The 133,221-nt window shown below is 33.4% G+C and overlaps 1 protein-coding gene across 5 annotated transcripts; it reads right to left on the reverse strand.

Annotated features, from left to right (window-relative positions):
* Positions 1-3,852: 3,852 nt before the first annotated feature.
* On the reverse strand, positions 3,853-81,797 carry LOC118191957 (solute carrier family 35 member G1-like). Of its 5 annotated transcripts, XM_085819422.1 has the most exons (4): positions 81,176-81,797; positions 68,733-68,789; positions 14,435-14,484; positions 3,853-7,051 (listed from the first exon to the last, which is right to left on the reverse strand). In XM_085819422.1, the coding sequence occupies exons 2-4, from the start codon at positions 68,749-68,751 to the stop codon at positions 5,873-5,875; spliced, it is 1,248 nt and encodes a 415-aa protein (XP_085675548.1). In that variant the 5' UTR covers positions 68,752-68,789; positions 81,176-81,797; the 3' UTR covers positions 3,853-5,872. The 5 variants fall into 5 exon arrangements, with proteins under 5 accessions (XP_085675548.1, XP_085675547.1, XP_085675550.1 ...); XM_085819421.1 differs by lacking the exons at positions 68,733-68,789; positions 81,176-81,797 and adding an exon at positions 58,493-58,672; XM_085819424.1 differs by lacking the exons at positions 68,733-68,789; positions 81,176-81,797 and adding an exon at positions 58,285-58,303.
* Positions 81,798-133,221: the final 51,424 nt, after the last annotated feature.

A 133,221-nucleotide genomic window follows, 5' to 3' on the forward strand; every position in this document is an offset into this window, starting at 1 on the left:
ACGTCTGTTCTCTGTGAAAAGTTTATTTTTGTATTTTAATTGTTAATATAGTTATAATCGGTTTTTCATATAATAATGTTTCAAAGCAAAATAATCTTTACATAAAATTTATAGATTTTGCATAATAGCAGTATAGGCTAATAGTTGCTTGACTAAGAAGCAGATGAATGTTAATACGCAATTTAGCAGAGGAAAAAAAGGAAAATAATTCATTTTTGCCAAAAAAAAAAAAAAAAAAATCATTCATTGTATGATTTTTGATTAATCTGGTTGATTTAAATAAAAATACATTTAATTCTTGATGTATCTAATTATAATTTTATGCCCCACTTTATTTTGTATTTTACATAAGACTTTTCGAACGCCATATGGTATACAGTTTGTATAGAATTCCTTTTAAAAATTGTTATTGACCTTTTTTTAAGATGAATCCTTTTTCAAAGTATAAAATATTCAATATAGTTATTCAAAGCGTTTACATGCCTTGCTTAGCTGATCGCTCCTGATAATTCGTAAGGGAAATTCTTCAGTGTAATCATTATGTTCAGCATGTCAAGTGTATCTTATATCAACGTTAAGCTTCATTCTTGATCTTTAGAGAGATCTACCAAGTTTCCTTGCATGTAGGTTAAAGAAACGGAGGGGGGAGGGGATTTTGTCGATGATTGTTACAATTTCTATGCCCTTATCATCAAATTCTTCAATATAATCAAAAGACGAATGCAACAATCGATACTTTAGCAAGCTAATCAACACTACCAATATACAAAGTAAAACAATTCCCTTCATTGCAGTCCTTTCCTGACCATAATTAAAGGTAGCTGATATATTAAAGAAATTATAAAATGAGTTGCAGTATTCCATATAGCTCATTTTGCATATAAAATCTTGCAACTCTTGCATATAAAGTTTAGAATTGTTGAATTAGAACAACTGATTAAACAAGTGTAATTAAAAAAAAAAAAAAGCAAATACCTTTCATTTATTATTGAAATATTAAACTATTTTTGAAAATATGAATTTATACCAGGGTGAACTCAATAATAAAATCATTATACATGCTTGTTTTCTAATAACTATATTAAGTGGCAAGTAACATTAAAAGAAATAGGGAAGATCCTTAATTTTTATTAAATCCAAGAGAAATTACTTCCAGTCTTGTTAAAAATACGAAGGACTATATAGGACTGGATTACACAGGTTTTGGCAAAACATACCAAAGCTATCTAAGAGAAGGGAAAGAGGTGTAAGAGAAACTGGCTCTTATTTATACAGTCAAAAGTCGTTAATTCAAACACCCATAATCCGGACCTCAAAGCTAAAAACTTTCTGCGCATGCGCCGCGTTGACACATGCGCATAGCTGTTTACGCGTGCGCGTAAGACCTTTACAACTGCGCATATGCATGTGCGCAAGCACAGAATACATTTTCGCGTCCGCGTTTTATGTATAACGGACAGTATATGCTAAAATTATCTAATTATCTATTTCAGTTAATGTTGATGATTGCGTTGTTCCTTAATCTTCGAATTGGATCTGGCTTATTATTTTTTGCAGACTGTAAGAGCAATTTTATAAAAGTAAACTTGAACTTTCGATTATGTCAAATAGAATTTCCGATGCTGGAGCTCCCAAAGGATCTACAAAACGAAAGCATGTTTCGATGTCCATCAAACAAAAAGTGGAATTGCTGCAAAAAATGGATAAAGACATGAAGAAGGTGACAGAGAGGTTAGTGAAAAGTAAAAAATTTCAATTGACAAGTTAGTCGGTATTCTCGGCACAGCAATTACGGGACTTGAACAGCAGAACTTTGTAACTGAACAAGAAATTATGTCTGCTTATAGAATTAAAGAGAAAGTATTATCACATAAAACGAAGCAACTTAATTAAACAACTTACATTGAAAGAAATGTTTAATAAAGTAAACAAATAAATATTAAGCTTTTTTTTTGTAAATTTTGATACCCTTTAGATCATAATTTTTCTTTATTTCATAAATTACGGTTTCATATTTTTAATTTTAGAATTTCTGCATGTTATCTTACGAGACTTACAAGACTTATCTTACGATCTTTAAAACTGATGATCTATAATCCGGAACTGCCGAAGTCCCGACGAGTCCGGATTAATGACTTTTGACTGTATTGCGTGTAGTGGGAACCAGCAAAACTCAATGCAGCAGGCCCTATTGTTGGGATTTGACCCATATGAGCTACTAATGTTCAGTGGTTTTGTCATTCAGGCATTGGTTGGGTAAAAATGGATAGAGAGTGGAAGCAGTTTATCTCTCACATCAGAAATATGTCTTTCCAAAATAAATTGATGTATTCATATGTATGAATTGAGTTATTAACTTTTCCTCTCCAACAGCAGGAATAAGTTTAATGATATAATAGACGAGCAAGTAACTCAATAAAATAACTATCTGAGCTGGCATCTTCCAGGGTTTAAATAATCTGTGCAGTACAAACATTAGTATTCATAATTCTTAATAAAATAAGCTCTAAAAAAGAAACTTCAATTTCCAATGGAAGAACGTAAATGAACAATCGACTTTTTCTATCTGGGAGAAATTTTGCTGAAGAAAATGAATATGAGCTCTTTGCCCTGTTGCCAGCTGCAAAAAAAAAAAAAAAAAAAAAAAAAAAAAAATTCTATGGTATGAAATGAAAATTTAGAGACTATTTTTTTGACAATTTAGATTGTCAGAACTTGTACTATAGGCATGTTGATGAGCCTAAATATAAAGTCTGCTCTTTTTAGTCTTAATAATACAATCATAGTTAAATCTACAAGCAACAAACAATGGTTGTGAACCTTCAATACTAAAGAAGAAAAAGAGGTACAAGATCTCTTACGCCTATCAGATTAAAGTCCAAAAAATGAGTTTATAGATATCCTTGTCAAACACACCTTTTCATTCAAAAACGATATAATATTTAAACTAAACACCTTTTCATTTCAAAACATAGCAGTAGAGTCCTTACCTTCTAACAAAATAGTTATGTTTCCCACAAAACCTAAAGAAATGCAAAATATGTATAGAAAATTATTTCCTACATTCTTGATGAATGATTTCAGGATGAAATTCTGAAGAAGTTAACTAATTATCCACTGATTGTAAAAGAATAGATATTTCATTGAATTTTTATGGTCATATTTTACATTTTTGTTTATATATGCCTTTTCATTTGTTTTCTAGCATTAATTCAAAGAAGCAAACAAATCTATATTTTTAATAAAAAACTGTTACTGAGCTTCACAACTAAAATGCAATGCATTCAAGTCAAAATGAAATAAAGCTTCCATAAACATTAACATTAAACGGTGAAAAGGTATCATATACACCAAAAAGGCAAAGGCAATTTCATTTTGTTCTTCCAGCTAACAAATTGAAATGTATGCTATTTTTCTCTAAATTTGACAATTTTAAGAAGCATCTTTTTAGCAAAAATATCTTAGCAAAAAGTTAAATATGTAGAAAAAAAAATATAACTCTTACAGTAAAAAGCTTATGAAAAACATATTACAGTTAAAAAAATTTACAATGATCATAATTTTAATCTTGATCCTAATCACTGAATCAAAATTATTTCCCGAAATCCTTTTCATATTTCAACTGAATTTCCTGCTTTCTTCAAACAATAAATCATGTTATGCATAACAGACCCATCACTTAATAAACATTACAATGTGATTATAGATCTTTCTCAAAATAGAATGAGGAAAATTAAAAAGTTGTCAAAGCAAAAGTTAGCAAAGGGGAAAATGTGCTTGTTAATATGCCAGAAAATGCAATACTGGTTATAAAATTACAGAAATGAATCAAAAACAATAAAAATGACAGAATTACTATCACAGGTATTTATTATGCTTTTTCTTCAGCATATTTGAACATTGGAGACAATTCGATATAAAGTATTTGATATATTATGTTTATATAACCTACGATGAAAGAAAATTCAATCAATCACAAATTAAAATAATATCACAGGCAGATTACACAGTATATCAATGGAATCATTTGATATAACAAAAGATTGCAATAATGTACAAATCTAACATTTTCTCATTAATCAATGATAAATATCAGTCAATCATGACAGAATATAAATAAAATTACAACAAACAGGTTTTCATTGGCAGACACACATAATATATAATTAAAACGACTTCCAATATTTTAAGAGCAATGAAAAATGAAAGATTAGATAACTTTAAATTTGCACTTTTTAAAAGCTGATATTTTAAAGATAAAAAGAGTTTAATTATCGGACTCCATCAAACTATATAAAATATTAACATGCCAAAAATTCTTTTAGAAAATATTTTATTTACCATAAGCATTGAGTATTTATTTAAAAAATTATTAGACTAAAGAACAAAAAATTATATTATATACAGCTCTTAAAATAAGTTATTTACAATTTGAATCATACTTTCTTTTAAGCATGATTACTGTTCATAACAACAAAACAATTAGTATGCAACACCAAATTCTGCAATTCTGTTGGAAGCTCAATGAAATTTTAAATAGAATAAATTTATATAATAAACAATATCTCAAAAATTAAAAAGAAATACATAAATTTCAGAAAATAAATATACATTTCTAATTAAGAAATATTTTCCCCTTACTTTATAAATGCTAAATTCCTACAATATACATTAATCTGTTTCTTTTTAACTTAACACAATCTGTATTATGCAGGATCAGAATATTAAAACAACCTTTAAGAATGAAACACAACCAGAAACGAACAAGAGCATTTTTTCACAAACATTTTAAATTAAAATGGCAAACATCACCAAACGTTATTCTTCAGTATTATATGCAAACTGCTCAAGTATTCTTAAAAATAAAAGAAGTATTATGACAACTCTAACAAATAGGATGTAAAATCTGTATTCTATTTTTCATTCATTTTTTTAAAATTACCGTATCACATAATTGTTATCCCATTAATAAAAAAAAATTATATTTAAATTAGAAAGAAGTAGACATAATGAAAATATGAATTAATATCAGTAACAAAGAATTTATTAAATAACAGATTTCTCTTAATGTAATCTATTAATTTGATTCTGACAATGATTAAATTCCATTTTAATCTAATTTCTTATTGAATTTTAGTTGAAGGCACTAAGTGAAAATAAATACTGCAAAATGTGATATACTGCTAAAAAAAAACTTAACATTTATTTTGTTTCCTAAAAAATAAACTACTTTCAGAATTCCCATTACAAAATACTTTTATATCTATGGCTTGTCAAAATGGTTCAATTAAAATAAAAAAGTGAATATTTTATCAATTAAAAAATTTAAAACAGGCCTTGACTTAAATTTTTTTCAACTTATCATAAAATTATTCAATACTAGTACATTTAATTCAATAATGCACTTCAGTATGCATATACTTTTTTTTATTAAAATAATAAAAATGGTAACACACAGACTAGCACTTTATAAAGTAAGTCTAAAACACTAAGTTATAAAATAAATAAACTTTATATTATAAAGTTAAAAATGAAAACTACAGATGTGACAAAATTTCTAACAACTAATTTTATATAATTTTAAAACAATTTAGATAATATTTATAATTTATTAGGACTTCAGAGAACTATTAATTGTTAAATATATTCAAGATCTTTTTATATTAGTTAGAGTCTATTATTTTAATTACACTATATTCATAGCTTTCAATATCTCTGAATTCTTATTACCATCATATGGCATATTCTTTTTTTTTTATTATTATTTTACAATGCGTAAACTTAATGCAAATCATAAATGTGTTTCAAAATATTTTTCATTCTGAGAAATTGTATGCATTTTATCTTCTTGGCAGCATAACGTTTATTGAAATTAAATAGTTAATAAATATGCTTTTTTTCTAATAGATGAATGTTCAGGTAAGGACATAATCCATTTTCGTAGACTTATCAGCACAACACATGAACTAACGAGGATAGCGCCTGAAATACTGTAGGCATCTGGAATCTCATTGAAGAACCATATTTGCCAGATGAAAGCTAAAACAATATCTGTTGCTGCTCGTACAATGGCTACAGGACCTGCATGTTCTTGTTTCAAGGCTAAGGTCAAAAGCATTTGGCCACAGAAGCTAAATATTCCAAGTAATATCACCAGCCACTGTTCCAGTCCACAGGCTGGAGCAGTAAATTTTCCTGTAATAAATGTCAGAAGTGTAGTTTCCAGAATAGCAACCCATCCAAAATTAAACATAATTATAGCATGATGTACACCAGTCATTTTTCTTATAACAACATATACACTGGCTCCAAAAACAGTCGATCCAAGTGCAGCCAGAACTCCATACACATGATCAATGCTGTAGTGAAATAATTCATCAGCCAAAATGACAGGCACCTTTGTTATTAGTACTATACCAAGAAGGGTTAAAAATACAGTAAATGCATGAAAAAATCCACAGGGTTCTTTTAGGAAAATTCTGGCCAACACAGCAACAAAGACTGGAATGCTGAAAATTATTACTGATGCATCTGCAATGGGTAGCTTTTTAAATGCAACAAATCTCAAAAATAAGCTGGTTGCGCCGACCAAGCCTCGAAAAATTAACAAATGTCTCACTGGTCTTGGTCCAAATGGCTCTTCTCTGCTGAATATCACAAGAGGAAGGGTGAATATAAGTATTCCTGTAAACCTTAAAACAGCCAATTCAGCTGGAGATATATCTTTTACATATTTTACAATCACAGATGACAATGAAAAAAAGACACTTGACATCGATGAATAAAACAACCCTTTATACAAAGTCACATTCTTCCTTAAAAAACTAGGTTTTTCTTTAACTTCATCTTTTAGAACTTCTTTTGAATCAATAGAGCTCACTTTATTATTGTCCATGACATCAGCATCATCTGGATATGTATCATATTGATTTCCACAATTGGAAACCAGAGGCTGCTCTTGATTTGCAGATATCTTCTTTTGTAGCCAGCGAGGCATAGTTGGATCATCACACTTTGGTGCACTTTCTGAACTGCATGAAAGATCGCTGACCTATGAAAGATGGTATTATATGAATACTACATACACAATATTAATAAAATTTCAAATTATTTTTCAAGGTAAAGACTGTCCAACTTCAGCCCACTTGTTTTCTCCCCAAACCTACTAATAATTATGAAGTTCTCTACAAGATACTTTTCAAAAGTATTTTGTTGCAATAAATTACATGCCTACAATCGGAAAGTGCTTTATGACAGCTCTTCCCAGTCTTAAACTTTCAGAGTTTAAATTTAATTTCTAGAATTAAACAATATTTTTAATTTCTGTAAATCAATATAAATTGCATATAACAATGCTAAGTATTACTACATTATTCTAATCTACATAAACAGAACTAATGCAGCACAAAACTTTTGCATAACAATATTCAATATCTTGGAGCTTAATATTAGTCAAATTTCAACTTAGTAAGGTAAGTTGAAATTTGACTAATATTAAGCTGTTAGTTAACTTAAAGGTAATGTATAAAATCTTCATAATGATATGGACAAATAATTAAATTTTCAGATCAACAGAAGCATTAACTATTTTATCAGTTAAGCATTCAAAGGATGCCTCCAATGTAGCCAACACATTTCACAGCCAGGAATTTAATTCAAGCCAAATATCTGTATTGTGTAATCTTATATACTTAGCAACTAATGTTATTTTAGAAACAGTTGTCTTGTCTATATTACATGGAACAATGGTTGCCAGAGCCTACTCCGAAGAGAATATTCCACCCCCAATTTTGAGGGAGAGCATCCAGGGACAGAGGATCTGGGAGGTCTCTCAGCCCTCTCCCCTTCTAGCAATTCACATGTGAGGACTTTTGGCTTGCGCATATTTAGAGTGCCGCCACACCAAACTGACAATATATAAATATTAATGTCTTCTCCGGGATTCGAATGCGGGCCTTCGGTACCGTAGTAGGCTCCCCTAACCGCTATACCATCTGGGCTACTTTAAAAACAGTAAACAATCATAATAGTATGCTGTACACTATGCAAGGTTCCAATCGAATTAAGAATGTGTTATCAAAAATGGTAAATTATTTTTCTTCCCTTTTAAAAAAACTGCATGCAAAAATAGTAATCATACATACAGTCAAGTCTCTTTTACGTCTAAAGCTATGGAAGAAAGCACTACAAAGTGTATAACAAATGCATGAAAGACCAACACTGGAACACAAGTTAAAGATTAATGGCTAAAATACAGAAAGCTTAACAATGCGGTATTTCACTATAAAAGATGTGTTATATGAGGTCAGAAAAGTCTTTTATGAAACACTTAATGGGCACACCCGAATTAATCCCATCAAGCAACATCCGACAAATATGTGCACTGCACCTCCAAGTTTATTGAGTAGATGGTATCAGTAAAAATATGCACATTATAGTTAACTCAGTGTCATATTTTATACCACCATGATGGACATGCTGGCATAAATATGAGAAGTGAGCAATAAATTCATGAAAGTCAATTGTATATAAAAGAACTGCAATCAAATTATTTGCTTAATTTAACCCAACAATTTTTGTAACTGTTTTCAATATTTCTACAAACTCTGCAATGTTGTCCTGGATGATAAACTTTGATTTAAAATTTACCAAAGAAAATTTTTACTTCCCTTAGAGGCATGAAAAAAATAAAATATTTTTAATAAACATTTTATTTTTGTTCTATTAAATATGACTACTGCATTAAAATGTATTCAGATAAAAATTTCAATAAATAAAACATTCTTTTTGATCCCCCCCCCTCCAAAAAAAGGGCAAACAGGCTAAAGAGGGTTAATACTATCAGATATATAAAATATTTCCTGAAATAAATGCAATAAGTAGTTTCTTATGGTCTATTAAACTGAACTCTATAAAAATCTTTAAGTTTTGCATAAATTTTACATATGGAATAATAAAAATTATGATGTATTTCACACGACATGGAAAATATTTTATCATTTTGCAGAACTAACTCCTATATTTAACAGCATAATGTAATTAGTTAATCTGATTTTGTATGCATGTTGCTAGTATGTTAATACCCATTCTATCAAAAAACTTAATTCATGAAGACTTTTTTCTTTTCAAGGTGCTTATGTATTATCCTGTAGTTCATGAAAGTTGACTATCATCAAACTACAAAAAATGGCAGAGATCCCATAAAGTTGCATCATCATTCCTGTAGAACTGAAAATAATCCACAAGTTGCTATTCTGCAGAAAGCAGGTCCCAAATTCTAATAATTTTCTTTCAAAATGCAAGGGAAAAATATAGCAATAACAGTTAATTAATACCCTTTAAAAAAAAGTGTCTTATTGAAAATCAATTGTGGTTACATCACACAAAAACATACATTTATGAGTGTGTGCTGTTACTTGATCATGCTGTGGCTATAATTTTGCAATTGATGAGGTAATATGAAAGTACTCTTTCCAAGTACTGCTAAATTTGTTCTGTTAATACTCATCTCCTTCTTAAATACTCTGTATCTTACTTTCTTTATACTTTCAATTTATAACTGATACATATAAAAATGCTTTCCCACTATTCTTTGCAGAAAAAATGGTAATTTTATATTTCTAAATAACTCTGGAATAGAAAAAAAAAAAATTGTAATAATATTATTTTATACATGTTTATGTAAAGAGTTTGGGAAAAGTAGTTTTTTCTTTCTCACATAACTATTTCTTTCAACTATAAAAATGTGTATTACATCAACTGGGAGAAAAAAGATACATCAATATGCTATCTGAATATATGTCATTTGAATGCAACTCTTCATCAACAGATTTATTGTCTTTATCAGCTTCCCAGATCAGCAGAATTTCTCCTGAATTTTGTAAGATTTTTTTATTTATGAATAATAAAAAAACATTTACATACAGCCCTAATCAATCACATTAAAAGAAAGCAGCAGCAAATTTTAAATTTTTACAGAAGTGTTGATATGTCATAATCTGCATATCAACATGCAGTTGTTTAGTTTAGTATAGTAAAGACACTAGGGCTATCTACCAAAGGGGAGGGATGCTTTTGTGGAGGAATTTGTAGAGCAAACTGGCTCGTATACATGTTACACATGGGGAAAACCACAAAAATGCCCATGCAGCCAGCTTGTTCATTTGGGATTCAAACTCAGGTTGGAATTACCAGTATTCAATAATTTTACCACTCAGCCACTGGTGAGCCTTATCAACATGCAGAACACATATGTCAGAATGCTGGTCCTACATACCAACATACAGGAATGATCAAGGCATAGAACTGACTACTATAAAAATGAACTCTTCTCATGCACACACTACATATCTGGCTTCAAACTTCCATCTTTGCTCTGTCATTATATAATATTATCATGTACATTGAGTGAAAAAGGGGGGAAGGACAGTTCTGTATCTCCCATTCTATTGGGCTGATTAACAAAATTCAAATTGCATTTTTCATATTTCAAAAGCGTGACTTCGGAACCTACTTACTTTCCTTATTTTTCACTGATGCACGAGAGGAGAAAAGGTCCATCGTTCATTCTTTACTATAATTTTAACAAAAAGCATAAACCACATTTTCGTTATTATCACTTGTAGTAAATACAACAAATTAAAAAATGTGCCGAAATGTAAATTCACGTGTACGTTAGGAAATTTTCAATAAAAACTCTAATTTTTTGCAGATATGCTTAAAAATACATCTACTTTCAAAGATGTAAAAAATTTTATAGGTTATAATGGAAAAATTTATAATTATTATTGTATTTAAAAATACAAATTTTTAAAATAAATAATAAAATTTGGATTAAGCCTAAATTTCGAATTCTGGAAGAAGGAGTAAAGTAAGTTTAATAAAAAAAGAGATATGAATAAATAAATATCAAATTAAATTAACATTGAAGAGCTAAAATTTTGAGAGATTTTTAAAAAAACTAGTGGTGCAATTTGTACAAAATTTGACAGTTTGGCATAATTTGAATCATAGAATCAAAATATGGATAAAAGTTGGCATGCCATTTCAGAAAAAGTCCGATTTTGTGTCAAAATACCTATATTAAAACAATGGTATTTATAAATCTAATTACGTATCCTAAGTCGCGCTTTCAAGACATGAAAAACACAGGTTGAATTTTGTGAATCGGCCCAGTAGATCGGGAGATAAAGAACTGATCAATCCCACTCCTGCAGCAAGGCAGTTTTCAATTCCAGGATGGTTCTCGGAGGGGGATGGAGATGAAATTAATTCTTCAAGAGTATCCCAGACATGCTCTATAGGGTTGAAGTCAGAATATCTGGCTGGTCAATCCATGCAGTAAATATCCTCACTTCCAAAGCAGCTCAGTCCTATGTGAATAAGCACTGTTGTCTATTAACCAGAATTCAGCACCAATGACACCCTGAAAAGTTGAATATTGGAATCTATGATCTCTCCTCTCTATTTCTCATAACAGTCAGGGAGTCTTTCTCAAACATATGCAGGGGTGTGCAGCCATCCCACATAATGCCTTCTCAAACCTTTACACTTCCACCATCATAATAATAGTTTTCCCTGATAACAGAGGAATGGTATAGTGTTCCATGCTCTCTTCAGATACATGCTCGCTGAGAATCATCTAGGCTGAATCTCAACTTATCTGTAAAAAGTACAGTTCTTCACTAAAGTCTGGTCCAAGGCATGTGCTGTCTGCAGCAAGCTAAATGTGCTCTCCTCTGTACTGCAGCGAGCAGGATGCAAACCCCAAATCTTCTGGAATCTAGCCCTATCTCATGAAGTCTTCAGGCAACTGTAGGCCATTTAACTTGGATTCCAGTGACAGCATGCAGCTGATATGATTGCTGTGAAGCTATAGTAGTCCTCCTGTATTGCTAAGCTGAAGGTTACAAACAACTAGCCTAATTTCTCATTGTGGATCTTGGACGACTTTGTCCAGGTTTTCTAAATATGAATCTGATGTTCTGAAACTTCACACAAATTGTAGATGACACTAGCTCTGTAGTCCCCTGTGTTTGTGAGTGGCTTGCCTCCAATCTGTTGACAATTATCCATTTTATTCTGCTATCCACACACAAGGATGAAGAAATGTTTAAACCGCAGTTTTATTACTTTGAAAAAGAAACAATATCAAATATTACATAGCACATACAATCTCCAAAGGTATTTAAACACACTTAAAGTTTCTCATGAACAAAAAATAAGAGAATAGTATTTGAGCTAATGCATAAGAAAACTCAATTTTCAAACGTCACGTCTACTTATTTCGTTAAATCTGTATATTTTTTTAAAAACTATAATAGATTTCTAATTGTGACCGACCTACCTGTGGAAGAATGGTAAATTGGAGAAAGTATAAAAAAAATTTTGCGGATGCATAGGCCCAGACGTTCACTACATTAAATTAAGTAGTCACGAATAATATTTACATATTAATTTATATGAATGTGAAACAGTTACATGCATGATTTAAGTAATTTACTCAACTTTTAGGAGGAACATGGCGAATATTGTGAAGGTGTATGACCCTTGTGTCACCAAAAACCCTTGTGTGCTTATATTCCCTCTAAAATCACAACCTCTTGTGTGCTTATATTCCCTCCAAAATCACAGCTCTGCAGATGCACATGTGCAAAAAATTATGCATGTGCTTGCATAATTTTTTGGAGGCATGATTAGTACCTTTGGTTCAATATATTTTGTAAAAATTTACATAATTTACTAATTCTCTTAATTTTGCACTCAAGTGTACAATATATGCTTTTTCAATGAGAAAGAAAATAACTTTCCTCAAGGACAACTTTAAAGTTTCACTATGCCTTGTAATTTTGTTCCTGAACTTTCTCATATCTTAAGCATGCAAAATGACACAAAAATATAATTTGGGAGCACAACAAAAAATATTATATCTAAATGACAGTCCAATTTTTAAAACAGTTTGTAACTTCATTTTCTTAAAAAATATAAGTGTTGAATGGGGAAAATGGACTTTAGAAATTAATGCGTGTAGAAAAGTAACAAAATACAAAAATATAACATAATAAACTTTGATAAAAAAATGGGCTAATCCTTACGAACGAATCAGCTTAACCATTCGCTAATGGCTATGAGATGCTTAAATACAACAGCTAATACGAACCTCTATTCCTTAAACAAGGTAACTGGCTTTTAACATCGTAAAAATATATAAGTTATTAATTATAAAGTATGGACATAAAATTCTTCAGTGTTACACAACTGAAATAAAAACACAAATATATGAAAATTCATATTCAAATTAATACTAATAACTTGCACATTCATGTTAGGTGTCACAAATTTAGTAAATAAAATTTTCCATTACTCGACAATAATATACAAAAATTTTGCATCGTAGCATTTTGTGCTAAAACTATGGCTAAAGGAAAGTAAGTGGTGAAGCACTCAGCCAGTTCATAGCTATAGCCGACTCTCCTAAAGGAATTAACATCCATATTTGGAGTATATGGTTATCAAATATATTATGCTCAGCTTATAAATACCAGCATAAAAACTTCCTTTTCAATATATATAGAAAGAAGAAAATCTTATAACAACAAAAATGTACAGTTTGTTATGTTGTTATATGCCATATCACCTATCTACATGTGCCAATACTAGTGAACCAATGAACAGTTCAGAATATTTTAATAAAATGCTATAGACCAACACAGGAAATTTTCTAATAAATATTAGAAAAATGTCACTGAACTTCGCTAAGTCGATACTTATAAATACTTACTTAGCAGAAAATTACATATGAGCTGAATATAAATAAATATACCATTAAACTTTCTTTTCATTTAAAACACTGTTTATATAGGTTGTTTATCATTATTCAGAAGCGCATAAAGCAGAGCTAAAAGGATGAAGAAATGTTTAAACCGCAGTTTTATTACTTTGAAAAAGAAATAATATCAAATATTACATAGCACATACAATCTCCAAAGGTATTTAAACACACTTAAAGTTTCTCATGAACAAAAAATAAGAGAATAGTATTTGAGCTAATGCATAAGAAAACTCAATTTTCAAACGTCACGTCTACTTATTTCGTTAAATCTGTATATTTTTTTAAAAACTATAATAGATTTCTAATTGTGACCGACCTACCTGTGGAAGAATGGTAAATTGGAGAAAGTATAAAAAAAATTTTGCGGATGCATAGGCCCAGACGTTCACTACATTAAATTAAGTAGTCACGAATAATATTTACATATTAATTTATATGAATGTGAAACAGTTACATGCATGATTTAAGTAATTAAGCTCCTGTCAAATTCGACGATAGGAGCTCACGTTCCCAGCCGCATTTCGCAGATCGTACCGCTGTTCCAGTTTAACTGACATCTAAAACACTTCACACCCGCACAGATACACGCAGATGCTTACTCACCAATGACGTCAAAGGTTTCCCTGCAGGTGGCGCCGAAGTTTTTTCTGTTCCTGAAATATGAAATAATTAATAAGTTAATTCATTAGTTCTAGAAGCTATCAAATAAATCAATACTGTTCTGAAATAATAAATAAAATATTAATCCTTTCATTATGATATTTTTTTCTTACAGAATCACTAACAAAATTTTCTTCTTCAAGCGTTTGATTTTTTATTGTTGATTAGAGATTATATTTGGCACAACATTTTTTTACCAATGCATTGTTTCACTTTGGATTCTTTCGTCAAGCAAACCTCTTACAGAGGATATTTTTCTTTACGCGGCTGTATAGCAATAAGAAAAATAATGAATATATACTATATCTATAGGCGGTTTACACAATATACACTGGTCATTCCAATTAAAGGATAATGAAAACAAATATGCTCACAAAGTCAATGCTGTAATGATTTATGTGAATACAACTGAACACAAAATTGCACATCAGCGCAAACGTTGGCACTGGAAATACGTCAATTCGATGACTCACAATGTGCTGCACAATGGACGCATGTCGGAGTTACTGTTGCTTGAAATGAATGCGGTTTCTGAGGATGATCAGTATTCAGTTAGTTATGGCTCAAAGGCATCATTTAAGTGAAGGTCAAAATAAGCGAATAATTGGTAGAATGGAGCAAGATTGAACACAAATGGAGATCGCCCAAAATCGGAATGTCCCTCAAAATGTCATATCAAGAGTTTGCAGCTGCATTTTAAGCACTGAATCTGTTAATAGACAGCTGGCTGAAAGGCGACTAAGAGGAACAACTGCATCAGAAGATCGTTTACTGTCGTTGTCGGCTCGAAGAAACTGCAAAGCGACTACAAGTGATTTGGTTTTAGACCTTCAGGCTGTCACAAGAACTCGAAGTAGAAGTTCTACTAGTTCTGCACTGAGGCTTAACCGTTTGAGTCCGGCGCGCTTCACTTGTCGTATGCCAAAAATACGGAGCAGCGCAATAGCGCTTGTCTTGTTTTGTATCGAGATTGCGAAGACGTTACTGTTGGTTAGTATACTTGAAAAAAAAAAAAAAAAAAAAAAAAAAAATTTACTGAGAAATTGGGAAAAAAAAAAAAAAAAAAAGTATTGAAAATTGAAAAAAAATTATTGAAATATTCAATTGGTTTCGCATCAGGAGGAGGGGCATGCTTTGGTCCAGGTACTTCAGAAAAAGTATTTCATTCGTTCGAAAAAATTGTATCCATGGGTAAAAACTCATCAATAATGTCATCAATAATCGGAGGTATACTTGCAGTTACTTCATCATCATCACTGCTATCACTAATAACTCGTAATCTCTTAGAACGAATGATGATGTCACTTCCACTATCACTTTCAAGGTCATTACTATACTCTTCATTATCACTTCTCATAACATAGTCACTTTCAAATGAATCAGAACTTGACATGGGTTATTTCGTAATTATCAGTTGGCAAAAAAATTAAAACAATTTCCAATTCCTATAAAACAACTGCAACTATACCAACCAACTACAACTGCTCTCAATAATTGCGTAAAGTAAGCGCTATCGCGCTGCGCCGTATTTTTGGCATACGACAAGTGAAGCGCGATAGCGCTTCGCCGGACTCAAACGGTTAAGGACGTTGGACTGTATGCAAGAAAATCAATGCTTTGTGTCCCACTCACTCCAACTTTCAGAGGGACCCGTTTAAACTGCTGCCGTCGTCATATTCAATGGAGCCAAGACGACTAGGCATGAGTATTGTTTAATGACGAGTCCAGATATAATCTGAACAATGATTCTAGACATGCTTTGATCTGAAGAGAGGAAAGAACACGCAACTTGCCTTCCCTTACCCGTGAAATATTCCGTTTGCGCAACCACGGTTTAATGATTTGGGAAGGAATCGTGACAAATTGCGGCACCGAGCTACATATTTGTCTAGGAGGTTCTGTAACCTCTCGGAGATATGTGGACGAAGTACTGGAACCCCAAGTTAGACTGTTTGAGGGTGCTGTTGGCCCATAGTTTTTGCTAATGGAATATGTGATGTTGGAATACTTGCAAATAGAAGATATTACTTGAATAGATTGGCCATCTTACTAACCCAACGAATTTCAGAGTGCCAAATTCCTTCCCGGACCATTCAGGAACTTTTAGAACAATGGTATGCAACTCCGCAAGACATGATAAATTCTTTGGTAAAGTCTATGAAATCAAGATGTGAGGTGTGCATATCTGACTAAGGTAACCATACACCATATTAAAGAAACATTTTAATTTCCACAAGCGGTGAATTAATTTTTCCATCATTTTCTAACTTCTATAAATTTGTTTTAATTTTAATATTTTGTGAATAGTCAAATGCCAAACATTTTAATTTCTGTTAACTAATGCTTTTAATGCTTTTGTACAAATTTCTATTAATAATTTAAGTTACGTTTTATTTCTTTATTGTTCTTTAATTTTGACGACCAACGTAGATACTCATACAATATAGATATCTGAAAAAGCAATATATTATCATTTACATTCTGATCTCTGTTGTTACCCAGCTTGAAATAACCGCGATTAGTTTGAACATATGTGACAATAATTCATAACATTTCCCTTTTGGGGGGGTTCATTATTTTTTAGTCTTTTAAACCTTGTGATGTGAGCAGGCAACAATGTATCTCATTTAAAATCATTAAATTTGCATTATGTAAAAGTATTTTACTTCAGCATGTTTTACAAAATCTATATTCTAACTTGAATATTAGCATTAGTTCTCAGACTGATATTACACAGATTTTTCTCAAAGTTGGTACTGCAGATATAAAATTTCTAATATCAGTTCTAAACGTCATTTTTTAATTTCGAAATAATATAATGTGAAAGGGGCTATTATTTATGTATATATGTTCCGTTTCTTTATTATACAGAAATAAAGTTTACCTTAAAAAGTTGATTGTGTTCGACACACATCTTACCAGCTTGCGACAGATGTGAATATTTATATCAGAAACAGTGTTCAGTTATTTCTTTGGGTGATTTTTAACATTGGGAACACTTTATCTGTAGCTTGAATTCTAGCATAATTGCTTAAAGAATAAAGAATACTAGCACTTTGAAGTGAAGTCATAGACTGAATTGAAAATTCAATAAAAATATATGAAAGAATGCGCTCCTAAAGCCTATAAAACTTCATTATGATGCCAGCAGTTGGGAATCCGCTAACAGTCGCTAAAAATTTTGGAGGAGGATTTACACTCATGTCCATAAATTAAGGATAATTCGGAGTCACACGGAAATCAAACTCTAAAATAAATATATCACTTGTAAAATCACTACACACATCTTCAAGAATCATATGCAAATTTCAGGAAGTAACCAGATGACACCGATGGTACGTCACAATGACGAAAGTGCAAGACAGTGATATATAAGGAATACAGGCAAAGAAGTAAAATTGTTCGCAGGCGCTTTATAAGCATTTCAGTGCAATAACCGAATAGTTATGACACAAAGGACGCATTTGGATGATTTTTTACGTGGTAGAATTATCGGCCGTCTGGAATGTGGGCGTACCCAACTGGAAGTATCAGACGAACTTGGAATTGCCCAGAGTGTCATCTCCAAGCTTTGGCAACGATTCCAAGATGATGGTAATGTAAGTAGACGTTACAGCACAGGTCGCCCCAGAGTTACAACGCCGAATGAGAACAGTATATGGCAGTTACTGCCAAAAGAAACAGGCGGAGCACAGCCTCAGACCTGTCTCGTCAGCTCTCTTCAGCCACTGGTACGACAATTTCAAGGCAAACCGTGTACAGACGCTTTGGGCAGATTGGTCTATATGCTCGTAGACCTGTCAGATGCGTTCCACTTACTGCAACTCACTGTCGCCTGCGGTTAGCCTGGAGTAGAGAGCATGCATTGTGAACACCGCAACAGTGGGCTTGTGTGATGTTTTCCGACGAGTCCAGGTTTAGCTTGCAGTCTGTTTCTCGCCGGACATTCATATGGAGAGCTCCAAGTACCCGTTACCACCAAGAAAACATCATTGAACGACACCGTTACGGTGGTGCAGGAGTGCTCGTTTGGGGTGGAATTATTCTGGTTCCAGAAGACCTGCATGTTCAAATGGGAACCATGACAAGCCAAATCTATCGGGACGTCATTCTGGAACAACATGTACGTTTGTTTCGGGGCGCCATGGGCGTACAATTTGTGTTTATGGATGACAACGCCCGTCCTCACCGTGCAAACATCGTAAGCGAATGCCTTCAATCGGAGGATATCACCCGTATGGACTGGCCAGCATTCTCTGCGGACTTGAATCCAGTAGAGCACGTGTGGGACATGCTTGGCCGACGAGTTGCAGCCCGTCAACCTCCTCCTACATGTCTACCGGAACTTCGGAGAGCATTGCTTTTTGAGTGGTGTAATATTCCCCAAAATCAGATCGATAATTTGATACTCAGCATGCCTAGGCGTTGTACGGACTGTATTACATCGTCTGGGAGACATACAATGTATTAACAATCATACCAACCATGTAATATTGGTTTTTTGTAAACAGGTTTTTTTTTAATTTGCTCCAGGGAGAAAAAATCGCTAATTTTTTTAATAATATCAAACATATAGCAATTTTTTTTTCTCTTTACCTTTTGTTTAACAAATAAGCTTTACAAATAAGTCAAATTTGTTTTGCTTCTAACTCTTCCTTTGCCGGATTTTGCATTATCCTTAATTTATGGACATGAGTGTACTTCTTTTCCCATCTAAAATTCATTTGTTGAGAGAAAATTGCATCTCTCTTCTACCAGTCAACATCGTGTTGAATACGCGCTCGCCTTTTTTTGTTCCTTACAAAAAAGTACAAATAGCAGGAAAAAATTTTCTACGAAAATGAGCGATAAATCTGTATTTCATTCCAGTGACTGTATAAATAAACGAAATTTAGCATTTCAGGGATCGGGGAATTCCAATTTTCCATCAACATTTCTGTATTCATGTAAAGGTCTATACCCCTAATGCTGTGGTTACTTCCGATAAAGACATGCTTTTATAAAGACACGGAAAATACTAGATTACTAACTGAAAAGAACTGTGAAAGTATGTATTGACTCCTTTAATTTTGAAATCAAACCCTTAATTGCTACGTATAATTTAGTTGGAGAACGTATATTGTGCAAAGTGCTTATCATTGCTTGGATAAAGACATACCATCAGCATTTCAGAAACAAATTTATACGTCCGGTTAAATAACTATTGACCTTTTGCTCGTTACATAGAAACATAAATCAAGTTTATTGACATATCATTAGTTTTTATGCATATGAAAGTTATTTTGGGCCTCAGCAAGGCTGGAACCACAGCACATATGGCGGCACTGAGAGGCAAAAAATTTTAGAATTTACAGACACTCCGAGCAGCGAAATTTAGAGATTAAATAAAATTTTAAGAATTTATAGTAGGCACCGGGAAGGAGAATACAGATCACGTAGAGATTGCACTGGGCGACAAAAGTGCCTAGCGCCGGCTCTGGCCACTAATATCTGTTCAGGAACATTACTTACCTGGGTTTATTATTACAATCGTTAGATTTATCAAAAGTTACAAACTAAAACATAATTTCTAGTAAAATTTTAAAAAATAACTGCTTCTAGTTTAAAAATTAAATAAAATTCTATGAATCTCTTCGGCGTTATAAGAATTATAAAATTCTAATAAAAAAGGACAATGCAAAATTTTTTTAATTGAAAAGAATTTACTCTAAGATGGATTTAAGATATGCCAAGGAACAAAATAAACAGATTATGAACTAAAAATTATTCCGAGATAAATTTATCAAACTGGGAAAATAAATTTTTATCTTCTGGAAAGGCACTCACAGGCTTGTTTAACATTTTTTCTTACCAATATCTTTGATAAAATTATTTAAATTAGGGATCCATTATCAAAATCACGATAAAAAGGCACGTGCGTTGCATTGATCCTTTGTTCATTGTAGCAAACTAAACATGATTATCAGATGAGTTAAAGTTCGAGATATCCAGAAAAATTAAAAGAGACGTTAACCCTGGCCTAGCAAAGAGCACTCATAAAAACCCTCGGGTAAATTATACAATATTATAAAAACACATCAACTGCCATTTACTTTTATTTTTTATTTGAATGGATTTGCTCGAAACAGTCTACGAATTTTTCACTGCTTATAGTTAGGCTTTCAGGAGCTGTATGCAAGACTTTGAAAACAAACACAATTTACATCACTAAGTTTACAAACGTGAACTTAAGAAATCACTTCACTTTTTTTAAACGTGAATCATGTTATCATTAACACATTAAGCGCCACGCGTATGTTTTAGGCAATCCCGTTCAGGCCACGCGCTTCGCTTAAAAGCGCTGGTATTGTATGGCCAGTGATTTGTATCGCGGTAGAAGATAGCAACAAGTTGTGAAAAAGAAGACATTCCGTCGAACAAAAAATGCAAGAATATCTAGAAAACGACAACATAAACTCCGAAGAAAACCGGGAAAAAGTACGAAAATATTGTAAATTATGTTATGATAAAAATGCAACAGAAGCTGGTAGAAAGACTAAAAGAGTGTTGTCACATTTTGTAATAGCTGTAAAGGAGAACCGTTTTTATGTTTACCGTGTTTCAATGAAATCCAATGTATCAAAATCAAATCATGAATCAAAATTAAGTAAATTTTAAATAAATTTTGTGTAATTTCATAAAACAGTGTAAATTTTATAGTTATATATATCATGTTACGCGCTGTCAGCCAGCGGCGGTCTTCGCGGCTTAAACGAAAAGGTCTAGTGTTAGCCACAAATGGCTGACGCGACCTAAACGGAAAGTTTAGTGCAGCCACAGATAGCTGACGCGGCCTAAACGGAAATTCTAGCGTCAGCCACAGATGGCTCACTCGGCCTAAACGGAAAATCTAGTGTCAGCCACAGATGGCTCATGCGGCCTAAACTGAAAATCTAGTGTCAGCCACAGATGGCTGACGCGGCCTAAACGGAAAATCTAGTGTCAGCCACAGATGGCTGACGTGGCGCTCAGCGTGTTAATAAACGTTAATCCAAGATGTGGCCAGAGAAATGCCTAAATGCTCTTTCATTAAATATTTGAAATTCAAGTGTGCGGAATGACAAAACATCACAATGTCATTCTGCGCACTCTAGATGCTCGAATATGGAACATGGAAATCGTGATGCTCTTAATTAAGAAACAATAGCACGCCGAACAAGTATTAATTTGTTAGTCAAACAATAGAAATCAGCGTTGTATTTTCAAATTTTCACAGGACTAGTTTCGATGGTTTTACGGAACCATCATTCTCAGCTGCCAAAGCGCAAATGAAAGCGCATTTCATTCAGACACGTGTCCCAGCTTTTAGCTTGAAAACCGTTTCTCAAAAAAGTCCCAGATGTTAAATTTATCTTATTTAGGACATATTTTGCTCACTTGAATAGAAAACGAGGTAATTTTTTTTAATTCGCAGTCAAAGGCATCCCTGAAATGTATTACAACTGCTTTTCAGGGAAGTGTTACATTACATACAAGTAAAACTGAAATGCCACTTACACATGCATCGTATAATAGAAGAGGGGCATATATTAAATACTTATACTATTATGACTAAAATTTGAAAAACTCTCACTTCATTTCTTATGGAACTCGTCTTTTTATTTGCCATATTTTAAAAAATACAGTGTTTTGAAATACAATTATTTGTAATAATCTGTATAATATATTTTAAATTTAGTTTAGAGAGTCTTAACCACCATTTTCCTTATATCGCCATTAATTAAAAATATAATGTCTTGAAACGTAAAATTAAATGCAATTAAATACACTCGGAGTCATTACTTAAGCCGACTCACGTGACTATTCATCTTAGCAGCATTTAAGAACCTGTATGGAAAATCACCCTTCTGTGCAATTGAAAAGTGCTTTAGACTGCATAAAACTTTCGCAAAAACTTATTCAAATCTTTGAGAAATAAAAAATTTCGATAAAAATAGTACGCTGATTACTCTTCCTCTTCTAATCCATGAGAACGTGACACCGCATTAATAGAGTTTGAAAAGTTATACGAAGAAAGAATAGCAGAATGAATAGCAGATTGCGCGAATTAAAGATTGTAAAAGATATGCATATCACAGAAGAATAGTATATTTTTCTCCCTGCCAATACATTCCAATTTGTTCAACTTTTTCCTCCCCCAATACTTTTGATAAAATGGTTTAAAAATAGGAGATCAAGATAGATATTGATAAAAGGCATGTGTGACCCTCAGTCTCATTGTTCTTTTTCAGAAATTAACATCAGGATTATCACAGAAATGAAAACGAAATATCTAGAGAACGGATTCAAAATATCTGGAGATAATCCCTGTGGCGTTGTAGTCCCGTCTGGAGAAATGCGTTATCAATATTTGAAAAAAATTATCAAAAATTAGGTGAAACGTTTTTTAAGTAATTTATTTAACATGGGCAGATATTTATAATTTGCTTTGCACGAAATTGTTTCTTACGCATTTGTTTGTATCTACCGGAGCTAGGTCGGCTTAACGTATTTAAGGATTTGCGCATATAAACTATCTTAGCCATGCCTATTACTAAACTTTTCTCAGTTCATGAGTATCAGCTAATTACCACTATAACTTTTGATTTGGTTTGGGAATACATTAAATTGCAACATTTTTATGATAATCGGATTTTCTGACACCATTAATTTTCTAAACATTTTCTCCCTTTTAACTTTGAGTGAAGATTATCTGGCTAATGAGAAATGCGCCTTCGTAGAGGATTTTCCAAAACAAACAGCTATTTTTATGACACTCGCAGATATCAATACAAAAACAGTCAGTCTCTCAATATGGTGTCAGTGGAAGTAGCTCTCGGGTTTATAGGCTCAGGCATGGATGTTTATGATTAAAATATCTTTAGAGCATTAGCATTAGTTTAGAAATGGTTTATGGAGCTTAGTTTATTGAACTAGAGCTTCTTCACTGAAATTCCTCTCAAAATGTTGGTATTACAGAAAAGATGTACAAGAAATTTAAACTAAAGTATTGTGGTACGCATTGTAAAAATATGATAAATCTGGTCAAAGCCTTAATGTCACACTGGTGTTCTGCCTCCAGCACTCCTGACCAGCAAAATGCATAAATGCATTCACTCATTTCATCTATGAGGATTAATACCAGAAAAGAGGCTAAGAAGCAATATCCAAATACTAAACAACTGAGTTTAGTTTATTTGATTATAGGCCTATCCACTTAAGGGGAGGGATGCCTTCGTCGAGAACTATCTGGTTCACATCCATTTTTTACATGGGAAAACATAAAAACACCCATGCAACCAGCTTGTTCACCTGGAATTGAATCTATGCCGAGCTACTTGTATTCAGCAACTTTACCATTCGGCCGCTGGTAAGCCTGCACTCCCAGTAGTGAAATCCAGAAAACATTATCAACGTGCTATATTTTATACAATTAACTCTGGTGATTTTAAAGCGATAAGTTAAGCAATTATAATAAAACATGAATAAACATAGCTCCTGCGAATGAAAACTTTAATATCGCTTATTTATTTCAAATAAAGAAAAGGTTACATAGTTTTAGGTTTATTGTAACAAAATTTATTCAATGTTAGTTATCTTCATTGATTAAAAATCTTATGAACGAGAATTAAAACTTTCTTATTCCTTAAACTTAGAAGCACATTTTCAAAAATTGCCATAATATTTGTTTGCTTGCAACTACTATTATTAATGAAAACAAAATGTAATGATAGAACAGGTCGTATATAATATGTAAATCTCTGAATTCAAGCTCTGTCAGCCAGTATTTCTTTTCCTCTCAGCACGCGAAAGTGCAAATTTATCTAGTTTCGAGAAGCGCTAAATGTTAAAGCAAAATACAGCTATCCAAAAGCACTTCCGAAACCGTGATGCTGTTATATTACCTGACTTGATTTATGCTAACGAGGCACGTGTCCCAGACCTCCAAATCCTGTTCTGTCATATAATTATTACTCCTCTATGAGATTTTTATTCCTTAATGAGATTTTTTAAAATAATTTTATAGAAGAATTCTTTTACTTGCATTAAACGTTGTTAATATATAAAGCAGCACACGAATTCAAGCAAAGAATATAAATTCGCAGTTTTTTTTTTATGAAACCCTAAGGAAAGTACCATGAATTCTTCGCATAATAGTTCTTTCATAAAACATGAGTGTCAACATTTCGAGACATAGTAGAGTCAGTATAAGACAGAGTGATTTAATATCTTCCTTACGCTTATGGAAAGCACTGTGCACCTTTCTGAACCTTTTAAGTACTACAAGTTGACGCTGATGGATCAGAAGTCAGACACCTACTTTAGACATATTTCTTTATGCTACAGGGAAGAGAAGTTACTAGAGTTTCATAATTTTGAAATATCATTCTTTAGTTGGCAAATAGTTTGAATGAGATTGTACCAAGCCAGACATACTATAATTAATGCAAATTTGACTGCAAAAGAATATTATGAACATATTGTTTCAATAGCAGTTAAATGACACAATATAGGTCTTGAATTTTCAGTTACTCGGTGATTAAATGAAGAAACTGTCATATCTGCTTAAAAATTATAAACATAACATTGAAAGAAAGCTTTATTAGATAGCGGCAATGCAAATTCTTCCCTTTCACAGCCAAAAATATGAAAATGGAATAAATTGCAGAGATTTTATTTTTGAACAGTATTATCATAACATGAAAAAAAAAAAAAAAAAAAAAAAAAAACTCTGAGGAATTCGAAGAACGAACCATTAATTTCCTTAATTGTTTGATGTTAACATATATACTTTGAGGAACGGTTTAAATGAAAGAGGGTTTGCATTATGGGATGCCAATGCGCTTAAGCAATCTTCCTCCCCCCCCCCCCCCAAAATTAAGCATTTACTATATGCTTCCTCTTGTATGAAAGTGCTCAGTGTGTTGAATTAAAGAAATTAGTTTCAAAATCTATCTCCTTTCGCTGTTTTTTAGTGTAGTTGCTTGTATGAAGTTCTAAAAATTTATTAGAATGTGGCCTTATTGATTTTTTTCACTCCAAAATTAATCAGGGAATATTTGGCCTAGATAGGACGACTTTCTGAGGAAGACAGTTCAAATTACTATTGCATATGACGAAAACCATGACAACTGCTCCTAAACTACTGGTTTGAACTAGTTAGAAATGAACCCTGGTCTAACGATCAATATTCTGCGCTCTTATCCAACATAACCGCTAGGAGACTGCAGTTTATAAAAAATTAAACACCGGTAAATCGTATTTGGGAATACAGCGACTAAAGAGATATTTGTACATCGGATTCAATACTTTTAGAAATAACAGAACTGTTTTAAGGGTTGAGTTACCAAATTTCCCTTAGAAAATCCTTCACGAGAGCATCCCTTCCCTAAAGCAGATAGCCCTCGAGACTTTGCCTTAACCATAAAAAAAAAAAAAAAAAAAAAAAAAAAAAAAAAAAGGGGGGGGGGAATAAATATTTTAACAGAACGCGTTTCGGCGATTTCCGAACATTTTTTGCACGATCTGAACACGATTTACTTGATTTAATTGTATTCTGCTATGTAATACTAATTTGCTTGACAAGACGCATATATCTGGTTCTTCCCGTGAGAAACTTACATTCATGAAATATAACATATTTCAGGTATCACCGATCGGTACAAGAAATTTAAAATTATAAATGATTAAAAATAAAATTCTAAAATTTATGTGACGTTTAGCCTTTTTTAATAAACGTTTATGTCAATAGAATATATGTTTCTAACGCTACGTATTACAGACTTTGATTACACAACGCTTTGATCATTAGCGACACTAGCTATTGTCCCCTAAAACTTAATTTTTTAAAAGACTATAGATAAATTTTAATATAGGGAGAAAAATAAAAGTGCCTGCAAAAACAGAATCGGAAAGACTATTTTTGATACTTTTATTTTAATTTTAAAGTACTAAATTTTAATCCAAATATCTTAACTTAAAGTTAACTCTTTCGGAATGAAAATTATAAAATTAGGCTGTTAAAATCAAATAGTCTTAATTTTCAGTCGCGACAAGAAAGGAATTCACTTTCAGGCTCAATCCAAGCTACATAATTTAGAATATTTTTTTTTTCAGATTTTATTAATGACCTAAAAAATGCATTTCTTATATAACTTATTCTTCGTGAATTCTTATAGTGAATGATTTAGTTGAATTGTTTAACATAGCAATAATGTTATTTAAGAGCATTAAATCTTTTTTTTTTTTTTTTTTTTCCTAAAGCTTTTTCATTTTGCAAGTAAACGAAGATATCAAAAACCACATGAAACTTACCACAGAATGTTAGACAGGAAAGGTCGCTGAACAATAATTCTTCACGAACAAATTTGAAGTTATCACCATTTCAATTTATATATCGATCTACTTATCAGAGCCAAGATACCTAGTGTACTTTGAACGCCGTAGAATTTTTGTCTTTACATTCAGTAAAGCCATTAATATATTCTGCTGGTACTGATAATCTTTTCCTCTCGAAAAAGAGATAGCTTATCTTAGGAAAATCTACTTGAGTGTAACTGATATCAACAGCTGTATCTGTCATTTGAGAACAATGCTTATCATAAAAAGGCAATCAATGCTATTATGAACACCATAGCTGTGACATATGTTTTTAAAATTGCTCTTTCAATTTATTAATTGATAGTTTTTAGAAGATTTTAAAATGCACCAGTTTCTGGTACTTCTTTAATCACATTACTAGCAAGAATAGAAAAATTTACTGCAGCAGCATTTATTGCCAGTCTTTATTTATTTATTTATTTATTTGAGTTTGTTGGTCTTGAAGATGTTACGACTTAATGGCTATTGGTATGAATCTTTTCTGGAAAGCCGCATTATGCCAAATTGCAGAAATTTCAGTGTTTGTTTGCTATTACTTTCATCTAACTGTAACATTCCATAACACCAATGAAGCGGTTACTTAGGCATTTTATTCTGGAGATTAAAGAATAAATTGCTATCAGTTTCCTGTAATATTGTCAGTACATTCAACGGAACTGTACTCGTATGATTTTTTTTTTTTTTTTTTTTTTTTTTACTTTGAGAATGTCAAAATAAAGTTGTACTTAATGAACACCATTTATAGTTAGCAGAAGTGAAATTTAGCAACACGCATCATATCCACAACTCTCCAAAAATACTTAGCTTTGATGTACGAGCAGGCTATTCTGCAACTGCAACTTCCTTAAGAGAGCGAAAGACAGCATGCATGCTGAACATTTCTTATGTCACTTGTGGATGTTTATTATTTTTTATTCCTTTTTACGGTAAAAAAAAAAAGGTCAATTATGCTTCTAGCCAGAAATGTCTGAATTGCTTAAAGCCAGATTTCAAGTCATTCTGACCAGTAGCTTTTATCTTAGATCATTTTGAAATATATTCTGTTTAATTCAACTGTAATATATAAGAATTTTTCTTGAACTTGATTTTTGTTCTGACCTCAATTTTAATTCAATTTTCAGAAGGTTGGAAATCTCCTGCACGTTAGTCTGCAGTCCACAAATTCTCACATTGATCAAAAGCGTTATCTTTTGAAACATTTGTATTGCACTCATGTTGCAAATGTCGAAAACAGATAAATTAAGACTCGAAGCTAAAATTGGAATTTTAATTTTTTATAGCCTTTGTTAAACATGACGCTCAACTTTAAAAAGTCACTATGTTTTCACTCTGCGTTATGATTTAGATAATTAAAACGTGCGTTCAATAAGTTTTTTTAAACCAAGCATACTGAAGTATCTGTGGGATAATGGAATATAGCGAAATGATTGCATCATCTTGAAATATAAAAATGAAAGCGCACAGCACGTATTTTTCATATTTGGGAAACTGTTAAGAATTTTCAGTTACTGATGTCTATTAATATTTTAAATATCAAAGATCGTTCAGTGATCGAGTTCTCCGAATGCTTTTCAGAAGAAGGCATAATAAAAGATAAGGCAAATATTCATAAAGGAATGTCTGCAGTCTGTGTGATAAAACATCTTCCTAAGCCAGAATCAAAATTTTGGCTCCCTTGCTTAGATAAGCACTTGAAGTATCTTGCTTAGCGTCACTTGAAGATTACTGAACAACAGACCGCTGTATGAGTGTGACTACTGAAGAAAAAAATGGAGAAATATAAGAGTATTGGGTCAATGTAAAATATTCTAATGAGAAGTTGAGAATATCAAAGGTCTACGCCAAAGCGGTGCACAGAATGTTGATATCAGAAATGAAAAAAAAAATTAGATGAACGTGTAAGGTATTTTCTCTCTCCTTACCGCGTGCCTTTGTAAGTAAATTTGAAAACACGTTCGGGTAGCAAACAGGAGAGCCGGTGTCCGAATTCCAGAAAGGTCGTTATATATTTCTCATGTTTTCTTCTTCAAAAAAGATAATGATTCTATAAATGTTTTTGAAGATGGTTCACAATGAAAGCTGATATTTTTTTTTTATTTATTTTTAGCTAGCAATAGTAGTAAATAGCAATAGTAATATTTTTACCACATAAAAATAGTAGATAAAAACATGGCTTCACCACTGTGATCTTGGGAGGGGGGATCACCACAAAGAAACATGATGGAGAAAAAGACCACCACAAAGAAACATGATGGCAATGAATCTTCACAATTCCATAATCTCATAAATTGGAAAACTCAATTTTTTTAAAAGATGAACCGAGGCTACTGATAATTTGTTGCATTGACGAAAGCGGGGCCGACTGAGGTTTTAACATGTGGGTTCTCTGTCAGTTCTAATGAAAGACTCCCAGCGGACGGATCTGAGGGTTTCCTACCCCTCTTTCATCAACACCAACCTCTCGACAAAAGATTTTAGACTCTACAATATATTAAATGGCTCTACTGTAAAATACACTACATACTTCCAAATACGCATGCATCCACTGTAATTCGAACTCTGGCTCAAGATTATATCTGCCGACTCCCCTTTCACCTGCAGAGACATTAGATATATTTTGAAAGCAATTCTCTCAATTGATTCTCGAATACGCGCCGAGTGTGCTGATCACTACAACACGAAGGCATGCTAAGGCGGCGGGAGAAATACCTTATACACCGTGCTAATATGGTGGCGGACCGTTGCTTACTGATTATGCGCTACATAGTACCATAACTTATTGTACTAAAATTTGATGCAACTTCAACAAGCCATACAGTTAAAATGGCAAGGCAAACTTCTCATAAAAATGTCGCATTTTACCACAACGCTCCAGTACACATGATTCAGACTTCTGTTCAACAATGCGAATTTCAGTTTCTCTGCCATCCACCGTAATCACCAGATCTGATCTTTAGTGACTTCTTGTTTCAAAAACTGCAGTAGAATTTGCGTGGTTCATGTTACAGGGACATAATTTAAAGAACGTCATTCGAGGACCATCTGAAGGTTAGAACAAAACAGGTTTTCTTTTGGATTCCGACGCTTAAAGGATCTTTGTACTAAAATCATAAAGGGGAACTATATAAAAAGACTGACTAAATAACCTCAGATATTTAACTTACACAAGTGCATAAGGCTTAAAACTTACTGAATGCACCCTGTAATAATAATGCTGTGAAGAATGAAATAAGCTCCCCTTGGCTAAGTTCCTGCATAGGCGCCTATTTCTAGCGATCCTGACTGACAATGTTGGAGAGCTCATAAAAACTTTGATCGGAGGATATCTATTACCTGGAAATAGTTCAGCCTGTTAACCAGGGCTTGATTACTACCAAAGTACAAAAGACCCGGGTCGAAGTTCCAAATTTCCAGAGGCCCATAAATTATGTTTTTCAATATCTAACGATTTTAATTGCCCTTCTTTAAACAAAAACGTGAGCAATGCAAACCAAAAATAGTGCTGTGCGTAAGACTTTCTATTGTCTTTATTAGGTCCCACCGTTATCTTATCCGTTTATGTCTCTAACAATTTAACACTGAACTTGATGACGGACAGTTCTCTTCTCCCTTTTCTGTCGAGCAAATCGGGTGACTAAACAGCAAAATCATTCCACAGTATTCATCTGAGTATTTTTTTCCTTTTAATTGGTGGCAACAAAGGAAGAATCATATGTTACAGAAATTTTTCAAAGTAATTTGCTCCATGAAATAACATGAATTCTTTTATACATTTTGTACAATATCTTTTATGTATCCCAAATATAATATTTGTAAATTAAATTTAACTTGTTAAATCTACTGGTTTTCCATTTACATTTGTTGTTATTTTCGTTAGAAGTTCTTCAGTAGCAAAAAAGAATATATCTACCGTATTTGCCGGCGTATAAGAAGACGCACCCCCTTTTTTATACACATTTTTGAAGAATAAAACTTTGTTACTGAATATTATAATGAATTTACAGTATTTTAAATATAAAGTAATACTTTCTGCAAATACCCAATCTATCTGGGAAAGATTAATCTTCCCTTTTAATCTTCTTCGTCAGACACACATCTCCAGAGTTAAATGAAGAGTCACTTGAAACCTCTTCTAAGTCAGCATCTGAGTCCTCATACAATACATTGTCCTCTGTACCATCCAGTGCATTACTAATGCCACACTTCGTAAATGATTTAACCACTGTCTCTATTTCACAACATCCCATGGAGCTTTGACCCATTCACAAACTTGAGAAATGCTAGGCCTCTTCCTTCTTCCTGATGGTGTAAACCTCAAAATTTGAAGATTGCATCCAGCTATTCCACTTCTTCATAAATCAGTTAAATGATTTATTAATGCAGATATCTAAAGGTTGAAGCTGACTAGTTAAGACTCCTGGAATTACAGCTAACCGAGTTTTCAATTCTTTGAGTTTATTCTGTTCTGTGAGAATGAAACTGATCCCGTACTAGTAGCGCAGGCTTCTTCAAGAGTCCACCAGGGCCCCTCGGCAAATTTTATCAATACATAACTTCATTCCTCCTCCATGCATCCAGCCTTTTGCGTGAACATGTATAAACACTCGTTTAGGCAATTTTTGTTTGGGTAATGTCTTCCTTTCAAAAATCTAGTGGGGGCAATTTTGTCCAATCAGCACAGCAGGATAAAACAACCGTGTAGTGAGTTTTTCGTACCTTGAAGTTTTAATAGTAACACTTTTTGTACCTTTGGAATCTACAGATTTGTTTGACAGTACATCAAAAGTCAGAGGAACCTCGTCCATGTTTCCTATTTGTGTAGGTGCAAAATTTTCTCGTTTTTCGTGTATTAATGATGAATCGATGAAATTCAATAATTTTTCTTCATATTCGTCTAGCATCTTTTGCGGTATTTTTATTTTAGTCTGCGTACATAGCTGGTTTCTCTTCATGAATCTTGAACACCATGATGTTGATCCAGTAAAATCGGCAGTCTCTGTATCAGTCGCTATCTCTTTTGCTTGATGAATAATAGTTTTTATAGAGACAAAATCCCGCTTTTCTGTGGTATAAAATCCAAGTATTCAGCTCTGCCTCAAGTTCAAGCCATTGTACAGTTTACCTTCGTAGGTTATGTTTACTGTGAGTTGCTTTTTTAGATCCTCTTCCTGATTCCGCCAAGCTGTTATCATTTTCTTTACTGGGGGTGGCCTGAAATGCCTCTGTGTAGCCCTGCTTCCGTGTGTTTTAGCATATGCAATCACACGTAGCTTATATGCTATGTTACAGCAATGCCGACGTTGTTTTTGAGTCATAACTTGCCATCGTTCAGAAAAATTGGAAAGTTTAAACGAACCCAGCTGTGATTGTCGATGGCAGCAAAGCCTCATTCATTGATCTCTAAGTAACTGTAATATTTCCACACTCAGCAAGGAAACAAGAAAAAAAATCGCCTAACTCCGAATACAGGAAATTTCCAGAAATGAATGTAATCAAAAACTGAGTATCGACGTTTAAGACGCATCTCGTTTTTCAGACATATTTGTAAAGAAAAAAGTGCGTCTTATACTTCCGCAAATATGGTAATTACAGTCTTTTGTTTGCCTCACATTTTGTCGGCAGTTATATGTTACATGCAAAAACTAAAAAAAATTTGAAGTAACATTTTTAATTAATTTCTTATTTTTTATATCTAACTTGGGACTCCTTCTAGGACTTCATCTAAGACAATGCTTCACCCGCGCCATCCTTATCCACATCCTGAGAACAATAATATCAGTATGCGTTTTGGAGTAGAAGACGTTTATCTGAGACTTCTGATTTCAGTTCACATGTTACATACTTTGTGTCATGGAAAGTTGAATGGAAAAAAAAAATCGATTCTGCGACATTCAATAGCACAGAAGTTATTTTTAGAAAGCTAGCGACAAAAAGAAAATTCTAGGAAGAAAGAAATCTTTGAAACCGATGAATTTTCTATGGTCAAACTGGACAAGAGTTTTACGTGGAAAATCTTCGCACTCATAGCAACGATTATATGTTGTTCATTCTTTGACTAAAATATCTTTCTAAAGCAGGCACGAATATAACAATGGACATCGTAATATTCTTACATGGGGGGGGAAAGAAATAATGGATAAAAAGAAGAGATCTGATGTCAAAAATTTTCGAACAGTAATAATGACACTAAAAAGCTACTAAATTTCGCATATGAAAAGCAAAGCTTTAAATGACACCAGCCAACTACAATGAATTTGCTGAAATGTGTAGCTGTAATTCCTAAAACAACGTAGGAAGTTAGCATAAGTTTAAGAAAAAGTGCAAGAATTTTTTTATGAAGGTCAGTTTCTTTATAAAATCATTAAGAGAAGAAAAGTTATCAGTTAATCATTAACATTAAGAAATTTCCAGCGACATTTATTATATACCGCTATTAGAAAATTATCTTAAATTCATGTTTATGATCTTAAAACATGGTTTATGACACGATTTAATACACACTGAACTTAATGGAGAAGTCGACAAAGAATACCCAAATTAACAATTAAAAAATGATTCTGAACCAATTTTTGCTACTGGAGAAAATTATTACTTAACATTGCGAGAAAAATTTCTGGTTAATATTGTTGGTAGGCATAACAATGAAATATAGCATTGATTTTCACGAGTTTTCAGATAGATTGATTATAAGGTATTTCTCCCGCTATCTTCCTGGTGTGGTCTGCACGCTGGGTGCGTATTCCAGAGGTCCGTGGTTCGATTCCCGGCGAAGGCGATGCTCATTTTTCATCACTCATGCTTCCAAAATATCTAATATCTCTATAGTGGCACCCGAACTAAAAGAGTAGGGAGTGGTGAATCTCCACACCCAGGATTTTGCGATTGGGTCCCCTAAAAACCCACATTCGCCTTTTAAAAGGGTGAGTGCATAAAGTATTTCTCTCGCCTTCTTAGCGTGCTTTCGTGGTGTAGTAGTCTGCATGCTGGGCGCGTATTGCAGAGGTCCGTGATTTGATTCCCGGACCTCTGCAATACGCGCCCAGCATGCAGACTACTACACCACGAAATTGACTACACCACGAATTGATGATAGCAATTTACATATCTCATTTTTCCTCTTTCCTGCTGCCAAAAAATACCTAATATCTCTAAAAAATTAGTAAATGCTATAATGTGAAATTTAATTTGCTGCTCTTTTTTGAGTTTTGTATGGCTGTAATCGCCTCAGGATTCGCATTTTTACTCTATACTATTCATGATCACAAAAGATCTTTGTAAGAGATTCCCACAATGACCTGCTCCGGATCACCAGACCTTAAACCTATATAGTAGAGCTGCCTACAGAAATGTTACGCTTGCCTTATATTTCTGTAGCCATGTGCAACGAAATTTTTTAGTAGCTACATAAAAATAAATATTAAACAAATTAGTTTTCACTTCATATTGTTACCTGTTTACGGTTTCGTAATCTATTGAATGCACAAAGAAGAAATGAGAGCTGGACGAAATTTATTCGTCCAGAAACATTTTACAATTTGTTGGTTTGTGTTGAGCTGCCATCTACTACAAATAAAGAAGGTGTAGAATAACCTATAGTAGCTTATAAATCCTTTTTCATTCAATTTTTCTGTGCGCACAGAAGGAAATTTTTAGGTGTGTCCACACCGGACACACTGTGCCGCAAAAGGTTAAGCACTTCACAGTTCGTTACGACTAATGCATTGGGAGACATTGTTACAAGGATACTACTATCTTATCGAACTATTTCTACGTTCTTCCGTTTACCGCTCGTGTGCTAAAACTATCTTACTTAGTAGAAAATTTAGTAGTTTAAGGTCGTAGGTGTTGCACACCCTACCCTGCTTTCGATTTTATACATGAGACGCCATGAAATTACATTGAAAAAATAGTAATTTTTCAAGCATCGGATTATCTCCTTATGGACAATTAAATTAATTCTCAAATTAATTCTTTTAGCAATTTACATATCTGTAACTTAAAAAGGAAATTAAGTTTCCGAGAACTTTAAAATTACTTGCAATCAAAATTATAGTTTTACAGAAACATTTAACAGCCAAACAGAAGGCCTTTATTTTTATTAATTCGAAAAATTATATATATATATATATATAAATAATACCTGTTGCATGAGTATTGAGTAAAATTCCTCAAAATGTGGACGTGATTTTGAGTTACACACGTATATATAAAGTCTATTTGTACTTATTTTATGTTTCGGATTTTGTACTTTATTGTACTAAAGTACAAAATCCGAAACGTTTTGTGCTAAATATTTGTTTATTGATTTTTATATAAAATACATAAAAATAGCTCTTGGAGTTTGGTATTAAATAAACTTATGTTTGTCAAAATTGAAACTCCATGAAGGAATCGTCAGACTGAAATGAAATTTGAACCACATATTACTAGAGATGAGATAAAAGAAGTGATTTAAATTTAAAATCAATCTAACTTATCTTCCTGCTATAAAACCCATATTTTTTTAAGTCGCCTCGTGAGTATAACAGCTCTGTGCCTCATGGCATCAAAGGAGACTCTGGATATGGTCGTGGAGTACTAGTAGCCATACAGCTTCGATCCTTATCTACATTGCCAATGGGTACTGACTGCTGAAAGAGAACGGAGTGACTATATTCCATACAATCGCCGAAAATATGTGGGGCATCATTTTACTGAAATATAGCACTAGAAATGTACTGAAAGAAGGGTATGACATCAGCCTCAACAGCTTGACATAGCGGTTGCTGTTGAAAGTGGTAGCTATTCACAGCGGCATAACCTGTGCTAGCCAATGGCATTCCATATCTATGCACATAATCGTACGTACAATATGAAGCTCTAAAATATATGCTGAAAATTAGTGAACAGCATCACCTAAAATATATGCGATTATCATCGTAGATCAAGTTAAATCTCAAACTCGTTAGGAAACATGAGCTGTTCTCAAACTGCACATCATTATTTAAGCACCCATTGTAGCTTAAAGCATCAATTGTTCATGATATTCCCCGAAAAACAAGGCTTAGATTCAATTCTTTGAACAAGAATATTTTTAATCATGGAAGTAAAGAGTACCCTCTAGCAAAGCCCTATGTTCTAGCACTCGAGAAAACGCTGCTCTGTTTGTCACTGAAATGTAAATGCGATGTCTATTATCCTACGGTATCTCACATTTCACTGTCCGTTGCCGAAATTTCTCCACTCGCATCACCGTAATGACATTATTCTGTCTACAAGCAGCAGTGTTGCAGAACAGAAGTTCTCTTTCGCATAGGCAGATAAATCCTTCCTTCTGAAATTACGATATTTGCTTGATGTTTTAAGACATGTATGAGGCGTATTGACTTTTATAGTTCCTAGCTGGCTGATGAGGATACATTATTTGGCTCATCAAGAGTCCTATACACGCCTCACTCTATCGTTTAGAGTAGGGTTGCTCAACCGGGAGAGGAATTTCATAGTATCAATGTCTCGCTTATAAGTCAAAAGCACCGTACCAAATATTTTTTATAATATACCCTTTAATTCCATGGGTAACCAACTCCCTCATGAAAGGTGAATTTGGAAACACAATACCTTATTTTCCTCATAATATATAATGCTGTACTGTGAGTATTGAAACGAGAACCTAAACTTCGAAGAAAAGTTTCCCATGCAGGTAGTCTTAACCACTTGCGCTAAAAAGACGTGCCACGCACGTCGAGATGCTTTTATCTGAAACCGCGAGCGACGTGAACACCACGTCGATAGACATTTATCGCAAAAATGGAAAAAACGTGGTGCACACGTCGCCTAACAACGAGATTGTTTATTTCTCGAGTTACAGCTCTGGATTGCACTCGCAGACGTGGAGCGGCGTAAATGAGATACTTTACCGCTTGTTATATTGTAGCGTACGGCACCGCAACCGTGAAGTTTAGTTATAGTGCAAGTGATTAATCTCATTGAAGCAACACTTTTGCGTACTGAACTGCGAAAATTTATTACACATCTCATTATATTCGGATCCTAAACATATTTGGGAATGACAATGATGTAAAAGTGAAGAGAATGTAATGAAATAAAATTGTATTGGGCTGTTTTAAAGCAAATTTAAAGTGTTAACTTTTTTTATTACTTTATTATTTTCCTTTTAATTTCACTGCTTGTATAAAACAAATCGTACTGAAACAGAATTACAATATTATACAATTTTTATTTTTAAAACTGTTTTTAAGTGCTAAGAATTGTAATAAGAAAAAATAAGAATAAGTAAGTAAAATAAGAATAAGTAAGGAAAAATAAATGAGAAGAAAAAATTATCAGTCCCCCCTTTTCAACTTTATTCGAGATTTCAGTATTCTCGAGAATTTATTTGAGATTTTCAACTTCTCATGCGCTATAATGAGTAACTCTCACTATAATGAGTAACCTCAAATAATTACGATTCCACTAATAAATAATGTCCTTTAGTTTTATTCTTACATTGTTAAATTATGTGTAAAAAGTCTGTGTAAAAAGTCTGAATTCTTTACACTTAAACTGTTAAACCTCGAATTTGCAAAAGTCAAGAATACCTTTATCTCGAACTTCAGCTTGAAAAGAAATATCCTAATACGAGGCGGCGGAGGGCAAGGGTAAAATGTTTGACATTTATCATACTCCTTGCTGAGATTTACACAGGAGTCAGTTTCATATTTAGATAGGAAAAGTACACAAACAGAAACGCACATGGAGCTGAACACTCCCTCCATTTCGCAAGATAAGATCAACATAAAGTTACTTTTCTCATTCATAACTGAATTCGAAATAAGATCTTTCTCTTGTAGTGTGATAATTAAAGTAAAGGCCATATAATGATATTTTTCACATGAAAAAACGTGCGTTGATATAAATATATTTATTTTAAAATGTGTTAATATAAAATTAAATTAGTTATATGTCTTCTCACATAACTTTGCGAGTATGGTAGAACTGAGGTAGATTATTATTAAAAACTATATATGTTGGTTGGAGCAAAAGCCACGAATTTTCTAAAAGCCCAATTTTTAACAGCAGTAACTAGCTATAAAATCTTATACAGATTTGAGAAATGGTAGTGCAGCGATTATTACTTATGCGTTTCTTCTTTTGCTTATGCATAACAATGCAATTTAAAGCGATCACTGCCAAATTCTTCTAGAAATAACAGAATTGCTGGTAGAATACTTGACTAAAAACTCGAATTTGGAATTGAAAAGCTGACGTTGCTAACCGTAGGGGTCTGCTCAAGATTCAGAAAGTTGGACTTCCATAATTACCGTATTTTTTTTTAATAGGTATTCTAATAAAAGTTTTACGACTTTTTCATTCTATTTCTTCTTCCTGAATAACAGTACAATTTAAATGGAATCTGTAACGGCTAAATAACAGTTCCTGCTCCTTTTTCAGTTGTTCATAAAAGAAGACCGCGAAATTTCAATATATGAAGTTAAAAAAGAATCATTTTGAATTTAAAAAGATGCTAAAAAGAACTGCGTAGACATAAAAAAAAAAAAAAAAAAAAAAAAAAAAATCAAAACACATTTGTTCACGAAATTTACGATATTGTCTTTCGGCTTTTTTGTTAGTAAAACTGCATTTGTCATTATCTTAAGGCTCTGCCTTTGGATTTTCGAGGTGCATTATCCAGAAATTTGCACGCATAGTTATGAGAAAGAAATGATGATAAATTACTGAACTAAGATAATTTGGAAATAGGTATAAATTTTAAAAGTGAAATTTTCTATTAAATAAATAGTAAGGATTTGCACTTGCTTAGTATATCTTGAAATGTGACAACTTACCCAGAGTCCTTATTATTTTTGAAAATTTTGATACTTTTTAGGCAACCCGAACCTTTACCCTAATCTTATCGTCTAATTTTAATTCTGGTTCTTGCCTTCTGGTAAGAGAAACAGCTTACATATAACAACAAAGTACATAAAGTAGTAATTCCGTTTATTAATAATTTACCGTTTCGTGGGGGCTTAAGTTTTGTTGTTGTTTATGCTCACTTGTCTGACGTAGTCAGCCCAAGTCCACGAAATTCCTCGAGGCAAGGAGCACTAGATTACGCCTGTCGTTGGCAACAGCTTTGAGCCAAAGAATATGTATAGACGTTCTTTGCTTGAGCACCTAACAGGTGACAGTGCGATTTGGCTCAATTCCGCTAACAATTTTCATGGAGATCACCCCGGGGGAACGGGTCCGAGGGTCTCCCAACCCTCTCCCCTTTCACCAAAACCACATGAGAGAGAACTTTCGGCTTACCGCATATTTAGAGTGCCGCCATGCCGCACCGACACTATTACATTTACGAACATCCATGCCTTCTCCAGGATACTAACCCCGGACCTTCAGCACGACAGTCAGCGACGCTAACCACTATCGGTTGGGTAAAGTTTTGTATGAAATGGTAATAAAAAAATTTTCTGTGCTCCAAAAAGACGTCGATGTAAAGACATTTTGCTCTTAAGTTGAAAAAAATGTCTTAATGGTAAGCATATTCTCTCCCAGTGATGACGTTTTACTCAGTTACAATCTCATATGAACCATGAGAATTAATATAAACAGCTTGCTGATCAATATACTCAATTGCATACTCAATGATTAAAAGATTTCCATATTCATGGTCATTATCTGTCGATTTTGATTGCTTATAATTCTTTAAAGCTAGATAAGATGCTCAGCATACAAAACCATCTTATTCCTATTACATAAATAAATCTCTTTTAAGGTTACTTTTAGCAGAGTCAATAAAATGACTAATGTCATCTATTTTACCTTTCACAGGAAACTTGAGTATCTATCCAGTAATGCATTGCTTATGTATTTGGTTTTTTTTTTTTTTTTTATCAAAATTTCTTGGTAATTAATTTAGATGGTGGCTTTCTGACATTAGAGACTCAGGTATCCAATATATATATATATGCAAGATATAAGAAAATACGATAGCTGCTTTAAAAATATTTGGCGACATCAAAATTAACATTTTAGATTTGGTGATCTGACCTAAATTCATCTGTTATCTCAAATTCGAGAATCTTCTATGTTATGCAACAACGTCAAATTAATCAATCACAGACTAGCTCTACTTATACCTCAGATTTAATATCAAATATCCTTAGCGAGTTAATTGCGTTATTCTTCCCTTCCCTCACTACTGCTTGTTAAAAACCAATGTACACAGAAATTTATCATATTTCATTATGACTGAATCATAGAAACGTATCGACTTTTATTATGATTGGATCAATATCTACTGAGATGATTTTATAGGCGTGAAAAATAAAGATGATAATTGGCTGAATTTAGTTTAATTTAATAATAACTTCTTCCTCTCGCTCTACCACTCAGCCATCGCGACTGTGAGTCGAAATTATGACCCCCCCCCCATGTATATATGTGTATGTAAGAAAAAAGAATATGTATAGGATTAATTAGCAGCGTAAATTAATTTCCCTTCTCTATTCTAAAAATAGCTAGGTACATCTATTTGCGCTGCATCAACTAAACATATTGAACAATGACGTAACTGCAGCGTACTCATGGACCTTATAAGGTCCATGAGCGTACTGAGCACAAACTTTTGACTTTTATTCTTTATTTTTCATTTATTTACTTATTTATTTTTGTTATTGAGTTATTATATTTCGGAGATAGGCAAACTCAAAAATGCATAAATAATAAATGAATAAGCCACAATTTTTTGGAAAAACCGCAAGCATGATAGTTTGGAAAGCCTCGAGAGATTACACAGGTACTAGAAAGTTCTATTAATCTTATATTATACTTGTTTTTATTCGGTTTATCGAAATTTTATCACACTGAAAGATATTTCAAATAACTGAAAAACAAAGCTTAAAGCTAAAAAAAAAAGAAAAAAAAAAAATTTATTACATTTTTTTTCCTATATCGAAATTTAACAGACATTATCCAGTTTATCGCAAAAAAAGTAAAATGCCATTTTTGATTTAGATAACTCTTTACAGTCTTTAATAATACACACAACCATTAAATACCATTTGTTCCTTTAAAGAAAAAGTCCGTTCCAAGTCTTAATTTATCAAAAGTATGAAAAGTAAAAAGTACACAATCCCACTTCATTTAGAAAAAAAAAAAAAAAAATGTAGGATAAAAGGTAAGATTATCTCACCTTTTTAAGATAAAGGTCATTGATAAAAGGTAAAATTTCTCAGAAATCAGCAACTTCCTCTCCACATATTTTAATTTTATTAGCAACTCCCCATTTTCTGCAGAATGCAAAAGAAAATTTTCAGAAGACACATAGTTTGGTTTAATTTGATATAATTGATTGTAGTAAAGCACATGAGAGAAGACACATGAAATGTTGAAGAAATTCATTCAGGAGCAAGTACAATAAGGTTTAGTTTGGTTTACTTGATTAAGGCAAAGCACTCGAGGGCTACCTAACTAAGGCAAGAAATGCCTTCGTGGCAACATTCTAAAGGAAACTAGCTGATATACTTGTTACACATGGAGGAAAATCACGAAAACACCCATGCAGCCAGCCGTTCACCAGAATTCGAACCTCGGACCGAACTACCAGTGTTCAGCGACTTTATCGCTCGGGCGTTCATGAGTTCGGGAAGCAGAATAAAGAGAGGAGGGGGAGGACACTACATCTGACGAGCAAAGGGGAATTCTCTCTGCTGGGTTCGAAGCACAGCAGTGAAGTAGGTGCATCTATACTGCTTGATTTCCATGAGATCACATAAAAGGACTAAATATCCAAAGAAGAGCTTGGGTACATATGGAATCGTAATATTACACAAACTTGTAACAGAAAATCGCCCAATTAATATTTTTATATCGGTTTTGCTTTAAAAGAGGGCAGCAAATCCATTATATAATATTTACAAACTTCAGAGCGTTTATTAGCAACAAATTTTCCGAAGTTGTATTTTAAATGATACTAAACATGTAACGATCGCAAAAAATAGTCGAATTCTTCGAAACAAACACATAAAAACTCTATATTTTCCTGCTTTATCTGATGGTACAAAAATTGATATTCTAATCAATTCGATCTTTAATCAAAAATATAAAAAATCCTTAATAAATGCTTTCAATGTTAAACAAAAGAATCTAAATTCACTTGTGAAAAAAATTGCTTCGAGGAGCAAACTAACCTTCATTTGATAATTGTTTACATAAATGCAGGAAAACACATGAAAATTAGCGGTCTAAATGGACGCATGCCTTCATTGAAAATTTTCTTAGGGAAACAGATCCAAATTTACAGTTACAGATGGAAAAATCACGGAACCACACATGTGTGTGTGTGATAAGGGCAAAGCCTCGAGGGCTATCTGCCTAAGAGGAGGGATGCCTTCATGGAGGACTTTCTAAGGGAAACTGGCTCGTATACACGTTACACATGGGGAAAACCACGAAAACACCCATGCAGTCAGCGGAACCACACATGAGCTAACTCTTTCACCGGAACTCGAAACCAGATAAAATTATCGGCATTTAGCGGTCTTATCATTCAGCGACCATGAGCCTAGAAAACTATATACAAAGTTCGTAGTTCTAGGTCTTCTCGTCTCTATGTCAGATGATGCTTACTTGAACACAAACGCACAGACAAACTCTTACATAATGCAGAACCTTACATTCATTTATCATATGAATATCATATAATATTTTAAATATGTTTAATACTTTTAGTAAATGCAGAATGTTAATCAATGACTAATATACCCAGCAGAGCTATAGATTATCCAAGACTTAAAATGGAATTTGCACTTTTCTTGTGTATACCCTAGCTTACTGATGATTATAACATACTGTACATTTCCGAATTCAAAATGATATTTTTTCGGAATTCAAGACAATCCCCCCCCCACACACACACAAGAAAAAAATGGTCATCTTGCATTCGCGACATATGATTTGGAGTTTCTATCACGAGCTTCCATTAATCTCAAACTCTTACATTCTGCCGCGGCTATCACTTTTAGCTTGAAAGTTCGCATGCATTTTGAGCATCGTGCGATCAGTGGTAATCCCTTTCAAAATGCGTGGGGTGAAGCGGTATAGTTTTCTTTCATCGCGCCCCCTGGTCAACTATAAATTCTTCCAAAATAAAAAAGGCTCTGTCGGAAAAGTCTTCTGTATAAATAAAACTACGCACTATGCTTATTTGAACAATGAAAATGAATATTGCTCAATCTGTAGGTTCAGTGGTTTAATGTTTACAGTTGTATGTGAAAAGAATATTTGAAGGTAAGTTTGCTAGAACTCTAGAACAAATACAAACTTTCGCGGTCTGACGCAGATTCAGGTTAGTAATGAAACTCATTACGCTAGATCTAAAAAGGTTCAATACTATTAATTCAACATCAAAAGAATCTAAACCTATCTAATCGTAGTAAGATATCTGAAATTACTTAAATTTATTTACATAATTTTGAGATTAAGATACCGCAGTACAAATATTTTAAATATATGTTAAATGTATCTATTTAGTGCACAGATCACACTTTGACGTATGGTGTCACCGTGTTTGATGTATTAATTCAATGCGGATATCTGTATACTGCATGTATCGTATGTATTGCTCCTTATATTGTACATTTATAACACTGTGCAGTATTGTTAGGAAATTATAAAAATATTTTGAAGGCGTACTGATTATTTATCATATGCTATCTGGATTGCATTTTGAAGCAATAAATGCCGCTAAGCCAATAATATTGTTTTTTATTGATAGAGCAAATAAATGGTTGTATGCTAAACATTTCGAGTTACGAATATATATATACATTACAAATGTGTTATATATACATTACAAATGTGTATATTTTTTTAAGTGTGTAAAGGTTTGCGGCGTCATAACATAAAGTATGCTCAACAATATTCATTGTTCTAAGCTTTGATTTTAGAGTCAATTTTCCTTTCCTTTTGAGTATCCAGTGAATGGTTTGGTTTATTTTAGCAAAGCATACGAGGCTATGTGCCTAATGGAAAGGATACCTTAGTGAAAAATTTTCTAATAAAAAATGGCTCTATTCACTTTACACATAGGAAAAAAACCACAAAAACGCCGATACAGCGAACCCACTAGCTTGGAATCGAACCCAGGTCGAACTAGCAGTGTTCAGTGATTTTACCACTCGGCCGCTGGTGGACATGCGAATTCATTGAACTGCCACATGTGGTATAATTCATTTCAACAGAAAAAAGGAGAGTATTTAATGGCAAATACACTGGCTTTTAACTAGCATAGGTATTTCAACGAGAACATGAAGTGCCTATACTGATTATTCATTTCTAATATGAAGCTAAGGACACAGTTTTGTCATGGCTTTGTCATGTGTAATTCAAGCACATAGTCAACACTTTACTGATTAAATAGAAATAAGCAGTCCGTTTAAATGAAGCATGGTTTAAAACTGTATACAAATAAATTAGAAATTTCTTATTACTCGCTACACATGAAAGTGAGCGCAATAAAGATGAATCCTATTTTAATATGTTTTAATTCACTGCATTTTTTTTACCTTTTTTACTTCCTTGTACGAAGTAAAAAGAAAGTATTGTAATCGCGAAAAGTTTCAGGCAGCATATTTCAACGAAAATATCCATTTTGACCGCTATCGAATGCAAGTTAACGATGTTTTTGCGTGATATCTGTACGTAAGAACAGAATAAAATACTCTTTTCCTCCCAAAAAATTATAAAACTGCTTTAAAATTAGTTCTGAAGAGAATTTTCGTGGCGTCTGTACGAACGCATGTACGTACGTACGTATCTCGCATAACTCAAAAACGAGTAGCCTCAGAACGTTGAAATTTTGTATGTAGAACTGCTATAACATGTAGATGTGCATCTCGTATTTTGGTTGCAATCGGCCGCACCAAACGTATATAAATATATTTATATATATATCCACTCTGTTACCCGGTTCAGTGACCTCAGATTCTTTACTCGTATATGTTTGTAAATTGTACATTTTTTGCTTTAAAAATGATTGAATTATGTTGTTTTTATCTTCCGATTAAGGTTTTTATGCCTTTAGTAAATCTGTATGCAATATTTTTAGAATTATCAACAATTTTAAAGTTGTTTAAGTGCCACTAAGCCTCTTTTTTTTTTTTTTTTTTTTTTTTTTTTTTTTTGGGATGGAGGCCATTGATTGTTTACATTTGAAGCAGCAGATTGCAGTGGATTTGTTGCCATAGAGAAACTTAGCTTCACAACAACAAAGATAACGCCTTCATTTATTATTGCCAATTAAATCATGCTTAATCCTTTCTGGAATTTTTTCGAGGAAATAAGTGTTTAAGATTTACTTCGTAATTTTTAATATAGATATTTTGAGTTTTTATGTATTTTTGCCTTCTCGCGAAGTGAGAACTGAATTAATTGAATGAGAAATACTCAATCGTCTGTGAAAAACTGTTTCTTTTTTTGTTTTGTTTGCTTAATTTCTTTTATACATCATTCTAGCTTTATTATAGTATTTGAATAGAACATGTGGCAACGATTAGATAATTCTATTCTTTAAATGATATAATTTTGTGCATTATGAGTTATAATATGAAAGTAATATAATACTGTTAAGTGAATCTAGCGCCAGAGTGGTGTCGCTATGGTAAACAAATGCTAGAGTGAATTTTAAAGAATGCATTTATTCTATTGTGGTTTATGCGCTGTCAGCGAAGTAGATTTAATTTAATCCAATAAGTTTAAATGAAATGCAAGAAAAAATGCGTATAATTTAATATTCAGTACAAGGAAGTCATGTGGTGTACACATCAGATTTTTTAATACCTGTGTTCATAAACACAAATATTAAATGAAAGTTCTTATGAACTGTTGTCAATAAACAGTCTGGCGGGACTGCTTCTGAGATGGCATCTATTTCGCCGATTATGTACACTATAAAACTTCACAGTGTAACAATTCTGTAAAACCAGGAAAATGTCAGAATAAATTAGTTCTGCTTTGCGTCATGTTCATAAGTTACAGAAGTTTTTAGCTGGAAGGATAAATCTTTAATACATCTGTGAGAAACATAAATCAAATCCAAAATGTAAAAACAAAGGGAAAACAAAAGTTTGGATTCATTTTATCCACAGACAACAGAAGAAAAAGATACAGGATAATTTATACACTTACGTGTATGATACAACATTTAGATCTCACAAAGATTTAATGGCTACCATGAAGGATAATATCATGCTATAAATATCTGACATGCTGTTAATAATAGATTTCAGTGGTTCTTAGTGTAATGAATTGTGTTCTTGACTACACACTCTTTTGATTTCTTCAATGGTTCATAATGGAAAATTATGAACTGCAATCCAAGAATATTTATGTGTGCTTCTGTGAAGAGGTTAGTAAGATCAGATATAAATCTTTGGATTCTGGATAATAATAAAGGCTAAAACTCTGAAAATGTGAATATCGCCTTTTTTTTAAGTGGAACGCAAGACAAAATGCTTTACATTACATGCTAAAACATTTTACATACTTATGTAAGATGATATCTCAATAAATTTAAGTAGTCCAACTATCAATTGCCAAAGTATAGAGAGGTGTACGATAGTCTCAGATGATATTACTCAATAAAACTCGATATATGAAAATAACATTATCGTTAAGCAAAATATAGGACAAAATGTACCTTGAAATACTTTACATATTGATGCAAAATGGCACATCAATAAACCCCACCTGTCCGATTATCGAAGTGTACAATATCCTGAAATACTTCTACTTCTTCTGTTCCCTAACTAACGAGACCATAATAACGGATAAGTTTAAGCTTTTCTTTGGTGTTCGATAGATATAAAAGTATCAAGGACCATTTTCTAGAGTCTAGACCGAAACGCAACCCTTCAATAAACAGTACACCCTACAAGAGCCGCCATACCCAGAAGCTGCTTGATAGGGGCAAACCACAACGTCTCTTATTCGCAGTCAGTTTCTCAATAGAATGACTGTTGATCTGTCATGGCCTTGGAATACTCTGTGGAGCGACTAGGCTCATTTCTACCTCGATGGGACATTCAACACACAGATTTGCCGCATCTGGGCTAAGGAAAATCCGCGGATCTACACTGAAATTCGCCTGTCTCCAAAGGTCACTGTCTGGTGTGGCTTCACGGCGACATTCATCCTTGGCCCATTCTTCTTTAAGGAAATCGGTGAACGTGGGCCTCTCACATGTTCCTTTACTGGCTGTCGGTACCATGACATGCTGCAGACGTTTGCTGTGCCGCAACTACAGCAAAGCCGGGTCCTTACATTGACCATTTTCATTCCATTCAGGATGTTGCGTCTGCACGTATGCATGGGTCAGTAAAGGCGCTATTGCTTCAACACTTCACAGAGGAACGTGTTATTTAGTCGTTGATTTCCTAATCCATGGCCACCACGTTCGCCGGATCTAACTCCGTGCTATTTCTGGTTATGGGGCTTTTTAAGAAGTCTGGTGTATCGTGGTGGTGTTGCGACGTTGAATGACTTAAAGAACTCCATAACGCTTCACGTGCGAAGCCTTACAACTGATCAGCTACGATCTGCTGTCGAGCACACTGTCCATCGACTTGAAATTTTGCAGGTGAATGGGGGGGGGTCATGTGGAGCACCTTTCTCTACATCGTCCTGGACACGATTAACAACTGCTCCTCTTATGCAATTTCGTCCTAATCTGTTCTTGTTTCTGCAAACTGAACTGTTTGTTTCTCCCTTACCTTCACTTAATGTGGTTCGATGACAAGGTAATCAGAAACTAGTCAATAAATGTTAATATTGTTTCCGTATTTTGTTTTGGTCGTTTATTGTGTTAAATTTCATGTTTTCCGGAAAAGGCGCCCTCTGGTGGACATTTCGGAAATAAACATTTTTTTCGAAATTCCGTGACCGCATCTCATGTATAGCCCATATACAAAATTTCGTTGCGTTCCGTTCACCCGTTTGCGCTGTAAGATGCTTTTTATAGGAGAAGTTTAATTATATCCACCCGGTATATCCTAAGTTGTGCTTTTGAGACATGAAAAACTCAAATTTCGTTAATCGGCCCGTAGAGCGGGAGATTCAGAACTGCCTCATTTTTGTTTGTTCAAGGGGTGCTTATAAAGCCATCTATAAAACTTTTGTCTAAACATGGTGATCCCCGACAGTATTTACAGTTTCTTACTCAAAATATTCGCTATGTTGGTCATATACCGTTTCATATGTCGCTAGACCAATCACAATGATATTGCCGTCAATTTTCTCCTAAACTTCGAAAGCTTCTTCTTGTGTGTTTTTCAGCAGTTTGAAAGCCTTTTTTATGCAATACTGAGTTTTGGGGGGCATTTCTTCCCGCAAATTCCTTTAGACATATTATTAATGCACCTTTTATATGCCATAATTATGTCTAATATCTGTTTTATTATAATTTTTTTTTAGATGAAAGACAATTACAATACTTTTAGATGCAAAGCACAAAGGAGTTTTCCAATTTTAACTATTCAAGCTCATTTAAACTGCTAAAGAAATTCTCTTATCATTAATTTTAAGGAAGGTTTTATTATTCCTTTCAAGTATAAAACAAATTGCTATTCCTTTCCAGTTGCGATAAAACTGTGGCAGATATGCGTACTGGCGAATTTCTTAATTTATGGGCATGAATGTTACTTGCTTTCGAATATATATATTACGAAAATAAAAAAAACATATAATAAAAATCTAAGCTATCAGTCTGCGCAGACAGTTTTTTTTTTTCTCCTCTTGATTAAAACCATTAATTACTCAGTAAATCCAAATATTTCCTTACAATTGGGTGTTTTACTTTTGAATTCTAAACTGCAGCAAGATTAACTTTTAAAACAAAACATTTCAGTCATTAAAAGCATTGCGTTTGAAAAGTTTCGCTAATCGACCATTGATCACCATGTGTGAAAATAACAGAGCTCAAAGCGCAAGTCAATAAAACTACCGAGACCGTTTCGAAATCAGTTTATTTATCTATTTTGTACATTTGGGTTGAAAATTTAGTCGATTTAGAATGTTTCAACAAACAAGAAAGTAATAACTGAAGTTTGTTTACGACGTAATTTTTTTTTCAAAAAGAAAATCAAATATGGCAGCATTATTTGTAAACTGCGTTTCTATCACATACATTTTCTTAGCAATTAATTTTTAAAATGTAATAAGTATTTTTGGACCACACTTACCTAATTTCTGCATATTTAATTATTTATAACCAAACTACAGAAAGAATGGAAATCACCTAAATGTATTTCAGACAATTTGAAAGCTCAAATTTAAATTACAACATGCGAATTTTCGTACTTTATGTGCAACATGTAATGAAATTAAAAAAAAAAATAATAATAATAATTTATGCAGTGCTCGCTAAAGGAGAACTCCGTAAACGATTTTGACAAATTTCGCTCCAGCCAATTCCAAAAACTATAATAAGACCTAAGCGTATAATACTAGATTCTCGTACGCATTCTATTTGCCGTTTTTAAATCAATTCAGTGAGAGGTGGTTAAACTCCCCATTTACCTCTAGTGGTAAAATTTGCATTTAACCTAGAAAACAATTAAGATTGGAATATAGCAAAAATTTAGTTTCTTAATATGAATATTTTAATTAAATAGTGATTTAACACTTTTATTTCTTAACTTTGCTAAATTAATATCTCAGAAATCTGAAATAAATTACACGAAAGAGGAAAATTGTATCAAAATGCTAAATATTTCATAAAACGAAAACTAAAATGCTAAAACATTTTATGAAATATTTTAAGTTGGTACAAAAAGATTATTAGCTAGATGGGAAATTATATAGAAAATTTAAATCTTTATTCTCTATTTCTATTTAGAAAATTCAACAATTATTTTGGAAGCATAGATATAATTTTGATGTTTCTCATTTCAAACATAAAAATGAGAAAACGTTCAATTTTTAATAATTAAAATAATGATAAAATAATTTTATGTTTGGGGAAAGTTGACAGTATTTTTTTTGCACCTCGGTATATTTATGTGGCAGAAAAGTCCAGTTGGTAGGGTACGAACTGCGCCAAATTTGATCGAATATCCCCGTCCCCCTCTTTTCTAATCTACGAACTGCGCGACGTTTCCTGTCCCCCATTTCTTTCCAAGAAGATTGGGTGCTACAAAAAGTCGTTTATCGACATTAATGGGACATTCTATTGAGACTGCAAGCCTTTATTTTCGTTTATCAATATTGTAAAAATTGTGCATGTAAAACAAATATTAATTTAAAATCTGGCGTGTGCTAAAAAATAAATTTCTTTTACACTCATTTTAAAGTTTTATGATGCTTAAAGGAATGATGAGCCAGATGTATTTTATTCTCTGTAAGAATTAAAAACTTTCCAAATTGTAGATTTTAGTCGCTGATATATATATATATATATATATCAGTTTTGAATAGTAAAATTGATAGATTAATGACATACACAAAACTGATACATAATCAACGTATCAAATATCGGATTTGTAGCTCACCTTAAATAAGTTTCTTGTTTAGATAAATATTAACAAATCTTCTTAGACAGCAGAATGGTTTTAACTTTTAAATTTACCATTTTAGGTAAACAGTTCTAATTTAATTATAAAAATTATCTTCATTAAATCTAAAAATTGGACTTCTTAAGTCGTTCTAAATTCACACTAATATTATTGCAATATATTCCCGTATTAAGCTTTCCATTTTTAAGCAGTGAAGTTATTTTAAGGCTATTTAACTTTGTTACAAATTCCATATTTTAATACTAGAAACGTTTAAATATTTATTCTGTTTTCCATCTGATGTACTTTGGCATACATTTAATTTCTAATACACATTTAATTAATAATTATGAGTGTCAGCAGAATTTTCATAATTAGCAAAAAATAAATAAAGGAAAAAAAATAAATAAATAAACTCCCTTATATTCATATCCTGGAATTTTCAGTTCCCTTTTGTGTGTGAGTGTGTGTGTGTGAGATTATGGCAAAGCCTCGAGGGCTATCTGCCTAAGAGGAGGGATGCCTTCGTGGACGACTTTCTAAAGGAAACTGCTCGTATAAACGTTACACATGGGGAAAACGCTCATGCAGCCAGGCCGTTCGCGGGATTCGAACCTCGGACCGAACTACAGTGTTAAGCGACTTTACCGCTCGGCCGCTGGTGGGCTCAGTTCCCTTTTAATCCATTCCTTTTTCACATATTGTTGCACTGTACTCAAGTTTTCATGTATGTAGAATTTATATACTTTGTATTGTATTTATGCCAATTTATATTTAAATGATAATTTTTACAAATTCTTGCATCGCAACTCTAGTTAATAGAAGATGTTTCTAACACCTTGGGCAAAGCTTAATCTTCAGCATGTAGCTTATTTTCCAACTTAGTTTCAGGCTGAATTATTCGTAAAATTAATTACTTGAAATTATTTGTTAACAAAGATGGTCGCTAAATCACGCTAATAATATTTCTAACTTGTAATTTATAATGCAACGAGTTCATGTGATTTATAATATAATTCCTTTATAATTTTTTCAGCAGTTTTGAAATTAATACCAGATACTGATAATGATATACATTTAGATTACAATGATTTAGATTGCCATTGCCTTCTTCACTCATGATTTTATGCTACATTCCTAATATTTCATAATGGCATACAGGTAAGTTTAACTCATTCACCAAACATATAAATCTCTAATTCAGCCCACTTTTGTTCTTACGTGTGCTGTATCTTCTATTTTCTTTAATATATTGTTCAGCCTAATTTCAAAAGGTCTTGTGGAAAAGTCACTAAACATTGGTAGTTCGACCCGAGTTTCTAGTCGCAGTGATCCCCCAGCTCCTTCTCTTTTTGTACTTATTTACTGTATAAAAATGTAGCTTAAAAATTTCAGTTCATGAAGTAAAAATACTTTTTAAAATTTATTCTTTAAAAATATTGCAAAAATTTTCACCTTTACCTTAGCATATCTTTTTACAAATCCCTCTAATAAGAAAAAATAAGGAAAGAAATTAACTCAGTTTCGGTGATTGATACCTCGGTGTAAATTATACGTAACATTTTTCCAAAAGCATAGTTTCTATGGATATCAATAAATTAAGAATTATTTCTCCATCTAATTTTCTTAACATGTTTACTCCAGAATTTTCTTTTCACACTGTAGCGCTTAACTTTGAGTTTTCTATAATCATTCGATTTCTCTAGTCAGGGCAACTTTGCATACCTTCTGACAAGTAGTTATATTTTTAACCACTGTATTTTAATTCCTGTTGACTATCAGTACATTATTCACTTGTTTCACAAGTGCAACTTTTATTTTATACGCAAATCTACGTAAAATAGCATTAAAACTTCAGTTATGCGGAGCTCCTGATCAATTGCTTGTTTTAGATTAAATGAAATTAAGCTTAATGTTACTGTCAATTAGCTTGTTATTAATTTAATTGTATGTTTCTAACTAATTATATGTTCAGATATTTCCAAGTATATTATTACACAAACTTTTGCATCCTAAGTTTTAGTTTTTGATTAAAAAAATAAGCTTTTATTTATTGAGAAGCCTGATTGATTATGTTAATTTGCATCTAATTCTTATCTAATTCTTTTCTTCTAGATAAATTTTAGAAAAACTTCTTAGCATAATAATTTAAAGTTATTTACAATTTATACGTCAGTGATCCAAACGCATAGTAACGTTGTTATAATAGATTTCATACTAAGCTTTTTTTTTAATTTAACTATTAATTTCTGCAAACATTTACATGATTGCTTTAATTAACGAAAAATATTTCTAGCACACTTTAACACACTTTAATATGGAATAATTTTTTGCACTCTATTAAATTTTCCAGTCTAGTTCAGACATCTTGACTATTAATGATGTAATTTATTAGAAATATAATTTGTATGCTTTATAATTATTTAATTTATGATATTATTATAATAAATGAAAGATGTTTGTTATGCTAATATGTATGTTTACCAATACCTTTTATTTTCTTTGTTAGCTCACATTTATTACTGTTATTCAAGTAATTAGCCTGCTTGTTAGATATTTTTGGTAGGGTACGAACTTCGCCAAATTTGATCGAAAATCCCCGTCCCCCTCTTTTTTAATCCACGAACTGCGCGACGTTTCCTGTCCCCCATTTCTTTCCAAAAAGATTGGGTGCTACTAGAAGTCGTTTATCGCCATTAATGGGACATTCTATTGAGACTGCAAGCCTTTAGTTTCGTTTATCAATATTGTAAAAACTGTGCATGTAAAACAAATATTAATTTAGTCTGCCGTGTGCTAAAAAATAAATTTCTTTTACACTCATTTTAAAGTTTTATGATGCTTAAAGGAATGATGAGCCAGATGTATTTTATTCTCTGTAAGAATTAAAAACTTTCCAAATTGTATATTTTAGTCGCTGATATATATATATATATATATATCAGTTTTGAATAGTAAAATTGATAGATTAATGACATACACAAAACTGATACATAATCAACGTATCAAATATCGGATTTGTAGCTCACCTTAAATAAGTTTCTTGTTTAGATAAATATTAACAAATCTTCTTAGACAGCAGAATGGTTTTAACTTTTAAATTTACCATTTTAGGTAAACAGTTCTAATTTAATTATAAAAATTATCTTAATTAAATCTAAAAATTGGACTTCTTAAGTCGTTCTAAATTCACACTAATATTATTGCAATATATTCCCGTATTAAGCTTCACCTGTATTAAGCATCTAGTTATTTTAAGGTTATTTAACTTTGTTACGAATTCCATATTTTAATACTAGAAACGAACTTTATTATATTTAATACTAGAAACGAACTTTTAACAAATTCCATATTCTAATACTAGAAAATATTTATTCTGTTTTCCACCTGATGTACTTTGGCATACATTTAATTTCTAACACACATTTAATGAATAAATTGATAATTATGAGCGTCATCAGAATTTTTATAATTAACCAAAAAAAAAAAAAAAAAAAAAAAAAATTCAAACTCCCTCATATTCATATCCTGGGATTTTCAGTCTCCCTTTTAATCCATTCCTTTTTCACATATTGTTGCACTGTACTCAAGTTTTCATGTATGTAAAATTTATATAATTTGCATTGTATTTATGCCAATTTATATTTAAATGATAATTTTTACAAATTCTTGCTTCATAACTCTAGTTAACAGAAGATGTTTCTAACACCTTGACAAAGCTTAATCTTCAGCATATAGCTTAATCTTCAGCATATAGCTTATTTTCTAACCTAGTTTCAGGCTGACTTATTTGTAAAATTAGTTACTTGAAATTATTTGTTAAGAAAGATGGTCGCTAAATCACGCTAATAATATTTCTAACTGTTGTAATTTATAATGCAGCGAGTTCATACGATTTATAATATAATTCATTTATAATTTTTTCAGCAGTTTTGAAATTAATAGCAGATGCTGATAATGTTATACATTTAGATTAGAATGTTTTAGTTGCCATTGCCTTCTTCACTCATGCTTTTATGCTACTTCCTAATATTTCATAATGGCATACAGGTAAGTTTAACTTATTCATTAAACATGTAAATCTCTAATTCAGCCCACTTTTGTTCTTACGTGTGCTGTATCTTCTATTTTCTTTAATATACTGTTCAGCCTAATTTCAAAAGGTCTTATGATCAAGCGGAAAAGTCACTAAACATTGGTAGTTCGACCCGAGTTTCTAGTCCCAGTGATCCCCTAACTCTTTCTTTTTTTGTACTTATTTACTGTGTAAAAATGTATAGTAAAAATTTCAGTTCATGAAGTAAAAATACTTTTAAAATTTATTCTTTAAAAATATTGCAAAATTTTTCACCTTAGCGTGTCTTTTTACAAATCCCTCTGATAAGAAAAAATAAGGAAAGAAATTAACTCGGTTTCGGTGATTGATACCTCAGTGCAAATTATGTGTAACTTTTTCCAAAAGCATAGAGTTTATATGGATATCAATAAATTATGGATTATTTCTCATCTAATTTTCTTAACATTTTTATTCCAGAATTTTCCTTTCACACTGTAGTGTTTAACTTTATGCGTTTTCTATAATAATTTACATTTGTTTATAATTTTACGCGAATGAAAGTGATTATTTAATTGTATAAGCTTTGCTGAAAGATAAACGAGAAAACAAAATTCTATCACTTGCGGTCAAGAGAGTGTTTGATGTAATAATTATTATATATTTTCTTGGATAGTTTTTATTTAATTTCTTTCATTTATGCATTACTACATAGTTCTTTTCAAAAAATATTTTTCTGTCCGTATTTCAGTTTCAAGGAGTGTAGGGTATATAATGCTTAATAAACTTATGATATGAAAGAGATCTAAATTCTCTTCTCATTTCTGCTGTATTTTTTAAATTTCAACCCCTAAGAAATTTACTCTAGAAATCTTAAACACTTATTTCCTGGAATAAATTCCAGAAAGGATTAAGCATGACTAATTTCACAATAATAATAAAAGAAGGCATTATCTTTGTTGTTGCCGAAGCTTAGTTTCTCTAAATTGGGAACTAATCCACTATTCATTTATAAAAAATATATTTCTTTATTTTTATTTTCCTTTTGGCTACAGTTGGCTTCGAAAAATAAAATTGTAACCCTGTGGCCAACGGGGGAAAGAAATTTTAATCGGCGCAGTTGGACTATCTCAGGACAAGAGGGGGATTTTCATCCGCGCAGTTGGAGTACACCCATATTTTTTACTTGTTTTTGTGATATGTAATTCTATTTATTTATTTTTATTTTCCTCTTGGCTACAATTGGCTTCGAAAAATTAAATTGTAACCCTGTAGGCAGCAGGGTGGAAGAAATTTTGATTGGCGCAGTTGGACTATAGCTCGACTCCAGGGGATTTTCATTAGCGCAGTTGGAGTACACCCGTCCAGTTTACCATCCAAATTGTGTAATATATATAACCGTTTTTTAATGGATCACTTTTTCTGCATGCTCATTTCGCTGCTTTAGACAAATTTAAGAACATTTCTAAAATTTTTATTTTTATACAATTTGTTTATACAAACAAACAACTGTTATACTCTTCTAAGTAACATTCAATTAGTAATTTAAAATATTTTGCGGTGGTGAAGATGATTTAGTTCCTTTCCAGCTTTCAACAAAGTTTTCCTTTTTATATGACCTATTTTCTTGTTCTTCAAATCTTAAACACATCCTATCATTGCTTCTCTCCCTATGTATATATATAAAAGAAATCATGGCGAAATACGAAATCGGCAAATTAGGGCTATCTTCTGAAGGACTTTCTAACAGAAACTGGCTCAGAAAATAGACCATACAAATGGGGAAAACATGAAAACGCCCATTTAACCAGCCCGTTCGTCTGGAATCGAACCCAGGTAGGAACTACCAGTGTTAAACGATTCTACATCTCGGCTGCTGATGGACCGAGGCTCCTCTTGACGTGTTTCAAAAACCTAATACCATAACATGGGACTAAAACCATGGCATTTTTCTTCTCGCAAACAGGTATAAAGGGAAATTTTATGAATTTTTCTGATAGCTAGAACCATGAAACATTTTCCCTATAACGAATTCGTTTTCCTTATACTTTACAAAACTAAAATGATTTGGTAGAAATCAATATCTGCAATATAATTTTATCTTTTCTATTAGGTTCCATAATTTGAGCAGATGATCGTGTAAAAACAGAAAGAAAGTATAGCTTAAGTGCACAATACACGATATTCGAAAGATATCTTAGTTATATATTAATGATATTAACGTTAATAATTCTTCATTAAAATTGAAATTAAGAAATAAATATTTTTGTATATGTCACTCTGGTGAATATTGCGCTGTTATAATAGGAATATAAATGAAAATTATACATAGTTTATATAAGTGACAAGATAAATAACATCTCAAAATGTCTTTCGGTTATTATTAAAGGAAGCTATAAGTTAAATTCCGGATGACTAAATGCCCATACACTAAAATTCCTCAAAATTATTCCGCTGCAAATGTAGTAGCTTCCAAATTAGGTAAGTTTTGGATATTATGATCAAAGAGAAGTGTCTCATTCACGGAGGATACTCAAACATTATTATAAGTGCACACATTTACCAATAAAAAAATTCACAAATACAAACCAGCAATCAATCATAATATTGATGACATAATGTTCTGTAAAGCGGTCCCTTTCACGGAAACCAAAAATAGTCTGGAATCAAGCAATGGCCATCTTATCAGAATGTCAGCATATAATTTATAAACAAAAAGAAAATAAGAAAAAGAGTAGGGAGAACGTGAAACAGTTTTTAATATATTCTTTTTTGATTTATTACTTCTGTGTAAATTAGATTAGTGAATTAATTAGGTATTTGCGTTCTTTGTAATAATAACCAGTTTGTTTCATTATCTTAATTTAACTTGTCAGCTAATATGATAAGTGACTTAAGTAGATAGTTCTCTAATGCTTTGACATAATTGAAAAAAATCCTTAATCCTTTCTTTAGCTATAAAATATTGTACCATCAGACGATAGCGTAACCACGGAGGCCGCCATGTCTACCAGTAGTTTGCTCGCTGTTTGGAATAATCTTTGCTTCATACTCGAAATATTGAGGGGAATAAATGGTCATTTTTCTAACGTGAAATCTAAAAGCGTGTATCAAGCAGTACTGGCAGATAGTACCGTCAAATGTGCAGTTCAAGAGCTAATTATTGTACTGCCAGTTGAACCAAATGGGTATCAGTTTATCAAATGAAAAGAAATTAGGAATAAATGTACTATATATCCAGTTTCTGAATTTTATTAAAATTTTTAAAAATTTTTTATTTATTTATTTGTTCTATTATCGACATAAATATAGAAATTTATCACATTTGTTCATTATTCTCTCCTTTTTATAATAAAGGAAAAAGAATAAAATATGTAATAATAAATTTTTCAATGTTATTTTTCAACACCAAGCATATCATATTGGCAGCTTAAATACTTTTCCCAATGACAGATTTTTCAAAAACTTAGTAAAAACCTGTAAAGTGCTTTAGTGTTCATTTTAAATTGGCAAATTAAAAATTTTAACTATTATGTTTTTTTTTTCAAATATTCTTTTAGAGGCTATGTACTAGTAAATGTAAAGATTTCTTGACCAGAGGGCAGCAATTTAGTAACAGATACGAAGGGTTTAAGCACAAAAAATACTTGCATTTACATAGTTACTCAATTAAATAATGTTTACATATTTACAGGTTTATTGTTAATTAAAGTTTATTAATTTTCTACCATCCAAATTTTAAAATTGTTATTTGGAAAAGCTTGAAAATTAATTACATAAAAGAGTAGTATAAGCATTATTCTAGTTACCACTACATTAGAGATATCCACTTTTAGACTTAACATCTCGCATATTTTTGACATATTCACATCATAACACTCATTAGCTGCTGATATGTTTCATCACCAACCAGAATGACGTCTTAGTAAAACAAAGACTACCATGTTATCCTCCGAGTTCAGCACAAAGCTCCTTCCCATTAAAAGAAAAAATTACTAAAACAGTTATTCTACTTGCCTTGATTCTCGGGAGATGGAAGAGACATCATTTCCATAGACATGTCTCATCGACGAGCACTGGTCAATCAATCGTCTTCCACGGAGCTTTTAAGATTTTAGAATCAGCGGATATGTTTTTTTTTGCCAGGAAAGGGAAACGAAGAAAAATAGATGCAGCAACACGTCGTAAGCTCGTGATCTTGTAAAGAAAAAACTGACATTGGGAAGGTACATTTATAAATAAACTGCGTGTACGCGGTGAGCGGCTTCTTGCCAACTAGGGACCATGAAAGAAAAAGCTGCCACGATTGCTGAGGTATTTCAACCCATACAGTAAAATGTAACCATGTTTATTCTTCCCAAATGCAGCAAAAAGAATGGGACATAGCTATTACTACGATAAGAGAATTTTATGGACTTGGGAGAAATACAGTTTCCATTGTGTGCAAACAAATGTATTTTCATTAATTTACAACAGTAATATTTTTCAATATCATACTGGAGCAGGTACTTGTCTTTAGCAACTCTTCAAAATCATTTAGGAAATTGTAATATCTTAGAAAAATAGATTACAGTATATGCAAGGAGAGAGGAAAGAGAACAGACAAAATGCCATCTCGGAAAACTCGGATAAAACGAAAAAGTGCGGTTATTTAGATTAAAAAATAACAGATGCAACTCAAATTTTCTATTTAATATTTTAATGTCATAGAAAAGTAAACAAAAAACACAAACTCAAGTTTTTCTTTTTCTCTTTCCTTTTTTATTTCCTTATTATGTGTGTGTTTATGTATGTGTGTATTATTATATGGCTAATACCAGCAATAATTTTCTGGGTAATATCTGTATACTAGTATTTTAATATAAACTGTCTGCTCATATTGTTGTTACAAATAAATTAAAAATAGGCAAAAGCGTGTCTGGAAACGCATTTTATCTTTTTAAACTTTTTTAAACTGTTATCTTTATAATTTTAAACTTTATTAAACTGTTTTAACTCCCGCTTTTTTTTTCCCACAGCCATCTCAACACCAAAATATAGACAGTTGCAGTATACTTTTTTTTTTTTTGAACATATGTTTATTTTTTAACAGATTACGGCAAAGCAAGCGAGGGCTATCTCCATACAAGGGGAGGGATTGGACTTCATGCAAGGTTATCTAGCAGAAACCGATTCGTATTTCAGTTATATATGAATAAAGCGCAAAAATACCCATACAGTCAATTCTTTCGAAGGGATTCGAATCCAGGTTGAACTACCTCTAGACTACCAGCGAACAGGGTATAAAACCACTAAACCTCGTAGATCAGTGCGGGCTCAAATCCTAGCAAATAAGCCGGCTGCATGGGCGTTTTAGTGATATTCCTCATCTGTAACTTAATACCAATCTCGCTTACGAAGGCCTTCTTTCTTTTAGGCAGAGCCCACTAGCGGCCGAGCGGTAAAGTCGCTGAACATTGGTATTTCGTATCAGGTTCGAATCCCGGCGAATGGACTGGTCAATGCCAATGATTAAGTATTTCGGAGTGCCCATGGTTCTAAACCTCCACATCATAAAAATATCTACGTAGTGAGCAGAAGTAAGAAAATTACATAAATAGTTAGTTTGATGCAAGCTAGAGAGAACCACCACATTAGCTCGAGAGAGTTTAGGTATAGGAAAAAAATCCTTAAGTCAAAAGGGTACTATTCGGTTTTGAGGGCCGTAAAAAATCGCCAAACTATTGTTGATGCCAGTGCTGCCAAAAACAATTGCGGCAACCCTAACGCAAGAAAAGAAGTACAGTAGTAAACTATTTAAAGATTGATGTTTTAATTTAGATGAAATGTTAATTTCATATAATACATTTTTATTATTATAATTTATATAAAAAAGGCTAAACATGACTGAATGGAAGCATAAGAGTAAATAACTATTTCAGATCATTTTTATAATATATAAAGATATATATAAAGATTGCTAAACATAATTGAATGGATGCCTGCATCGCTATTTCGCTACCGAGTTATCGCTAAAGCATAATTTCATCTCGTTGGTTGTTCAAACATAATTTACTATAATGAATTAATTCTATGAAAAAATTCGCGGTGAAGTGCAAAATCGCCCACTTATTTGTTTGCCGCTTTTTACAAGGGTAGAAACAATTGGTTTTTTGTCCATTTTCTTTTACTTTTTAAAGTGAAAATAGGTCGATGTGTACATGGATAAAGTCAAGCGTGTGCGCAATGCCATTTTTGTGCAATTCTGGGATTTTTTTTTAAGTGAAAATAGGTCGATGTGTACATGGATACCGAGTAAGTGCAATTCTTAAAAACGCGTCAAGCAGTGGGGGATTCTGCACTTTACTCTAAATTCTATTGCAGACTTTTCGTCACGGGCAATTCCGAAATTGTTAAATCTATAGGATATCAAAAAAAGGATTTAAAAACTAAACTAATATTTCAATGGCTTCTTAAGAAATATAGAACTATATAAACTTACGCAATCTGAAATCAGCGCATAAGCTAGATTTGGCGCGCTGTTAAATGGGCGCGTTTGCTAGATTTGGCGCTTTTGCGCATACATTTTCGCTGCAATTTTTTTACGGTCCTCAAAAACGGAATAGTACCGTCAAAAGTTTTGATTTTTTTTTTTTTTTTAATTTTAAATTTTATTTTATTTTGGTATTTTATATTTTTATGAGATAGATAAAACATCGGAGAGGAAAGATTTTAGAAATTAAGAGGCTTATTGGCATATGGCGTTAAATCAGAATGTAGTTAATCGGATGGATTGGCTGCATGGGCGTTTTCGTAGTTTTCCTCGGTGTATAAATTGGATACCATCCAGTTTCCCTTAGAAAGTACTCTGATGAAGACATCCTCCTTCCTTAGACATAACCTTCGTGCCCTTTGCCGTAATCAAATAAACCAAACCTCTTAGGCGATATCTCTCGTGTATTTATATTCAAATAACTCATGTATTCATAAGTAATAAACTAACATACCGAACTAACTGTGTTTAGCCGTCGTTTCAAAATGTGCCCCTCCTACAACATTTTTATTGCGTAATAAGAGTGCTCTTTGGTTGGCATTACGACCATATGCAAAATAAATCCCCCCCCCTTTTTTTTTAGTGCTCGGTAGCCTTCGCAGTGTTCTTCAATGAACGGGGCGGCAGCTCAGTTAATATAGTTACGTTTGACAAAGATGTGTGTGTGTGTAATTATGGCAAAGCCTCGAGGGCTATCTGCCTAAGGGAAGGGATGCCTTCGTGGAGAACTTTCTAAGGGAAACTGGCTCGTATACACGGTTCCAGTCCAGTCCAGTCCAGTTCCAGTCGTATACATGGGGAAAACCACGAAAACGCCCATGCAGCCAGCCCGTTCGCGGGATTCGAACCTCGGACCGAACTACCAGTGTTCAGCGACTTTACCGCTCGGCCGCTGGTGGGCCTCGTTTGACAAAGATGACCTTGCATGTTATACCCTTTACCTCTCTGTAATGCCAATGGCGGTGCAGATCCAGAATAATTGCTAATACCCCTTTCCTCTCTTTAAAATGCAGAGTTACCAGAAACCCTGAGAACAATAATTCCGGGACTGCAAACAAAGCTCCATAAAGAGCAAAGAAATACAGAAATCAAGCTTTCATAAGATTCGGTTTAAATTAAGCAATCTATTCATTCTAGCATTCGACATTTCGAGTTTTATCTGATTCCGAGAAAAAATATTAGTGAAACTCCTATTTTATTCAAAGAACTTTTTATATGCATTTAATAATTGTCACATTTTCCAGTTTTAAATTGTTACTCGTAAAATTTGGAAACTATTTTCGTAGTTTAGCCAATACAAAAATTGGCTTTTTAGCATTTTCTTCCCTAAAATATATATGGTTTGTTTTGTTTGATTATAGCATAAAAGGGGAGGACAATCTGCTTAAGGGGATGGATGCCTTCAAGCATGACTTTCTAAGAGAAATTAACTCGTATCACCGCTACAGAATCACGAAAATAGTCACACCGGTCGTTGGTTGAACTAACTATTGTTCAACGACTTAATATTTGGCCGCTGGTACACCGCAGCAATATTTAATTTGTAAATTCCTTTCGAATACATTTTAAATTTTAATTGGTAAAGTGAAAAGTTTGAATACGAATGTTATATCCGGATACTAAGAAGCCATAAATACTGTTATAGTTTTTCAAGTGTATTTCAAACATGCAGTTGTTTATACTTTTTATAGAACTAAATGGTTTCATTTTATTATGAAATATATTCAAAATTTTCACTCAGAGCAATGAAGATATTTAAGAATATTCTTCCAGAAAAATAAAAAACATTTAACAAACGAACATGACCGGATTCTTGCAATCCGACCATGATAGACGAAATTAATATAGAACAAAAATTTAACTATCTGCTGCTATAGTACGACCCAGGCATACGAACCAACCAGTAACCAAGCATATTCAACTTAATTAATTTGTTTGTTTACACAGCAAATTTTAAATTTCCTGCTAATTCAGTAAATTTCATGTGCATCTTGAATAATTTTCGCTAAGCTTACTTTTCTCAAAAAATTCTGATTTCTATCAGTTACTGACAATACTTCAGAAAAGAGGTCCACCAGCGGCCAAGTCCCTGCACACTGGTAGTTCGGTTCGAGGTTCGAATCCCGCAAACGAAATGGCTGCATGGTCGTTTTCGTTGTTTTCCCCATGTATAACGTGTTAATACGAACCAGTTTCCCTTAGAAAGTTCTCCATGAAGGCATCCCTCCCTTCTGTATAGTACTTTAGGGCGGAACACGTAAATAATAATAATACTTCAGAAACGTTTTCGAAAAAGCATGAATATATATATATGTCAAAATCCGATATATTTGTTATTTACAAACATTTTGCAGTACTAATTTAAGGTTAATAATTTTAAAAAAATGTTTCGATCTGAAGAATTTTTTGCTGAATTTTGGCACAGTTTGAAGTAGAATGTGTATATTCTTAAAATTTCTCGATTTAGCTAAACGCAGAACGCGTTTGAATCACATCCTAGTAACACACATAAGAATGTAAAATTTACGGTGTTTTAAAGGATTTGGAATAGAGAGTTTTAAAACAAATTAACTAGAATTGTTATCTTTTAGCCATTCTCTCTTAAATAACGCATGCTCATAATTATCATTTGCTCATTTCTGTGCCTTCGTGGTGTAGTGGTTCTGCACGCTGGGCCGGTATTCCAGAGGTCCTTAGTTCGATTCCTGGCGAAGGCATTTGCTCATTTTTGCCCACCAGCGGCCGAGCGGTAAAGACGCTGAACACTGGTAGTTCGGTCCGAGGTTCGAATCCCGTGAACGGGCTGGTTGCATGGGCGTTTTCGCCATGTGTAACGTGTATACGAGCCAGTTTCCCTTAGAAAATCCTCCACGAAGACATCCCTCCCTTTAAGCAGATAGCCCTCGTGAGCTTTGCCATAATTGAATAACCCAACCCATAATTATCAAATCGCAGTGAATAATAATAATATATTCCCTCCAAAGTAAAGTAATTACAGGGTTCGTACACATTTCTGCACAGGGAAATCAAGTACTTTTAAGGACTTTTAATGACCATTAATGAAAAAATTAAGGACCTATGAGCAAATAACAAATTAATAAATTCAATTAAAAATATTATCTATGCCTGAATTTCACTCATGTAATACCCTCCAAAAAATAAAATAGATCAGTAATTAGGATGCATTCTTATTAAACATAACTTAATTAACATAATAAGTTTGAGGATAAACTATACTTTACGAAATTTATCAAATAGCATTAAATATTTTACACTCATGATAGCTCGGCATATTTGAAAGAAGATAAGTGACATTTTATTTACGTTTTACTAATAGTTAGTTTAATGTTGATTTTTTTTTTTTTTTTCTATGTCTCATTACTTGCTCAATCTATAGGTTTAGTAAATAGTAGGTAGATGTTATGTCAAGCGTCATAGGTTAAAATAAGAAGTAAAATCATAATTAGAATGATTTATAACAAAAGACTGACTGTTGTCACCGCTGCTCCTTGCCTAGAGAGAGACCTGCTGATCAGAACAAAACTGAAAGGCCTGATGTGAGCCCAGTTGGCAAGTTTTAAAAGTTAGTTGGACTCTGTCTGTTGGTGTCGTAGCTCCGTGTAGAGTTCCAGGGGTTGTAACCCAGTTAATGTACTTTAAGGTTCCAATAAGCCACTAAAACACCAGAGGTGACACTAAGTTGTTTTGTATTATTTAGGTCTCATTAAATATGAAGAGTTTTACATGAATTTTTACATTTTTGTGTTTTATCTTGTACCACGCTAAGGATTAATGAAAGGCAATAACTCACTTTAATATGCAGATATAATTTTTAAGGGTAAGCAGTTAATTATAAATAAATAAATTAGGTAGTTAGATAACCTCAGTCATTATGGATTGTCTCAATCTCACTAGTTTCTGCGTGCTTTATCTCCTAACTTGTCAACTTCTCTACAATGTACCTATGAAGGTTTACTTGATCTGGTAAGAGTTTAGTCCAAATACCCCCGACAACATGAAGCAAGTTATCGCTATGTCTCAAAGTAACTACAAAGTCAGACAAAGGTTTAAATAAACCATGTCTTTAAGTTCTTTTATTTAAAAAGAACTTAAAGGCATGTTCTTATGCTAACTAAATCAATTGCAGTTTGTGGTGATGTAATTAAACAAGAACAGTCAAAGTCAAATAAAAAAATGTGGACTAGTGGTCAAAGGCTATACAATTTAATTTTAATTTAAGCTGGCTCAGTTACTCTATCGTCATAACAAATTCAAATGTCAGCAGCGATAATGCAAAGACAAAAAGTTACAAATTATCAGAGCTGGTAGGAACTAATGCAGCGAGCAAGCGGAGATTAAAATCACATTCTGTCTTACACACCAAAACCTTCAGTTTAAAAACTGTCTAAGTGATTTGCATTCTGAGGAGGAAATAGAAACGGGAAATTATAGTGAAGGCTGAAATTATAAACAACTGGGTAATTTACAAAATAATACCCGTATATATATTTAAAGAATAATTTTCTTTTTCTGTATGTATTCGGTTTCTTTCTTCAATTCGCTTCCTTTTCATTTTAGAATTTTTGGATTTAATTAAAGATTTCTGTTATTCTAAAAAACTAAGAAATTATGTATAGAAAGAATGTATAGAAAAAGCTGCTAATTTTATTTCTTTGGTAATATGAACAATCAAAAGAAATATAAAATATATATGGTAAGGGCCAGTTGCAGAGCTGGTGTGACATAATTTTTAGAATTTAGTGACACACCGAGCAACAAAATCCTGAAATGGCAAAACTTAAAATTTAGAGCAGGCACTGGAAGCAGAATTTAGAAAGGCACTAGTCAGCAAAATTTAGAATCTACAGACATAAGTTTAATATTCCATGTGATTGCACCAGGTGGGAAAATGCCTAACGTGAGACCTGTGTATGATGCATTAAGATATATTAGTTGAATCTTTTAAATTGCCAGTTTTCAATTTCTTAATTAATCAAAAAATTCCAGTCTATAATACCTGTCCATGTGATACGATTAGAAGCATTTTTAATATTTTCCATGTTTGTTTCTAGTATAAAAGTTAAGTATAAAATAAAGGGAAGATAAACATGTTAAGAAAAAGATTCTAGTATCAGAAATAAAACACTCAAATATTATGTTTTCATTGATCTTCCAGATGTTCTCCAAAAAGTAAGAAATTCATTGCAAACTTTCTCTAAAATACATCCATTACGTGATAATACCGTAGAGACATTTTTCATTTTGTCACATTTTTTAGAATCTTCTGGAAACGTGGAATAAATCTTGCCTTCAAATCCTTCTAAATTTTCCAAGTTGCATCCTTCAACTTGCAATGTCTTATGTCCTGAAGGAAAATTACCCCTACCAATTTTGTAACAGCAAACAGCCAGAAATATTTTGAAAAAAAAAAAAAAAAAAACGACGAAAAAGTGTGAAATTAAATTTATAGAGAAGATTGATGCACATTCTGAGACAATTACATGAGAAAACTCTTATCATAAAAAATTAAAAAGAAGATATTTTTAATTAATATGTTATTTTTTAAATATAAATTCAATATATTACCATTATTTTAATGATATTTATCAATGCTACAATGTTTAAAAAAATCGTCGAAAAATTCCCAGTTCTCGGAATTAAAAATTTTCTATAGAAACTGATCTTAAAAATAGAGAAAATGTTAATAAGTCGCGAAATTTATAGCCTTTAAATAAAAGAAATCACATCCGCAAAAGCGGAAAGTTGTTTAAGAGATCTTCATTAGAAAAAGTGAAATAATGTCGAAATACTTGTTTCACTTCTTGCTCAGAGACTCGAAAATCCTACCATTTATATTAGAAATAGGAACAAATCATAATCCATTGAAATAACCATATTTATCAGTGAATCGCAAAAAATATACCTCCAAATTGCTAAATCACACTCAAAATGGTAGTCATAAAAACAGACAGAAATTTCACATGATTAAAATTAAGGACCTTCTGCCGATTTTGGTCGAAATTAAAAACTTTTAAGGACCAAAAATCGATTCCAAAAAACTTAAGGACTTTTAAGGACTCTTAAGGACCGTACAAACCCTGAATTAGATATTGCACTACATAACTGCATCAAAAGTCTTCATAATTTGTAAACGCTTCGAATCCTCTCGCTCGATTAAGTGTAACTATAATACTTTATTTTTGAAATTTTCTTTCTTTTTAACCCAAAAGGGACGCTAGTCCCGAGTGAGATATTATTCTTGAAATGGCATTTTTGCATCGAAACACTTAAATGCGTTGCATCCCTTTTAAAATTGTTTCCAACAAATATTATCGCCCTGTATTATATTTAAAAAATTAAATAACGAAGAATCTGCATTAATGTATACATTTTAACTTTGAACAGGTAAGTGAAAAGTTTGAATATGAATGTTATAGTCGGATACTAAGAACCCATAAATACTGTCACAGTTTTGCAAATTTATTTCAAACATTTACTTTTTTATAATTTTTATAGAACTAAATGATTTAATTTTAACATGAAATATATCTATGTAATAAAAACAAAGTCAGAAGTAACTGAAGAACAAGAGGAATTTTGATGGCGTAGAAATGTTGATCCATAATGACTAGGAAATTGGAGGCGAAGGCAGATCAAATCTTAAGTTTTATTTTCAGCAACATGTTGCGGCTACACACAAGTCGGCACATTAAATGTACCTGTTCCAAAAGGCTTACATTTTTTATAACTTTGTAGAAAGAAAGCAGCAGCAGACTGACAGCAGTCTAGCTAGGCCAAAACGTGGAAAGCAGAAATCTTAAGTCAAACTGAGTTAGTTTTGATTTACAAAGCATTTTGATTGGATAGTTAATTAGAGGTTGCTTGTTCACATAGAGCAAAGCCGTCCTATTTTTTATATTTTATATCCAAATTTTTCACGTTGGGAAAAAAAGGGTACCTTGAGCAATCAAATTTTGAATAACTTAGTCCACCACCCGAATATGGTCACCTGGAAGACCGAATATTGAATTTCGTGTTTGTTTTATTATCTTTTCGTATTTTGTAAAACTTTAAACGAATTTTTGATTAACAAACTCAATGATTTCACAGCGAACAGTGGCAAGACGGTTCGGAATAAAACACTTTAATTTCCAGGTTGCGAGACTCTCTATGGGAAATTCTAAAGATATGCTGTTTTTAAATAATTTGTGATTTTGCTGCTGAATCATATTTTCTCTAGCATAAGCTCCAAGACCGTGATATTTAATAAATGAAGTAAACACACAGTACGTTAATAAAGACAAAAAATTTTTAAAGCCATCTTAGTAAGAAAATTAAACGTCCATATGATGAACTTAGAAAAGATAGAAGAACAAAGTATGCCAAAGCATAACGCTACATCGGGAATTCTAAACACATACTGCTTTTAAAATTTTTGTAATTTTGTTGTTGAATTGTATGTGGCGTAAGTGCGAAGAAAATTATACTTCATAATAAAGTAAAAAAAAAAAAAAAAAAGAGAGAGAGAGAGAGAGAGAATGGGTTATTAGGAGTGAGTGTAACAACAGATTGGTAGAGTAGCTCAGCGAGAACGTAAAAAACCCTTTTAGGCGACAGTTAATCCTTTCAGATTTTTTTAACATTATTTTATACTTTAAACATGTTAATTCAACGCTTATTTTTTTCCCCCAAATCGTAAATCGAATAAAATTACAATTCACTTACTTCCCGTAAACTGAGGCATTCTGTTGATCTTCAGAACTGGAGTGAGTGCATAGAACTCTGAAAAGAAAATAGAGTTGGGAGTCTATGTAATAGCTATATAATTACCCGTAAAAAAGAAAAAAAAAAACGCGTGATAGATAACAGAACAAAGAGACTAATTTTTAAATATATTATCTAATATTTACAACAAGTAATAAATATTTGAAATGGCTAATATTTGCAAAGCCACGATAAACACCAAAATACATATCAACAGTTGATAAGAAAGTGTAATTTTCGCTTTGTTTTAAAGTTTTTCCTGTGCTCTTTTTTTTTTTTTTTTTTTCTGACTGTTAAAGAAAGGCGTGACACTTGCGTGAAATAAATTTTAACGTAAACGTCGCGATCTTATCTATTACATCCTCTGTTCTCAGGTTCGGCGAATAAATCATTTTTCAGTTTTCACCCATTTTCAAACTCAAATTTGAACTGCAGCAATAAAAATCTATGTTAAAATATTTCGATGAATTTTGTTATCAAAATAATTAACTTTATCTAAGTCGTTAAGAGAATAGTAATTTGCTAATTACAACTTAACTGTACACTGCGCCTTTTTTTGCGCAGGGAAGGGGGCAGTTCTATATCTCCGGTTCTACTGGACCAATTGACAAAATTGAAATTACGTTTTTCATGTCTCGAAAGCACGACTTGGGATATATATTAGATTTATATATAACACTGTTCTAATATAGGTATTTTGACACAAAATCGGACTTTTTTCTAAAATGACATGCCAATTTTTTTACATATTTCGATTCTACGAATCAAGTTATGCATAACTCTTATATTTTCTAAAATTTGATGAAAAATTTACGGAGGAGCTCGAAACTTTTTCTTGGCGAATTTTTTTCAGTTTTCGCCAAGAATAATTTACTTGGCGAACTTCTTAATTCATAGCAACCTGTTTTCCTTTTCTTTTTTCATTGTAGACGAGTGGAAAAAAAAGTCATCGTTAATTATTTCAAATGCTTTTAATCCTTTGGAGTTATTATCGCTCAAAAAAGATGCCATATTTCAAAACGCTCACATGTAAATTCTTGTACATCTTAGAAAATTTTGAATAAAAAAAATTCAAATTTTTTCAGGTGTGCCTAGAAATACATCTACTAAAAGATATTAAAAATTTTATGGTTTATAACAAAAAAAAAAATTTTCGAAAAACTTATAAAAAGTATTTAAAAAATAAATAATAAAAAATGTGCGAATTATATTCGGATTAAGAGTAAATTTCGAATTTTGGGAGAAGGAATCAAGTTAGTTTGATAAAAAAAAAAAAAGATATTAATAAATATACAGTGTCTCACAAAAGTGATGGGACACTTGTGCTTTACAGAAGGAAACTGTAATAAAATAAATTAAAAAAACATGTAAAAGTTTTTTGTGGGTGTGTTTCATACTTAAATTTAGTAACAATTATTACATAACATACATTTTCTCAAAATATTAATTTAATAAAAATAAAATTGTTTAGAACGAAGCAAAAAATGGCTCACATAAGTGATGGGACACCATTAGATACTACTACGTATTACAATAAAAATATTTTTAGGGGTTTTTATTTTTACTCAAAAGCAACTAGCAATAATTTATAAAATCGTCTGCAGTATTTCTCTCCAGTTTGTTTTGGAATTTTTGTGTTTTTTAGCTCTGTGCAACCATGAATGCTAAACGAAAAGAAACTGCCTGAAGTTCGAAAATTAGTTATTAATTTGCATATTGAACGTGGAAAATCTATAAGAAAAACTGCTGAAACAGTTAACTTAAGTCATTCAACAGTTTTCAAGATCATTAAACGATATAAAAAGAATCATATGATTCAGGATAAAAGAAGACCTGGCCGACCATCAAAGCTATCCAATGGAATAAAGGGAATTATCTATCGAAATATTAAAAAAATTCCAAGAATGAGTGCTCCTAAAGTTGCTGCTGATTTACAAGCATTATATGGAGTAATCGTTAATCCTGAGACTATTAGAAGAGTAATTCGATCTGCTGAATATCACGGTAGAGCAGTCGGGAAAAAATTCTTCGTAAGTGAAAAGAATAGAAACCTCAGACTGACTTTCGCAAAATCCAACATAAATAAGAATTCTGATTACTGGAATGAAGTTATATTTGCTGATGAGAGTAAATTTAATATATTTGGTTCTGACGGTAGAATCTTGGTGTGGAGAAAACCCAGGGAAGGATTTCGTAAACAGAACTTTGTGCCAACAGTAAAACATGGTGAGGAGGAGTTATGGTATAGGGGTGTATGTCGTCCGCTTGAGTAGGTAATCTTGTTTTTATTGACAGTACAATGGATCGGTATAAGTATATTGACATTTTAAATCAAAATTTGAAATCTTCAGCACGAAAATTGAACCTTCATAACGATTTTAAATTCTACCAGGACAATGACCACAAGCACATTGCTTTGAACGTTAGACTCTGGCTGCTGTATAACTATCCTGAAATAATAAAAACACCACCACAATCTCCAGACTTAAATACCATAGAGAATATTTGGCAAGAATTGGAATCAAGAATTCGCAAACACACCATTTCTTCAAAACAACAATTAAAATCGGTGCTTCAAGAAGAATGGGGTAAAATCACTCCAGAATTCACAAAAAAAAAAAATTAGTCGAATCCATTCCAAGAAGATTAAATCATGTTTTAAAAGTAAAAGGAAATCCAACAAAATATTAAAACCTTTTAAAAAGTAAAATTTTTGGATAAATATTTGATGGAAAAGTAAGTGTCCCATCACTTATGTGAGCCATTTTTTGCTCCGTTCTAAACAATTATATTTTTATTAAATTAATATTTTAATATTTTGAGAAAATGTATGTTATGTAATAATTGTTACTAAATTTGAGTATGAAACACACCCACAAAAAATTTTTACATGTTTTCTTAATTTATTTTACTACAGTTTCCTTTTGTAAAGCACAAGTGTCCCATCACTTTTGTGAGACACTATATATCAAATTCAATTGACATTGAGGAGCTAAAATTTTGAGAGCTAATTAAAAAAAAAAAAAAAAAATGCTCGTGCGATTTTTACAAAACTTCGAAGTTTGGCATAATTTGAGTCGTAGAATCGAAATATAGGAAAACAACTGGCATCTCATTTAAGAAAAAATCCGATTTTGTGTCAAAATAGCTATATTATAACAATGCTATATATAAATCTAATACATATCCTAAGTCGCGCTTTCGAGACATGGAAAACTCAATTTGAATTTTATCAATCAGCCCAGTAGAATGGGAGATACAGAACTTTTTCCCCCCCTCCCGTAGTGGACATAATTGTTGTATTAAGAAACAATGCGCTTAGTTTATTATCAAATCTTCTGTAAGAATTTAATTTTGAATATGCTAAATAACTGAGAATTTTACATTCAACGTGGAAACTTTGTCAGTTTCTAAAAGGCACAGGGTTATACAGAAATGAGTGATTTCATTTTTAATAATCCTAATTCTACGGTAACTGCTTTTTAAAACATTCCTTCAAAATGAAATTTTTAAATTTAGAAATGATAGTAAAAGAGGATTAAGAATCACTGCGACTGTAAATATAAATCTTTGAGAAAATACCAGCTGCACAACATAAGGCATTTTATATTGTATAATTTGTTTTAATAATTTAGTTAGTTTGGTTTATTTGATTATAGCAAGGCAAGCGAGAACCTACATTTACCTAAGAGGAGAATTTTCTGAACGAAAGTGTCTCGCAGCGGCATTACACGGGAAAAATCACTAAAACGCCCATGCAACCAGACCGTTCGCCTGGAATTGAACACAGGCCGAACTACCAGTGTTCAGTGAATTTACCGTTCAGCTGCTGGTGGGTTCTATACTTCAATCCTTAATCACTATTCATTATGTTTCGTCGACACTGAGAAACCATTCACCAAATTTTAGAGCATTCGTGGGTGATATAAAGAGTTCGAGGGAATAACTTTCAAAACTAAGTTCTCCCTCGACGTTGGTTCTATCGCATTGATCACATTAATTCAGCTAACATGGCTTCAAAATTTTGGCTTTCAAAAGCAACTTTGTATCCTTTCTGAAAAAATTACTTCTTATATTTTGTTCATCACAAGTATGTTGCAAACACAAAATTTCTTTATTCCTCAGAAATATCATCATCGTTTAAACAGGATAATGTTTTTTTCTCTTTTTAATTACTTCATTTATTTATATCTAATTTTGTTTTAAATGTGAAGTAATTCTGTAATGGTTATATCGATGTAGGAATTTGAAAAATGTGCAATGCCATCGCCGGGATTCAAACTCCGGACCTCCGAATACGCGTCGAAGGAGGGAGAAAATACCTTATATACTCCTCCTTTTAAAGAACGACTGTGTATGAGGGAAGCTAATAGCCAAACACTCGTAATGAGAAATAATCATCTACTATATTTTTAGTTCGAGCGCCACATTTAGAGTCTTCTAGAATTTTCTTCTTCTTAAGAAATTGAAGAAATCTACAATGTGCTTACCGGAATTCGAACCTTCCGAATACGCGTCGAGAATGTTTCTAGTTACACAAGAAGACATGCGGAAAAAGTGGGAGAAAAGATCTTGCAATGCCTTTGTCCATTAGTTGCAGGAAGAAAGCATTTGCAAGTAACAAATCACAATATTCTGATTTCTTAGATTCAGGCAATGAGCCGAGAAGGATGAACAAAAGCGCTTTTTTCCTAGCATTTTTATCTCAGTATCAAATAAATTAAGCCTCCGTTTTTCCTACATTATTTATCATATACGACATTGGAATTTGTCCAACAATGGATAAAGAGACATTAAAACTTTTAAAGCTTCACAAAGGTTTTATTACTGCATCCAAATCTGCGGCGGTTTTTCGCCCACTGTTTGAAAGCTACTGATGAAACAAATAATTGAAATTAACAAAGTGTAAAATAAAAGTAATTGCAAAGTATTGCTTTTATAATGAAAAATAAATTGTCTGGGTACTTTTCCGTTTCGCCGGCACAAATCCCGCCGAGCAAACTTTGTTCGCGACAACATACAGTACACACATAAAAAATGTTAACAAACGTTAGTTCTAAGAATTTTGTTATTTTGAAGGTATAAACATTTTAATATGGTTTAAAATTTTGTAAAAAGCTAATAAATTTGTAAAAAGACATTAATTTAAGAATTTACTATTCTTTCATGTTTCAACATCCTGATTTGCAGTTCTTATCACGTGACCCCAAGTGATCTCGTCTCACGTAAACTACGCTACAAAAATCTAATTCTCTCAGTAATTATTTACATTAATTTCAAGTTAAGTCTTAGTTTGGAATACAAGTTTCAATGCAAGAATTATTTCAATTTTTACGAATAGCTTACTCAGAAATTATGTAAAACCGCAATGCTTTACTTGGCTAGTGCATTCTCATTAGAATTGATGAATTTAACCCTTGATTTTGCCTTTTCTATATTTTCGCCTTCGGATGAGCGGTGTGATTCTAATTGACTTAATTACCGAATGGTTTTAGGGGATAAAATTTAACAATCTTTGTAAAAATTCTATGTATTAATTGTATTCCAGTATTAAACGAAACAATCAATCTAATAAGAAATGGCTGCGACTTGTTTTGAAAATGAGGCGTAAAAGGTTAACAGCGAAGATATTCCGTTTGGCATCAGTTGTACCATTGTTGGCGACTTTATCGTTTGCGCCGGCAAAACGGAAAAGTACCATTGTGGTGCTCCGAAATTTTATAAAATTCATTTTGGATAAAAATAGGGGCATTTCCGGCAGAGAGTTCTACTTTGAAAAGCACAAAAGCAGTATAAAATCTCTGAAATTATGTTAGCATAGGTTCATTGATTTAAAGTTATACGCAAGAGTACTACCCGAGTACGGAAAAGTAAGCCTTTGTGGAGGAGTTTCTAAGGGAAACTGGTTCGCATTCGCACTACGTATGGGGGGAGAATCACGAAAATGCACAGGCAGCTAACCGTTTGCCAAGATCTGATCATGGATCGAACTACTGAGTGTTCAGCGACCTTATCTTGATCGATTTAATGATGGATTAAGAACACTGGAATCAAGATAATTAAAGGCACAATAGACAATATCATTTATAACAAAAAAATTGAGAATTAATAACTTCTTCAGAAAATACAACGCCAAATGGATTAGGTTAGCAAAACGCTCTAGGGTTATCTGCCTAAGCGGAAAAATGCTTTTATGGAGACTTTTTAAGATAAACTGGCTCATACTTGCATCACACATGGGAAATATAAAACCTTCCATACTCGGGAACATGTTCGAGATTTGAGCCTGGTCAAACTAATAATGTTCAGTGGTTTTATTCCTCGATCTCTGGTGAGGTTTTAGAACGCTAAAATGTTTATCTAGAAAAGTCAAATGTTTTCAAAAATTAAATTTATGCTTCTTAAAAAAAAAAAGGGTCCACCGTCAGCTTTTAAAATATTTGACTCTACTGTGAATAAGTGCATTATATATATATATATATATATATATATATACGAAAATTAAAAATTTTTAATGAACAAAAAATGTGGTGTATATTGAATTCTTTCAAGTATGTGATAGAGCATAAAATTAAATCTAGAATTCTTTCTAAAAATTATTTATAGATTGTAAAATTTGTTTTGGCTGTAGAAGAAGCATGACATATGTGAATGAACGCGGTGAACAACAATTAATTTACTATCATAAAAGAAACATTGCAATTAACAAGATTAAAAAACTACCTATTAATTACACATTAAGCCATAAATGCGCAGCCCTCCACTGATGTATAACAACTGATTTTGATCTTAAATGATTTTTCGCTGCTGTTTCAAAATCCGAAGAATTTCTTCCTTTATTATGAATAAATGAAAAACTGCAGAATATTCTTAGGAACTCAATAGAACTTGCAAGGTTTTAGGCTTATTAATACAGCGTGGAACATTTCCGATTACTCATTCTGAAAGTAATAGTCTTAGCGCTAAAGACAATGGAACTGCAAATATTTTACATTGTTTTCTTTTTCGCTACACGTGTCTATTTACACACATGCCATGTTGACTTTACGACTGCACTTTGTGTGCATTTGCTAAAATTATTTGTGACACAATTTGTCTGCCAAATGACCACTTTGTTTAGCAAAGCACTCCACAAAGCGATTAAGAACACTTTGTGTGGCATGGTGAAAGATACCCTGGAATTACAGGCTCACTTTCCTACCTGATACGTTCTTTCAACTCTTCCACGCTTTCCAGTGTAGTTGCACACATCTAAACCTTTAAATGTCTCCAAAGGTAGGGACTCCAACGCCTAAGTCAAGCAATCTGGCAGGCCATTGAACGTTAAGAAAACTCTGAAGTCTGTTTCCAGAAGTCTTCAGTCATCGTCGATCCATAAACTGTAGCTAAATCTCCATTCCGAAAACTTTACGAAAAGTATTCAGTTGGCAGAAATAATGTTTCGCAAAATAACTACAGCAAACGGGCTGAGAGAATAATGTTAAGATATTTGCATGTGATTGACATTTTATCTTCAGGTATCCAGCAACATAAATAAAAGCTGACAGAAGATTTTTCAGAATAGAAACTTACTTCTGAAGGTCAGAAATTGAAGTGTTATGTTCATATCACTGAAAATATGTCAAGCAGAGTATGTGTGTGTGATTATGGCAAAGCCTCGAGGGCTATCTGCCTAAGGGGAGGGATGCCTTCGTGGAAGACTTTCTAAGGAAAACTGGCTCGTATAAACGTTACACATGGGGAAAACCACGAAAACGCCCATGCAGCCAGCCCGTTCGCGGAATTCGAACCACGGACCGAACTACCAGTGTTCAGCGACTTTACCGCTCGGCCGCTGGTGGGCTGATTGAGTGGAAGAAACCACTAAACACTATTAGATGGTTCCGGATCCGAATCCCAGCAAAAGGTCAGCTAAATGGGTGTTTTCGAGGTTTTGCCTTATGTAAAATAAATACGAAATCTTATAAAAGTCTTCCACGAAGCAATCCCTCCTCGTAGTTAGATAGCCCTTATCTGCTTTGTGGCAACCAAATAACTTAAAACGATGCATGAATTCTATAAAAAAATCTCATTAAATTTAGAAGCATTTTATTTAAACGAATTTTTCCACTAAACAAAATATTTTTTAAAGCACGAATGCTCACTTCTTGCATATATTCGTTTCAGTATAAAGCAGTCACTGCGAAAATACAGCAGAAAGTGATTTAAGAATTTCGCTTATTTTCTAATTATGTTATTAATCGGGATTGCTTAGATAATGTTACTCATCAAAATGAATATCATAAAAAATTGTTTTGTAATATATAAACCGTAATCCAGTGGTTTCAAAATGGCGACCCCTAAACACTCATGTTGTGTGCGAATAAATTTTCCGTAACTTTAAATTAGCATAATTATGACATTAAAAATTCGGAAAAGGATTTGTAGAATTGAAGATTCTAATGATATGGAGTCCAGTTTAACAATATTTTCATTACTACTAGAAATGAAAGGGAAGTGACGCTCCAGAAAATCTACAAATGGAACTAATTAATTTGCACCATGATATAAATCACGTTCAAAGATCTGAAAATACCGATTTCGTTAACTTTTTTTCGAAATTATCAAAAAATAATTAGTTACTAATTTGTGCAATAAGAAATATCGTTTTGTTTGGAAATAGTACATTTATATATGAACATTTTTTTTGTTCCAGTTAACAATTAATAAGTCTAAAAAATGAACCATATACTGTCAATAAGCATCTACAGTTCGTGATGAAGATAATTTTTAACTTAAAGTTTGTTAAAATCGAAGCGCGATCAATTGTTGTAGCTGAAAGTTTAATAGAGAAGTTTATGGTTATTTATTGCATACAAATATATTTTGGTTGTATGTATCAAAGAAAACTTTTATTTAAACGAAAGAAACAGAATAGGTTGTCATTACTTGTTTTCTAGCTTTGTCCTATTCGAAAAGTTTTTGTAATTTGCTTATTTTAAGTTTAACAGTTTATTCAACGTATTATAATTATTTCAAATACATTTCTCTCGGAAAATTTAAAATTCAGCTATCATTACATTTGAATTATGAGGTGTAACAATCAGAAATTTATTGCAGGTATGCAATAAATCAGAATAATCAGTGAATAATCAGAATAATAATCAATTTACATTATCGAGTTCTCGATAATGTACTCGACCTTTTGGATTTCGAACAGAAAATAAATGTAAATTGGAATTTTTTACTTTGTGCTATTATTATTACTGTTTATGCATGTTTTAATAATTATTTATTATCTAAAATGAAAAATTTTTTGTCTCATGAATACTTTTCTTTTAATTTTGAAGGGGAAAAATTTGCGGCCTCTCAGCTGCTTCATTCGGCCCGCTTGCACAATCTGAGTTTGAGTCCACTGTCATCATCCATTAAGGAAAAATGATTGCATTAGGAAATTAATATTTTTCTGTTAATGTGGTTTCAGGCTACAAATGTGCACCAAAGTGCCAAATGTGGTAGCCTGTTTATGTCGCATCATGAATAACTGTTCAACGTGCTTACTGCTCATTTACGCCGTTTACACAGCAATATGTCTCCGCTAAAAAAAAAAAAAAAAAAAAATCTGAGAATTGCACAAATTCAGAACTGTGCCCGTTAAACATATATATTATGTTACATTATTATTATTACAAGTACATCCCCCTCCCATGAAGCTTTACGTATCGTTATTGTTTCGTCGTCAAGTTAGCTTGTCGCCATTGTTTAGGTTTGGCGCTAATTGACTCCTCCTTAACAGAAAAGTTAACTTATTAAGCACGAATTTATTTAGAATTAAATGCATTAATTTTTAACCAAAAATTAAAAGTCTGTACATTACCCAACATTACTTATTGTATTAAATACTTTAATGATGAATAATTGTGGAATTATTAGTATAATTTATTTTATTGATTTTAAGGGATACTATATTACAGATATAATCATAAACTTTTTTTTGTACAAGACATTTAAGAATTTCCGTATTTTGTGTATTTTTTAAGAAATAATTTTTAATTATTGCGTGTTATTAAATAATAAACTGATTCAATTTGGAAAAATTTCTCACTTTAAATGCATATGCAAATTCGTATTAAAAAATCGCTTTAAATTTTAAATTTACCACTGAGAATATTGCATTTGTACTTGGAAAAGGAATTTATAATATTACGTTTATGTAACTTCCGTTTATTTCACTTTTGAATGAAAATTGACTAAAATTCAGTTATAAATTGCATAAATAAATATCACTATCCTTGATGAATTACGTATCTTCAATAAATATATATATACATTTGAACTATTGGCTTTAAATAGCTTTATCAAATAAAATATTTTTCACAATTATTCTTATTAAAAAATACTTAAATCTTACACCTCTCTGACGTATAGACATCAAGCATGAAAAAAACTACATCTTTGTAAGTAGCAGTGTAATGCCGAAACTTCGGAGTTCGGATAATCAAAGTACCCAAAATTATTTCAATGATTAGATTCATTCATTCAATTCAAAATTCAGTTTATAAATGCTGTTTGAGTTTACCATAGCACCAAAAAATATGCCTGCTGAACTACTGGTAAACTTCGAGCAAATATTTGAATTTAAGCACGAAAGAGATTGGCTAATCTTTGGAATATGGTAACAGGTAGTTTGGCGACATTTTGGTAAGGCGATAAAGGTTACTAGCTAGGACTTTAGCAGTGTACATAAGTCAAAAGTGTGCGCAATGCCATTTTTGTGCAATTCTGGGATGTTTTTTTAAGTGAAAATAGGTCGACGTGTACATGGATTCCGTGTATGTGCAATTCTTAAAAACGCGGCAAGCAGTGGGCGATTCTGCACTTTCTCCCAATTTCGCACCTAACCTTCGTTATGATTAAGCACTTTTGTTCCATAAAAGTTCTAGCATAAGCAGATTGTTGGAAAAAAATGTTGAGGAAAAAAAAAAAAAAACATGCCTTTACTTCGTAAAAACAAAATGGCGTCAAAAAAAAAACTAGCAGGTTGTTGTAGCAGGCTTGGTTGCCAAAAAATCGCCAAGTTACCATAATCCGAAGATTAAACAAGAGATTTTCTGATTGATGATTCGCTGATTTTCGAAGAGAAAAACGTTTGTTTGCTTATTTAATTATTGCAAAGTACTGGGGGGGGGCTACCTGCCTTAGGGAATGGATGCCTTCGTTGAGAGCTTTCTAAGGGAAACTGGTTAGTATATTATATATTACACATGGTGAAACCACGAAAATGCTCATGCAGCCAGCCCATTTGCCGGGATTTGAGCTCCTTACCGAACCATCAGTGTTCAGCGATTTTACCACTCGGGCTGTTGGTGACTGGTATTCTTGTCACATACGGGTAAAGCCATGAAAACACCCATGCGCCCAGGATTTAGACCCCAGTCAAACTATGACTGTTTAACTGTCTTATCCACTAATAAAAGATTCATTGTAGAAGTAAAACCACTATTGAGGTACTTAAATATTTTAATATCATATCATCGGTCAATAAATTAATAAGCTGACTGAAAAACGCGGTATTCAAACTTTTTTTATGTGTTAAACAGTATAAGAACAATATAGGCATTTCAAATGATTTTTATTAGTACTTTGACGGCATATAATATGATCACTTTCTTGATCGCAATGAGTTTATAAAAATGAGGAAGTTTATAATTTTATTTTTACGATTGAATTAGAAATCACATCTTTCATGTGTGCCTACGTATGTTTTTCGTTTCAAAATAAATATGTATTTTTATTTGCGTAATGGTCAGGTAAATTATTAAATGAAAACGTGCATAGAATGAAATGAAAAGTAAATTAAAGGATTCGTAAATGAAAACTTGCATAAATTTGCAGTAATTTGAACACCATTCTGATTTCCTAATGAGAACTTTAAAAAAAAGCAGAACGATGATAAAAAAATGTAAAAAGAAATAAACATCGTAATTTAATTAAAACGAAATTTTTAATTTCAGCATTTTCGAAAACTATCCAAAATATTTACTTATCTTAACCAACATTTAAAATTTTTCAAGGTTTAAACATGTTATGAAACTAAAAATTTTAAAATGCAAACTTTTCTCTATATAACACAGACTTTAAGATGGTAATTTTTAAGAGTACACATAAAAATTATCCTATTTAAAAGAAAAAAAGATTCTTTTATTAGTGACTTTTCTTAGAATTTATATTACTTTCAAAACAACTTTGAAAACGATACTGCAAAGACAGAGGACTTATCCATTAAAGCATTTTACTTCATATCAAAAATAATCAGGTGTTAATAAGAAAATACGAATATTAATAAAATTATTTCAAATTAATGCATTTCTCGATAATGTACTTTTTATAATATAACAAACTAAAAGAAAATAAACAATTCTTACCTTCGAATTAGATCCTTACAACAGTCAATAGTGGAATAACCGTGAAAGGAATTCAACAGAACGCCGGTAGCACAGAAAAAACTGAGTAGAATTTTTGCTTCTTCACGCTCAATCTTTTTTACCCGAATTTTTCTCTTCACCTGCCATTCGTAGTTCTTTATTTAATTATTCAGATATAATTTCTGAACATAATATATAACATGGGATCTTTCTGAAGAAAATTTCATTCATTCTTGAACTTTTATTTAAAAGGGAAATGTTCTGGTGCAATAACTACCGCACATAAATCAAGCTACATGAAACTTTAAACTCTATATAATTTATATTTCAAACCTTTTTTAAGCGGAAAATAAACATATAATTTCAGAAGACTTTCCATGAATTTGTTTTTTAATTAAATTATCAAACTTAGTAATTTTTGCTGCTGTATCAGAAAACAATTCCTACTTTCATGCTTAAGTTAAAATAAGAATATTAAAATTTAAAAAGTAAAGTTTTCAGCGATAAATAATATGAGTATGACACATCCTTTTCCTTCCCTCTCCATGGCAACAAGCTGCTGATCAATGCCATCTTCAGAGAGGAACTAATAGCAGAATTAAAACCCCTCTAGAAGCGTAGCAAATAGAACTGAAACGTGACAAAAATTCTTGGAAAAAGACAGGTGATATGCTTAAGAATTTATGATATTAAGGAAGTTAAGGAAATAAAATAGATCAACAACCAAATGTGATTAGGTTTAAAAATAACGTGCGATTATTTCCATGATTTGAGTTATCAGATGTACCCGACAGGTGCCTATTTAGCCTTGTTAGACTGTTCATGCTTTTGGTAAAATCCCACCTGTATCACAACCACTTTTTATGTCTTGTTAAAATGCGTGCTGATAAGTTATAATTTTGAAATACAGTATCAGGTGAAAGCACTGTGATTGGTGAAACAGCTGCTAGATGCTTAGTGCTGTATATAACTCAGCCAGATGTTCTCAATGCATATAAATGAAATGTAATGACAACATATTTATAACAGTTTTGCAGTTGCAACATTTTCGCAAGGATTATAAATGATAAATTATTGGGTGGGATTTAAACTAGATGTAATTCAGTATTCATTTAGCTAAAAAAAGGCTAGAATAAATTTTAATTTTCCGTGCTGAATCAACGTGAAACAGATCACATGTAAAACGATCTTGTGTAATGAAAATATACAGTTTTAAAAAAATAGATCCAATTTTACAGATATCTGAACACTGCAAAACTTTATGATATTATGTTATCATCCCTTTTGCTAACAAGTTAATTAAAATATACTTTTATTGAATATTTAATAATCAAGGAATTATAGCTAATTTGTGCACGCAGCTAATTTGTATCATTGAATGGCAGAAAATGGCAGCAAGCTTAGAACATCCTTCGGATGTATTGCCTATGATTTGAAAGAAATTTAATGTATTTCTTATTTTAAATAATTAATTTCTTTTAAATTTCTAATGATTTTATTACAAAAATTTTAATGATTAACTCCATTGTAGATTTATATATTTTTAAAATGTTATTTTCAAAATAAATAAATAATGAACGGATAAAATTCCTGCTTATTATTTTAAAATTACGTAAAATTTAAAACCAAAAGTAAAATTGTGTATATTGCAATAATAAGCAGTAATCTGGAAACTTTACCTTACATCCCAAGTATAACACTTCAAAATGTTCCTTTAAAAATATTTAAAAATTAGAATGCAGAAAATATTTTTTAATATAATATGTATATGCCCCATGCTTTCAGATCATTAAATAAGCTCAAAGAAATGAAGTCTAATATGTAGACTTAAAATTTGTTACTTAATGCGGAAGAGAAAATAGCAGAACTTCTTGATTTGTTTTTCTGCTTCTTGGTGGCTGAATAGCTGATAAATTGACTACAAAACATAAAACATTAGTCTGTGTAGTCCGTGAGAAAAGATTAAGAGAATCTCTTTGCTGTTATCAACAATTAAGCCAATTAAACTTTACCCTGCGAGCAAAGGAGCACAAAATTCAATATTGGATATTCAAATAAAATTCATTGTCTTATTCAAATAGTTGTATTAGTCAATAGCAAGTAACAGCTCTGTTAGTGAATAGTTGTTCTATTAATATTATTGTATTAAGCAGCCAATATACACTCTTAGACAAAAAACAAAAAAACAAACAAAAAGAAAAAAGATTCACCAAGAAGGAGTTATCCGAATGCGACGAAAATCGGTAGAAGTGATGTACATAACAGAAAAACAAATGATTACAGTTTGAGAAAAATTGAATGATTTATCGAAGTGATAGAGTTCCGCAAAGTGAAAACGTTAGTAAGCCCAGGGGGACGTGGCATGAAGGGCAACACAACGGGCCTTAGAACTTCGTCGATGTACCGCTGTGCTGTAAGGTTGCGACGGATGACAAAGGGGTCCTACTATGAAATGAAATGGCACCCCAGACCATCATTCCTGGTTGTCGGCTTGTCTGCCGGAAGACGGTCAGGTTGGTATCCCACCGCTGTCCGGGGCGTCTCCAGACTCTCCTTCGCTGTTCATCGTAGCTCAGTTCAAAGCGGGACTCATCACTTAAGACTATGTACTCCAGTCAGTGCCATTCCAGTGCGAATGAGCCCGACATCATTGCAAACGGGCTTGACGTTGTGCAGAGGTCAATGATAGTCGGCGCAAGGGGCGCCGTGACCTCAGGGGGCTGTGAGCCGTTTATGAATGGTCCTTACGGTCACTGAAGCACTGGCAATCGATGACTGAAACACGTACAATCGATGATAATGATGCATCTGGGGCTGTAAGTGCCGCTCTGACGATTGCTCGGTCTGTCGTTTCTCTAGGCCTACCGCTTCCTTCTTGACGCTGTGTGCGGCCATGGTTCACCCGTTCCTGCCAACATCGCCTAATAGTGGCATCGCTCCTGCTCAAATGTCGAGCTATTTGCCGATAAGACCAACCGGCTTTTTTGATCCCAGCTACATGACTTCTCTCAAATTCTGACATCTGCGCATATCGTTTGCGCGCCTGTATGCGAGGCATAGTTACTGTCTACCAGAGTACACGGAATGAAATTCGTGAAGAATTTATGACCTGGAATCATAATTTCTCCTCTTAGATATCCTGCCAGTTGCGCAGATCAGATGCGTTGTAGCGACAACCGTTCATTCATTGACAGCCAAAATGTAAAATTTTGTATTTTCCGTCGAAACCTGTATGCATATCAATTTGTGTCCAATTTGCTTTATATCTTCTCGGTGCGTCGTTTTCTTTGTCTAAGAGTGTACTAATGAAACAGTAGTAGGATAGCAGAAATCCAGAACAGCTGACCTTAGAATTTTATTATTTTAAACATAGATAAATTCCGAGAAATATCTTTTTGTACCCCATCAGAGGATTACTGAAAGATTTTAAAATGACAGAATTTCAAATTTTCCCCCATTGTTATTATTTTTATTGCTTCACATTTGTATTTAGTTCATTATATTTTTGTGATTTTCATTATGTATAAATAACTTCAGTGAAGTTATGTTTAAAATTGTATAATGTAACATAAAAATCTGAATATTCGAAGCTCTGTCGGAAAACTAAGATTACAACATAGGCAACATTGAAAGGGCAACATCTATTAACATTAAAATAAAATGGCTATCTTCGTAAACTGGTCTTGGCGAGTAATTTTTTTTACGCAAATTTGAAGAGAAATCGCGAAAAGTCGCAAATTAGGAACCATTTGGCGACATTTCGGTCCGGTTCCTTCTGACAGTCTCTTATACTGACAATCAGCTGAATGCAACTCACAATATGTTTAAATTATGTGCTGCGCTTATAACATAACAGCACTGCAACATAACTGCAGACATAGCTGCTTACTGCGTACAGTACTCACTTACGGCGTATAGAGCAAACTACTGACTATGAACAGACTGTTACCTGCATTGTGTCTCTGTATTAGTTACAACGACTGAAATATCTATAGAAGTATTTCCTGGAATAACCACAGTTATTACAACAACTGCAAGTTATATATCAGTGTATAAGGTACTGTGCGCAGAGTAATTGGAACGCCCTGACAAATCGTGTACAGAACTTATCAACAGTGTACAGAGCTCAAAACTGACTAATCACAGGTTACTACTTGCATGTCCATGCTAGTCCATGCTTAACTGAACAGTGTAAAACAAATGTGTATCCGACTTTGCATTGTGTAACCATTCTGTAAGCATTGTGTATATAACAAGCATCATGTATCTATTACAATACTAATATGCACTGTGTATTCTACAACATAGTGTTTCTCCTACAGTCATTGCCAGTACTGTATTACACAAACGCGTTATACAAACTATCTGCAATAAATATGCACCTCATTCTGCACTGAATTTGTCAAATTCTGCACAGTATCTGCTGTATATAAAGCATATAATTACTATGCAACTATCTACATTGCGTGTGCATTACCTGCAATACCTTACAACCTGTTGTGTATCTGACTTTGCACTGTGCATTTGTTCTGTGAGCAATGTGTATATAAAAAGTACTGTGTACCTACTTTAATCCAATAAACACTGTGCATCTAATATAATATAAAATAAGCTCAGCGCATTCTATAACATAGTGTCTCCACTACAGTTATTGCCTGCACATCATATCTGTATTACTCAAACTATCTGTATTATATCTGCACTGTATCTGACATATGCATAATGTATAATTCATCTATATCTATCAATATTGTATCTGCATTACCTGTATAATCTCATAGCTTCGCATAGAAATATATAGCTTGGCAACATAGCATACATGGTGCTGCGTACTATAATTGTGTGTATACAATAGTATAGATTTTTTTTTTTTAATGTGTAAGTATAATTGTGTTTATATAATTGTGCACACTTGTGTTATATACCGTAGTATAGTGTTTTATTCTGCGTTTTAATACGTTAGTATAATTGTGTTTGCATAATTGTACACCATAACTGTGTTGTATATAGTAGTATAGTGTCTTATTTCGTTTGTACAATTGTGTGCAGTATAAATTCTAATATCTAATGCTTTACAAGCATAGTGTATCTGTTTTTACATTGTGTATCAATTCTGTAAGCATTATGTATATAAAAAGCGCTGCATATCTATTCAAATTAAATAAGTATAGTGTACCTGATATAACGTATTGCATAATGTATTCTCCAGAGTAAAGTTTCATCTGCAATTACTATATCATCTAATAACAAAATTTAATATTCTACAGTGTGCCTGCATGCTTTATGTATGTTTATTTGCGCATTTTACATGTGATATGTGATCTAAATGTGTCTAAATGATCTAAATGTGTCTTTAGTGTAAGTGTATACTATATATTAGCTTAAATATGTTTCATTATAAGTATGTGTTTTACTTGTATAAGTGTGTGCAAACTAGTATCTAATTTCTATTTTTATATAATGTGCTTACATGTTTTATATGTGTTATATATGTGCTTTTATATGCGTTTTACAAGTGTTTTTTGTATGTATCTTTATATGTGCAATTGTATGTACTTGTATGTGTATGTATATGCTGTAATTAGTGTCTAACAGTGTCTAAAAACCAAGATGTAACAAATCATCCGCCTATCGATCAAAACTAATGAATTCCTAAGACGCCTCTGTATGGCCATGTACAATTACGTAAAATTCTTCAATAAACTCCCAAGGTGGCCTCATGAGGCCCCTGGGAGTTGCTGCCACTAGATAGGGGAGGGCGCGGGACATATGCCTGTTTACCTCTGTTAAACATCAGGCGTCCCCGTCCTCCGTCACCTGTCACCTGTATAACATACTGATAGCTTAATTCAGGGGTTCCCAAAGCGTGTGCCCCTCCCTTGCTTCACGAAAAAACAATTTTTGCGTTGAAAGCTCGGCCATATTTTTTATTAATTGTACTTTCATTAATTTTATTATATTTCTTAACAGCTCCTTAAATTTTTCTCAGTATTTACATTTCAGTTGATCATCTAATTTCAATTAAATTATATTTTTATTTCTTCTTTCAATCTAACGCAATTCTTGCTCTCAATTTCATTTTCTGAAGCGCTATTTTTTACTTAGGTTTTTTTTTCTTGTTTTTTTGTTTTCTTTTTTTTTTTTTTTTCAGGTTGCAATAATTCTATGTTGTAGTGTCAGATTGTACTCGATTATTCTCATACATATTTGCAGCTATTACTTCCTGTCACATGATTGCTGGACTGCATGATGATGATTTGGCTTCTCAGCAGTGGCATCTGTTGGCGTTTCTTTTTTTTTTCCGTTTGAGACAGGCAGTATCAAACTCAGGAACGGAAATCGTACAATTTTATACATCTATGAAAAAAAAGTCGTGATCTCAACGAAATATTGCAATACATCGACCAATCCACGCTGATCTTTCACAAAATAAAAAGATTTGTATTAAACAAGCAAACAGATAATAACGATAGTTCGAGTTTGAGTGACAAGGCTTCGACAACTGCAGAAGAATAAAAGAGGAGAAAATGTCGTAACTGCAAGGAAAGTTACTTTGATTTGTGCTTTTAACGTCATTAGAAGTAAACAGCGATGAAACACAATGATGACAGATGTGTTGTGTCTTTTAAAAATGTCTTTGCACTCAAGTAAGCTAACGAGACATTTTAAGACCATTTACCCTAACTTGGATGGCAAATCACGTGATTTTTTTAATGTGTGTGTGCGTGTGTGTGTGTGTGTGTGTAGGAAGTTGCAGGATTTACAAACGCAAAGCAGTGTGTTCATTAAACAAGTGTCAGTTCTGAGTAACCCACAGCTAGCATCTTTTAAGGTAACTCACAGAGTGACGAAGTGCAAGAAACTGCTCACTATCGCAGAAGAGCTGCTCTCGACATAGTTACTACTAAGGGGCAAAACCTCATTTCTAAGGTATCTGTGTCCAACAATACTATTAGACGAAGAATTCAATGTATAGCTCAGAATCTCAATGATCGGTTGACGGCTGTAAATCTTATACGTTATGTATGCTTTCTGGATGATAATATTATTGTTGAAGATCTGTTCTGTAAAAGTACCATTGGAAATGCAAAGCCTCAAGACTTGTTCAAAATGCTTAACAAGTTTATAACGGAAAAGGATTTAGATGATTGGAAAAAATGCATCTGTGTATGTGCTGATGGCGCTCAATTCAATGTCCGGTAGCTATGCGAGGTTGCTGGCGTTTATTTGCAGCGAAACACCGCATACTATGTGGAACCACTGCATTATTTACTGGGAGCCATAGCATCGACTTCGCTTAGTCCTCAATTGAGTATGGCATTAGAATGTGTCATAGACGTAAGGGACTACATAAAAACTAGACCACTGAAATATATTTTTTTTTTTTCAAAAGACTATGCAAAGATATGAAAGCTGAACACACGGCTGGCTCTGCTATACTATTGCAGTTCACGATGGCTTTCGCGTAACAACGTCCTGTCTCGTTCGCTTGGACTGCATCAAGAAATTCACACTTTTCTGCTACAGGAAGGTCATGCGATAGCTAAGAATTTTGCCATACTGTACGTTTTGCTGACTTTAGCATATTAGGGCGGGATTTTTCTCGAACTAAAGGTCTTGAATCTGTTACTACAGGGTACTGTATGCACATCTTAAAAATTGTAGAAGAGATTTCAGCGTTTAGGAAAAAGCTGCAGTTGTGGATAAAAAAACTTAATGACGATAGTGCTCAAAATTGTATTTCTGCATTGTACCAATACACAACTTCTAATAAAGTCGTCGTTCTGTAGGAATTGTTGTTCCTTTTCATGGAACACCTTTCAAAGCTCACTAACTGGTTCGCAAAATACTTTGCAGAAGATAATATAGAGAAATTTATGTTGATTCAAGATCCTTTTCTTTCGCAAGACGAAGACAGTTTAATTAGAAGTTTTGGATTTCAATCAAAATTGACTCTCCAACTTTAGGTTCTAAAGCTCTAAGGATTCTCATTCCCTATGCGACATCCTATCTATGCAAAGCTTGGTTTTCAAATGTCGCTCTAATAGACCAAATACCGTCCGAAAATCAGTGTGGAGCAAGAAATGAGAATAACTGGATCAAGCCGTCTTCCAAAATTTTAAAAACTGTACGGGCATCAACAAGTTGACCTGTCACAATGTGTTTCTAATTTATTACTGAATTTTTCTTTCATTTGTATTTAATTTGTATGTTTTCTTATTAATTAAAATTATTATACTTTTTCACTAAAATGTTTTTTATTTTTTATTTATTTATTTATTTATTTATTTTCTGTGCCTGATTAACGTTATGGCAGATATATAGCAACAGGGGTGCTGTGAAAAAATAACTAAATTGTAAGTGCGCCGCATACTGAAAAAGTTTGAGAACCCATGGTGTAATTGAATAACTGTAATTGATCACTGTATGTAATCGTAACCTCTTCCGGCCCTTATATGTAACGTTAACCGTATATGTCTTCCATTAATTTCCAGAAATGGAAGTTACAAGAGATTTTTCGGCGGCCGGGGGAAAAACTATATAAGACCATTTTTGTTGTTGTTGCTAATACTCACTTGTCTGACCTATAAGTCAGCCCAAGCACACGAATATCCTCGTGGCAAGGGGCGCAAGTTTACGTCTGTCTTTGGCAACAGTTCTGAGAAATTTACAGGTAACAGTGGGATTTAGCTCAGTTTAACCCCAAATTTTGATGGAGAGCATCCGGGGAGAACGTGTCCGAGGGTCTCCCGCCTCTCTTCCCCTACCACCAATCTCTCGAGAGGACTTTCGGCTCGCTACATAGTTGGAGTGCCTTCGTGCTGCACAGATACTATACATTTGCAAACATCCATGCCTTCTCTGGGATTCGAACCCGGGCCCTTCGGCACGGCAATCAGCGAAGCTAACCACTACACCTGTTGGGCGGCATATAAGATAGTAAAAAGCATCAGCTCTCAGCTGTTTAATTCATCGAGAGTTCCGAGTATTGAGATATCACCGTAGGAGTTTCTCCTTTTACATGCGATTTGCATTTCGCTGTGTTTAACATTCTTAGTAGTTTGAAGTGTAACTGCTAATTGTACTTTGTGATACTGGGAAGAGCTGTACGAGTATTTTTGTGTAAAGTTCCGCAACTGTAAAGAGTTTCTTTTGGTAAAAATAAATTTTATAAAGCTCGGTTCCGTATGCATTTAATCAATTACGAACCCTTGCCGCCTCCAATCTTTACCTGACCAAGGGCCTGATAATAAGGAACCATGTAATCAGCATATGGATTATTCAATCTGTTTGGTTGCATGCGTGACTATCTAATTGGCATGATGTTTACGACTTCCTATAGCACTTCTCACGTGCGCTATAAAACGCAGTAGACTGCACGTGCAAACACAATAAAAAGAGATAATCTCAGTTGTTTTTAGATAGCTAATTCCCAAATCTCTGCCACTTTTATCAAGTGGCTTTCACGGTGATGGATTACCTTGATAAAGTCGACGTATGACTTATGACATGGAGATATTTAGGATCTCGAATGTACACTTATTGAAACTTAATGTCAGTATGACACACAACACAAGAACGGAATTTTTCGTTTTTATCGTTAACTCTAATCTATTTTATATTACCTATCCGTTAATAGGACAGCGCTGAAAATGGTTATCACATGACTACGCAGTATTCTTCGAAGCAGAAATGACATAATCTCTGAACGAACTGAATATTCTAATAGAACACCCCAATTTTCAAAAATAATGAGCGAGAAAAATAAATTCAAAATGCTTGATTTTGCTTAACAAATGCCTTTGGAAAGATTTTCATAAGAAAGTAACTTCAAAACAAAAGGAAACTGACTTACGATGTCGTTTCAAAACTACCACTATAAGTGTGCCTTCGTGGTGTAGTGGTTCTGCACGCTAGGTCGGTATACCAGAGGTCCTTGATTCGATTCCCGGCGAAGGCGATTGCTAATTTTTCATCTCTTCTGCTTCCAGATATACCTAATGTCTCTACACCATTGTTGTAATTTTGCATAAGATTTAGATTTTAAATTGTAATTTGAGTTGAAAATATACTCCATTCTAATTCAACGGGATCCAGCTCAACAAATTACAGGTTCAAAAATCCAAAGCATGATTTTTTAAAATTTAAAAGTGTAAAAGACCAGTTGAACATTTTACAAAGTTACAAATTATATATTCAAGATAACATTACAAATAACGTAAATAAATATAGTGAAGAAAATCGAAATATTTGGAGTTTAATGATTTTTTTACTTTATTTTACTAAAATTCTCATATTTCCCTTTCTCTTCAGTACTAATATACAAGATATTAAAAATAATCGCACCGAATTTTACGTTTTTCATACTTTTCTCTTGAACGATTAGTTGCAAATCCACCATTGATCTCGCTAGGTTTATTTTATCGTGGCAAAGCATACAAAGGCTATCTGCGTAAGAGGAGGGATGCCTTCGTGAAGGACTTCAAAAGGAAAATCACACCCACGTTACACATGGGGGGAAAGCATCGAAATCGCGCATGCGGACTTACCGTTTGGCAGAATTCACACCCAGATCGAACTAGCAGTGTTCGGCGACTTTAGTGCTCAGCGACTGATGGGCGCAGATCCATAATTAAAAATTCAGAAATAAAAGCTTTTTATACTGAAAAAAAATTAATCATTTGATATTCTTTACTAAGAACATGAGAAATTCAAAATATTTATTTAGACCTTTGTATAAAAGATAAAATAACACAAAATGTAGTACAAAAATGTAGGGGGAAAATAAAAAGATTCTGCATCAGATAAGTAATTTAATACGTTAAAAGTAACTTCTGTTTATTACAGTACTGTTATAAACGTTCCAAAAAATTACCAGTCAGGCATATTACTCGCATAAATTAAGTATATAGCGTTATTCACAGTTCCATGAAAGTTTTCAAAATTTCATAACAAATAAATAGCTGAACTGAAATAAAATTTTATTGTACTAAAATAAACACACAAAGGTTTTTTTATTCTTCCTAGCAGGGGTTTTTTTTTGGGGGGAGCGCATATTTCATGTGTGCTCACTGCCTGTCCACCCAAATAATATTTATTTAAATTCCTACTCGCACTCTCCCTATATCTTATCTTCTTTAAATTTTCAGTCGTTAATAAAATACTTTTTATTCATCCACTCAAGTTCAAATACATTTTTTTTAAACTTTTAGTGGATGACAGTTTATGTTAATACAGTTTTTTTCACATCTTAAAGTCAACTCCTACTTATTTATTCCTGTTTATCGGAACTAAAGCTATGCTGTTTTTACTTTCTTGTACGAAGTAAAAAGGAAGTATTGTAATCGCGAAAAGTTTCAGGCAGTATATTTCAACGAAAATATCCATTTTGACCGCTATCGAATGCAATTTAACGATGTTTTTGCGTGATATCTGTACGTAAGGACAGAATAAAATACTCTTTTCCTCCAAAAAATTTATAAAAATGCTTTAAAAGGAATTCTGAAGAGAATTTTTCGTGACATCTGTACGTACGTATCTCGCATAACTCAAAAACGAGTAGCCTCAGAATGTTGAAATTTTGTATATAGGACTGCTATAACATGTAGATGTGCACCTCGTATTTTGGTTGCAATCGGCCGCACCAAACGTATATAAATATATTTATATATATATATCCACTCTGTTACACGGCTCAGTGACCTCAGATTCTTTACTCGTATATGTTTGTAAATTGTACATTTTTTGCTTTAAAAATGATTGAATTATGTTGTTTTTATCTTCCGGTTAAGGTTTTTATGCCTTTAGTAAATCTGTATGCAATATTTTTAGAATTATCAACAATTTTAAAGTTGTTTAAGTGCCGCTAAGCCTTTTTTTTTTTTTTTTTTTTTTTTTTTTGATGGAGGCCATTGATTGTTTACATTTGAAACAGCAGATTGCAGTGGATTTGTTGCCATAGAGAAACTTAGCTTCACAACAATAAATATAACGCCTTCATTTATTATTGCCACTTAAATCATGCTTAATCCTTTCTGGAATTTTTTCGAGGAAATAAGTTTTTTAAGATTTACTTCGTAATTTTTAATATAGATATTTTGAGTTTTTATGTATTTTTGCCTTCTCGCGAAGTGAGAACTGAATTAATTGAATGAGAAATACTCAATCGTCTATGAAAAAGTTTCTTTTTTGTTTTGTTTGCTTAATTTCTTTTATACATTATTCTAGCTTTATTATAGTATTTGAATAGAACATGTGGCAACGATTAGATAAGTCTTTAAATTATATAAATTTTGTGCATTCTGAGTTATAATATGAACGAAATATAATACTGTTAAAATAACCTAGCGCCAGAGTGTCGCTATGGTAAACAAATAGAGTTAATTTTAACGAGTGCATTTATTCTATTGTGGTTTATGCGCTGTCGGCGAAGTAGATTTAATTCAATCCAATAAGTTTAAATGAAATGCAAGAAAAAATGCGTATAGTTTAATATTCCGTACAAGGAAGTCATGTGGTGTACACATCAGATTTTTTAAATATATTATAAGACTTACAAATAATGACTGTTTATTAGGAATTCTCACGTGCTGTAAAAATTAATTTTATAACAACTTATAAGCAATAGTTTATTACTGTGATAAATGGGATTGTACTATTTCACAAAAATAAGTGGCAACAGTTAAGACAGAGTTCTAAAGATTTTTAAAGTGTATGGAATTAAAATACTAGGAATTTAAAAAATGACAAGTAATATTTATTTTTATTTTTATTTTATTAGTCAATTCCTACTTAGGTCAACGAAGAAAAATTTTATTTGAGTTACTTTTTATTAACAGGATTAACATTTTTTCGTTTCTAATTTATGAAGCTGATAGTGAATTTCTCATTCTATACATCTTTTGTAATGCTTCATTATTGCAAGGAACCTCATATATATGTAATATGTAATAAATAAAATGTAATAAAAATAATGTTATATATGTTAATAATGTTAATAAAAAGTAACTAAAATAAAAATTTTCGGTACTTTTCCGTTTCGCCAGCGCAAATCTCACCAAACCGTCTTTATTGCAAGGGGGTTAGAATAGAAGGAGGGAAGGTTCAACTCAAACGGTGAAGCTTGGCAGCCATGTTCCTGTTATCGCTGTGACTTGTGCAAGGAAGGTCTGTAATTGCAATATTTTTTTTCTTTTCTTTTTGAAGAATGTCATCTTGTGTTGTATATGGATGCACAAACAGATTTTCGAAAATATTCCTGGGATTACTTTTCACGCGTAAGTATTGATTTTCTCTTTTTTATGTAATTTGATAACTTAAATTAAAAAATATCACAATGTCGTGTTGTATTCTTTCCAGATGTGAAAAAAGGACTTAATAATAATCAAAATATGTGAAATACATTTAAATGTTTCTATTTATAGCTGACATCTTTGTTCCTTAACATACAATGATGTATGCTAGGATTTAAACTGTATAATTTGAATGTTTTAGGTAATTCGTTTGATAATTTTCATGAAAAGTAAGACACCAATTGTTACTATTTTTATGAATTGTAAAGGTGTTAAATAAAGTAATGCTTTTCTTTATGTATTAATTATTATTTAAGTTTTGTGAACTGTTAGGAATATAATTTGTGCATTTGATAAGGATAAACTATCTTTTCTGTTGTTATTTTTTTTATTTTTTATTTATTTATTTATTTATTTATTTATTTATTTATTTTTCATAAATTTACAAATATGTAGGCAGTGTAGCGATAAAAGTAAATATTTACACAACTGACACATGTGGAAAGATGTATCCAAAAATATAGGTATAGGTATATATATAGAATTCTTTGAGATTCATAAATATGAAAAGCGCATAAACTGAAATCACTGAATTTACATAAATCTGTTTTGTTTTATTAATATTTATTTTCTTGTTGTTATAAGGTTGTTGGTTGTGAAAAGAATCTATTTAAAACTTTCATTTAAATAAAAATGCAACCTGTGACTATTTTTTTAGATAATTATGTGCTATTAATTTCAGGTTAAAATTATTTTAAATGATTCTTTAATAAATTACAATATTGTGAATAAATCAGAAATATCACTGGAATTGGAAAGTACATCCAACAGGTTGCTAATAAAACCTAAAAAAATTCTTGAAATACGCAGAAACATTATTTTTAAAGGCTTTAATGTTATGCACATGCAATTAGATTTCAAACTATTTCTTAATGATTTTCTATACTTTCTGTATTCTTAATATATTTCTTAATGATTTCTGTATCAAAGGATATCATCTTTATAACTTTAAAACAAAAAACTACAATAGCGAAGTACTTCATTATAAATTTTACGTATTTTTAGTGGAAAACGCATGCACGGAACAGCTTAAAAACACGTATGTTTCACTGACGTAATGCAATGTTTTGAAGTTGCAAACATGGACGCCGCTTGTTCGGTGGAGTTTCATTCCCCGATAGTGGAGGAAACTGCGAACCCTCCCTCCTTCTATTCTAACCTCCTTTGCTTTATTAGCGACAACACACAGTATACACATAAAAAATGTTAACAAATGTTCTAAGAATTTTTTTTTATGTCGGAGGAAAAGGTTTTAATGTTGGAATATGTTTATAAATATTTTAATACCGTTTAAAAGTTTTTCAAATGGGTCTTTTGTATCCTTTCCTCACATAAATTCGGCGAGGTAACTTTCCAGATGGTGACGTGCCGTTCCTCTGAGTTTCTTACTCCGCCATTTGGCGCTACCCCCATAGTCTTTCTACTTTTTGTGTGTGGATTCCAGTTTCCGGATCTACAAAGTTGTATTTATGGTTCACTTTGAAATGTTCGAAACTTTCCTCTTCCAGTTTTTCAGTGCAATAGTCATGGATCGGTTTGGCACCTTCGCAAGGAAACATTCGTTTGTTTCATGACAAACTCCACCAAAGATCCACTGTTGTGGTAAAATCCGTCTCGCGTTGTTTTTGCGCTTCGTAAACATACTTTCATCCACTTCAACGATCATACCAGGTCCTGCTATTTTGCGTTGTTGACGTTTAAGTAAAGAATCCACACAAACCTCTCGCATGTAGTTATTCCAATCCACAACTGTTCCGTGACTGATTTCAAACTGCTTTTCACACCATTTAACTGAAGTTAATTCTTCAACATATTTAATTCTCTCAATGCCGCAGAGATGTTTGCCATTGCAAAAGTGGACACATGAGCGTTTGCCAAATAAGTTAAAAAAAAATTAATGAGTTTACTTTTATTTCAATATAATGAAATTTGGTATAGATTGTGTAGGTTATTTACGATAAATTTTATTAATATATGATGAAATTATGAATAATCCTACATTAAAAATTACAAAAGTTAGATAGATTATGCAAATAAAATTGAATCTAAAGTAAGCTTCAAGAATGTTAGCTTTTGGTGACTTACGAGTTGATGGACACAGGTAATGCAGTAAATTTAGGCAAGTTATATAAATAAAAAACATCGGTACTGACCTTTTGAGTTTCGGTTGCCTATAGGTTTACAGTCAACATTATGGACCAGTCCAATACATTTAGATAGATTATTGGAATAAAGTTGAACCGAAGAATGCCAATACCTGCCAAAACCATTAGTCACCAAATCTATGCGTTGACTGTATTCGAAAGCCAACCAATAAATAGATCCCCCATACGGGGCAGGCCGATGAATTTAAATAAATTATTCAAATAAATTCAAGTCAAAGACACAGTCAACACAACGCTATGGAGCAATGCAATTATAAGTACGCTAGAAACACATGTATGCGAATTATAAATGCACTGTTGCATGATGTAAGGAAGCAAATTTTTTGGTAATACTCCGCTGAAGATATTATTAATGTAAATAAATAAGTCTTTATTTATTTTATTCTTAAAAGATCTTTTTCAAAAAATCTGCATTTATAACGTACGCAAGTTTCCAAAAGTTAAGCACGCAAATTAGCAATTTTCGAAAGCGAAGTTGAATTTGAAAAATTGACGCAAGTAGCAGCCTACAAACATATATTACAGCCAGTTTATGATATAGTTTCCGAATATGTGCTAATTAAGTAGTCGTTGAAGACGTGAGGAAGGGAAGCGTTTGATTTTAAATGCTGTACTTTTAAGAGTTTATAACTTTTCGTGGGATAAATTTGATGATAGCGTGCTTCTTTGGCTGAAAGAATACGAATGCCCAGTTCAGGATTCACGTATAAGCTACAAAAGCTATTGCTTAGGGCCCCCCTTTTCTTGGGGGTGCCCCAAAATTAAAATATAATATAAATATAGTATAACACACTTATAAAGGGCACAATATCTAAAATAGCTTAGGGCCTTATCAATTCTATATCCGGCTCTGACAATGCCAGATAATCAGCCTGATGTGCTGTCGGACGCATCCAAGCAGGACAGTTAACAAAAAATACCTTTCCTTTCTTTGGAGTTCATTATTCGGTAATTTCTCGAAAATGCATCTTAATTATTTGTTTTGCATTGTGGTGCCATCTACGAAGTGAAATCCCCCCCCCATTTAATGGGTATTCCTCTTAATGCCATGCTATATTCATTGCTAGTTATATGCTCATATTTTAGCACACGTGGCGTTGTGCTTTATTGTTGAAATTTTCTACATCTTTGATTTTATATACTTTGTTATTTGAAAAGGAGTGACTATAGTAAAAGACCAAAAAACCTATAATTTTAATACTGATTGCAAAGAACCATATTGTTTCATCAGTTTTAAAGATAAATATGATTTTTTGCGGCAGTAGCGTTGCGGTGTTGAAAAAGGATAATTTTGAACGTTACTTTGAGATAATTCATGCCACTTTAAATACGACATAATCATTTAAATCTGAAATAATAAAGAAGAAAATAAATCAGCTAAAATCAAACCTGTTTGTCCAATAGTCAGTTTTTACTAAACCTGTGGCAAAATGTAAAAATGCATCTATTCGTTCTTTCAAAATGTCTCATATGCTCGCAAAGAAGAAAAGACCTTTCCAGGACGAGGAACTGTTAAAAGAAACATTTTTAACTGGTGCCATTTGTTTAGTTGATGGATTTTTCTAATAAACGCGACATGATGTTAGCAATACAAAAACCGCAGTTGTCAGATAACACCGTCACAAGACGAATACATGCCATTACAAAAGGCATGCAAACTCAATTAAGTATATGATTTAAAAATCTGTGACTGGTTCTCACTACATTTTGACGAGGCTATAGATGTATCAGATATCAGTTATGTGAGAATGATATTTAGTAACTTTGCTATGAGAGAAGACTTACTGAGAATATTACAGATGAAAGAACGAGCAAGAGGCGAGGGTGGTACCTATAACTTATTTAAAGCCTATGCAAAATCGACAAATATGCCTCTGCACAAGTTGCCACTGATGAAGCAGCAGCAATGTTTGTGTTTATCACTGTATCATCTGTGCAATGTTTGTGCTTATCACTGTATCATTTGTGCAGTGTTTGTGATTTATCACCGTATCATTTACCAGGAAGCTTTGTGCTAGAATATAACCCTTCGGACACGTCATGAAAATAGTTACAAAAATAGTAAATTTTATTCAAGCTGTCTCTTTGCAACAACTCTTTTTCAAGGCCCTACGGAAAAATTATAAAGATCCTGATCTCATGCTGCATACCGAAGTACGTTGGCTGGCTGAAGGCAAAGTTCTTGCAAAATTCGAAATTTAATTTAAGAAATAAAACATTTTCTCAAAACTAAAGATCAAAATTTCACTGAACAAACAAGCTTTCGCTAGCTGATAGATTTAAGTTTTGTCACAGGCATAATTAAAAAATCGAATTATTTAAACTTGAAACTGCAGGGAAAGGACAAACATATAGCTAAATTATAAGTATTTTAAAGTTAAACTGGTTTTGTGAATATCACATGTGCAGATGAAATCACTTGTACATTTCCCAAATATGAAAAAAAAAAAATGATAGGCAAAGCTGAAATATGCTTGTCCTCATATGTTATCAACCTTTGATTACTTCAAGACAAGCTAATTATTGAGCTAATAATCACTTCTTTGGTGAATCCTTTTCCTTACCAAGTAAATGTAAACGAAATAGCTGCATACATTACAAAGTTTATTCAAGGAAGAACTGGAGTTAGAAACTTTGGATTATCAAAATGACAACGTGCTAAAATCCAATGTATCAGATCAGAACTTCTGAAACAAAATTGATAGAAACTAATTTCCACTCTTGAAACAAGCATCATACAGATAAAAACCTTTTTTTTTTTTTTTTTTTTTTTTTTTTCAACTATAAATATCACAAAATCAAAGTATAGATCTCGACTTCTACATGAAAATCTTGATGATTGCTTATGAGCAGGAAGATCATTATACTCTCCTAATTATGAAACAATGGCCAATGAAGTGCAGTGCCAAATACCAGATTAATTTTAATAATGAGAGTTTTATAAAGAATTCTTAGACCAACAAATTTTAAAATGAAGAGTTATTAAACATATAATTACATTATTTAATAATTATTTATTTTACATAAGAATACTATCAAATAACTTTTATTTCTTAAAATTACATTAAAAATTTTTTTAATTAATTTATTTATTTATTGGTATATTATGTGTATTGTTCACTACGTCAATCTATTAATTGACCTTAAAAAATAAATGTGCCGTAAAAAAAGCTACGAAAAGGTTGGGGATCACTGCTTAATGCATCATACTCCTGCCAACTTCAGAACTGCAATATTAGACGTGGTGCTGCCATCTACTAACAATATTTTGAGATAAACATGCAGGTTCATATCTGAAGAATTTCCGTGCAATGTGTGCGAAATTCTTCTTTTCTTTTGCAAGACTTTTTTTTTGGGGGGGGGGGGGCGCTACTAATGTTTTCAGTTTTTAAGATATATATGTCTGTAAAATGATATTTTTATATTTAATAAAAGAAGACTTCTTTTAACCCAGAAACTGATTTAAAATGCTTTTTAAAGTGTTTTGTTTTCAGTATTCAAAAACATAAAAAAATTGGAAGCAAAAATTTTTGAAAAATTTATTTTGACTAATTATTGTCAGCAGCAGTGACAAACTTTAAGTTTTGTATTGTTTTGTAATATTTCATTAATTTAATTGTATTTATGCAGCATATGTAACTTTTCCGAAAGATTAAGAATAGGAAAAGAAAAACTTATATTAAATTCCATTTTAAATATATCCACTGACGTTATTTTACAATCACCTGAATAAAAAGAAGACCTAAAGTAAAGAAGAAGCTCTGAAGAAAAGTACTTCAGAAATGTTCCATGAAAATCCTTTGGCCAAAATTTGAATCAAATGTACATTCAGATTGTCCAGAAATACTTTATAACTTAAAAAAAAAAAAAAAAAAAAAAAAAAAAAAAAAAAACTTTTTAAACCGTTTCCTGCCTTATTTTTCTTTTTATTCCCTAGTATTTATTTTAACTATAAACATAACTTAAGATAAAATGCTTATCAGCAATAGAATCTACTATATTCTAGAAACAGTTCTTAATTTCCTTAAAACATATAATTTATTTCTTTAAACACCGTCTTTTCTTGTTATTAATACTACTTTACTTACAATATTATTTTATAAATATTGTTTCATATTTCTATTACTTTGTATTTAGTTTCTATTAAATAGTTAAAGCAAAGTCTACTAACTTACAAATTTAAAATGAAATAGTTCTTTTCTGAGATATCTAATTTCTTTTTCGCATTTATTTTCTATGTAGCATTTTAGTAAATAACGTATGCAGTTAAAAAAATTCATTTTAATATTTCAAAAAATCTGAAAGGATTCAGATTTTCATGGTCGCCCAAAAGAGGCTTGTTAAAGTTTTTTTACGCTTTACTGGTAGCAGTCTACCAGTGTGCTGTTACATACACGCCTTACTAATCCATTCTTCTTTTGTTTTTTTAGTTTTATTCTTAAGCAACATTTTCTTCGTACTTACGCCATATACAATTCAACAGCAAAATTACAAACAATTTTAAAAGCAGCATAGCAGTATATGTTTAGAATTACTGATGCAGCATTAAGTCTTTTTATTATTCAATTTTGGGTTTCCTTAATTAATTAAATATCACGTTCTTTGCCCGTACGCCATGTAAAATTTTATTTAACAGCAAACTCACAAAATCTTTAAAAACAGCGCATCTTCAGAATTTCCGACAAAAAATCTCGTGCGCTAGAGTTAAAAATGTTTTATTTTGTGGCAGTGTTGCCATTGCTCGCTTTGAAATTGTTGATCGATCAATTTTCAATAGGATGGCAGTGAGGGGGGCAGAAGATATTCTCTTTTTAAATTGTTTTGTGAAATTGCTGTTGAATTGAATTTTATATGGTTTGAGCGCGAAGAACATGATATTTACTAAACTAAGGTAACACACAAAACGTTAAAAAAACGCCCCTTTGGACGTAATTTAAAATCTAAAATTTTCGGGTTTTTTTTTTTCCGTTGCAATTTTTTATTATGCAAAAGTAACACTACTAATTTTTTCTAACACCACCTCTTTCGAATGGATTTTTATCTTTTTCTCTTTTCCTTTTAAAAAATTTTCGGATTTTATCATGGAGCGTTTTAGAAGTTCTCAATGGGCCTCGTTTGCAAACCTTACAAAATCACGATAATTAGTTTTTCTCTGTACTTTCTTTTTGCTTGCATGAAAGCCTCCGACTTATATTCAAAGAAGCTGAGATTTTTTTTTTTTTTTTTCATTTTGTATCAGTGCATTACTAAACATACTAATATATATTTTACCCTTGACACAGTAACTCTAAATTTGTGTCAAGTTACACAATTTTATAAAGCAGGTAAAGTAAGTGAAAAATTCTCGTTAAGTTGTTGTATGCAAGTTCCTTTTTTCCCCTCATAAAACGTTTAAATCTTGAAACCAGAAGTTTTTCAGCTCTATCGAGTCAATTTTCTTGAATTTTGCGTATATATGTTGTACAGACATTAGGTAATTTCAAAGCAGAAAAGATGAGAAATGATCAATGCCCTCACTGGGACCCGAACCAAGGACCTCTCGAATACGCGTCGAGCGTGCTGGCCACTACACCACAAAGGCATGCTAAAAAGGCAGGGAATATACCTTATATACTTCCCCTTTTAAAGGGCGACTGGGAAGTAGGGGACCCAATCGCCAAGTCCTGGTTTTGTCAAAAGAAGAATTCATTTTTAATGTTTACTTACTCAAAGGGCGGTCATAATACAGGGAAGACCCAATCCTCCTAGTCCCACTGGACCATACAACCATAAAGGGTCGACCCCCTCAAGACCACAAAAGGAAAGAAGAGAGAAAAAGAAGCTAATTAACTAAAAATAATTGGAGGTTAATTAACGAACTAAAAATAAGGAAGAGACATACAAACAACGATGCACAGCACGAAACATTCAAAATCCAAAAACAATTAAAAACCCCACGGGCAAACAGAGTGGCGGAAACTCTCAAGAAACATTCATTCACATGAATTTTCGGAACAGGCACAGGCGGTCCAAAGCCATCGAGGAATTCCCAATTTAAATAACCTGTAAAAGGTCAAACCGAATTTCCCTACAATATTACTTTAATAGCATATTATTTGTATAATCATAATTCTATCTAAACTATTAATTTATTTCAATTTACTTTTATAGTCCTACCGCTATCTGAATTCAAATGTATTAATTATCTTTAATAATCATAGAAAAGAAGATCCAAGACTGCAAATAACCAAAAACCAAAAACCAAACCAAAACCAAAACTGGAAAAACTTAAGATTGCCATGTATCATATTAAAACTTTAGCAATTACTCCATTAAGAACAAGAAATTAAGAAAAATTTTAAAACTTTAAAATTTCAGAACATTTTAAAATCAAAAACTACAATTTAAAATTTAAGAAAAAATATAAAAATTCCATAAAATTTAAAATTTAAAAATCAAAATCCTGAAACTCAAAACCACCATTAATTTCGATAATTTAAATCTGGTAATCCATCAGGATTCTCAACATCTGCAAGGCCATATCTATGCAACAATCAACTGTATCTCCTCGAAATATTATATGCACAAAACATCTACAATGCACTAAATAAAACAATACACAGAAAAATTTCAAAATTTTCGTAGTAAACCTATAAATACTCATAACTGAGAATATAATACATATAATCAAAAGATAAATATACACAATACTAAACAAATATTCCAAATTTAACTCTATTAGAATTAATCAATTTCATTGCACATTTAGAATATGTTTTTAAGATTTCCAAGTTCCATGACTTATCTCCCAAACATTTCTTTCTCAAATTTTCCAATAAGGAACAATGATTCAAGAAGTAATCTGCGTTACCAACTTAATGGCAATGACCACATAAGTCTGAATTTTGTAAATTAAATCTCGAGAGGTACGCGGGAAATCTTCCATGCCCAGTTAAAAACTGGTTTAAATCAATATTACTAATTGGTCGCATACCATTTTGAATTTTAATAGACTTCAAAAGACCCACGCACCTCTCTGATTCATTCCATCTAGTATTCCAAATATAATCATAAAAGTTTTTTATGTTTCTAATTGCATAACTTCTCGAACCAGAAATTTCTATATATTCACAATCATCATTAGTGGTCGCCTCTTTAGCCAGCACGTCGGCCCTTTCATTTCCAACAAAGCCAACATGGGCTTTTATCCAGTGTAAATGAATGCACATATTCTGCATCAAAAATTTCAATAGACATTTAATATCAAATATTAATAAATTAGTAGGACGGGCCGAGGTCAAGGATTGAAGCAAAGACATACAATCAGTATATATATGAATAGAATTAACACAAGTCAAATTTTTCTTAACCCATTGAAGGGCTTTAAGTAAAGCACAGCATTCCGATTGAAATACAGAATTATAATTATTAAGCTTATATTTTTTATTTTCAATTTCAGTTCCATAATGATAAATCACAAATGCTGCACCCAATTTATCATCTTGCCTGGACCCGTCAGTATAAATATCCAATTCTCCAATTATTGGGAGTTTACAATCAAATTCAAAAACGCATAAATCAGAAAGATGTACCAAAATATTATTAATTCTTTCAAACATATGCCTTGTAATCAAAATATCTTTATACAATTTAAAATCAAGTCTACCAGTTCTGAACAAACATTTTTCAAAATATAATTTATATAAAATTGAAAGAGGCGGCGTGCCGGCTAGAACGCAGAGCACCTCCGTTGAGACAGTACGGAAACATCTTGTAATCATTAAGCACCAGCTCCTCTGTATCGCATCAAGTTTGTTCCTCAACCTGACCAAATCCCCGGCTCTGGATCCCCAGGCACCAATTCCATAGAAAACTCTAGGGATAATTACATTATTCAAAATATCTTTAAGAATGCATGATTTGTTACAAAGTCTCTCACTAGAAAACGATCTCCTGTAAAACATTAACATATCATCCGAGAGCCGATGAATTATTTTAAAATGATCTGCGAAGGTCAACTTGCAATCAATTTTGACTCCCAAATATTTAATAACATCAACGAACTTTATTCTTTTTCCTTGATATCTAAATCGTGGAGCTCTCACTTTGATCGCAGCCCGCGGGAAAATGATTGCAAAAGTTTTTTCTAAGTTCAATTCAAGACCCTCGCCGATTCTCCAGTTTTCCAGTTTTAACATAACATTCTCGAATGATTTCTCGAGGTTTTCCAATGATGCACCATACATCAGAACAGCAAGATCATCTGCATATGCAATAAAGTTAACATCACTGGGGAATTCCAAAATAAGAAATTTGTTTAATATGATATTCCAGAGCAGGGGAGCACTGCAGGAGCCCTGCGGACAACCAATGAAAATTTCTAGTTCTATCTCTGCAATTTCATCCTTAAAAGCATTAAACAAGATTTTGCGATTGTTAAAATAACTCCTATAACATTGAATCAAATTCCTTGGCAATTTAATGTTAATCATGGTTTGTAAAATAGAGTTCCAGCACACTGAATCGAATGCAGAAGAAACATCCAAGGACAGCAGCACTACGTGATGCGAACTCTTATAGCTTCTAAAAAAGTCAATAGTATCATATAATGCATCATCTGTAGAACAGCCAGCTGTGAAACCATACTGTCGCCGACTGAGTATCATTCTACTATTCAGGTAAAACTTCAATCTCTCAACCAAGATTCTTTCATACACTTTTCCAAAAACACTCAAAAGTACAATTGGTCTATATTTGTCATTCTGCTTTGGAATTAAAACAACTCGACCGATTTTCCAATTTCTTGGAAACACATAAAATTTAAAACAGTAATTAAAAAGCAATATAAAAATATCCAGATATGTAAAAATTAAAATCTGAACAAATATAGGATTAAAACAGTCCGGGCTCGGAGCGCTTCGACGCCTCATTTGTTCAACTGCACTTCTGATCTCTGCCTCTGTAATTACAGCATCATCCAATGGACAATCAGAAAATCTATCCTCATCTAATGAAATATCCCCAGGTGCTCCCAATTTGAGTGATTGCAAAAGCTTCTGTCTATTGAGTTCAATCAAATTGTCAACGTGCTGAGGATTATACAGAGCAACAGCACGTCTCACTTTTTTAGAGGCAATTCGATAAAAACCATCATAATAATAAAGATTATTAAGAAAAAATTTCTTCTTAGTTTCAAATTTTGTCTTCCGAATTAGACGTTTATAAGTTGCCAATTCTTTTTTATATGCAATTTTCCTTTCATTACGTATATTGTCTGCTAAATTCAAAATTTGCGAACTTTTCCTCAAAGCACGTATCCGTCGTCGCATACAAGTAAGTTGTGGAGTCCACCACGAAATCTGCCTACTTCCCTTTTGTTTTGTTTGTAACTTCTTTTTAACATCGATAGACAGATCCTCAAATTTTTCAATACAATTTTCAATTGTATCAGAGTCCTCACACTTCAATAAATCTAATTTAAATTTCTGCATTATCGGAGCAATTTTATAACAATATCTTGTAATCCGGTGGACATCTCTTGTTAAAACAATCTTAGGAGCACAATGAATATTTTCATCATAATTCAACTGCAAATAACGATGATCACTAAGACTCTCATCCATCAGAACTTGCAGAGCTCCAGAATTGATAGACAAACCTGGTGAGGTCATAACAAGATCAGTCCATCCCTCACCGATGGTAGATTTGAAAGTTGCAGGAAAACTCAAATCATTTAGTAAAATTATATTATTAGAGACGATAAAGTCAAATACCAATCGCCCTCTTGCATCAATATCTCCTGCGCCCCAGCTTGGATGTTTAGAGTTAAAATCACCGGTAACAATGAATTTATTATAATTTTTCATCACAGATTCCAGTTGAGAGAGATATTCCTCTATATGTGTTCTGCCGCAGAGAAGTAAACTGTAATGATGCCCAGTCTGCCCGAAGACAAATAAATAGAAATAGCTGTAATAATATCAGTTTCATAGTCTCGTGTGCAATCAACATCTGGTTTAGTTCCCGTTCTTCCTCCACTATTATATGCGGATCTCCATTCAGGATTTTGAAAAGCCAATTCATTCTGTACCGCATAGGGCTCCTGCATACAAATTATTTCAGGAGAGGAACCAATAATCTCTTTAAGTACCTGGAGCTGGGCTTGGGGGAGTGCGCAATGATTTAAGTTTATACTCAAAATTTTCATACCAGACTCTTTCATGATTAATCTCCAAAGAAGAAATATATTATAAAAATTCAATAAAATTACAATAAAATTTTACATTAAAATTGAATAAAATTCAATAAAACAGAAAAACTTGGAACCCAACCACAAATAATCAAAAAAGTCTAAAACTCACAATCAATATCTAGATGATCCTTCAGGAAATTTAACTCACTCAAATAACATGGACAATTTTTATCCATGGCATTATGTTTCATATCGAAGTTAGTCTGAAATTTTTCATTAGAATAAGTACAATTAATGCAATTAAATTCTTTACTACTGCATTCTTTACTCAAGTGAGCCCCCGTACATTTGGAACAGCAAATTTCAGCTTGACAATTCTTTTTGGAATGACTAAACGAGAAACATCTTGTGCATTGTCTAGGTCTAAGAAACAGTTTTAGATCATAATTTCTCCAACCTCGGTTAATACCTCTTGACAGTAATTGATCTTTCTGGCAAGAAGCGCTCACTAAGAATACTCTATGACTATGATTCCGATTTCTTGTTGGTAAATTGAAAAGAGGTCTAACGCAATCTCCGGAACACAAACAATTTCTCTTTAAAAGAATTCCCAATTCCTCATTTGTAAAACTATTATCAATATCGTATACAATCACACGAGGCCTTATAAAGCGTTTCCTCCTAATAATCAAATTCTTTTGTAGACCTTCATCATCAGCAATTGCTCTTTCCAGCCTCTTAACTTCCTCTCTATCTCCCAATTTCAATCTCAATTCACCTCTTTCTCCAAATGAAGACTTTTTAATATTAATCCCAATCTCTTCCGGTTTAAACTTATCGCAAATTTCATCATATGCGTTAATATCTGGAACCGCAGGTTTAATTACTATCTCATCCAATCCTTTAGCCGTGACCTTAGCATATGTAGGAGATCCATCTCCGTGCAGTTTCTCAAATTCGGAGGTCATTTCACTTCTCATTTTCATAATCTCTTCTCTCAAAGCAATTACTTCATTAGAATTTTCACATCTAACACACCCGGTAACTTGAGAGTTTTTCCTATCTCCAAGAACTCCAGCACAAGTCAAAATCATGTTTAGTCCATAAGTCAATTTGTCAGTTAAAGTACATCCAATTTTACGCCGTGCTTTGATTTTATCGACAACTCTATGTAAACTATTAACGATTTGCACAATGACCCTTTCTTCATCTTCAGTTGTATTAACCTCATCTTCTATTTTATCATCTGCATTAGGCATAATGAAATTATATTAAGTGGCCGGGCTCCAAATATAATGTATTAAAAACACATAAATACAGTTAAAAACATTCAATTGCAATCTTTTATCAAAAGTATCAAAATTCCGCACACTCTGTAGTACATACAGACAGTTTAAAAGAAAATAATAATATACAAATTTATAACACTACAAGAATTTACAAAATTCTAAATACGCAGAATACTAATTTGCACTAATTTCAAATCCAACTACATTTAAAGCTTAATAAAAGCAAAAAAAAAATATATATGTTTACACAATGCATGCTATACAATCGTGCTATGATAAATTTAAAAATCTCTAAAAATCAATAAAATACCACAACATTCAAAATTTCCTATTTAAATACATCAATATTACATAAAAGTAGCACAATAAGCAAATAAACAAAATCCCACAATAAAATTCCATAAAATATTCAAAAATGGCCTAAAATACTTTTGAAACAGGCCAAAAAACATTCAAACATACTTAAAATTGACTTCTGCACAAAAATAGAAAAATCGACCAACGGGCCAAAAGTTTCAAACGCAGGTGCACCAGTTTATCAATTAGTTACTCCTGGAAAACATAAAAAACAGTTTCAAAAGATTTTTCCACTTCGTAATAAGACTTTGACCTGAAGGTGCAAAATACAAGGCTTTCAATTGTCAACAATCGGCATCCATTAAAATCCAACACCACTCAAAGTTTTAAAACACGTATTTCTTTAAAACCAAAAGAGCTAGAGCCGTCCTTTTTCATATATTGTTAGAGTAAGTAACAAGGTTTCTAAATATACAATCAGAAGTTATTTACACATAATATGTAAAATGATATAAAGGAAAGAAAACTTTTCATATGCAGATGAGCTGGTTGACCAACGCTGAATTTAAAAATCTTCATATCTTCAAAAATATCCGGCATCCAGTAAAGTGTAGCACCTTTTCGCAAACCGGAGCAACTAAGCAATCATTTAAAAGTGGTTTCACAAAGCAAAATTAAATATGCACGGAATTATAAACATTTCAAAAATCACACACCATTACACCATGCGACGTGGCTGACAACTCAAAGGGCGGTACAATCCAACTAAATTTGAGGTCGCTGATAACTTATCCCTACGCAAATTTTGTTCACTGGATCCCCAGTCTTTCTTTCAACGTGGGCGGAAATGTAAGGAAATGTGGCAATCCCTTTTGCGTGCTAGTTGTATAAATGTTAGCCCAATGAACTAAAATGGAATATCCGTTATTCAGATCCCAGAGAATAAACAATCGATTTTTTGAGCTTCTTTCTCTGAAAAAAATCGTGGTGGTCTTTTATAAGCCATCAGCTTTTCAATAAAAAATTATAACTTAGTTTTTACCACAAATTTAACGTGAGAATCAATGTAGTGAGATCAAATCTAGCTTTAAATAATTGCATTAATTCATTAACATGTGAATCCTCCTCCTTTAATAATCAGATCTTATCGTTTTTCTGACCATTTTAAAATCTTTCGAATCCTAACTCAAGAATCGTTAAACTAACTGAACTGTTTGAAAAGATGAGTTCTATTGATGCCCAATAGAGCCGTTCATGTAAAGATTAATGTGATCGTTGCAGCTTCACTGGTATCTGAATAATCAATACCATTTCGACCAGTCATACCATAAACAAGAGTATTTGTTTTTGTTGCTAATGCTCACTTGTCTGACCTATAATCAGCCCATGCCCGCGAAATTCCTCGTGGCGAGGAGCGCAAGTTTACGCCTGTCATGGGAAATTGCCTTGAGCACCTTACAGGTGACAGTGCGATTTATCTCAGTTCTGCCCCCAATTTTGATGGAGAGCTTCAGGAGGACGGGTCGCCCACCCCTCTTTCCCTACCAACAACCTCTCGAGAGGACATTTGGCTCGCCACATATTTAGAGTGTCTCCATGCCGCACGAACATTTTGCATTTACAAACATCCATGCTTTCTCCGGGACTCTAACCCGGGACCTTCGCAAGGCAGTCAGCGACGCTAACTACTATGCCGGTTTGGCAGCTACCAGAATGTTTAAACTGCTGGAGCGAAAAGGTCAGACAGAGCATGCTTTCACTGTTGAGAGCGCACGTTTTTTAGTTTCTACTAGCTGATAATCTTAATAGCAGCTACACATTCTTGCCGTCGAGCTAGTATCCCGGCAATGTAGGTTTCTGAGTCCACCTGTTAGTTTAAAGTGAATTGTGTAGTCTCGCACTATTCTTTACTTTTTTAATTTATTGTCACACAAACTTTTAAGTTCTCACCGCAAGTGGTCGACTTTTTTTTTTTTTTTTTTTTTGTAAGCACGTAAGACCGTGCCCTCTGCTAAATATTCTGTGATCAATAAAAGCGTCTTTTACACCCTTTCTCTGGTTGTGTTCATCATTCTATGCGAGAATTCGCACAGATCACACTTAGGTAAATTTGCCCACATTTTATGACAGCTAAGCATACTAGATATTACAGGTCTAATTTGGATCTTCTTCCGACAAGCCTGTAGATAGCGGTAAAGGATGCATTAGCCTTGCTCAACACAGATCGCTTGTTCATTAAAATTCTGCTATGCATCTAATACGATGCTTAAATGTTTAGCTGAATTTACTGTTGGGAGTAACTGATTAGCCATTTGTATACATAAGTTAAGTGGATGATTTTTCTTATAGCGTCTAAATAAAATGGCATTGCATTTGCTTGCATTTAGTTTGATTGTTTTACATTTCGCACCAATATTAAAGCTCATTTACAGGTTGTCAGTGGCATGTTGTGACCTAATTGATTTTGTCATCAGGATCGTGTCATATGCATACTTAGTTAACTTGCCGTTTAGCGGTTCTGGCATATCTTCTACATATATGTTAAACAAGGTCAGCCCTAAATCCGAACCTTGTGGTACATCCGCACGGATTAATTTTTTGGGGGGGGGGGCTTGAAAATGTGTCTGGTACTCGCATATGGAAAGTTCTACAGTTCAGACAAGACTTGAGCAATCTGAGCATCCTAAGTGGCAGTTTGATTGTTGAAGTTTATAAATCAGTCCTTGACGCCAAATTTTATCAAATGGCATTGCGATATTTAGGAAACATGCAGGCACAGATTGTTTTTTGGTAAACACTTCAGCGATGTTTTCCATAGCGTTTAGGATTTACACAGTTGTATTTAGGCTCTATCTAAAGCCAAATTTATAATTTTTGATGATGTTACTTTTATAAAGTGTTCATTCAACCTCTGATGAATTATCTTAAGGGGGCTCATAACCCCCTTAAGATAATTCATCAGAGGTTTTAACCTTAAACGCCTTATGAGCTTCGAATTATGTGACTGTTGCAAGAATTAAGATATTTTATGTATTTTAAAAGTAATTACCTCCAACGTTTTACAGCTGACTACATAATGTAGCTGCTTTGGAAGCTAGTAACCAGAAAGTTTGTGTTGCCACAAATATTTTTGTAATTTAATCCGCTTTGTTACAAAATTTTTCGTCATTTTTCCACCTTGCGTGCATGATATTTTAAAAATGGCTAATGGTACATACTTAAAATTTTATGGAATTCTTTATATGGGCACTATTTTCTAACTGAACCAAAAATCTGATGAATATTTTAATATTAAAAAATTTTATGCACGAAAACATTACAGTTTTTTTCAATAAAATACATTTTATAAACTCAACTCCTAATAAAATAAAAATTTAACATGAAATTCTCAGTTTTCTTTGGTTTACAGTAGTTTCCAAATGTTATAAAAGCTATATATAAACTATGGAATTAAATAATGCAACAGATAATTTTAAACTGTGCGCGCAAGGTGGAAACATGACGAAAATTTTTGTCACAAAGCGGATTAAATTATAAAAATATTTGTGGCAACACAAACTTTCTGATTACGATTTCAGAAAGCAGCTATATTATGTAGTCAGCCATAAAAAGTTGAAAGTAATTGCTTTTAAAATAAATAAGTTATCCCAATTCTTGCAACAGTCACATATTCGAAGATCATAAAGGGTTTAAGGTGTATGAGACCTCTTAAGATCTTCCCTAAACATGGAAGTAGACTTATACATCTGTAACCTGCGAGAAGATTTGTATTTTTACTAGATTTTTAAAAAGGTGATAATGACAGCGTGCTTCGACTGTTGTGGAAAGTAGGAAAGCCTAAGACATGCATTTATTAGGTTGGTAAAAAGAATGACAAAATTCCTGGGAGCTTGGCTTCATGCGAGATTTTGTCATTATTCTCGTGCTTTCTTCAAATTAAAAATTTTAATGACGTTAATTACTTCAATGGGCATCGTATGCTGTAAAATTTCAAAATTGCCGAATCCACATGTATTAAGAAGAATAATTCGTTGTTAATTTCATCTTCTTGAGTTGTGTTGTTTGACATAATAGAGTTGAAGTTTCTTCTAGAATTTGAGCTAAAACTTCGTCGATTTTTTGCTTTGATTGAGCGATGATATTAGACTGTATAATTCGGCTGATATGTTTAGGACATTCGGATCGTAAGGGCCCTGCAGTTTCCCGTTTAAATGCCATATTGTGATCCCTATATTTCAGTTCTGTATTCAACAATTAAATCGCTTACTAAATTATTGAGTCTTCTTTTCATGAAAGGATCTCTGATGAGCTTCTAATATTTTCTTGATTTTTTTTTCAAGACTGTGAACTAACAGAGTATTATGACTTGCTTTGATGGACAACTTTTATTGAGTTAGCAAGTGCTTTTTCAATTCTGCTGTTGAGATTAGTGAAGGCAACTTCTCTATCAAAGATAGTGCTAAGTCTAGGACTGCAAGTTAATGAATATAGTTTTCCTTCAAATTTATGCTTGGTAGTAGTCCTGCCTTTTGCTATAGGTGCATATAGACCATAAAAATAGAAATTCACTGGAAAATGGTCTGAGGTCATATTTTCTACTACTTCTGTGAAATAGTATGGTGCAACCCTTTTAATAAAAATAATCTATGACTTTTGTGGAAGCATTATAAACTATTCTAAATGGAGCATTTGGTCCTACAAATTTTATCTCATTCTGTGTTGCAGCTCTTCGGAATTCTACCATTTGTGTTGAGATATCTATAATGCCAATCAGGATTTTTTAAGTCCCCAGCTATTAAGTTTGGGAAGTTAGCACAGGTTAAATTGTGAAGATCTTGGTTTCGCATTATATCGCTAGGTTGGTTAAAGACTGAGATGAATAAGAATGCTTCATTTGTTTTCTCGTAAATTGGAGTTGCTGCAGCTTCTATATGCAGTGGAATAGGGAGGATCGCACAGGTATAGTCCTATTCCAAATTTGATGGGAATATCCTCAGGGACGGTCCGAGATTCTCTCACCCTACTTCCCCTAACACCAAACCACTGAAGAGGACTTTTGGCTTCTCAATCTTACAAGTACCACCGTGGCAAACAGACACTATACACTTAAGAACATTCATGCTTTCTATAGGAACCCAAGCCCATTGGTGCAGCAGTCAGAGTCACTAGCCACCACATTTATCAGGGGGTTGGGCTAATATACAGGGTGGTTCAAAACTACATGTCAAAAATGTAAAGGCAGGTACATGGGACCTAATTAAGCATATTTCATACAGGAATGTATGTGCGGTAAGCCGGCAGAGAGCGCTAATGAGTGCGGCGTATAAAAGCGCTGCGATAGCTGAATTCTTCATTTCCCACACGGATCTCGAGCAAAATGCATCGTTACACAAATGCGAAAGTTGCCGATATGTATTTCATGTATAGTTGGTTGGTTGGCTGACTTTTAATGGCACAAAACCTTGAAGGTTATTATGTGCCAGACGAATGGTGAATAAAATCCAAAATGCACAAATATACTGTATCAGATGAATTGTTGAAATGAGTAATGCTGATGAAGGCATGGAGAAATGACTGAGTAATGCTGATGAAAGCATGGAGAAATGACTGAAAAATGCTTTAGCAACAGGTAGAGCAGGATAAAATGTAGTTCAAATCATATGGGAGTTCAAATCATATGGTAAAAAAAGATGTCTTTTAAAACTCTTAATGAGGTTGATGTGAGGGTTTCTTCCAATGAGATCTATTAACATTCGTAGAGTTAAAATAAAATTCACGTTTCTGACTAAAAGCAGGACAGCAAGTGAAAATGTGGTTGACTAAAACGGGAACGTTGCAAATGCCACAAATAGGCTCATTACCTCCTTTCAAGAGATACTCATGTGTCAGTCTGCAATGACCAATTCGTAGGCGAGTCAGTAGTACATCCTCCTTTCGATTCCTTCTCGACTCCCAATACTCCAAATTGGGTTTTACCTGCTTTAATTTGTTCAGAGTTTGACATTCCCAGAGTTCTTGCCACCTGGACAAGATCTTTGATCTGATGTAATTCCGTATGTCTGTAAAAGGGACATCATTTTCAGAGGTAATATCAGCAGATTTTGCTGCGATATCGGCGAGTTCATTGACTTTGATGACAGCATGTCCAGGCACCCAGCAGTATGCAATATAACCTGCGTTTCTAAAACGCAGGCGTGCCTTTAAAATTTCCAAGACCAAAGGGCGGCTGGTATTTGTATTTATTGATTCAAGAGCACTCAGAGAATCAGAGTAGACGATGAACTTTCTGCTATTCTGCCTAGAGATAAAGATTAAGGAATTCAAAATAGCAAAAGTTTCCTCAGTAAAGACAGATGCAGCCTTATGAAGTTTACTACTCTTGATTTCTTTATTACAAACAAAAGCTGCGCCGACATGATCATGATTCTTTGAACCATCAGTAAAAATTGCTTTGTAGTTAGAATGATTGTTTCTATGCTCTAAAAACATTGTTGGTATTGGATATCACTGGTACTGCTCTTCTTTAGTTCTCCAAAAATGTTAAGTAGGTGAATAGTCACTTCTTGCCAGGGAGGAATACCGAAAAGGTTAAAGCTTTCGGAATGCAGATCATTTAGGTTGGAGATGTTCAACCAGTGAGTGAATACGGAGATCAAAAGGTGGGATACATGAAGGACGAGCTTGGTAGATACGCCAGAGTACTGATCAGATGTCATGAGTTGGACAGGATGTTCGGCTTTTAACATTACTTTACAATGAAGATCAATGGACAACTGCTTGTGTCTGAATTCCAGAGATGGTTCAAAACAGACGACACATAAACTTTGGACTGGAGATTTTCTGAAGGCTCCACAGAAAATCCATAGTGTTTGATGGTGGACTAGATCCAATTTCAGTAGCACAGAAGGTTTTGCTGATCCATAAATAACACAGCCGTAGTCAAGTTTGGAATGTATTAAAGCTCTATAAAGCGGAGCATAGAACATCGTTCTGATTCCATCGTTCTGAAGTATTGGCCAGGCCTTTCAGTATGTTGAGAGCTTTAGCACATTTTTTCTTTAGATTTAAGATATGCGGAAGGAAATTGAGCTTTCTGTCAAATATAACTCCTAAGAATTTTGCTTCTGGCTCAACGCGGATCAAAGAGCCATCAACCTGCAGCTTTGGATCAGGATGTAGATTTCTTTTGCTACAGAAATGCACGCGGACGGTCTTCTGTCTAGAAAATTTAAAACCATTGTTGTTGGACCACTTTATGATTCCATTTAGAGTAATTTGTAGTTGTCTCTTAATGTATCTCTTATCTTGACCTTTACAATAGATCATCAGATCATCAACATACAGGGAACCATGCACTGTGAGAGGAAGTTCTCTTAAAATGGAATTAATTTTCAGGCTGAAAAGAGTGACACTGAGTACAGAACCTTGGGTTACACCTTCTTGTTGTACAAATACTTGAAAAAGTTACGAACCAATCTTAACTTGGAAAGTGCGGTCCTTCAGAAAGTTTTGAATGAAGATGGGTAAATTACCTCGCAATCCAGTGCTGTAAAGGTCATGAAGAGTTCCATGCCGCCAAGTTCTAGCGTACGCCTTTTCTATGTCAAAGAAGATTGTGACCACATGATTTCTTTTCACAAATGCATTACGTACTGCGGTTTCTAAAAATTATCAAGTGGGCATTATCAAGTGAAGATCTTCCCTTATGGAAAACACTTTGGTAAGGCGATAGACAATGATTAGTCTCCAGATAGTAGGTGAGATTACCATTTTATTTACCATTTTTCCATGATCTTGCAAAGGCAGCTAGTGAGCGTGATGGGGCGATAATATAAAGGATTTCTCGGGTCCTTACCGGGTTTTACTATAGGAATAACAAAGGCCCTGCATCAGGCAGTTATAAAAATTTGTTCCTTCCATATCTTATTATAAAGAGCAAGAAGGACCACTAGAGATTCATAGGGCAGGTGCTTTATCATCAAATAACTTATGCCATCAGGATCAGGGCAAGTCCTATCAGTGCGAGATATTACACTTCTTAATTCAAGCATGGTGAGATCTTTATTATAAGATTCTGCATTTCACGTATGGGGCTGCACAAAGAAATGGATTAGCTGCTAAAATTATGTACAGGGAACGATGACGAGGCGGACCAGTTTCCTGGCCTTCTGCGTTCTCCTGATTTAACCTACTTGGATTTCTTCTTTTGGGGTCATATTAAAAGCCTCATGTATGAGAGTCCCGGCACGTCTGCAGAAGTTCTTGTTGTCTGCTTGTCTGTTGCTGCTGGACATGTCCGACATCTTTTCTAACGTACGCCGATCCAAATCTTGTATCGCTGTTGGTGGCTGCTCTTTCGAGCACCTCTTGTAAACTGTTAATATTATTTCTTTTGTCTTTACTTGTGTTTTCTGTTTCCTATGATTCATATTGCTATACGTGCTAACGTTTTAATGCGGCATCACCACACACACATTACCGTACGAAATCTGCTTATTCAAGACCCCTCTACCTGTCTTTATATTTTTGACATATAGTTTTGAAACACCCTGTATAATAATATATTTGTCAAGATCAGTTAATGACTGCATGGTGTAGACTCGGATTAGAGATGGTTTTCGTCAACTTGCAGTTCCTTGGTGGCTGAACAGGCCACCTGGATGTATGTTGGGCAATTCTCCATACTGATATAAATATAGGTCCTTTTCCTTTGGAAAGGCTTCAATACATACATTTATGGCCTCAGACAGGTAGTTCCTAGTGTTCTTTGTCCCTAATTAAGTAATCCTACCCATTCTTAGAACCAAAATGAAAAGCACGATATTAAAATGGAATAAAAGGGTATCGTAGTTAAAAAATACATTTTTCTATGATTGTTTTTAGATGAAATGTAATTTTCAATTAAGTTAAATGCATTATGTAATCTTAGAAGAAGGGTTGCCATGATCACGTCAGGAGACAAAATTCTTAGATCTTAGGGGGATGGCAGGGTTCATGCAGGCTGGCAGAATTTATAAGCCACAGAGATGTACCACTTCACAAAAGCCTAGTTCTGGCCCTGCTAAGAAAATTGACTGAAATAACAGTGACACAATTTTAAGGCAAATATCAACATAGAAATTTATCTAATCATGAGCAGTAAGCAAGAAAATGGAGTCAGTCCTCTCATGTCAACGAAATACAAAAGTGACCATTCTTTTTATAGTTTAAATAAATATCTGTATTAATTATTATATTTTTCTGTAAGAAAAAATAAAATACATTTTGGTAAAAGATCATAATGTTTAATTTTGGTGTCAACCTAAGATTATAAGGTATTTCTTCTGCCTTCTTAGCATGCCTTTGTGATGTAATGGTCAGCACGCTCGCTCGGTGCGTATTTGAGAGGTCCGTGGTTTTTCACGTCTTCGGTATCAAAATAACCTAATGTCTCTACAGTGGCACCCGAACTAAAAAGGGTGGTGGATGATAATTTTCCACAAACCAGATTTGGCGATTGGGTCCCCTAATCCCCCTTTAAAAGGGAGAGTTTATAAGGTATTTCTCCCAACTTCTTAGCATGCCTTTGTGGTGTAATGGTCAGCACGCTGGGCGCGTATTTGAGAGCTCCATCGTTGTGAGTCCCGGCGAAAGTATTGCACATTTTTCATGTCTTCAGCATCAAAATAACCTAATGTCTCTACAAGATAATTTAGGTACCATAAAAATCAAGAAATTTTTTTTAAAGAAAAAACTGTTTTTAAGGCAAACCATTTTCAAATATTTGTGGAACATTAATCATCTTTAACTCAAGGTGAAGTTAATTCACTATACAGACTTCATTGCAACAGCTCTGTTTATACCAGTCATTAAAGTCCACAATAATTTATTCTAATTCTTCCATTTCCTGTCTATGCAATTAGCAAAGCATATAATAATGAATGTTGAAGGGGCAAAAGATAACTCATTTGTACTTTTAAAATTATAGAAATCGGTTGAAGTTGATAACTCAATGCATGTACATATTTGACCTTTTTAGTAAATATTTTAAATCCTATATGACAAATCTTGCAAAAGAAAAAATGATGCTTTTGTGTCTGATTCAACAAACCATGCTGGTGCTTAGAACACCTATTTCCCCTGACATGGATGAAGGGCTCACAGCCATTTCAGCTTCCATTCACATTTTAATTTCCCGAGGTAATCATATGAATAAAATCTTCCTCTGGCAAGACTTTATCTCTCTTGAAGAAAAAATGATAAGCATTCACTCATCTCATTTGGCAAATTTCAAGTCCATGAAATATGCTAAACCCAACTGGTCATAATAAAAAGAGCACAAAGTTGTATAAACTTCGAAAAATAACATCAAGCTTAGGAATATTACTTTAAAACCTGAAATTGATGCTGAAAATATCATTCCTTCAATAAAAGTGACTGTTAGTATTAAGCTAAAGTGACCACACGTCTCGATTTTGGCGGGACAGTCCCGCTTTTTGGAGCGCGTCCCGCCGATTTTTAAAAATGACTCGCTTTTTAGAAAACATCTGCATTGCTTATTTTAAATGAACTGTAAAAATATATTACCTATTATTTATTAATTATTATTTTGAATATAAAGAAATAAAAAAAAACACATAAAATGCATGCAGAGTAAACGAAATCAGGCGATGCAACGAGTTAGATTTACTCGGTGGTGTTCGATCATTAACGTTGCGTCTCGTCAAGGAATATGTATTGTTAACGGAGGAACAGCTAGCATTAGCTGAAGGGCTATTTGATTTCCACACCATAAACCACAATCAAAGTTTCAGATCAATTGATTATACGTCACAAATGATCAAAACATTGCACGACAAAAAATTTGCATGTTCTAGGATAGGACTGCCGCGTGGGAGTGGCAAAATTGTTCACCACAGAAGGGCGCCAAAATTCATTCTTATCACAAGAAATAAAACACAATGCTGGATTTTTCATCTTAGATACGCGTACAATATCACAGCATCACGCAGCAGTTACATTTTAAACTACTAAAACATTAAATAAAACGCAATCCAAAGCTCAGAAAAAGCTAATCCGATCTCACTGCAAATTCGCTACAGTCAACAAAACAGTTATGTAAACAACTGAACTGAGATATTTCTCTCCGGCATTTTAAAAATTTTTAATCGTGCATCAAAAGGTTCTGGTAATTTCCGTTTTCTCGAGATTTCTGTAAAGTAAAAGATTAGAATTACAGTTACTCGTAAATTACCAGATATCTGTTATTAAATGCGCGTGCTCCAGTATTTTTCTTTTTCGGCGTAGCTTCTCTTAAAACTCGTCACGCGCTGCATTACACGGGGAAATAAATTCTACTAAAAATTGCTAACTAAATACAAAATTCGGAACAATATATTTATTATTCTCTCCAGATCAAGGTGTTATATATTACCCTGTTGTCTTATTCATCTGTATTATAGTTCTTATGTATTGCTGAGGTATTTCCTTACTTCTACAAGCCTCATGACCTATCTGGTGGAATCCATCTATCTGGTGAGGTTTTGCATTACTTTTCTTAAATAAACTAATAATGGTTATAAAAAGGTAAAAGTAGTTATGCCAGGAGGAGCGCATCCAAGAGCAGGCAGATAAACCTCATCGGCAACAGAAAAAAAAAAAAAAAACCCTTAACAGACTCTCTGATGCGAAATTACAATCTAAATCCTTTCAGACTTTTTCTTTTTCTTTTTTTTTTTTTTAATAGTACGTTCTTGTTTTGAGTGCTGTGTTATTTTACATAGCCAAATAAACTTGTCTACAAATTAAATTGCTTCAAAACATAGTTAAAATATTAACTTATCAGGTTCTGTGTTCCTCCTTACTTGCTTTGGAAACATTAACTGTCCTGACTCGGAACAGGGAGCTTACTAAAGCTATGTTCAGTAAATTTGGGAAGTAGACAATACACACAGGAAGGGTATACGAAACCCTTTATTTTTCTCTCTTTACAATGATTTCCGGAACTTCGGAATAGAGATAAACCACTTGTGGTCTGAACGTAAGAATATAAAAAATATTAACTAAAAATCTAACTAAACTAACTTTGGATTAATAAACAAGTGCCTAACTCCAAGATTGGCCGTATATTAACAAAAAAGCCGTATGTAGTACAGAGAACTGCTAACACTACGATACGTTTAAAGTTATCAAGAGGATTAAACCTCTGGCCTTGAAGGCAACCAGCAAACGAGTAAAACTACTATGGCAAGCGGCCTGCTTCTAATAACGCCTTCCTCTCTCTTGCTTGGCAAAAAGCCACAACTTAAGTACTTGGCGTTAGCAAGACAAATTTGCATAAATAAGTTAAAGCTTTTAATTCTGGCCGGAAGTAGAAAATAAGAAGTGATAGTAAAGATTTAAAATAAAATAAACGTTAGTAAAATTTAGGATCCTTACATACTTCCCGCCAGAGTTAATTAATTTGAAACTGAGGTCTAAAACGACCTTGTTGAAAACTTTTAGCTCTAGAATCTAACGCGAGACCAATCTTTTACAAACATTCCTCACTAAAAACTAAAAATTAAAAAAATCATTTTTACATTATCAACTCCTTGGACAAGACTTTTCATCTGTACTGCATCTAAACAGGAGTTTCTAGTTGAAATCTGGTTCCTTCCAGAGATCTGGAAGGAAAACTAGTTTAATGAAATGTTACACAATTAAATGGCAAGTAACATGAATACTTATATTTTTCTTTTAACATGCTTATTTCATTCATGACGTTATTTAATTATCTCCCCGTGCTCTCTGACATGTGTTGTAAAGGAAAACACCAAACACGAACGTGTCTATGTACAAGTGTTCAACACTACCGCCTGCAATCAAAACACTAACGTGTTAAAATTCAACATAACAAGACCTCAGAACACACCTTATATTCATCTCTAAACCCTGAAGTACTATTCTGAAAAGTGGCTAACTCTGAAGTGTAGCGTCAGAGAGCCTAACTACATTCATTCAACCTTTAACACATATTCACAATAATTTGCTCTTTTTACAGTCACACGAATAAGTTAAAATTTTTGGCATTACTTTCACTTTTAACATATCACAGTATTTCTTAACGTTTAAAATAACAGTTCACATTGTATATAAGGACATATTAACATGCCGTTAATTTTACGCATTTTAAAACATACATTAGTAGTACATTGTTAACTTCTATTCTTTTCCAAGCAAGTGCCAATTCTTCTACATTGAAATACTACATTTCAAAAGTCTTTCAGACTAAACTTCTTTCTTGCCAGAATCTTTTAAATAAAATTTTATGCAATAACATTTACAATTTTCTTAAGGTACCTTTCTCAAAGATTATCAATACTTTTACAATATTCAAGTATTTACACATTCCTATTATACATTAATTTTAGTTTTACTCGCGAGTAATTAAAAAACAATATCAAAATAGGTAACAACTTATTTCTCGCCGTTTTGGCGATAAAGGTAGGCCTCACATGAGGTAAAACTTCTTGAATTCTGCCACTTGCAGTAAGAGTGAAAAATTAACTTAAGGTTTCAAAGTAACATAAAGTTTTACTTATCTTTGTGATATTTGGATATCCTTTTTTCTGCCCAGTCCTGGAAGGGAGCGAAGACTACGGTTTGGTTTATCTTCCTTCTTGTGCGGGTTCGCCCTTCGGTTCCTTCCTCGATGAGCTTTCTTTTTCTTCCAGTGCGGTCACCCTTGAAGACCTTCTTTTTAGTCTCTGCCTGTGGTCTCGGCGGTTTGATGGCAACTGGTCTTGGCGGAACCGGGACAGCTCTCTCTCGTTCCTGCTTGGATCTCGTTGCTGGCTGTTCAAATTTTTCTTGCTTCTTTGCATCTGCAGCTGGTCTTCCTTTATCCATTCGTCGACATTTGCTGCATAGACTCCTATCCGATGGGTAGAGCTTCCGTTTTGGAGCCGTGTTATAGTTGCCGTCATTTCTCCTGGCTCTCTTTGCATTCGTCGTACTTCTCCCTTCTTCATTCTGGGGGTGGTCGTGCTCTCTCTTTTCTGGTCGGTGGAACGACTTCTTTTTCTTGTTACCTTCAATTTTCCAACGGGGAAACTTTCTTTTCAATTGCTATTGCCTCCTAATGGCTTGCCCTTGTGATTGTCATTGTTCCACGTCTGGAGCTTGTGCCTGCAGTGCCTGCCGTGCCGGATCCTGCAAAAGATCTTTAAATATTGGCATTTTATTACGATTATAGAATGGTTTTATCTGGTCAATGTTTGCGGAGCATGTTTCACCATTCCTGGCTTTTAACACCACTACAGCCTGAGTTATTTTTTCTATGACATATGGTCCTTCAAATCGTGGAAAAAATTTGGCAGTTTTATCTTCTGGGGCTGAAGAAAGTGAATGCTTAATTCTTAACACTTCATCTCCTACTTTATAAGTTACTCCCCGTCGTTTCATATCATAATAAAGTTTCTGTTTTCTCTGTGCTACTTCAGTGTTCTTTTTTGCTTCTTTAATTAATTTTTCTATATCGCCTATTTTAAATTCTGGGGCTCTTTGTTGAACATAAAATAATTTATCTAACAGCGTTATAATCTTTCTGCCTAAAAATAACTCAGCAGGAGTTTTGCCCGTTGTATCATGCTTTGCGGTCCTAAGGGCGAAAGCTAATTCATTAACATAGTTATCCCAGCTTTTATGAAAATTTTTAACATAACTACGGATAATTTTCACTATATTTCTATTGACCCATTCCGCTATATTTGATTGCGGCCGATACGGGACTATTTTTAAATGACGTATGCCCAGTTTTTGGCACATGTCTTCAAATATATTACTTACAAATTGAGGACCATTATCCGATATAACTTTTAGGGGCGCCCCGTATTTTAAAATATATTTATTTAAAATAGAATCAGTAACTAATTTCGCGGAGGCTCGTTTTAAGGGAACAATTTCGGTCCACTTACTAAAATGATCAACCATAACAAGGAGATACCGACTTTTATTTAACTGACTTTTTGGGAAAGGGCCCAATAAATCGATGCCAATTATTTCACTTGGAAATTCGGATTTAATGCTATTTAGAAACCCGGCCGGGCGGAAATTAATATAATTAACTGCTTGATATGTTGGGCATGACTGGACATACGCCCTTGTTAACTTTTGCAGCTCAGGAAAATAAACTGCTTCGCGTACGCGTTGGATGGTTTTTCGAATACCAGCATGAGAAGCTAATGGGAAGTCGTGTAACTCCTGCAGTATATTTAATCTAACACTAGCTGGGATAACAGGTCGAAATTCGTTGTTGGAATTCGTAGTTTTTGTATAAAATAATAGACCATCTATTAGTTCGTAATGGGCCGCCCTATTTCTTATCGCCACAATATCTTGGTAGCTAAAACTTTCAGGATCCTTTAAATACTCATAAACGTTTTTATATTCAGGATCCTTACCCAGTTCGGTTATTACAGTTTCTCGGGAATGTATCGTACATGCTGTGAGCATTGCCACCTTTACAGTATTACATTCTTCATCTATTTTTATTCTGGATAGGGCATCTGCTACGATATTTTCCTTTCTGGGGGTGTGCTTGATTACCAGATTATACTCTTGTAACTTGAGTGCCATCTTATTAACCTTGGGGATAAGTTTTTCCCTGAGTACAATCTAGTTACCGCCGCATGATCAGAATACACTGTTATTGGCGCCCTTCCAAAATAGACTCGGAACTTTTGCACTGCTAACAGAACTGCAAGTGCTTCTCTCTCAGTCGCGGAATAATTTCTTTATGTTTGATTTAAAGTTCGCCTAAAAAATGCCACGGGCAGTTGATTTTGCGAAAGTACCGCTCCTACCGCATAATCCGAAGCATCCGCTGAAATTTCTAAATTCTCATCCTTTTCAGGACATTTCAAAACAGGGGCTTGCGTTAATGCTTGCTTTAATTTTTCGAAAGCACTATTGGCTTCTGCCGTCCACGAGAATCTTGCCCTTTTCCCTTTTTAATTTTAACAATGGTTCAGCAATAGCTGCAAAATCTTTTATAAAGGACCTATAATATGAACAAAGTCATAGAAAAGAAGAGAGCTTCTTCGCCGTATTTGGCGGCGGATACTTTTGCACAGCGATTATTTTTTATTCGTCTGTCTCGATTCCTTTCTGAGATATTTTGTAAACTAAGTATTTTAATTCAGAGGCTGCAAATTTGCACTTTTCGACATTAACTTTTAGAGCGGCCTCATTTAATAATGAAAACACCTGTCTTAAATCCTGTACATGTTGGTCCAGATTATCACTAGTAATAATGATATCGTCTAAATAGATAAATGTGGACTTTCCAAGAACAGGCCTTAGCACAATGTCCATACATCGCTGAAATGTTGCCGGTGCCCTGAAAGGCCAAACGGCATACGCAGGAATGCATAAGTGCCAGACTTGGTTATAAAAGCAGTCTTAGGCACATCTTCCGGTCTAACCCCTATTTGAAAATAACCAGTCCTTAAATCTAAAGTAGTCATATATTTGATAGAAGTTATGTTCCGTAGAATTTCTTCGATAATAGGTAACGGATATACCGGATATTTAGTCATGGAGTTTAATTTACGATAGTCAATTGCAAAACGCCACCTTTTCGGATGTGTTGCCGGATAGTCATTATTTTTCTTACATAACACAACCGGGCGAGCATAACTACTTGAGATGGGCGTTATGATCTTTTTACGTAACATATCTCGAATGTGCCACTCTATAATTTTTTCTTTATTCTTATCATATCGGTATGGTTTGTGGCGAACTGGCAGTGAATCTCCGGTGTCGATACTATGGTTAGTAACTTGAGTAAATCCGGGAATATCACTAAATAACGAAGCAAATTCACGTACCACTTGTCGAATTTTTTGTTGCTCTTCCTTCGGCAGGTGGTCGAGGTTTAACGTCGGTGGTTCTGTTTTTTTCTTTTCGAACTGGTTTCATCGTCAGCTTAAGGGAATCTAGCGTTAAATTCCAGCGTTGCTTCTGCCTCTGAAAGAAAATCTATCCCTAAAATGACATGTGCTTGCAAATTCTTTACCATAAAAAACATAATGCGGTGGCTGGGATGTTATTCATCAACATTCCAATCTTTGGAAGAGTTAAATTTTTCACCATCACTGTATTTGACTTGAAGGAAGAGGAGTTTTCTTGGCCTTCGGATTTCCGCACCCTCCCGTCAGCAGAAATCCGTTTTAATTTAAATCTTGTTTCTTCCTTTCCATGCCTTCCTTCTTTTTCCGCTGGCCTTCAGACTTTTTTCTGGCTTACTATTGAACTGTCGACGTTCGCCGTGTGTTTTTGGATACTCGGGTTTCCTTGCCCACCGATTCGCTTTGCTTCCGTAGCCGTGTTCTTGACTTTGCTGTGGTCTTGGCGCACCAAATTGGCTTCGTTGCTCATACTGGCGTCTTCTTTCAATGTTCGCCGTTCTTCTACTTTCAAACTGGATTGCTAGCTCAAATAACTTTTCCAGTGTAGTCGGATTCCTTAATTCAATAAAGTCTTGTACTTGGGGAAGTAACCTCGGCAAAATCACTTGGATTATCTCAGGATCCGGACGGTTTCCATACAAGAGTTTAAAGACGTGAATTTTTCTTAAAATAAAGCTTGAGAGATTTTCAATTCGTTTCTGGTATATGCTGAAGAGTTCCGCTTCTAGTTTGGAACGATTCCTTACGACAGGGAAGTCTTTTACTAAGGCAGTCTTGAAATTTTCGTAAGTATAGGTGGGACTTCCCGCTTGACCCAAGAGGCTTCTGCCTATACATTTAAACCAATTAAGCGTTTGGCCCCTCAAAGCGCTGGTAGCTAAGGTGACTTTCTGGAACTCATGCACTGAATACAGCATGAAGTGGTCATCCAATTTTTCCAAAAAACTGGTTACCGGTGAGTTTTCTTTGAATGTTGCTTCTGGTTTCATCGATGCGCGCATGGTCTGGACGATGTAACCAAATCCTTCCAGGGTGGCAGCTGGCATTTCTGGAATCTGAGCTGCTTCTGCGGGCAGCACAGGTTCTTCTTGAAACTCGGCCATGGTTATTCTTCTTCGTCGGGCGCCACTATCAGGTTCTGTGTTCCTCCTTACTTGCTTTGGAAACATTAACTGTCCTGACTCGGAACAGGGAGCTTACTAAAGCTATGTTCAATAAATTTGGGAAGTAGACAATACACACAGGAAGGGTATACGAAACCCTTTATTTTTCTCTCTTTACAATGATTTCCGGAACTTCGGAATAGAGATAAACCACTTGTGGTCTGAACGTAAGAATATAAAAAATATTAACTAAAAATCTAACTAAACTAACTTTGGATTAATAAACAAGTGCCTAACTCCAAGATTGGCCGTATATTAACAAAAAAGCCGTATGTAGTACAGAGAACTGCTAACACTACGATACGTTTAAAGTTATCAAGAGGATTAAACCTCTGGCCTTGAAGGCAACCAGCAAACGAGTAAAACTACTATGGCAAGCGGCCTGCTTCTAATAACGCCTTCCTCTCTCTTGCTTGGCAAAAAGCCACAACTTAAGTACTTGGCGTTAGCAAGACAAATTTGCATAAATAAGTTAAAGCTTTTAATTCTGGCCGGAAGTAGAAAATAAGAAGTGATAGTAAAGATTTAAAATAAAATAAACGTTAGTAAAACTTAGGATCCTTACAAACTATCAGTTTTTATTTATTATGAAACATTTTATTCTCCTTTCCTGCAATTTTAACTGCAGTCGTGATAACCGTCAATGGACTAAATCGCGAATGTGTTTCGGTAAATCTTCAATTGTTGTAGCTGCTTTTATACTATCAGTCATGGTACAGATGTAAAACATTTTTGCTTCAGAAACAGCAGTCAACCTAGCAGGCCATACATCAGTTGCCACCAGAAGAATTTTATCTCATAAATTTCAAGTTATAAAATATTGAATATAATAAAAATAACCTTAAGAACTCTCTTCTCCAAAGGTAGATGCGATATTTATCATTTAAATGTTACAATATTAACTTTACAACTACAACATTTTTATTGACATTTATGAAATGGCGGGCGGCACGTGGCAAAATGGCGGGTCTCGAATGGCACGTGGGCCCCGAAGCAAAATTATTTCTGCCACGAATATATGTTTCGGCCTACTGCTCCTCCAGGAGAGGAGGAGCAATAGGCCGAAACTCCTCCTGCTGCTGTGCTGCTCCAGGAGCAGCACAGCAGCAGGAGGAGGAACAGCAGGAAGAGAAGCAGCAAGAGGAGACGCAGTAGGACGAAACATATTTTCGTGGGTTGAAATAATTGTGCTTGCAATGCTCAACAAAAACTTTATGATGCAAAAAAGGTTTACTGGCAATCGGTCATTAAACGGCTTATTTATTTAATTCAATATTTAGCCGGGCAATGCCTTGCATCTAGAGGTTCTTCGAAAGAGTTGTATCATAATGATAATGGAAATGTTTTGAAGTTGGTTGAAACCATAGCAAAATTTGATCCAATAATTGCTGAACATCTCCACAAAATTCAAACATTTCAAAAGAAGAACATTGCTCATTACTTAGGGGATTAAAATTATAAGCATCATTTCAGAAGGAATTAAAAAGCATTTATTACATATTGTTACGAATTTGGTATTTAAAAAGCTAATGTTAGTTCAATTACAAATTAAATGGTTTTATTTCTCGCGCAGTGCAGCGCGTGACGAATATTAAAAGAAAGCTAAGCCGGAAAATTGAAAATACAAGAATGCGTGCATTAAATAAATAAATATCTCTTTTTGATTTCGAGAAAGTACTGGAAAATTCTAGCGCGTGATTTTAAAATCTTATAAAAGGAGGAAAACGTCTCAGTTTGGAGTAGTTGCTTAGTTTGTTGTTGTTTAGAAAACTGCCGTTGTTGATTAGATAACTACTGTGAGATATTGTGATACTGCATGATAATTTGAGAAAATTTAAGCATTTCTGTTGTGATAATAATAAATTTTTGTTCATTTTTCATCGGATTTGTGCATTCATTTCATAACGAACCCGTACGCACGCAACAATTTTTGGTGTCAGGAGTGGGGTTTTGAATGCCAATCACAAGAGCGATGGAAGAACAGTTAAAACAATTCATGGTAGCCTTTGCTACATTTAAAGAAGAAATGAAAGACTCTGTTAAAGAAGAAATTAGGTCCGTTAAAGAAGAAATGAAGTTGGGCCAGGAATCCGTTAAAGGAGAAATGAAGTTGGGCCAGGAATCCGTTAAAGGAGAAATGAAATTGGGCCAGGAATCCGTTAAGGAAGAGATGAAATCTCTTAAAAATGAGATGAAAGCAGGTCAGGACGAAATGAAAAGAGAAATTACCTGCGTAATAGAAAATAAATTTGAGGCTATGGAAGGCAGAATAGACGCGGTTGAAACTAAAGTTGGACAAATAGAAGAAAGAGTTTTTTCGGTAAAAGAACAAGCAGAAGAAAGAATTTCTTCTGTAAAAGAACATATAGAAGAGAGAGTTTCTGCCGTCGAACAACAAATTGATGATAGGGTTTCTGCTGCCGTCGCCAAAGAAGTTGACAGCCTAAAGAAGTGCATAGCGACGGTAGGAAACAATTCTGAAGGTTTCAAATTTTTATCGATGCCTGCTCGTTCCGTTCTGAAACTATCTACATATGATGGGAAGACCTCCTGGCAGGTGTATAGGACACAATTTTCTATCGTTGCGGATGCGAATGGATGGGATTCCCAAGCTAAGGCCTGTCATCTCGCCGCTTCTCTGAGAGCAGACGCAGCGGATATCCTGCAGACACTTCCAGAAAACCAAAGACTTGACTTCGAAGCTCTATCCGGCGCATTGGAGCTGCGCTTTGGCGAGAAATGTTTAAAGGACTACAGCAGGCTTCAATTAAAATCCCGTCAACAGAAGCCCACCGAATCACTCCAGGAACTCGCCACGGATATTGAAAGGCTGTCCCACCTCGCATTTACGGAGTGCCCGAGAGAAACGAGGGAAATTCTGTCGCTGCAATATTTCATCGATGTCATCCGGGACCCTGAAATACAGAAAGCACTGCGAATGGCAGATGTAAAGGATGTAAAATGCGCTCTGTTGTACGCCATGAAATTGGAGGCAGCCCAGCAAGCAACTCTTAGGGATCGCTACCCAGTCAGAGCTGTGCGAGTCCACGACCCAGGGGACCAATTGATGGCTCGTTTAGATGATTTATCCAGACAAGTCGATGCTTTGATACGGAGTAGCAGTGAGAACAAAGTGGCTGTAAGATGTTGGAGATGTGGTTCTGAAGGTCACCTACGACGGCATTGCAGAACACCCTAGGGCACGGATAATGAAACGGATGAGTTGACAAGACCAGTGAATGCTTTAAGACGAATAGTGGTGAAACAAAGCCGACCCTAAAATGCTGGAATTGCGGTGTTGAAGGCCACCTACGAAGGAACTGCAGAACTCCCCAGAGCACGGAAAATAAGGCATACGATTTAAACAGACAATTAAATGCCACGGGAAGGAAAAGGACTGACAAGAAACCAAAGTGCTGGAACTGTGGAGCTGAAGGCCACGTACGAAAGAATTGCAGAACACCCCAGGGTACGAAAATTGAGACAATTTCTGAGCAACGACGCAGGAAACAAATTAATGACCATATCAAGGAACGGAGGTTGCCAAACCCTGTTTTAAAGCGCTTAAGATCTCTATAGTGAGTGGCAACAATAACGGACTGTCCATCAATGGGAATATCGATGGAGTTCCTTGCAATATGATCATTGACACAGGAGCTAATGTTACCATCATTAGGAAAGATTTAGCTGAACAGTTTAAAGATAAACTTATTTGGACGCCATCCTGTGTTACCCTTCAGACTGCGTCTGGTGACAAGATCGACATAACTGGGAAGTTAAACGTAAACATCACGTTTGGAAGTGCCGCCTACCATCACACGGCATATGTGGCGGATATTACAAATCCATGCATACTCGGATTGGACTTTTTAAGGAAATACAATTTTTCCTTAGATTTCAAAAACAATAAGCTGCTTTCAGCATCTGATGGCATGACTATCCATCCTCAAAAGGGATCCTCGCCTGGAAATGTCGACGCCTTGTCCGAAAGATCGAGCTCGGGAAGCTGCCGAAATCATACCAGGGTCGAAAAGAAACTCAAAACTACCAGCTATTCTCCATCTCAGAAGCTCTTCGGTCGAGACCCTCGTCCGCCTTGTGACCGCCTGTTTGCTCGCCGTACGGATGCGCCTTCATCGCCTGAGGAACACATCCAAAATGTCCAGGCCCGGTTTGAGGGGATGCACCGTTCTGCACGAAAGCGAGTCAACTTGGCGACGGAGAAAGTGAAGACCAGATACGACACGCGAGCTACTAGACATAGATCCAACAAAGGAAACAAGGTGTGGTTGTGGAACCCGATTCAACGAAAAGGACTGAGTCCTAAATTACAGTCACCTTCGGATGATCCGTATACAGTGCTGAACAGACTAAATGATGTCATGGTTCGGATTCGTAAGTCTTCGAACTCTAAACCTAAAGTCGTTCATTACGACAGGTTAGCTCATTACTATGGCCATAGTACATAATGTAAATAATTGTAAATAGTATAAGACCATGGTCCATTTTGTTTTTAAATGTGTATTTGATTTGTATTTGATAGCATTTGATTTGTTTTATGTATTGCATTTATTGTTCATGTTGTTCATTATTGTAATGTAATGCTTATTAATGCATTTATGCCACAGTTGTAAGTTTAGCTTCCTGTCCAGGGATTGTACTGCCCGGGACGTGCAGTCCTTGGGAAGGGGGCAGTGTTACGAATTTGGTATTTAAAAAGCTAATGTTAGTTCAATTACAAATTAAATGGTTTTATTTCTCGCGGAGTGCAGCGCGTGACGAATATTAAAAGAAAGCTAAGCCGGAAAATTGAAAATACAAGAGCGCGTGCATTAAATAAATAAATATCTCTTTTTGATTTCGAGAAAGTACTGGAAAATTCTAGCGCGTGATTTTAAAATCTTATAAAAGGAGGAAAACATCTCAGTTTGGAGTAGTTGCTTAGTTTGTTGTTGTTTAGAAAACTGCCGTTGTTGATTATAGCGAATTCGCGGATTAGCGTTCTTTAGCTGTTTTGAATTACGTTCTATTGTACATTTAAGTAGTTAAAAGATAACTACTGTGAGATATTGTGATACTGCATGATAATTTGAGAAAATTTAAGCATTTCTGTTGTGATAATAATAAATTTTTGTTCATTTTTCATCGGATTTGTGCATTCATTTCATAACGAACCCGTACGCACGCAACAATATGATAAAATCGTGAAAATATTACTTACTGATTCTGGATACTACACCTGATGTCAGTCATACCGAACAGTTGACTGTTGTAATTCGATTTGTTTATAAGAATGAGGAAACCAATAAATGCCAAACTGAAGAACTTTTTTTAGGATTTCAATCTGTCGACGTCAAGCAGAATTCATAAATGGACATTTAAAATCGTTAGAACTACATTTATCAGATTTAGGAGACCAATCTTATGATAAAGGTGCTAATATGAGAGGAAAGCACAAGGGATTGCAACAAAAAATTATTGAAAATAATTCGAGGGCCTTCTTTATCCCCTGCTCTGCCATTCTCTAAATTTAGTTGTAAATGATGCATCTAAAATTTCCTTCGAAACAGTTAATTTCTTTGGAGTAGTGCAGGAGCTTTAGAACTACTTTTCTTCATCCGTTAAACGTTGGTCTATTTTGCTACAGTATGTTGAAAATATTACTTTAAAGCCACTCTCCAACACCAGATGTGAAAGTAGAATTCTGGCTTTAAGACCCAACGGTCGAATAAAACGATTTAAAGGGAAATTTGAGAGCGTTAATAAATATTCAAGAAAATCAAACAAGAGACATGGAAACAAGAACTCAAACAAAAAAGTTGATGCATACGGTTTCGTCATTTAAAAATTCATTTGTTCCAGGTATATTTGTAGGTATATTTGCTGATGATTATTCGCAGGTATATTTGCTGATGATTTGGGGGTGGACACTGATTTTCCACAAAGTCGAAACAGGTTTTAAAAGAAACTATTTCAAGATGAACAAACCAATCAACAATCTGAGACAAATATTTATGGTTGAATTTTACAATATAATATTAGACACTACTATTTTCTTAATTACTGAAATATTCAGTCAATTAAAAGAACATTACAATTACTTCAAGGTAGTACTCTATATACCTAATTTAAAAAACTGGAGTGACAAAATTTTAAAACTTTGTAAAGGATTAGAACAAAAATTAATGGATACTAAAAATGTTAATGGAAAGGATATTGATGGATTAAATTTGTTCGAAGAAATAAAATCTTTGTGATGTTTTACCAAAGAGGATATATCACCTTATAAGGTATTTTACCCACTTTCTTAGCATGCCTTCGCCCACCAGCAGCCGAACGGTAAAGACGCTGAACACTGGTAGTTCGGTACAAGGTTTGAATCCCATGAACGGGCTGGCTGCATGGGCGTTTTCGTAGTTTTCCCCATGTGTAACGTGTATACAAGCCAGTTTCTCTCCCTCCCTTTAGGCAAACAGCCCGTTTTAAATAATAATTAAATATCCTAGCATGGCTTCGTGGTCAGCACACTGAGCCGGTATTTCAGAGGTCCGTGGTTTGATTCCCGGCGAAGGCGTTGTTAATTTTTCATCTTGCCCGCTTCCAAAAATATCCTGTTGTCTCTACAACCTATTGATGTTTTAAATTATATCAATGAAAAACATTTTACCGATACATTTC

This window comes from Stegodyphus dumicola, chromosome 6, assembly GCF_044657685.1.
Source record: "Stegodyphus dumicola isolate Sdum_Otavi_A_Nest chromosome 6, ASM4465768v1".
Classification (NCBI taxonomy): domain Eukaryota; kingdom Metazoa; phylum Arthropoda; class Arachnida; order Araneae; family Eresidae; genus Stegodyphus; species Stegodyphus dumicola.

Coding starts and splice junctions, on each gene's coding strand:
- LOC118191957 (XM_085819421.1), bottom strand. CDS start 58,535: ATGTCTATGGAAATGATGTCTCTTCCATCTCCCGAGAATCAAG. Junction 14,485..58,492: donor TCCATCTCCCGAGAATCAAG/GCAAGTAGAATA, acceptor TTCATATTTCAG/GAACAGAAAAAACTTCGGCG. Junction 7,052..14,434: donor GGAAACCTTTGACGTCATTG/GTGAGTAAGCAT, acceptor CATCTTTCATAG/GTCAGCGATCTTTCATGCAG.